Raw genomic sequence first — 144,179 nt, forward strand, 5'->3', positions numbered from 1 at the left:
TCTTGCCCAATGAATTTCTTCAAAGTCTCACCCAGTAGCTCCTTAGGGGGCTGTTGTAGGATTAAAGGATCATTATCCATTTTGATAAAGAGAATCTTTCAAGAAATATATGTATTACAAAATATATAAATATAAAGATAATCTGATAAGGTCCTTAAAGAAGGACTACTCACATTCACAGGCAAGGTTAAATCAGCGCATATGCTGAAAGCTCTCTTGAATAAATATTAACTGCGATATATAAAGGGGCCACCTGGTGGTGTAATAAGCTCAAATAATCTCTCAAAAGTTAGGAAATGAGGCAGGAGAGTCTCCGACTCGACAGGCACCATTACGCGATTTGATTCGTAACCATGGTAACCTGTCGAGTCGGAAGGAAAAGACGCGTTGTCAAGAGCACGCGTTTGTAAATAAAGCCTCGCTCTCGTGTCTCCGATCCGGTTGCTATCCGGTTGCTAGGAGACGCGAGAAAGAGGCAAGGGGCGTAAGGGTTTACCCTTCTCCAAATTTTCACTTCCTGTTTGTTTTGGAGACTTGAAGTGAACGGAGCGTTTTTCGCTTAAGCCGGGCTAATGCAAGAAAAAGGAGGCGCAAACCTTTCTGTCAAGAGGTACATCGCACTCCATTATAAAATTAAGATCAACGCGTACCAAAGACTCTAGCTCGATCGGATAGCGATCGAGAGGGCAAACAGAAATAAACCATTCCCCGCCATAAATTGGACAGGGGAGATGGTAGCTGAAAGAAAAGGTTAATTAGTAAATTAACAGAGCCAATTACATAAAATATGTCAAAGAAAACGTTACTGAAGACAAAATCTATAACATTAAAGTACAAAATATTGATAATTGGATTATCAAAAGCTATAATTAAGTAAAGTAACTGTCACTGTAAAAGGGAGTACTTAGCTGTGTCAGGAGCAGCGAATAAAAGAGGAAGATGGGAGTGTGCACAGTCCTATTATGTTATTGTTAAAGTTCTATTTATTGTGATGTATTAACATTCTTTAAAGGGCTGCATGTTGGGCAGCAAATAAAAGTATTTGCATAATGGTAGCCTCCGGTCTTGTAATGAAATCCGCACTGCAAAGAAGCAGGCAATAGTTCATCTTTTGCCAGGACTACGGGTGCCAGAATTCTTCGTGGCAGGAGCCACCATGCCGATACAGAACAGAGTGCCTCTGAGCGCATAAAGCTCGTTTGATCTCCCCGCAGCGTGGGATGCACAGGGGTTGCACCCGGGCTAAGCATAGGCCAAGGGCAAGCTCGTCAAAGCCCATCAAAAACAAGATAATGCATTGGAGGGCCACCCCGTTTGACCCAGTTCCAAATTGTTTCATACACCACCATTATCTTCTTTGGTTTTCTAAAGCTACTCTCCCTGTCATATTTCCTCTTTATTATATCCTGGGCAGTGGTTTAAAGGCTAGTTTTACACATTATTTTTCTTGCTCTGGCATGTGTTACTTGCTCACTATGGGTAAAAGAAAGCAGCGATTAGCCCCTCAGGAAGTTTACTCAAGTGAACCGCCTAAAGCAACCCAAACACATGACTACAAACCATGTTACAACCAATATTGACTCTTTAATTGAGGTGGAAAGTGTCCTGAAAAACCATGCCTCCCAGAAATGCAATGCCTAAAATGGGTTAAGGTGGGTGACATTTTTAGAAGGAATCCCCAGGTCCACCCTGAACTGATACCCCCATGCAACGTTTCCCACATCTGAGCCCGCATCTTACCCCCATCCTGTAGATCAATCCTAAGCCTCTTGGGGGCACGAAGGGTGCGACTGGGCAATTTTATCCTAATGTTGAGTGCTCAAATAGGTTTGAAATTCTTCAGCCGGTGGACCTTGTAATCGAATAGTATTGGCGCTATGACCATCCCCTCGTGATAGACCCTTATCAGATCATAATCCAGCCACAATGGAGGAAGCCCTCTGCCTCATCAACCTACTGAGGGACGAGGTTAAGGATCTAAAATTAGTTATTCTTGACGTTAAGACCTCCCTTGCCAAAGTATTAGGAGCTAATAATCTCCTTCAATGTGCCCTGCCTGCCTGCTTTATGGTGCCTTCATTCTCTACTGCAACGTGCCTGCAGATAGTTCCTTCAATGGGCCAACCACTGCGCAGGAATATTTAATTATGCAAGCCCTCCTCCAGGCCCGCTACTACCTCCATTCCAGAATTCTCTCAGCCATCTAGGGTTCCACCCATGCGCAGGGTGTCAACCTCTATTCATTTCAATCACCAATGACCCCTACAACATTCTGGCATACAGGGGGGAAATTCTCTGATCAACCAGCGCACATTCTGTAAAGACCTTTTGTACAAGAGTGATACCCACATTCTGCATTCATTGGTGGTACAGCCCATATACATGACACAAGTTCCCAAATTTAGGCCAGGCACCCATGAGGATAGTATCTCACTAAAGAACAAGATAAGAGCCGTTAGACAGTGTTATTCAATTATCTACTCTGACATTGGGCATGTAGCGTGGCTCTCCTCGCAGGACGAACAGTGGGATTCCTTTGAGATCAAGCTTGTAGCACAGGAAGGGTCTGACATTCGCTTTAGATTGAGGCCTGCGGCAGATGGTGCCAGAGGGCTAGAGAGTCACAGCAGCAAACTCCCATGATCCAACATGATTTCCAGCTCTAGACCACTTCTGAATGGCAGTGTTTTGACGGAGATTGATTAACCACATAACTCTGTCTCCCACCATTCAGTTGCCAGGATTTCGACAGTCCCAGACCCTGGCCCACAGACTTGTACTAGCACTGGAGAGGGCACTCCTTGCCTTATGACCAGAGACAGTATGTTGCCCCACACTTCTACCCCGAGGCCATGAATCCTCCCCATCCACATTCCAAACCCTTTCTGCAGCAATCAGCACCTAGCATGCATTTTGCGAGTTTGACGGAACATAGCTGGGATCAAATCCAAGCTGGTGATCCCAAGTGGGGGGACTATCTCAACAAATTTCAAATTTGCCTCTCCCAAGAGACCTGGGGGATAGACATGGTCCATAAGCAGGGCTATAAATAATACTGCATTGAAGCTATCACTTCATCCATCCTCCTCGGGGACCTCAACTTCCACCTGGAGAACAACAACGACCGCAACACCACCACCCTGCTGGACAACCTCGCCAACCTCGGACTCAAGCAGCTGGTGACCACCCCCACCCACTACGCAGGACACACACTCGACGCCGTCTTCTCATCCAGCAAGGACATCGTCATCAGCCACGCCACCGGACTCCACTGGACGGACCACAGCTGCGTCCACTTCAGCTTCAGAAGATCCACGATCCACCACCACCAGCGACAGGCTGCACGCAGAAGCTGGAACAAGATCACAGCAGACCAGCTCGCCGTATCCCTGAGCCAGGAACCACCCCCCAGCTCAGCGAACCCCAGCCAGGCCGCCATCAACCTCACGAAGTGGATCAGCAACTGCGCAGACGACCTCGCCCCACTGAGGACCCCGCCCAGCAGAACCGGCAGCAGGAGAGCACCCTGGTTCACCGACGAACTCAAGAGCTCCAAGAAGAACTGCCAAGCCCTCGAGAGAGCCTGGCGCATAGACCCAACGCCAGACAACATGACCACCCTCAAGCTCGCTACCCGAAAACACCACCAACTGATCCACGCCACCAAGAAAACTGCATTCAAGGCACGACTGGACAACAACGCACACAACAGCAAGGAACTCTTCAACATCATCAAAGAGCTCTCCAACCCCAACGCCGGAAACAACGACATCACCCCATCTCAAGACCTCTGCAACTCCCTCGCCTCCTACTTCTACAACAAGATCGCAGACATACACAACAGCTTCAGCACACAACCGACGCACCCTATGACCACACCATCGACCCCCACCAACACCGTCCACGCCTGGACCCCGATCACCATCGAAGACACCAACCGCACAATGAACTCCATCCACTCCGGATCTCCTACCGACCCCTGCCCGCACCACGTCTTCAACAAAGCCGACGCTGTCATCGCACCCCAGTTGCGGGACATCATCAACACCTCCTTCAACACCGCCACCTTCCCGGAGAGCTGGAAGCATGCCGAACTCAGCGCTCTACTGAAGAAACCGTCAGCGGACCCCACCGAACTCAAAAACTACCGCCCCATCTTGCTCCTCCCCTTTCCGGCCAAAGTCATCGAGAAGACCGTCAACAAGCAACTGGCCGCCTTTCTCGAAACAAACGGATCCCTCGACCTCTCGCAGTCTGGCTTCCGAGCCAACCACAGCACCGAGACCGCCCTCATCGCAGCTACTGACGACATCCGAGCCCTGCTCGACAACGGAGAAACAGCGGCCCTCATCCTCCTGGACCTCTCCGCAGCGTTCGACACTGTCTGCCACCACACTCTAGTGCAGCGCCTCAGCAACGTCGGAATCCGGGAGAAGGCACTAGAATGGATCATCTCCTTCCTCGCCGGAAGGACACAGAGAGTCCGCCTACCCTCGTTCAGATCAGAAGCCACCGAAGTCATCTGCGGCGTTCCTTAAGGCTCCTCACTCAGCCCCACCCTCTTCAACATCTACATGAGCCCCCTCGCAACCATCGCACGCCACCACAACCTCAACATCATCTCCTACGCCGACGACACCCAGCTGATCCTCTCCCTCACCAACGACCCCGACACCGCCAGAGCCAACCTACACGAAGGGATGAAAGAGGTAGCCGAGTGGATGATGAACAGCCGCCTGAAACTGAACGCAGACAAGGCGGAAGTTTTCATCCTGGGCTCCTCACCCTCTGCCGGGGACGACTCCTGGTGGCCCCTCGCCCTGGGCAGCGCACCCAAACCAACAGACCATGCACGAAACCTGGGTTTCATCTTGGACTCCTCCCTCTCCATGACCAGACAAGTCAACGCCGTCTCCTCAACATGCTTCAACACCCTGCGCATGCTACGTAAGATCTTCCGATGGATCCCCACCGAGACCAGGAAGACGGTCACCCAGGCCCTCGTCACCAGCCGACTGGACTACGGCAACGCCCTCTACGCCGGAACCACCGCCAAGCTCCAGAAGAGACTCCAGCGGATCCAGAACGCCTCAGCAAGACTCATCCTCGACATCCCCTGACACAGCCACATCTCCGGACACCTGAGAGACCTGCACTGGCTCCCGGTCAACAAGAGAATCTCCTTCCGCCTCCTCACCCACGCACACAAAGCCCTACACAACCAAGGCCCAAGATACCTCAACAGCCGCCTCAACTTCTACACCCCCACTCGCCAGCTTCGATCGACCAGCCACGCCCTCGCCGCCGTCCCCCGCATCCGAAGAGCCACCATAGGAGGACGCTCCTTCTCCCACCTGGCCGCCAAGACTTGGAACTCCCTCCCGACACACCTCCGCCTGACCCAAGACCACCTCGCCTTCAGGAAGCAGCTCAAGACCTGGCTGTTCGAGCAGTAACGGACCCCCCCCCCCCCCAAGCGCCTTGAGACCCTCCGGGTGAGTAGTGCGCTATATAAATGTGATTGATTGATTGATTGATCCACTGTCCGGCTATCGGAAGGGCTTATTACATGGGTCAAAACATCTCTCAACTGCTCAATTAAGGTAATTGATACCAAGTGCTTAGATCTTCTTGCACTCAAATTGACACTTCAATTTGGGACCCCTTATGTTCTGGTGAATATTTATGATAGATCAACCCCTTTTTAGTAAAAATTCCTAAACCCTCAAACTTCTTTCTAGGCCTGGGCAGTGAACTCTGCTCCGTTCGCAGAGTTTGTGGAGTTTTCCACACTTTGTGGAGCATGCGGAGTTCCAAAATACTCTGCTCCACAAAGTTTGTTCCTCGCTCGCCAATGTTAAGTTTGTGAGCCCGAGCGAGGAAATTCCAACGCTAGACCACCTTCCAGTGAGCATGTAATAGCTGCTCGCCATCAAATCTAGGGGCCAATCCCACCTTCAGGAGGAAGGACTATAGAAGCAGCATTGATTATTTCTTACTGGATGTCTGGTCCTGGAATGTGATGGCACATATGAAGGTCGGTCTTCTCCAGGAAAGTGACAATTATTCTCTCTCTTACCTTGCTGGGGTTTCAAATAAATGATCTTTCTCAACCTGCAATGTCGACTGCTATTGAAATAGCCTTAACTAATAACAAGCTCAATTTGAGATAGGTGGACATCTGTAAGGTATAAAACATCCAGGCAGAAATTTACTTAAGAAGTAGTGTAGTCCTGGCAGCACTAATCGAGTCCCACTAGACACCCACCCAGATTTTGGTAGCACATAACGACATGTTTTCTAATTTGAAAACCCTGTTTGAAAAGGAGCTCCAACCACGCAAAAAATACTCAAAGTCTAATGATTGGTTTGATCACCACTGTAGAGTGGCAAAATCTAGCTTCACAAGAGCCCTAAAAACATAGCATAAGACCTGATATTGTCTCTGCAGACAGGCTTATGCTGCAGATATAAATGCTAGCAAAGCGAACTGGGAAACTATGATTTTGCAGGATATGCTGGAAGCAGCAAGAGCAGACAGTAGATTGTTCTGGCATTTAGTAATGGACAGGGGATCTGGGGATCATGCCCACCCGAGTGCCATGTTCCTGCGGTGGAGTGGGTTGATTACTTTACTACCCTCTATGCTGACCCCAAACTTCCAGTAAGTACCTCCAACCCCACAGCTCTCTCTTTGGGGAAGGATGGGGATTCAATTGCCTTTACTGTGGAAGAAACCTTTGTCCTAGAAGTCCTGAAGGTGAGAAATGCCATGTGATCGACAGAGACCCTGATGATTTCTTTCGGTCTGAACCTTTAATATGGGCGCTATACAATAACTCTCTAAAATCTCTAAACTCCAGTAACCTTCTACAAACCATTTCCAAAGCTATACTTGATCTGAAGAATATTGCGTGCCTCACAGAAAACGCATTCTCCAAATTCAAGAATATTCAAGAGGCAGTACTCTCACTACAGAACAACATAAAAGCTACACCAATGTCTCTATCAAACAGACATCATCGACCTTACAAACTCCCTAGTTACCTATCGGACAAGGAAATGCAAGCACTACTGCAATCCTACAAGCTGACTCAGACCACAACTAACCTATGTAACGAGAACAATGTAAACGTAATTAGCTCAGTCCCAATCATCCCCTGTAACCTGAAGCAAATAACGCTAACCACCTCGAATCAAGACACCATCCGGGATTCTCAGAAACAGAACACAGGGCTACTAATCAAACGCTGCTCAGCAGTGAAACACGCATCAGACATCGCTGATCTTATCTTGAGTCAGGAGATCGACGTTGTGATCGTAACTGAAACATTGCTTACTGAATCTTCCTCGCCATGTTTGTATCTACTGGTGACCACTAACTATTTCATTGTGAGGTAAGACAGGCTAAAGAGAAAAGGAGGGGGTATTGCAGTCATTCATCGCTCAGAGCTCTTGTTTATTCCATTGCCTGCTAACCCTATTAGCTCATGTGACTACTTCGCACTCTCCATATTAAATACCGAGAAGCAGCTATGCAAGGTCCATGCATTCTATCACCCACCAGGCAAGAATGAACCTTTTATTGACCACTTAATGGAGATCATCACAGCAAACACCTCCCCACACTCAAATGACATATTCCTAGGAGACTTCAACTTACACTGGAACAATCCTAATGACAGCCAGGTGAACATCATCAAATCTTCCTAACAGATCAAAACCTACTGCATGCCTGCACTCTTCCAACGCACACAAAAATCTCCATGCTAGACTGGATCATATCCAAAGATAAAGCTGTGATCTTAACCTCAATCATGCCTTATGACTGGTCAGATCATCACATAATAACCTTCCAAATTCCTAGAGTATTAAAGAAAAAACTCACTCAACCAATCAAACCCAAACAATGGGTAAGGACCACAAAGAACGTGGACAATGAGAAGCTTGCTTCGCTGTGCAGGAGGGATCTCCCCCCTCCCAGAAACTTGACAGACACCAGCGAACTCACAGAGCACTACAATGCGAAGATGTCAGAGATAATGGACACTATAGTACCGTTAAAACTAAAACGAATTTCGGACAATGATAAAAAGCCCTGGTTCAGCAGACCCCTAAAGGAAGAAAGACGTAAACTGAGACTATCAGAACGGAAATGGAGACTACCATCATCCCCACAACTAAAACTGCTAAGAAAAACCAGAAACACCTACAATAAAAATATTCTGAAGTCCCAAAAATAATTCTTCAGTACGGAATTGGAGAATGCAAAAAACAGACCTCGGAGACTCTTTGAATTGGCTAAACATCAATCCAGAAAAGTTACAAATCCGCACTAGAATCTACAAAATCTCAAATTAGCTGTGAAGAATTTGTAAATTTCTTTACATCCAAGGCCACATCCTTGGAATGTGAGATTAGGACAGCAGCATCTTCATGGAAGGCCTCACAACCAAGTAATTCATCAATGCTCAATCAATCAATACCCAAAAACGAAGCTCAATGGTCCATCTTTAAACCATATGACCACAATGACATCCTTAAAACCTTATCAGCCATTAAGCCTAACAATCACTACAACGATCCACTCCCTGCAAACTTTGTGCCGTACATTGACCAGGAGATCATCCCCAGTTGGACATCGATAGTCAATGCTTCCCTGTCGCAAGGATCCTTCCCAGACTGTCTAAAAATGGGACAACTCATTCCCATAATAAAAATACCGACAGAGAATCCCGCTGAACCTAGCAATTTTCGGCCAGTATCCAACATTCCCCTATTAGCTAAAGTGATAGAAAAATGTGTTCAGCTACAATTAAGCCAGCACATATCTGAATTCCAACTACTAGACGATTGCCAATCAGGATTTAGACCAAATCATAGTACGAAAACGGCAATTCTGCACGTAGTTGATGACGCATTACTCACTCTGGACCAAAACAAAGCATGTCTTTTAATCCTTCTTGATTTATCATCTGCGTTCGACACAGTTAACCACGACATGTTGCTAGAACATTTGGAGAACAGGATGGGTTTTTCTGAGAACGTTCTTGAATGGTTCAAGTCCTACTTGAGGAACAGGTCACAAAGATTTCTGGTGAATAAAAACCTGTCAACATCCCCCCCATTCCGATAGGGGTTCCACAAGGATCAACCCTCTCCCCTTCACTATTCAACTTATACGTGGAACCACTAATGGATATACTCCACCGTGCCAACATCATTTTCAACATGTACGCTGACGACTCTCAGATTTACATTAAGATTTCATCTTTGGAGGAGATCAGAACAATGAACAAGACTTTAAGGGCGACTATGCCATGGTTAACTAGAAATCAGCTTCAACTAAACGCAAAAAACCCAGAATTCCTCCTAATTGCCTCCACCAAAAGCCCGCCCATTACAAAAGAATGGACCAACTTGATCACCGCACTCAAATGCACCCCGATCATTGTAGACCAAAGCCTAAACATGCAATCACACATCAACACGTTGGCTAGAAATGTAAGATGTCACCTAAGCTATATTAAGAAATTGAAACCTTTCATCAAAGCAGCAGACCTCAAAACGGCAGTTCAGGCATTAGAAATCTCGAGGATCGAATACGGATGCACAACACTTTCTGGGCTCCCCAAAATTGCAAGAGCACCTCTAAAAGCCTGCCTCAAAGCAGCATCAAGGCTCATAACAGGTTCAAAAAAATGCGACCATAACTCTCCTCACCTGAAAGCGCTGAACTGGTTACCTTATGAAGCTGGAATTTAGCTCAAAATGGCTTGTATAACACACAAGGCGCTACGCTTAAATTCATCAAGATATGTGGCTCAGAAGTTGGAGATTTTGGGGGGAAGCAGACAATCCAGGAGCGCCAGAGACCTCGTGCCGTAGCCACCGATTTTCCGATGGAAAAAACCTTATGACAGAGCGTTCTCAGGTGCTGCACCTAGAATATGGTATTCGCTACGTCCAGGCATCAGAAGGTTACCCAACCAAGCAAGATTCAAAAAAGAAACCACATTTTTTTATGAGCAAATTCTTACCATGACCAATACAGAATAACCACATAAGACTCGCCTAAATCCTCTCGCTTAGAGGCACAAGTGCTTTTGGCTAAGAACTAATTTCATTTGTTCAATATAGGTTCTTGTTTCCCCTAATGACATGGTTCCTCTACACCTACATTCTGTGAAGGTGTTAAAGTATTTATCAAGAGAAGTGGCTGTGACAGCTTTGAACTTAACTTTAACATGTTAAATACTATCCAGAATATTGTAATATAAAAGTTATCATGTCCTGTACTGTGAAGCGCTCTGATACCCTACGGTGTCAAGTTCGCGCTATACAAAACACTGAATAAATAAATAATTAATAACAATAATTCACTCTCCAATGCAACTGCAGCAGGTGCCCACATACCAGATTCTTGGAGAAGGGCGGTGATTATATCTATTATTAAGAAGGGAGCTAGGCAATATCCAACGAACTATCGATCCATAAGCCTTATGGATAATGTACAAAAAATCTATAGCAAACAAGTTCTTACCAAGTTATGGACTGGATGCAGTCAAATAATGCACTATTTCACCTCCAGGCCAGGTTTCAAGACCAACACAAGTACAGGGGACCAGGCCCTGTGCTTTCTGACGGTTAAGGGGAAGTCGGTTGACTTTGAATCAGGTCGCTATTTGTATTCCGTCGACCTGCAGGTCGCATTTGACCTTGTCTCTAGGAGTACACTATGGGAGGTCCTTGGGAAAATCAGGATCCCCAAGGGCCTACTATCCCTGATTCAACAACTCTATACTGGGAAATTTGCTAGGATCAGATGGGCCCTAGGCGGGAAAACAAGCACTGACATCCTCATTTGGCGAGGCTTCTGGCAGGGGTGTGTATTGGCAGCCATCCTATTCCTTTTATATATTGAAAGGTGTATTCCCTACCTTATGGATTGTTAGAATGACTCCTCTAAGATGGCAGGGTCAAAAGTACCATGCCTGCTCTTTGGAGATGACCCTCTCCTCCTTTCTCGAATTTTACATGGGCTCAATATCCTTTTGTGGATTTCAGCTCATTCTGCAAGGGATTATGGTTTTAAAATCAATAGTATAAAAAAGTTCATTGTCTTCAGCTACCACAAGAAGTCCAGGGGGAATTTGGTTTTGAAGGGTGTTAACTTAGAAAATGTTTCAGAGTTCGATTACTTGGGCATTGGACTCAGTGACTCCCATTAAAGGCCAGCCCAAGTACGGAAAAGTGTATTAACTCTCCAGCATAGAGCTGGGGTAATATTAAGATTAGTTATTAAGGCAGTTTCATACCCCATATCATCAGTGGTAGAGATCTATCAGGCCCAAGCCTGTGGAACAGAGCTATTTTGGACTGACCTGTGGGGCTATTGCAATCTTGACCCATTAGATAAAGAAGATAATTCCTTTATTCAGTCCCTCTTGAAGTTGCCAAAGAGTGCCCCCCCCCCTCTATTGTCCCTGAGGCTTGATCTAAATCTCAGATATGTCTCTGACATAGCCCACCTAAAACCTATCCTATACTGGACCAGACTCTGGTCCACAGAGGAACTGGCCCCGTATAGACACAGTGTCGGGGAGATGCTCGATAACCTGCTGGCACTTACATTTCTTACATTTACATATGCTATATAAAAAGCTGTTTAAGATTGACCAGGAATATTGGCTGAATCCTTTCACCATTCCTAAAAATTCCGGGGAATCTGTGACGTCTAAGTATTGGAACACTGTCTTTTTCAGCAGCATTTCAGCTGCATCCTATGGTAGTTTGACCGACTCCTTTGTATCTGCTAAGTGCGATTTTCACCTGGAAGAATGCGTGGACTATGTGCCTGCTCCATCGGTGAGATGGATCCTTGTTCATCAAGTTCAGGCTGTGCTTCCTGCCGCTGGCTGCCTTCACTAACACATGGAGCAAAAGTGAGCACACGGGCAACAAACTAGGCCCTATGGGCTGTTTGTGTGCCGAAAATGAAGAACAGGTTTTGTTCTTCCGCCCTGCCTATGCAAATCAGCATTCCACACCGGATTGTCCATCTTTGCCGACTCCCCGATTTTGAGAACTGCCCCTTGGCTCTGAGAGTCTGCAAGGCAGATACTAGTGGTGCAGTATCGTATGTTCTGTTTCCAAATTTCGAAATGTAATGTGGTACATTAGAGGCAGGGCTGTCGGGCCAAGCACTCTTCAGGATAGTGCTCAACACACGTTTATACTGCCTTGGAACACACTCTCTACATGCGCTGTGCACCTTACTAGTTTAGCATTACTTAGTGCCCTGTGAGAACAGCTAACCCTATTTGCACTTACTAGCTGCTCGTACGGCATCTGTACAAGCAGCTTGTAGGGCGTAGTGGTCCCCAGCAGAGCCCATATTTCAGGCCTCCACTAGAGGGGTTTTCCATTAGGGAATCATTATAGGGGGGATCCTGCCATGCCTTATTACATACATAAACAACACTATTTCAACTATTTTTTCCTTATATATGGCAGATGCATTCAAACTGAACTTTGAAATTGCCTGAACTTGAAACCCCCTGAGCTTGGATCCTTCAAGACTAAATACTAAACATGATTTATCGTAGGCCCACTGGATTACAATTCTTATGACTTTTTATTGAATTTATTCAATCTTGTATTTTTATCATGTTCTTATTTTATTAATTTCATATCTATATTGTGCTTGTAATCAAATGCGCTATGATGTACTTTTATGGCTCTTTGAGCCAAGGTAAAGAGTTTTGATCATGATGCAACAGTTCAATGGAGTGATTGAAACCGGTCTTGAACAGACTCTAAAGAAACCTCTCCAAGGAAAGTAGAAATTTGGATGGCACTATTTTGGCATTACTGGTGACAAAGAGATAGATCTATAGTAACATAAGGATGGCTTCTTCAGTAGGGAAATCAAAGTTTTTTTACAGTCGAGAAGAACCAAAGCAGAAGTAAAGGAAGAAATTATCAAGGTGCAAATCACAGGTGCTACAGTAAAGCCACAAGTCATGATATACACACAGAACATGGTCATTATGAGATCCTGACATAGCCACCTTCATTAGTTGAATAGTACACTCTGGTATTAAACTGTTGAATCTAATTAACAATTTATATATGCCCATTGCCAAACCAAAAGTACATGTAAACTGATCACATGGACATGCAGCACCATTGGTTTCTAAGGAGTCATAAATAGAAGCCGGGGGTTGGGTCTGGCCCTGTGACCAATCCCCACCGCACACGGCTGAAGCCCGTGTGTGGTGTGAAGTTGGCTGCCTGCCAGGGGGGTTCGCCACAGGGCATGATCGTAGGCCAACCCCCACGCCCCTCTGATGGGCACAGCTGAAGTATACTTAAGAATGGCAATAAGATCTTTCTATACATTAAACACTGAAATTAAATGAAATAAACAAAGGTCAAAGTGGGTTTATCCATAGGTAAGGTAATAAGATGTTAACTTAAAAAGAAAACTGAGAAATTCACTGAAAAAACAAAGGTTAAAGTAGCGTTATAAGTAAATAATAAAATAAGATTCATTTATAAAAATATGAAAACTAAGGTTTAAGAACCAAAGAAAACCATGAAAACCACCAATTGGTCTAAATATTACTTGTACCCTCACAACACACTGCTTTTGGCCTCACATATTACACCACTCATGAAACGTTAAACTAATGACATCTCAAATCTATGGGGGGGCAAGTTATGCTCAGGACAGTTATTTATAAGCAGTGTATTTCAACTTTTGTTTGAATTTAAATTCCAGTTGTGGTGTTCAGGAAACTCTAGGCTTGCTGTAAGGAGATGCAAGATGGGGACTAGAGAAAGACCCACCGAAGAAAATACTCAATGTCATAAACTTCAAAGTGGAAGCCACCTTGGATGCTTACAGGTGTTAAATCTTTTAATTTGGAAATCAATCTGCACATGGAGCTAACATACAGCAGGAAGTGTGTGTGTGTGTGCCTTCACTGCCTCGTGTATCTCTGGTATTTCCCTTACTATGCCGCACTTTGTATAATCCAACACTTCCTACTGCATGTGTTTCATTTTTGTCTCTCTTGGGCACAATAATCGCGTTTATTTTAGTAATCTGTACTTTGTCTATTTCAGATATCCCGCTCAAAATCTGCCTGGCTCCGCCCATTATATCTCGCTAGTTATCCGTGCCTACTAATACTTGCACACATTAAGAGGCACATTAACAATGCAAAAATGTAGTGCTTTAATTGCCTCTGTTTATAATGAAACATTGAGTTCCCTCCCGAGGTGAGAACCCCTTTATTGCTTTCTATGCTGACAAAGGCAGCTGCATAACATTTGGATTCGGGAAGCTCTGGCCAGGGCGACTGATTCCGGAATCTGGGGATCACGGTTCGATCCCCGGCGCCGCCGGCAGATTAGCCCAGCACCATGTGACTCTGGGCAATAGCTTGCTTAATCTTCCCGCCAGCGCCTAGAGACCCTTATGGGTGATTGTTCGCGCTTTACAAATGTGGATTATTATATCAGGATATTGATGTGGTGTCTTTCTATAGCGGTGGAGGGGCTGAAAGGCCATTGGCACCGACCTCTGGTTGGAATTCACACACCGTGGTCTGTAACAACCCCGAGTGCATCACTAGAGGGCCTCCCAAAAGCTGCAGCAAAATGTAAGATATTTTGGAATGACTCAAGGCACCACAGACAGTGGCCGTTAGTCCCAATAAACACACACACAAGAAGGTATTTTATATACTGTTTTATTAATAAAGCCGTCTTTCCTGCTTGATATCTCCTCTGGATATTGCTGCCTACAATATACGGCTGCATAATGTTGAAACTGTTGGTTAAGGTTGCTTTCAAGAACCACACAAGGAAACAAAATAGTGCTCCTCTCTCCACCTCTGCACTTCTCAGACTACATAACAATAACTTGGATGTCTATTGGTAAAGGGGAAAATTGTAGGTCATTACTGACAGTCAAATTCAACGGATGTGTGATGAAGGTCCAATGATCACAACCAGTGGCTAAGGCTGATAGAGAGAGATATTTTGTCCATATCTAATATGGCATATATTTTTACACCCTTTCAAGCACATACATCCTTCTTTAGCCAGACCTAAAAAACATACAGAGTTTTGCAGCAGAGCAGGCAACATCTGTCTTCACGAGTTCTCAGCTTTTCATATGTTTTATATCTCAAAAACGTAGCTTTCACAGTTGTCTGAGTTACATGTCACTGAGCGGCTATCCTTTTTGTGGCCAAAGTAATATGTAAGGAAGGTGTGTAAGCTGACTTTGTTGCATGCCTCTTAATTTGGTAGAGAGGTGCATTTAAAACTTTGGAGGGGTCGTGCTCTCTAAGATGATATTGAATTTTGTCTGTCATGCAGTATTAGGTAGCATGATATTACCATTATAAAAACAAATCCTTGCAAGTAAATAGTCATGCTGAGTAGGCCCTGGCGAAATTTTGTTTCCGTGATATAGTCTTGCGTAATTTCCACCATTTCGCATTGTGCTTCTTATGTGAAATGCCTGAAGTCAGTGACGTAGGAAGGGGGTGCGGTGGGTCCCGGCTGCCCCGGGTGGCGTTAGGGGGGCGGGGGGGGGGGGGTGACAAAATGGCAAAAATATGTGTTTTAAACATATTTTTGCCATTTGTTCAAGGGGGTGACAAGAAATTTTCCACACCGGGTACCACCTGACCTTGCGACGCCACTGCCTGAAGTCAGGGGTGTAACACAGGCCCCCGCATCCCCCCCCCTCCGCAGTGCGGGGGGCCGAAGCTGCAGGGGGCCCCCTGAGCACTGTACTCAGACCAGAGAGCTCCGGATTAAATCTGGAGCAGGGTCCTTCTGTGTACCTTGCAGGGGGGCCCCTTCAACTTTCGTTATGCCACTGCCTGAAGTTACATCATTATACCACACTGTGACATTTTGATTCTGTTCATGTGAAAGTCCTGTTGCAAGAGCACGGCCGCAACGCCCACAAAAAGAATGGGACCAGTTGTTGTTTGCATCTAAGCAATGTTCTACTATTTTTAAGCACAAAGGCCCAGATTCTGTCATAAAAACACAGCGACGCCACGCTGAGTGACAGGGAGAGATCAGGAGAGCATCATATTCCCAGAGGTATGGGACTCTCCTCCCCCCTCACTGATTTCAGATGCCATGCACCAGGTAAACACATTAGCACCATAGTGCTAGGGTGCGTGCCTGAGTCTAGCATAGGTTTTGTACAGGAAGAATACCCTTCCTGCACAATACTATGCCGAAACACACTTTTAAGCTTTTCCTACTTTGTATGTGTGCTGCACAGTGCTGCGTGCATACAAAGTCGGAAAATAAAAGAGAAATGAAAACATGTCTCCTTTTAACGCCTTTTTTAAAGCAGTGTTAATTTTTGGTGCTAAACCCTGTGTTATGTAGATAGGGGTCAGCATAAAAAAGCAGGGGTGGTTGAATGGGAATGCCCATATACCACCCTTGTAATGCCCCCTTCTTGCAAAATATTGCAAAGCAGCATTTCGGGCTGCTTTGCGTTCCATTTCTTTACAAACTAACACTAATACCAATTAGCATTGGTTTGTAAATCCCCAAATAGGTTTAGCGTCGGGTTAGCATTGCAATAGTAATGCTAACCTGATGCTAAACCTTTGTGAATCTGGGACTAAGGGGCATATGTACAAGCCCCTATCGCCACGAGAACTTCACTTTTTGTGATGTTCCAGTGGCAATAGGGGCTGCGCCTTATGTACAAAGCAGCGTTAAGCCGCTTAACGTGGCTTAATGCTGCCTTGTACATAAGGCACCCTTTCACGCTATGTATAGCATGAAAGGAGCATGCAGTGGGTGTCACAACTCCCATTGTATTTGACGCTGCCTCCTATGTACAAGGGTGGCGTACAAAGGAGGCAGCGCCAAAATTGAGACCAGGAAAATCCTGGTCTTAGGTTGGCAAAATGAGGAAAAATGCATTATTTCTCCTTGTTTTTTGCTTTTTCCATGTGTGCAGCCTTGTGCAGCAAAGATGGAAAAAGCAAAATGCCATGGTTTGTTTAAGAACAGAAAGGTGTCCCTTCCTGTACATTAACAAACCTTTTAATAAAATGCCATTTTGTAACTTTCATGTGTGCCACATGAAGCAGCAGAAATGAAAGTTACAAAATGGCATTTTAGGATTGTTTATGTGCAGGAAGGGACACCTTCCTGTACATAACTAATCCTCCCCTGCACACAGACACCCTTGCACTCTGGTGCAAGTGTGCCTGCGTTAGTGCTAAGTTGTTAAACTTAAGGCCATCACAAGGGGAAACGCAAGGAAGCACCACATTCTTGTAAATATGGTGCAGCCTTGCGTTTCTGAAGTGGCGGAGCGTGTCCTTAAGCCCAGGAGGGTAGTGACACACTCTGCTACTTCATTGTACATATCCCCCTAAGTGTGTTGGGTCCAGAATGTTAAATCGGAATTTCATATTTTTAGGGGGTAATTTTACATAATATCTGCAAAGGAAATTTTGCAAATTGCCCACAGGCTTCAAGTTTCTAAGCAGGCAGAGTTGTATTGTAACTCAGCAGTGTGGTAGTTCATTGCCAAATAATTTTCTGTAAATTTTGAAAATACTTCTTATAGACGGATCTATTTAGGTAAAAATGAACTAATTGGGAGGAGAGAAGGCTGGATCTTTTCAGTTTTGTGGCATGTCACATTACCTCGCCATGGTTCCTCAATCAAATTATCACTTAGGTAACCTTTTTCAGTATTACATGCAATAATGTTTCCTCAGATTGATTACGTATAGAACGTGTTTGTCGTCATATAGCTCATAATTTCCACTTCTACAAACTGAGGTGATTTGTAAACTCCTGGGTTAAATCTTTCAAACATAAAACGTTCTGTATTTCCTACTAGCTTCAAAAAGACAAATCAACTATGATAGTTACAGTACTGGAGACTTGGTGTATGTAGGTGTTGAAATGGTACATATCAGATCAACGTGCCAACAACAACAGATAGTTTGATGCACTACAGGTATGTAAGAAACTAGGAACGAGCAGTAGTTAAGGCCTTTTTCAGTAGTGTTTTACTAACCTCTAATACATAATCATACTGATTCAATCTTGTGAGACTTGCTGCACTTCATCACATAATTTCATTGATTAAATGGCTCCTACAGTGATATGCATAAGTTACACATGTTCCCTTCAGGAATATCTGCATCAAAGTGAAAATGCGTCTGTCTGTTGTGTGCAGGAGTGAGTAAGATTTATCTTCCATTTACAGGGAAATTTATTCGCATTCCCTTAAAAAAATGTAAACTTGTGGCCACAGGTATGGCGCTACGTACTGTCTTATGTAGGGGCTACTTTGCCAGCTTTGAAGAGAAGAGTTATGGGTTTTAGAATATTCCTGGCTTTCATACATTACTAAATTGTTTGATTTGGATCAAATGACTTCATTATTCCTACCTGTTAATTAGAAGCGCTTACAAACAGGAGTTACCAAAATATCTGCATTGATAACAAGTATTGTCAAAAACAATAGGTATCTGCTGATAATGCATATGTAATTGTGTTTGGCAAAATTGGGATGTTCTTGTAAAATACTAAACAATGTATTAAAAGATGGCTGCTGCAGATGGTTGCACAGCCGGTGAGTTAATCTTTCAATGCATTTTGTTGTGTTTTAACAAATGGCATTCGAAAATGGCTGTCTGGTTGTGCATGCATTTGCAGGTGGCCATCTTTGAATTACCTTTATTTTATTTTGGCAAATCCTTTTCAAAGGGGGCACCGTGGCCATAGAGTGGCCATCATTCTGTGGATTTTTTTAAATGAAATGTCATTCCTACAGGTAATCTGCCCATGCACGCACACAAGTGAGTCGCCATATTGGAATGGTCAGATACCATTTTTAAATGATTGCCCATGGATAGTGCAGCCTTGGTAAAAATGTAATCAAGGCACTGGGATTAAGATGGCACTGGGTGGGTGGTGGTAAAGGGAGAGGTGAAGAGGCTGGGGATGTTCAGGGTGATGGAGTGGGAGAGGATATATTCCCTTAAATGCACTGCAAAGCAAGATCTGACGTCACCAGTGGATGGGGACGTCATCCAGCCAAGACACCATGAGACAGCAAATTTCCTGGACAGGATAAATACAAAAAAAGTGCAAAAAGCCAAATAATTAGAAGCAGGAAAGTGAGATAGACAATGAAGCCATCAAATCATGAGGCCCCTACAACACCTAATGGGAACAATAGATCTTTAGCAGGAATCGACACCTGTCTGTAGGGGAGACCTAATAATAGGTGCCAGCAAGAGACCTGCGTTAATATAGAAAATTCATATCTAGAGAGAAAAAAATCTGCTCTTCTAAACGTGAGTTCCCATTTTCCTCGACATGTACTCTTGTGTCAAGAAAATAAAAAAATATATAAAAGCCCTCACTGTACTGCACTTTGTTTAATTGCTATCATCTTCAAACTGCTCTTCAGTTACCTCACTGTGTCTCCTCCTTGGGCAGTGGATGTTTTACGAGAATTCCAGTAAATCCTAGCTGGCCATTCTTGCTGAAACCTTCTCAATGTGGTTCCTAAAGTTTATTGAGACAAGCCAATCGCCTTCTGTCTGTCATTCAACACTTTACGACCCGGGTTGCTCAAGATGAGCGAGCACTTGTGTTAGATTTTCTAATAGCAGACACTGGGGTCAACAGGGTGTCTGCTGTTTTAGCCAGATCCAGATGGGGTTTTCCTATAAACAAGTGTACAGTGAATATTTATACAGTCTGTGGCACCTGACGCCTTAACACTCAGGACATTCTGTTTAGTGGCCACTCTTACTATAAGTCACTCCAGTGCATTAAGTAAATATTTTAATATAGTCATGTCACTGTTTATTATAAGATGGCGTGCTCCCAAGTCTTGCCTAATGCCTGGTTGAAAAGTCAGTTTACAACATCCTTTACAGTGAATCAAAGAATGCATAAACTCGATTCTTTTGTTACACAGCACTCTGTTTACTTTCATGTAAACCCTCTGAAACACTTGCTTATAAGATATGATATAACACAGATTTCTCCTAAACCGTGGTGTCACTGATGTCAGAAAGGTAACCTGGTATAGGTCAATAATACGTGTCAGCTCCACTGGCTTTTTGTTATCATTGGTGATTATTTTTGAATCGTCAAAAGCCATGCGTTACAATCCGAGGGCATTTGCAAAGTATGTGCTTTACAAGAGAGGTGCCCGTAATTAAGCACATAGAACATATCGTGCGCCATTATCACGTTTAGAAACGTATCTTACAACCAATAGAAATATTACATTATCTTATCGCATCAAAACCTAATAGTTTGGCTATCGGTAAGCACGTGTGCACAATATTTTTTGTAGTACCTCGATTTAATGAGGTTCACAAGAAATTGCTATCCGTGACCGTGGGTGCAAATGGCGAAATCTGATTCACAAAATCACTATCAAGTGCGTTGATTGAACTCCGAAGAGTGACACATCTGCTAGTAAGGCAAACTTTCTACAGTCGAACATTTAGGGCTACAGGTAGGAACATTGGGGCATATTATCAAGAAACGGGCGTTAGAATTATCGCCACTTGATAATATGCTGCAGAGAATTCCCATAGAAGCCCACGTTCTGGTGTGAACATGGGCTTCTATGGGAATCCTCTGCGGCATATTATCAAGCCCATTATCGCCGCTTTGGCGGCAGTTTTTTGCCGCTAAAGCAGCGATAATTCTAACACCGTGCTTGATAATATGCCCCATAGTTGTTCTTAGGAGTGAGACAGGTGGGGATTTCTGAGATGATAAACACCACCTTACCAATTGTTATCACACTCAATACTAGATGTAAAAGACCTGAAAGAGCCCGGCCCATAAGTTCTGGACCTAATCTAGAATCGCAATCCGATGGTTCTTTTCAGAAGCATGTAAGGGTAGAGGGGAGAAAGTCATTGATATTTCCAATCAATTCAACAGGAATTTCTCTGGACAAATAGTAACCGTAGACAACTGCATAAGGTATAGTTAATTTATTACAATGCCAAAAACGACTGGACATAAAGACACCTTTAAGTGAGAGTGTAGAAACACATCAAAATCAGCATAAAAACAAATCTGCGTATCCAGTATAAATGGTGCAACATATACAAAACAATTAATTTCAGAAGCAGGATACAAAGGATCAGAAAGCATGAGTCCAAGTTTCCCTGCATTGAGGGTTGATCAATGAAAGCATTAATCTATCCCTACTCTAATAATAAATGACATCTCTACAAAGCATCTTTAGAGAAAAGAAATAAAAGGTGTCAGTCAGCATGTGAAGACTTCCTAAAAAGTCTTTGCTCCATTGATGGGTCACTAGCATAAAGCTATTGAGACAGAACTTGTTTTAAGGCGCTCTCGCTCTCCGAAGGCAGAAGGAGAAGTGGGCGCTTTCCCTACTCCCAACAACACAATATTAAAGAGAACGTTTCCAAGATCCTATGAAGGTCATGCCATTCGCTTTGGGCACTGTCCTAAAGGTAGTTTTCCATGGGACAGCAGTGTTCTTCTTTTCACCACTTCTTTCACCTGCAACACAAAACGTGCAAAAGAATGAATTCTACATCACACATGAAATTCGAACTGTTTATTCTAAAGCAAGAGTTTCAAGGGAAAATGCATTACAGGCTTAAAAATGCAGCTAGCATAAGAAGCCAGCATATGAACTTTATGAATTTGCGTAGGAAAACAAGGCACATTCAATTAAATACATTTACCTACTTAAAAATGACAATTGACAATACATTGATAAACACATTTAATAAATGAATGATTATCAATTACACAAAACAAACTCTTCACATTGATGCTTGCTGCTAATCACATTCACGTTCTACGTTAATTCTCCATGTTATTATTAAATGGCCTAAACACATCACCTTTCATGTTATTACATTTCAAAATTCCAACACTTCACTTTAATACAACAAAGGCTTATATGCAGGTGTGCTCTACATGTGTGATTATAATGTACTCCTACAAATAAACTTCTATTCCCGCTACATCAGTTCCCCCCCTCTAATGACATTGAGTCATCACAAAACACTTTAAAATCCCTGTAGAGTAGAACGATCTAAACAGATGTCATAGTGTCATGAAGGGATAGGCAAAGAGAAGGAGGCCGAGAACGATACACTCCCCTCTCCTCTGGTTTCAGCCCCCCAACATACTGCTTACTTTGACTATTGGCTGGGATACAACAGCCCCTTTAAGGAAGACTCACCTAACTCAATCAATCAATGAATCAAACATTTGTAGAGCACACTACATACCTGTCAGGGTCTCAAGGTGCTGGGGGTGGGGCTGCTACTGATCGAACAGCCAGGTCTTGAGTAGCCTCCTGAAGGTCAGCAGGTCTTGGGTCTGTCATAGGCTCACTGAGAGGGTGTTCCAGGTCTTGGCGGCGAGGTGGGAGAAGGATCTCCCGCCGGTGGTTGTTCTTCGGATGCACGGGACGGTGGCGAGTGCGAGGTCGGTGGAGCGGAGCTGGCGGTTGGGGATGTAGAAGGAAAGTCGTTTGTTGAGGTAGGCTGGGCCGGTCTGGTGGAGTGCCTTGTGTGCATGGATGAGGAGCTTGAAGGATATCCTCTTGTTGACGGGCAGCCAGTGCAGGTTTCTCAGGTGAAGGGTGATGTGGCTGTGGCGTGGTACGTCGAGAATCAGTCGTGCCGAGGCGTTTTGGATGCGTTGCAGTCATTTGATGAGCTTGGTCGGGGCTACCGTGTAGAGGGCGTTCCCGTAGTCGAGTCTGCTGCTGGCGAGGGCCTGGGTAACTGTTCTTCTTGTATCTGTCAGGATCCACCTGTAGATGTTGCAGAGCATGCGGAGAGTATTGAAGCAGGAGGAGAAGACGGCGTTGACTTGCTTGGTCATGGAGAGCGTTGAGTCGAGGATGATTCCCAGGTTGCGTGCATGGTCGGTGGGTATCGGGCTGCTCCCAGTGCCGTCGGCCACCAGGAGTCATCCCAGGCTGAAGGGTTGGAGCCAAGGATGAGGACCTCCGTTTTATCCGTGTTCAGCTTCAGTCAGCTGATCTTCATCCAGTCGGTGACGGCCTTCATTTCTTTGTGGAGATAGGCTTTGGCGGTGATGGGGTCCTTGGTGAGGGAGAGGATCAGTTGGGTGTCGTTGGCGTAGGAGATTATATTGAGGTCGTGCTGTTGGGCGACGTGTGCGAGCGGGGCCATGTAAATGTTGAACAATGTCGGGCTGAGGGAGGATCCCTGGGGCATGCCGCAGATGATCTCGGAGGCTTCAGATCGGAATAGGGGGAGGTGGATGCTCTGTGTTCTGCCAGAGAGGAAGGAGGTGGTCCATTCCAGGGCTTTGTCTCGGATCCCTATGGCGTGGACGCATGCGCATAGTGTGCTGTGGCAGACGGTGTCGAAGGTGGCGGAGAGGACCAGGAGGATGAGGTCTGCGGTCTCACCATTGTCCAGCAGGGTCCTGATGTCGTCGGTGGCGACGATGAGGGCGGTCTCGGTGCTGTGGTTGCTGCGGAACCCTGACTGGCAAGGGTCCAGGATTCTGTTTTCTTTGAGGTATCGGGTTAGCTGTCTGTTGACGATCTTCTTGATGACCTTGGCCGGGAACGGGAGCAGAGAGATGGGCTGGAAGTTCTTGAGGTCTCTAGGGTCTGCCTTGGGTTTTTTGAGTACGGCGTAGATCTTGGCGTGTTTCCAGCTCTCTGGGAAGGTCGCGGTCTCGAGGGAGAGATTGATGACGTTGCGCAGGTGGGGTGCGAAGGAGCTGCTGGATTTGTTGAAGATGTGGTGCGGAAACGGGTCTGACGGGGAGCCAGATTGGATTGTGCTCATGGTCTTGATGGTGTCTTCGATGCTCACGCTGGTCCAGGCTATGAGTGTGCTCCCGTCATCGGATCTCGTGCACCAATCACAGCGGAAATACAAGATACAGATTGTTTGAAAGGCCAGCCCCTAGAAGTGACTGCCGGTGTTCTGAGTCGGAGAGAAAATGCAAGCCGAGAAGGCAGCAAGGAAAGTTTATTTGGCAGACGGACTTGCCCCAAGAAAGAGGAACAGGAAGACCCAGCCTCTGCTGGAGTAGCGGTCTACCCACCCACGAAGCAGAAGGAAGACCGACGAGGAAAACGAACAGACAAGACTTCCCACCACGTACCCAGAGGGACGTGGCTTTCCCAGGTATGTGGGCTCCTCCGGGGCTTTCTGGGGAGGAAATGGTTCGGTAACTGAGAAGTCCAGAAGCAGGAGGAGTGGGTAGGCAGAGAAACACCTAGCCCTGGTCTTCTAGTGTGTTTTGAGGTCACGGGTGAAGGCTCGGTTTTGGGTGAACTCTCTCCTTCTCCCCTCACTCCCTTCCCTTTAGTTGGTGAAGGAAAAAAATGAAACAAAAAAAACCACTTACCTAAGCCTTTCTCTTTATCCAGAGGGATGTGATTTTCCCAGAGACGTGGCCTCCCCAGAGCCGACGGTGGTGAGGAAGAGTCCAGGAAGAGACCAGATGGGAGACCCTAGAAGAAAGGAAGAGAGAAACATTAAACAAGCATCCTTAAAGGAAATTAAATCCTGATTAATTAGTAAAAATAGAAAAATAAAACAAAATAATAGCATACAGTGTCGTTCTCCGGGTCATTGTCTCATAGAGTGTCACACGTAGCTAGTCTCCTCTGTCTGAACTCCTCCAACTGCTTCAGATTCTCTTAATGATTGTCCTGCAGTCTTTCCACCCTTCTTACTCTTGCTCCAAGGGAATCCTCTATTTGCCTTGCCTTGTGCCATTTGTATGCTCCTAACATACCTAGCAAGATAATAATACAGACCACAACAATTGCTATTGGCTTCAAGATGTATCCAAGAATTCCTTTTCCTAGGTTAGCAAACCAACTTCCAAATATTCCAAATCCTTTTCCAATCTTATCCCAAACTCCCTCAGTTGCCAAGTCATGTATCTCATGATTTATCTCAGTGAGGGTACTTATATATCCCCTCAGATCTTTACTTTTAATAGGAATGTAAGTACAACACTGTTGGTCCTTCAGCATGTGACAGACTCTTCCCTATTTGGCTAATAACACATCTAAAGCAAGATGGTTTTGCATCACCATTGCTCTTATCTAAACCATTTCTCCATCCATGAGTAACAATGACTGAGCTGTGTTAACCGACAACGTATCCACAATGATAGACAATCTTCTAATCTTGATGTCATTCAACACCACACTCGGACTAGGTATCATTGCTCCAAATATGTAGAAATTTCACCAGCATTCAGTCCACGTTTTTCTCTATGGTTAGATTTTCCCTCCAAACTGTCCAAATCCTCCCCATGATATATCTTTGGAAACACAACTGCCACCTAAGAAGAACCATACCAATTATTCGGAAGCCGAACATATGGATTCTTTCTACATGCAAAATATACTCCTGGCACCCCATGCCCTGCTTCTTGGAGGAACTTCTTCGAAGAAGCATCAATTAGGAAGATGTGTTCACATATACTGTGTCCCACAAAAACAGTCATAACGGGTCTGTACCTGTGGAATGCAAAGCCTACCTCGTTGTTCCCAATCTACAGCTATAGGACCATAGCTTCCCTTAGCCTTGTGAGCTAACTCCTCCTTGGTCGATTCAAGGTTTCCCTCTGAGGAACTTCGATTTTCGATCACGATCGAATCAACCCGCCATTTTGCGACCCGCCGCCATTTTGTGTTGCCATCACTCAGGCAACACGGCGAACAAAGTCTATTCTGCTTTTCCCGTAGCTTGATGTCGAAATTCGTCCTCGGCCTTTATTTGTGAAGCTGGTGTTTGGACTAGCCGAGTACACTAATCCTTGTCTGGCTTTCCTAATCCCTGTTTCAACTATCTGTAGGCTCACACTATTCTTTCCCGATCATATCTTATCGACTGGCCTTCACCATCTCCTGCTAGCATTCTCTTGTGTCATGCCTGTCCTCCAATACACACAAACGTATCTCGCCACCTGCAAATTAGTTGTAATCTGTTAATGAATTAGTTTGGGGGTGGAATGACAAACACAGTTGGAGGAGAGGTCTCTTCGAGTCATCTGATCTTTCTATTTTCGAACCTTTCTTACTGGTTCCGATTTGTTTTCCACTTACTCTATTGGCTCTTTTCTTCCATGCTTGGGGCGTATGTCTTGTTAATATTCATATATTGGATGCTATTTAATCTGATGCGCCACAGAGTGAAGTGGCGGTCTCCTGAGAACCTACTTTGTGTACTTCTAGGATAACTGTACTAGCTGCAGCTAAATAAATCCAATCTTCTAACGCCAACAGAGTGTCCCATGTCTCTGTGTAACGAAGCAGGTGAACCCCGGAGACAGAGGGCGTACCCTGCGCCGCCAGGTCCAAAAGGTTCTGGTTCTTCAATTGGCGCCCAGCGTGGGGCGGCTTCAGTGGTACTGGTTCTGCTCGAAGGTCGTGAGGAACCTCGCAAGAAAATTCTGGAGGGTTCGCGAGCCACACTAAGCGACCCCTGTATGTCAAAAGTGGTCCGAAGGTCTTTTGCAGCGCGGTTACTCCTTCCTGACAGCTACTGGCGACCGCTGCCCTGACTCCCGCCCTGCTTTGGCCCATTCCTTTGGTGATGTATGGTAAAGCGAGACGATAGACGGGCCTCTGTTGGTGGAAGAAGACGTCCTTAGTTAAGTTAAGTATTTTCGTGGGTCGCGCCCACAAATTTTGGTTCTTTGTTTGATGTCCTTAGGTTACTTAGATTTAGTCATTGCAAAGACTAAAACCGAGGGTAAGTGCATTTGTGCTGCGTAAACTGAGTTTTACTCCCTTGAAGTTTGTGAACAGTCCAGAGACATTGTGAAATGCCTGGTCTGACTAAGTTTGGAAGAATTTGTTGCCTTGGTTGTAATAGGGACTCCCGACTTGAGGACTCTTGTCCGATTCCTTCGGTTGTAACTCCCACATATGAGCTCTATTCGAAACATGGTATCGGCCCCATTGCCTTTAACGAGACATGGACTCGATACACAAAGAAAGATGGTGTTCTTAAATGGCCAGAAAACGGTAGTTTTGACCCTGATGTGCTAGATAATTTGGAAGCAGTTCTGTTCAAAAGAAAAGCCCGGCCGGCAATGTTTGACTCTTTCCGCCTTTGGCGTAAGGAAGCCGAACAAAAAGAAATTAAACAAGCAAAACGAGATAGGAAAGTACAGGGTATGACGATTATACAGGCTGCCCAACAGTTCAAGAATGATGAAATTGACAATGCGACTGAAATTTCAGAAAGACAACATCGTATGGCGATAGATAAATGTTATCCGGTGTTGCCTGTTTCTCCTTCTGATAATAAAAAAGATATAGAAGAGGATCCCCTAATGTCTCATTTATTAAGGTTGCCTCCGCCCTATGCGCAAAATGCCAATGTTCCTCAGCCGTTACAGCCTGCTCAGTTGCTGGTAGTACCTCCGCCGGTTCCGGCTCTTCAGCATTTGCTTCCTCCAGTACTATCGCCCTTGCAGGTTTTACCATTAGTTTCAACTTCTCAGTCTTCATCTCCTGATCTCAGATCTCCTTTGCCTTCTGCTCCTCCTGTAATTTCTAGTTCTTCTCCTGTTATTTCTCCTAATATTCTGTCTCCAGTTCTGATGTCCAATTCACCGTCTATGCGTAAGCGTCTCACAGATTCTGTCACTAGTATTTTATCTCCTTTCTTTGGAGCTTTTAATGTGTCTCCGGCTTTTGCTCGAAGACAATCTCGTAGTCAGTTTACAGATTTTGAGGAACAAAAGAAGCTAGATTCTCTTGCACGAAGATGGATCAAGAAGGGTCCACAATATAGTGTGTCTGATATTATGCCTACCGTTTTGCAATGGAACGCGCCTACGCAAAGGTATGTTTTCAATGTAATGTGCGATATTCTCATTAAAGAATGGGAAGATGTGAGTTCGAGTCCAATCTCACAAGATTTGTTAAATGTTCAAGCCGATTTTGAAAAAGGACTTATTGTAGGTTCTAAAGTCGAGGAAGCTGTAAGAACACTCACCTCTTATAGAACCTTATTGTTCTCTCAGATTTTTCTTGATTCTGATCCGTCGGTTAAACTGACATCGAAAAATTATCCTATGAGAGAGGTTCCTCCAGTATGGAAGGAGGAAGTTGCGGCAGCAGGTGCTAATCCAGCTATTCCTGCTCACTTTCAGCGCATATGGGTACATGTGCCATAGAAGAGATCTGAAGTTTTGGCCCTTAAACAGACTCTACCAGATCCTCGTAAGAACCCTGCAGGTTATTACAAAGAATTATCACAGACAATCGATGCTTGTATTATGAATTTAGCAGATATTGATATGCTAATGGGTAATGTAGTCCCACAGACAATATGGGCTAAGATTCGTAGAGAGGATCACGCACAGGAACTGGGTGCTACTTGGAATGTTATAGCTGATACAGATAGAGATTAAGTGGGTGGCGCACAGCCTGACGCTTTGATCTCGGAGCTTCCTGGTAGAATCATTACGTTAATGAAAACTATGATGCCTACATTGAGAGTGAATTGGGATAAACTAACAGCATGCAAACAAAAGAAAGATGAAAGTGTCTCTGATTTCTTTACTCGTTTCGAGGAGACATTTATCGATCACAGTGGTCAGGACATGGCTACCGAGGGTGGACAGCGATTATTCGTGGACAAATTTGTATTCAATTTGCTTCCCGAGCTGTCACACAAATTAAAGGATTCAGAAAGTTCTTGGGCTGTTTCTTCTTCTGCCCAAATATTGGCTACTGCACAATATTATGAGAATAGGGATAAAGAAGAAAAAGAAAAGCAAGAGAAAAAGACGAAAGATTTAAAAACGAAGGTTCTCTTGCAGCAAGCTTATCCTCCACGTTATGTTCAGCCTCAGACTCAGCAACCACCGCAGTTTCAAAGGTTGTATAAGAAACCTGAGTCATACATTCCGCGACCTTTGTTAGGTCCTAATCAATGTGCCTATTGTAGGGAGGAAGGTCATTTTAAGAGTAGTTGTCTGGTTTTATTGCAGTGCAATGGAGCATCATCTGCTCCACGAGGTTGTGCTGGCCTTCAGTCAGCAAACAGAGGTAGAGGTCGAGGTATGTTAACTCAAGAACAGCGTGCTCTTCCTTCTCCCAATTCTATGAACTACTTTGATCAGCAGAATGTGAGATCTACTCAGTATTATAATGAGGACAAATTATGTTGAAGGTGAGAATGAGAGTCTTCATGCTAACTAGGACAGCCATGGACAAAGTAGAGGAGTTGTGCCCATCCCAGTAGATCAAAATGGTCCTTATGTGAACGTCACTACAATGGGTGTATCAGAGCCATTTCTTCTAGATACTGGAGCAATGAGAAGTTCTATCATTCATTCTAAACTCCCTGGGGCACCTTTGTCTGGCTTAACGAATGTTTCTGTAGGATTCTCTGGTGCCCCTGTTCGCAATCCAGTTTCTTGTCCTTTGCCTATTTCAGTTGGTCCTTATGATTTGGAAGCTCCACTTTTGTTAACGAATGGTTGTGGCGAGAATTTGTTGGGTCTAGACCTATTGAAAAGAATGCATGCTACAATATATTGTTCTCCTTCAGGCATACATCTTACTCTAGGTCAAACGTTGATCTCCCCAATGTATCTGTCTAAAGATCAGTTTCCTTCTGAGTTGCTTTCTCTTCCAACAGCACTTTGGGCCACGGGTCCGAACGATGTGGGTTGTCTTGAGATACCGCCTTATGTTGTCACTCTCAAGCCCAACATTGAATTACCACGTATCCCACAATATAGAATCTCTGCTGAAGGTGAAAAAGCGCTTTTGGAAATCATTCATGACTTAATTCGGAAGGGTGTGGTTGAAGAAATGAGAGGTAATACATGCAATAGTCCTATTCTTCCTGTTCTTAAACGTACTGATCCTTCTCAGCCTCCTGTGTACCGGTTTGTGATTGATCTGCGAGAAGTAAACAAAATTGTGATTCCACAATTTCCTTTTGTTCCAGATATCACTGCTTTGTTGACTATGATACCTTCCACAGCGACTTGGTTTTCTGTTATCGATCTAAAGAATGCCTTCTTCAGTATTCCCATTGCAGAAGAGAGTAGGGACATTTTTGGTTTCTCCCTTGGAGGCCGAAGCTTCCGATTTAAGCGCGCACCTCAAGGCTATTGTGAAAGTCCTTCCATTTATAGTCAAGCTTTGAAATGTCATCTTGATACTTTTCATTTGCCGTCTGGTGCTGCTCTCATCCAATATATGGACGACTTGTTAGTCGCCACTGACTCAAAAGATATCTGCAAAGATGTCACTGTTGCACTGCTACATCACTTGTTTAAGCTGAATCACAAGGTTTCACCTTCCAAACTGCAATATGTTTGTCGAGAGGTTACCTATTTGGGTCATCTCCTATCAAAGGAGGGACGACGATTGACACCAGAATGCATTCAAGCGATTGCACGAATGTCCGTACCATGCACACAAAGGGAAGTACGTGCTTTTCTGGGTATCACTTCTTATTGTAGACAGTGGATCCCTAACTTCTCTTTGATTGCCAAACCTTTGTTGGCACTCACTTTAAAAGATATGCCTCAGCCCCTTCCTTGGACTGATGAGTGCCAAAGGAGTTTCACTGATTTACGCACTGCTTTGTGTTCTGCTCCTGTACTGGGTACCCCAGATTACACTAAGCCTTTTACGCTGTATATTCACGAGAGAGAAGGTTGTGCGTTGTCAGTCTTGACACAACAATTTGGAGATAGACAGCGGCCATGTGCCTATTTTTCGGCTACATTAGATCCCGTAGCTAAAGCATTGCCCAGTTGTCTCAAAGCCACAGCAGCTGCAGCAATTTCTATCCGACAGTCTGCTGGAATGGTGTTAGATAACACTCTCATTGTCATGGTGCCACATGCAGTGGATACCTTACTAAACAGAACGAAAACATAGCATCTTACGAGTGCACGTTTAACTGGTTACGAGCTGACGCTGTTGGCTAGTCACGTACACATCAAACGATGTAATACCCTGAATCCAGCTACTTTGTTGCCCCTTCCAAATGAGGAGAGTGTTGAGGATCAGCATGATTGTTTCTTCCGTACTGAGGAAGAGACAAAAGGGAGAATTGACCTAAGAGACACACCGTTAGAGAATCCGGATGGGACTCTATGGGTAGATGGTTCTTGTTTTAAAATGCCTAATGGAGATACAGTTTCAGCCTATGCTGTAACTACCTTACATACGATTGTGGAAACTGCACGCACTAGACACAATTCAGCGCAAGCAGCAGAGTTGATAGCACTAACGAGAGCTTGTGTATTATCGAAAGGAAAAAGAGTTAACGTGTACACTGACAGTCAGTATGCCTTTGGTGTCGCGTTCAATTTTGGGCGTCTCTGGAGAGAGAGGGGTTTCTTAACTTCACATGGCACTAAGATACAGCATGGTCAGTTAGTGACTGATCTCCTTGAGTCACTTGCTTTACCCGTCCAAATAGCGATAGTGAAGTGTAGCGCACACAAGAAGATTACGGATGATGTTGGACAGGGAAATGCATTTGCTGATGAAACAGCAAAGAAAACAGCGAGAGATTCAACGAGTCGAATGTATATGGCAGGTCCTGCGAATTGGGTCAGGGAGAAAGGAATGTGTGAGAATACAGTGGAAAGCGTGAAAACGATACAGAAAGAGGCTTCAGAAAGAGAGTTGTGCAGGTGGAGACAAAGTACGGGAATGTTAGATGAAATGGGTTGTTGGGTAGAATTATCCGAACATCAACGTTGGTTGTTACCGGATGCTTATGTACTCCCAGTGGGTACTATGGCTCATGGTCCAGCTCACCTTAGTGCAAAAGGCATTTGTAAACTTTTAGCCCCAGTTTGGCAGAATGAGAATATCCCAAAATGTGCAGACAACTTAGTAAAGCATTGTATTGTTTGTCTGATGTACAATCCAGGAAAGGGAACCCCCACTCCAGCAGGTCACTTTGCTCCTCCGACATACCCATTTGAAGTGTTGCAAATCGATTACATTCACATGGATCGATGCAACAACCTCAAATATGTTCTGGTGGTAGTATGTGCCTTTTCGAGATGGATAGAAGCATACCCTTTCAAAGATAACACAGCTTTATCCACAGCCAAAATCCTTCTAAAAGAGTTCTTTCCCAGGTTTGGATTGCCGCGCATTGTCTGGAGTGACAATGGGAGCGAATTTGTTGGCCAAGTCAAGCAGAAAGTTTGTGCAGGTCTTGGAATCAAGCAAAAGTTCCACGCGGCAAATCATCCACAGTCAGCGGGTTTAGTAGAATGTTACAATGGAACTCTGAAGTTGAAGTTAGCGAAGATTCAAGCAAGTACGGGACTTAATTGGCCTGATGCTTTGCCGCTAGCTCTGCTATCCACCAGAACTGCAGTGCACTCTCGTCTGGGACTTAGCCCTTACGAAGTGGTGTTTGGCCGTCCGGCCAACGTATGGGGAATACCTCATCCCAAAAAGTTTTCAGATTTGCCCTATCCAATGTTGATTGACTATCTGCATGACCTTACAACTAAATTGCATATCCTTCATCAACAGGTTCAGAGTGCTTTGCCGGAGTCTTCCACAGACCCGGGTCATTCCATCCGACCAGGTGACTGGGTCTGCACCCGAAACTTTCAGAAGAAGAAGAATTTGGAACCCAGATGGCGGAGCCCCGAATGGTCTTGCTAGTGACAAGGACAGCAGTTAAAGTTGAAGGAAAGAAAAATTGGATTCACAGTGTGCATTGCAAGAAAGTACCCTTGCCTTTGCCTTTTGATCAGTGGGTTCGTAGAGGGGTTGGTGACTGTGAAGGCGAAACAGTTCCACGATTTTTACCCTTTAGCGATGCACACTTGAATGGGACATTGTCTGAAAAAGAGGACGACGACATTTTACAAAAAGCAATTCCATCGCATCGTCGCTTGAATACGACTGAACCAAGAACATTGTTTCAAGATCAGAGTGTTCTGGGGAAGGAACGTTATCACCTCAGGCCCAGACAAAAGAACAATTGAACTTTCTTCTCCCTTGTGTAGTGTTCTGTTTAGGTTGCAGGGTCACGGTAGGAGTCTAGGTCACGTAGTGACAATATGTCTGCAGGATTTTCAGTGTCATAGGACGGTAGAGCATCGTGACTTCAGTGATCGAGGAAGATTGCTGTGAGCATCCACTAGTGAAAATGGAAACTACACCAAGTAATAAAGAAATGAAATGAAGAAAGCATCTTGTAAAATGATGTACAGTCATTACAGTGCAACTCTATGTGTTTTAATATCATTATGTATTGCTTTGGCGATTATTGGTTGGATAGATTATGTTTTGCAGCCAAGAAATACCTCCCCTTCTTCCTCTTTGCCTTCTTCTACTATCTCTCCACACCTCTTTCATACTTTCCCTCCACATGAACTTGTCAGAAGAACTGAGAATTACAACAATTCCTTTGTCCAACTATTACACCAGCATCAATTAGTGGTTAACACAACTGATTGTTGGGTATGTGGTCTTATGCCGCATACTACTGAGAAAGGAATACCATATCTAGTTTTCCTTTCTCTTATGAGGGTTCTGCTTGGGCATTCTTTGTCATTTTTTCAAATGCATATCAAAGCAAATTTAGACGGTCCGTTGCTCCACAAATTAATTATCCGGATTTTAGTCATAGTTCCTTGATTAAGGGTATGGTAGTTATGGCTAAAATCATGGAGAACAGCAAGATTTCCATTGACGAAAGAAAAGCATACACCAATTGGAACGTCACCCAATATATGTCGAGTCTTAATAATAAAATGGGAAAGGAGAAATCCTCACCAATCTAGACTATACCGCATCAAGGTAATTTCTGTTTAAAAATAAACGATCGCTCTTCCGACACTGCACTAAAGAGTAATTGCTCCTACACGTACATTTATTCCTCTCAAATCTCACCTCCTCTAGTACCATCTCAAGTCACTTATTTCATTTGCTATGATAGAGCTTATACCTGGTTACCAATGGGTTTCTCTGGTACCTGCTACATAGCTTTCCTTCTTCCTCCTACTTACACTGCTTCTGCCAATTATCACCGAACCCATCTCAGCCGAGGAATCATTGACTCAAAAGACACCGCGGGACAAGAAGGAGGAGATTTCCTTTAAGGTTTTCTTCCCTTCTGGGGTCCAATGGCCAACAGCAGAAATATAAGGCAACTGGTCCGTGTCGTAGAGACTACAATATACATCACTGTAGGAGCCTTGAGTAATATCACGGCGGAACTACAGGCGGATCGTCTCATGACCTTGCAAAATCGAGTTGCCTTAGACTTTATTCTTGCCGATCGTGGTGGAGTATGTAAATTGATCGGGTCAAGCTGTTGTATTTTCATTCCAAATGACGCTCCGACAGTATACCAAGCTATTTCCAAGTTGCACATCATCTCCGAGTCTATTTATCAGGACGAAGGAGATTGGTCTTTAACGGAATGGTTTTGGGGACTACTGTCCAAATGGGGTTGGAAAGCATTGACATTCCTTGGAATAATCTTGACTATTGTATTTTCTTGTTGCCTTTGTATGCACTGTGGTCCCGCTATCTGTGATCTTTGTGCTACTATGTGCATCCCGAAACCCAAACCTCAAGTAACAGAAAACATAAGGATGATGCTACAGCAACAGCTTGATGATCTCATGGCTATTGATGTGGACTCAGATTAACGTGAGTCTATCTTGCCTGAGTTCTGGCAAAAGGAGGGTCTGAGGAACTTCGATTTTCGATCACGATCAAATCGACCCGCCATTTTGTGACCCGCCGCCATTTTGTGTTGCCATCACTCAGGCAACACGACGAACGTAGTCTATTCTGCTTTTCCCGTAGCTTGGTGTCGAAATTCGTCCTCGGCCTTTATTTGTGAAGCTGGTGTTTGGACTAGCCGAGTACACTAATCCTTGTCTGGCTTTCCTAATCCCTGTTTCAACTATCTGTAGGCTCACACTATTCTTTCCCGATCATATCTTATCGACTGGCCTTCACCGTCTCCTGCTAGCATTCTCTTGTGTCATGCCTGTCCTCCAATACACACAAACGTATCTCGCCACCTGCAAGTTAGTTGTAATCTGTTAATGAATTAGTTCGGGGGTGGGATGACAAACACAGTTGGAGGAGAGGTCTCTTCGAGTCACCTGATCTTTCTATTTTCGAACCTTTCTTACTGGTTCCGCTTTGTTTTCCACTTACCCTATTGGCTTTTTTCTTCCATGCTTGGGGCGTATGTCTTGTTAATAATCATATATTGTATGCTATTTAATCTGATGCGCCACAGAGTGAAGTGGCAGTCTCCTGAGAACCTACTTTGTGTACTTCTAGGATAACTGTACTAGCTGCAGCTAAATAAATCCAATCTTCTAACGCCGACAGAGTGTCCCGTGTCTCTGTGTAACGAAGCAGGTGAACCCCGGAGACAGAGGGCGTACCCTGCGCCGCCAGGTCCAAAAGGTTCTGGTTCTTCACCTCCCTATTGTTAAGTTTAACAGTTAAACCTCTATGTCTAGCCTCTACTTGATCTACAAATTTCTTTTCTATGTCTGTTAATTTGCAAGTTAGATTATGTCTATGCGCATAAGCAGTGTCTAGTGTAACTTTGGGTACAAAATACTTTACCATTCTCTCTTCTTGCTTGTAATATTCATATCTGCTCGGGTGTTTATAGACTGGTATCTCTGAGAGTATCAAATCATAATTTGAGAAATAGTACTCGTAATGACCCTTTCCATAAATCATGCTAAGGAGCAAACTACATGTATGACATCTGTCAGAGGTAGGTAATGATACCTGATCCCCTCCTCAACTGAAGCAGGCAATTGCATACACACGTAACAATCTAACACGTAACGATCTCTCGCATCATAGTATTCACATATTCGTACAACAGCTTAGCATAAGCATTCAACCTGTAATAACCTTTATAGAAAATGACATGCAGAAAGTGGCTTGTTTGCTCTAATAAGCCCCAGATCCTAATGTGCCCTCCTTTGAGGCAGCAGTGGTAAGTGGGGATATCTCTGTACTCCCACTTCCTGTTGCTTGACTTTGTGTGCACTTAAAATGACTACAGCTACTACTATGATTACCCCTACAATAAGTGTACCTATAAATTTGTGCCTGCGATTAGAATTTCCAGAGTTAATTTTTTTAAGTGGCTCGGATTGTAGCTTTAAGAGGATCAACACATAGAGTCTCTTTTCTCTGCCTCTTATTTTTGTACAGCAAAAGTCATTGAGCAGCTTTCCTTTTGGGTCTTAGAAAGTTCTTATAACAGTCTTTGGCACAATATTTACACAGCTTGGAAGACTTCCTTAGCTCTCTTTCTTCTTCTAAATGAAAAGTCCCTATTTTTATTCTTCTTCCACTCGGGCCCAGGTTATCTTCTTTTAAGCAACTTATTTACAGTTGAAAAGTTCAATTTACATCTCTTATGAGGTCAGAGGCAATTTCTTCAGTGACTCATTGTAACAGTTCAGCTCTGAATGCTGCAATCACTTGAGGAGATGGTGGAATTCCGAAGTTCGGAAATTTGATGTCTTCCAGAATCAGAGTCAGTAAACCACTCAACCTTGGTGGATGAGGCACAGTCAATGACAGGATTGCATTTGCCTCTATCTAGGAACTCTCAGCAAGATTTTGACGATCAGTATTGAGAACTCGTACCTCGCTCTCCCTGGCATTGGTAACCAGATAAGTCCACTCGGGAGAGGAATATCTCCAACAGAGCAATCTTGCTATCCTTGATCTCCTTACACTTCTTGGGGCTTGCTCGGACTCACTCAGATCAGACTCAGATGATTCACATATTAGTGCAATCTCTTTCAGATGCAAGTCTCAAGTTCCTTCTTTTCTGTCGCACAGGCCACGTTTCATCTGCAGAGTCTATATCAGGGTCTTGTTAGCATGACCCCCTTCAGCTTGATCTGGTGCATATCCAGCCTCGTTAGGAACCTCCACAGCTTGGCTTGCCCTCTCTGGTGACCCTTCGATCACGACTGGAACCGCTTCTGGAAGAGGAGCTGTTTCATCGGTGGGACTTGTGACTCCTCGGGTATGGGAAGCGTGGATCCGGTTCGGCACTCCTCCATAATTCACAGCAGTATTCATCACCAATATCACCTGATATAGTCCACACCACTGAGAGTCAAGACAGTTCTTCCTTTCATGCACTTGGATGAGCACACAGTCCCTGGGGCTCAGGTCGTGGCAAAGGTCTTTCGATGTCGGAGCAGTTGTCACTTTTACCTGATGAGACACAGAGTGAACCACATCAGCCAATCCTTTACAATAGTCAAGGATCGAGTCATCTGTGATATCAAAGCGGTTGCTGCTACTGCAGGCAAGCGCATTGCCCTTCCCATCAGAAGTTCATGCAGCGATAACCCAGTACTCCTATCAGGAATGCTGCGCAAGCTCTTTTAACCCTAGGCAAGACATCAGGCCATTTCAAAGAGGTTGAAGCACACACTTTTGCCAGCCTAACCTTTAAAGTCACATTCATTTGCTCCACAGGGCCTGATGCCTCTGTCTGTAGCTACAAATCAGTATTTGATCCACACTCAAGGTGGTACACAACAGCTTCATGATCTCGCTGTGGCAGTGAGTTCCTCTATCCTACTCCAATGTAGTTGGAAATCTGAAACAAGGTATAAGCTTCCTCAACAATAACAATGCTACTGTGAAACTGTCACACTTTCTAGTTGGATAAGATTCATCCACCAAGAAAAAATGCACAAAATAACCAAGTTGTTTCTTAGTCCATTACACGCAAGCATCTCAACAGAGTCCAATTGGATTCGATTGATGGGACCCCCTGATCTGCCAATGTGACTCAGTGCAACAACCGTCTTTTTCCCAGCATTCCACCGTTGGCATGTGACACACCAATGACACACTGCTTCTGCAATCACACCAAACCTTGGATTGAACCCGTCTGCCTCAACAATCACACCATTGCATCCCTTTCTTTGTGTGCTGCTCCTTGAATCTGCCTTGCCATTGGGTTCAGCAGACAATCCGGTAACACTTTCCTACCATCAATTGAAACCCATATTTCACTTTCTCACAACCTGCTCTGATCCAACCTGCTTGTTCCTGATCTGTTGCTTCCATTTGCAAATGCCTAACTTCATCCCATGTGTCTGCAACAGCTAGCATCATGTTGAGTTCAGTCTTCTCTTGGCACTCTCGCCAATATATTCCCCATTGAAAATGTATGCATGTGTAGCACAAAAGTGACCAACTTCATCTACATATCGGTTTCCCTTTGTGACAAAGTTATCTCCCTTCCCATGGGCAGTGTATTTAGCGACCGCCATTTCCTTTGGTCACTGTAATGCTTCCAACAATTGTCTCACAAATTCCCCGTTCCGAAGGAAGAGCCTGATGACGTTAGGAACCCTATCTGCTACCATAGCTGTCCGAAGTCATGAGCTACACCAAAACCATACTGGCTATTGGTATAGATGGTTACTTGGATCTGCTCAGAGACAAGACATGCACAGGTTGAAGCAATGCTTTTGGCTACTTGCACAGAGTGTACTCCCTGTAAACAAGCTGCTTCCACAACTCCAGAGGTAGTACAAACAGCAAATGCTTCTCTCAATTTACCTTCATTTTCTCTTAGACATGAACAATCAACAAAAAGGACTTGATCAGGATCAGACAATGGCTCATCGACAATGTCAGGTCTCGGCTTGGTGCAAAGCCCAGCTACGTCCAGACAGTCATGGTCTTCCCAAATTTCCCCCTCAGCATTTGGAACAAGTAACAAGGTAGCAGGATTTAACACAGAACATCACTTCAGAGTGACATTCTCTCTGGCAAGCAATACCTGTTCATATCTTGTCAGCCTGTTATTAGTCAAATTCTGTGTTTTGGTTCTTGTCATCAGGAGTGTGGTACATAAACAGTAAGTGGGGAACTCATCACAATGCTTTCACTTAGTTTGATACTGACACCTGCTGCAGCAACAGACTTGAGACATCCGGGTAATTCTGACGCTACAGAATCTACTGTAACATAGAAATAGGCCACTGGTCTAGGGGCACCTCATTGTGTCTGGGTGAGTACAGAAAGAGCACAACCCTCCCTTTCATGGCAGAATGCGTTGTTGTAATCAAGCATTGCTAAAGCTAGAGGGCAACATAGGCACTCTCTCGCTCCAAGAAGGCAAGAAAGCAGCTGTTATCCAAAGGTACTGGATCACGCACATCCTTGTGGGTCGGCATATGCAAAGGTTTTGGCATTAAGGATAAATTCAGAATCCATTATCTGCAATAGCCAACCATTCCCCAAAACATCCTGACCTCTTTCTGGGTAGTAGATGGATTCATTTTCATGATCGCCTCCACTCGTTCTGGTGATCCCTTCCTCCTGCCTCTCTCAATTCGTTGACCCAAATACTGAACTTCAGTCAGACAGTACTGAAGTTTGCTCGGAGACACCTTATGTCCATTGTCAGCCAGATGGTTCAGTAAGGCGATACTATCATCCCTACAAGACTCCCGTGTTTCAGATGCAATGAGGAGGTGATTGATGTACTGAACTTGCGCTGAGTTTCAGGGCAGAACCAAGCTCTTCTGCAAGACCTGATTGAAGATGGATGGACTTTCAGTGTACCCTTGAGGAATACGACACCACGTTAAGACACGATTCTCATAATGGAAAGCAAATAAACGTTGGCTTTCCTCATACAATGGAATGGAGAAAAATGCATGACAAAGGTCAATCATTGTGAACCAGACAGCTTCACAAGGAGTCTAGAATAGAATCAAAGATGGATTTGGTACCACAGGACAACATGGAATCACAATCTTATTCACCTTTCCAAGGTTCTGGACTATGCAATACTTTCCACTTGGTTTCTGCAATTCCATGATGGGTGAATTGCATGGGGTTCCTATGATCTCCTTCAGTATGACCTGTGCAATCATGGACTCAATCACACATTTAATCCCTGCCACAGTTTCCGGCTTCAAGTTGTACTAAGGTGTTCTCGGGAATTCTGCATTAGGCTTAATCTGTATGCAGACTGGCTCAACTCCTCGAATTAGTCCAATTTCCTCTTCTGTGAAGTCTCATGCCACTAGAGAGATAGTATCTCTCAAATTCAGCAGCATATCTTCCACTATCAGTAAAGGAAACATAGCTGTGCAATGATTCAGATTTTCCAATTTGAAGGCAATGTCCTCATCATTAGTCCGCAATTCAATTCCCTTTGGCGTGCAATAGATGGGAAAATTCAATTGGCATAAGAGCTCCCCCAACAAACAGACTGGACTCGAATCACACACTACGAACTGAGGGAGATCCTGAAACGTTTAGATTTTCACAGGCACCTCTTCTGTCAAAGGGTGGTCATTCTTTTGTTAGTTTTCCCAAAAGGGGTAGGTTTGGGACTACTGCAGTTCTCACAGTAGAACGAGTAGCACCACTATATATCAACAATGTAATGGGATGACCTTTTATGCCAGCTTCTACATATGATCCACTCTGGTCCACCTCTAAGACTGCACCAAGTGTACAGTCTTCCTCCCCCTCAGGCACCGTCATAAGGATGGATCCTGATCAAATCCATCCAGCACTGCCATTGAGGGTATATGGTGGTATGTTTGATCTCCCTGAAAGATTCACAGAGATTGCGGCACTTGCACTAACTGCTTCTGATTCCCCCCGCATTAAGGAATCTTGGCCTAGTCACTGTCGGTAACTGATTTACCACATCTATCACTTGTAAAAGTACTCCCTCCTGCACCTGATTCACCAGATTTAAGTGGTACTCGTGCTTCCAGAGCCTGATCTTGTGACAAAAATGATAGCAGTGAAGCAGTGGTCTTTTACAGAATCACAACATCTATCCCTGTTTTAAGATCTACGGGGACACATCTCCCTCTTCCCCATCCCGTCTGTCCTGTAAATGATGTAATTTGAACTCCTCATGAGACATTCCCTTGATTGCGAACTACTGTTCCACCGGTTGCTTGTACCTCCTCTCCCCTCTATGCATTTCGCATTTTACCAGCATCAACTTCTCCTTTATCCTCCTATTCTTATAATCTACCTCATCACTGCAATACCTGGCATACTGCAGAATTTCATCCACTGATTTATTTTGCCAGCTGATCAAGAGTTGTTGGATCATGAGGCTAATTTCCCATCTCAGTCCTGTTACAAACTTTGAGACGAATAAGCCCATGTCTTTAGGGTTGAGTGTGTCCAACCCGCTGTATTGCTTAAAGGCTTGCAAGAGCCTTTCATACTATACATGCACTGCCTCTTAAGGCTCCTGGGTCGTTCGATCTATCTTAACCCAATTGATGTCCGGAGGGACTATTTTGTACTGCAACCACGTGATCACCTGATTGTACTTTTTCATAACTACAGATCACTAGGAACCACAATTTCAAACAAGGTGTTCAAATCAATCCACAACACTTTTGAGATTTTAACAAAGCAATCAACTCGCTTGTACCATTCAGCAGGTTTCTCCCTGATTTTGGGGAAGTCATTTGTAAATGCAGCAATGTCACCTCTACTCCATAGAACATGCATATACCTTCCACTAGGCACCTTGCGCAGTGGATATGCCTCAACTTCCGATGTTCCCCCTTACAGAGGTGGTGTTTCTCCTGTCACCCTTCTTGTAGTCTTATTCTTAGACCACCTTTCGTCCCACTTATCCAGCATACTCTAAGCCCATATTCTTACAACCAACTCTCGGATATGTGTTTTCTATCCCATCACCTTCTTTTCCTCTAGCTCCTGGTCACTGTAGTTAAGCCTATGATTTCCCTATAACATTTTTGTCAGATTCATGTTTTGTCTTTCTCTTGCTTCTGAGACTGCACCAATTGGTCCTCTCACTGGAGTTTCCCATATTCATAAGTCTAAACTAGTACTTGCCATAGGTATAGACCATATAGTACTGCAACCAATGTGTACTCCTGAAGGCTCAGCAGTAGTTGCTAAAGGGGTACTAGACTACCTAGGCACTGGAGATGGACCATTTCCGCTTGTGATCTCTGATTTTCCCAATCCAGTTCCTTCCACCTGAACGGACTGTCATTGACTAAGGTTTCCCACTGAGCTCGGTTCATACACAGGAACAACAGTGACTGGTATTGTAAGGGCTTCCAGTAACTGTGAAGCAGTGCTGACTCCATACTGTTCAATACCTCATAAGGTGGAAACTCCTGTTCCCCTACTCCTGTGGATATCCTTCCACAACTAGGACCTGTTTGAGGTGCTAACACACTTTCCACATTCACTGCATTCGCCAAATCTCGCCTCCCCTCCTCTGAATGTGGATTATAAGGTGGTGGACGCTCAGATAATAACCCATCCAAAAAGCTGTTGACAATATCACTCCCATCATTTCCATTTTCCCTTCTATTCTGGTTCTGAAAATCTCTGTCTCCTACCAGCATTGGGTACAATCTTTCTCCCTCAATGGTATCCACTCTCCATCTCTTTAGCTGTGCATCCCATTGCGCATTCTGACAGGCCCTCAAAACTTCCCTCATCTTTACTTGATCTCTCTCTCTTCTTAGCATGTACTGCGCGCATCCAAGCATCTAACTCCTCAAACTGTGTTGGTTGAGGCAAACGTCGCAACGCATACATCACTCATCTCAATTGGTGCAACTCATCCAACCAAAATGAACCAAAACATGGAAATTACACTATAACCTCCTTTCAGTGATTTTGTAAATTTTGAATTGAAATTATTGTGTAGAGTCCAACCTCGGGTGGCGCCTCTTCGCCCACTCTAGTAACTACCCTTTGATGAAACATAACATGATTCAATGCAAGTTCAAAATTTGACGAAGGAACTATATTTTTCAACCACAACTCCCCGATGAGTACCACCCAATACCAGCGCGGCGTTATACCAACTGACCTATCGCAGTGCGGCACACTCTGACGTCACTCTCGCGTCTCGCAGCGGATCACCCTCCTTCACGATTTCTTGATACACATTCACCTACACAATCGTCTTAAACTCCATAATTGTCTTCCATCTAAAAGATCGATCGAATTCAGTCATCCAAGAACATTCATACAGTGACCCTCAACCTGCACTGGTCACCTGAATCAGTATAGCTCACCTCTGTACACAAGGTCCACTTAATGATTCCCATACATCCCATTCACACAAAGTACCCTGTCTTAGGTGGAGCTGCCGATGACGTCTCACAACCACTCCTCAATTGTTTGGTCAGACAATCACAATTTCAGATCTTCTGCACCTTTTAATATATCCCAGGATCTTAGGCCACTTTGGGACCTAAAACTCAGTCAGTTTCCCTAGAATTCCGTCCCCTCTCGGTTCTTGGTTATTGGGCTGTATTTTGGGACTATGGGGTTCTAGGTTGCACTTTTCTAGACTAATTTTAGATTCTACCCTGGCTTCAAGTGCTAACCATCCTACTCTGCCTCCAACTGGAGGGGCCGGGCCCATAAGTTCTGGACCTATTGTAGAATCTCAATCCGACTGTAAAAGAAGCCGCCTCGGTACTCTTTTCCTGCACTCTACCGCCAGACTTGGCCAGGTTTGAGAGATACATTGCCGAGCTCCGACTTAGGCTTATGGTAGAAGAGGGGCCAGGCAATACGAAAGACAATCTGGTTTATTAAATAATTGGTCTCCAGTAACCAGCCGGTGAAGATGTTATTTCTAACTATCAAACCATAGAACTCGTATTAAATTTGAATAAATGTTGCACTGGCAATCTCTCGCCGTTTTACTAATGTATATAACCCATCCTTTTATGATGTTTTGACAATGTTGTATGTAAACTCATTTTATGAATATATATATATTTTTTTTAAACAATGGTTGCTCTAACTCTCTTTTAAATTGTTTGTAAGTCATATTGCAAATGGTTTTAAGTAACTGTGCAATACAAATAAAAAATTCATTCATTCAATCTGATGGTTCTTTTTAGCAGCATGTAACGTAGAACAAAGAAAGTCGTTAATATTGGCAATCAATTCAACAAGAATTTCTCTGGACACATAGTAACCACAATACACAAACGGGTATCCACTTTCTGAGATTTAAATTTTTTGGAGAAAAGAGGAAAAACCAAGAATGTAAGGCACCACCACACTCAGGTGGGAAGAGGAGCAGTCTCTTTTTTATTTATAACCCTCTCCCACTCTAATAGTGGCAAGCTTCATCATCAGGTTCACCCTGACTCCTAAAGGGCAGGGTGGGCTCCACCATATTACAGGGAGCACTTATGAAACAAATCATTTTACTGGTAAGGTTTTTTTTTTAGCATTAAGATAAAAATCTCTAACTCACCCTAGATTTACCTTTATTAGTGGGGTGAGCGAGGATATTAAAAGTAAAATAGGGAAGGGGCAATAAGGATATTGTGGTACTGTGACCCTTAACTCCATGCAGTGGGTGAGAGTTATAAATAAAAACAGAGGCATCTCCTCGCCCTACCACTGAGTGCCGTGTTGCCTTATACTCTTGGTCTTTCCTCTTCTCTCTCCAAATTTTCAATCTCAGAGAATGGATACTCATTTGTGTATTTAGATTATTTCAATGGGAGACTGTATCCCCTTTCCTTTCATGTCGAAAGGATCGCGCCACCCTTCTTAGGTTTCTGAAGTTTCCTCTAAACCTACTTTGTTTGAAGCACATAGTAACCACAGATAGCTATGTAAGGTTAGTTAATTTATTATAATGCCATAAACAACTGGACATACAGGGACCTCAAGATGAGAGTGCAGAAATACATCAGAATCAGCATAAAGCCGAATCTGTGTATCCAGTTTAAATGATGCAGCATAAACAAAACAATTAATTCAAAAAGCAGGATACAGAGGATCAAAAAGCATGAGTCCAAGTTTCCCTGCATCAAGGGTTGATGAATAAAAGCATTAATCTAGCCCTACTCTAACACTAAAGTACATCCCTGCTTAGGAATCTTTAGGGAAAAGAAATAAAAGGTGTCAGCATGTGGAGTCTTCCTAAGAAGTCTCTCCACCATTGATGGGTCAATAGAATAAAGCTATTGAGACAGAGCTTGTTCTAAGGTGCTCTCTCTCCGAAGGCAGAAGGAGAAGTGGGCGCTTCTCTACTCCCAACAAGACAATATTGAAGAGAATCTTCCCAAGATCCTTTGAAGGTCACGCCATCCGCTCTGGGTACGGTCCTAAAGGTACTTTTTTAATGGGACAGTAGTGTTCTTCTTCTCACCACATTTGTCCTTGATTCCAAAGCCTTCTCCTGTGTGAAGGACAACGGCCTTCATTTATCGATTCAGCCCATACGATGTAACATTTTCTCTCCTTGCCTGACTAATAAAACAAAGACATTATTCCAGCTAACAGGAGCATTTCTTGCACCTGCAACACAAAACATGAGAAAGAACGAATTCCACAGCACACATGAAATTCAAACTGTTAATTCTAAAGTTTCCAGGGAAAATGCGTTTCACGCCTACAAATTCAGCTAACATAAGAAACCAGCATATGAACTCTACAAATTTACATAGGAAAATAAGGCACATTCAGTTAAATGCATTTACCTGCATAAAATTTACAACAAATTAATAGACACATTTAATAAATGAATAATTGTTAATTACACAACACAAACTCTTCACGTTGCTGTTTGCTACTAGCCACATTCACTTTCTACGTTACTTGTAAAGGTTACTATTCAATGACCTAATCACGTTTCACGTTTCATGTAATTACATTGCGATATTCTAACACTTCACGTTAATACGACAAAGGATTATGTGCGGGTGCACTCTACACATGTAATTATAATGCACCCCTACATATAAACTTCAATTTCCGCTACATCAAACCCAAGCCCCACTAGCCTTTATGAGCATTTATTAAAAGGGATTTCTCCACTTGGAATAATATTTTTAAGTGGAGAAAAAATGGAAAACAAGTTAAAATGCTAGCTGTAAAGTAATGTGTCTAGTGAGGTTAGGTATGTGTATGGTAATAGAGACAAATGGCCTCATTAACATGCCCTTGTGTTCTGGCAGGCAATAACAGTAAATACTGATATCACTGAAACTACCTTGTTTCTTACTAACCAACCGCTGTATTGCATCTTCTGGTCACAATGGTGAAATTAAACCTGTCTACATGTCTGATTTTATTCATAGTTTAGAGTGTATGTCTCACTTTTTGATATTCACCATTCCCGAGTGTAAATTTATACCAAAGTGTAGACTTACATGTCTCCAACTCCTGAAGCTTGATTTATGAGTGTAAAGTTACTACTTGTACTTTTCACACTTGGGGGCCCATTACGATGTCGGACGGACCAGAGTCTGTCCAACACCAGACAGAATCTGGAACTAAACGACCTCTTGTGGTCGGTTCCAGACCTCCAAGTAGGATGCGATCGAACCCTGTTCAGTCGCAATCCTATACTTAACAATAGGAGCATGCATTCTGAATGGAATGCATGCTCGCATAATTAATTGAAGAGGTGCAGTACATCCCTGCTCCCCTTGGAAGGCACCCCAAGGTGCTTGCCACGGGGCACAGGGATCAACAGGGGAGCACCATTGGTGCCCCCTAGGCCGCCATTCGGCGACCTCTCACCCATGGAGGCCCAAAGACAGTTTCTCACTGCCTTTCTATGTCGGAAAGGTCAGCACAAAAAGGCAGTGGAAAACTGCCATTGTACTCCCTTGGCTGTAAAGAGCCGGCCGGGGGTGTACTCAAGCATCTTCGGATGGCGGACGGCATCGGAAGCCATCTGGAAAACCAAGTTGGATTCCTTTCGGACCAAGCCCATCAGAATGGCTTGGTCGGAAAGGAATCCAAACAGCAGATTTCAATGTGGGCAGAATCAGAATCTGCCCCTTAGGTGGAAAACTCCATCTATCATGGTGGAGATCTCACAACCGGAAAGAATAGGAAAACTGAAAAAAAAGTGTATTAAATAAATGATTTATATTTATTTTACTGTAAAATATAAATGTAAAATGAAGTAAAATGTTTATTTTCACCCTACAACTAATAAAATAAATGACATTTAAGTATATTCATTTAATTTAAAAATATACATTTTTAAATAAAATAAAATGCATCCTGTGGAGCAATTTTATTTCAAATCAATGTTCAGTAAAATTAATTAAATATTTAGTTTAATGTAAGTTACATTTACATTTTTAATGTTTTACAATGTAATTTATTTTGTAAGAGTTTAACTATTATTAATTATACATTTTGCACAATTCTAAGTTTATATGTGTGTTTATATATATATATATATATATATATTCAGTGAAAAAACCATAGGTTTCACACACGTTATAGTTAGGAATTAGCATTTAAAAAACCTTAGAAATTCAGTGAAAAAACCATAGGTTTCACACATGTTATAGTTAGCTGGACATTTTACTCGTAAAAAACCAATGAAATTCCCCCGTTATAGTTAGTTCAGCTAACTATAACTCGCGCGCCCGCAATGCACTGCTGATGACGTCACATATTACATCACTCATGACATGGTCAGTGACATCACTCATGACATCACTGATGACATCTCAAATTACATCACTGATGACATCACTGATGACATCATCCAGTGAATGTGTGTTTTTCTGAAAATTAAATATGTTTTATATATGTATATCTCAAGGTTGATAGAAGAATAAATGGGTATATTACTGTCTAAATGGATGATTTCTTTTTGAAAAATTGATTGTGTAACTGACTGATTAAGTGTATCATAGTGAATACATGGCTTAGTGAGTAATATTTAAATATGTAAATATCTGTATCATTTTTTCACTTTGTGTATAAGTGGCTGCATGGGTTGGTGAGTAGCTACATGGGTGTCTATATAGGTTATTAGTTGGTTTTTTGAGTATTAGTCTGAGTGTCTGCATGGTTCGGTGGGGGTATGACGTAGTGCATAGGTGCATGAATGAGTGACTCACTGTTTGTATGTGTTGAACAGAGCATGTGTGCAGGACTGCATGGGTGGATGAGTGTGTGTATGGGTGTGTTAGTGAGTGAATGACTGTCTCAATAGTGTCTTTATGAGTAACTACATATGTTTAAAACTAGTATATGTGACTATTGGTTTATATATGTGAGTATATGTGAGAGTGAGAGATTGAAAGAGTTCCTGTATGAATAAGTATGTATTTCTATAAGTGATTGTTTAAAAGACTAAGGTGCCTATCACGATCCGGCAAAAACCGGGTACGAACCGTCGGACGGAGCATAATCTCCGCCCGACGCGTACCCGGTCGACAATTTTTACAAACAAGGAATTACGATTCGCACGGGTACACCATTACCGTACGATTCGTAAAAAAGCCCGACCGAACAAAAAACACCTACCAATGCGATCCGGGAAAGCGCCGACCTGACGTCGGGACGCACGCAGCCAGCCATTCACGACCCAGGAATCACGATTCGCACCGACGTCACCCCGCACGGTGAATATTTTGCGGCAGCCAAAAACTGCCGGGAAATCAGGACGACGCGAACAAGGACCACCAGTACGCGACGGACAGACGACGACGCGAACAAGGAGGACCAGTACGCGACGGACAGACATGGACCCGAACCTACGAGTCATCCCTGCCCTCATAGCAGTACACCTCCTCTACAGGTTACGACGCAGACGCCGCAGAAGGTCAGAATAACTAAGGGAGGGGGGAAAGTGGGGTGGGGTGGGGGTGGCACGACCAGGGCAGGCCACAAAACAACCACATAAGTCACACACCACACATGGCCTGGACATACCTGACTCCCATGCCCTGGTCACCACGAGGGGGTGGGGGCGTGTCCTGATAAGCCAGCGACCGCCACAACGGAAGTCCGTCACCACGCGAACCGGCAACACAACCAGACAGGTACGTCCCGTACCCACGCCTGAAGAGCGTGGGTACGAGTCGGACCACGCCCACACACGTCACCCCAACAATGGCGGGACGGATCGCACCCACGTGGCAAAGGCCTGGGTACGGGCCGCACAAACATCACATAGCGTGGGGACGGATATGTACGGACCCTACCCCCACCCCGTATGCAAGGAGCGTACCCCCCAGCCCAACAGTGCAAGTACGACCCGTACCCCCACCCGCGTATGCATGGAGTGTACCCCCACCCCAACAGTGTAAGTTCGACCCGTACCCTCACCCGCGTATGCATGCAGCGTACCCCCCATGCCAACAGTGTAAGTACGACTCGAACCCCCACCCACGAATGCAAGGAGCGTACCCCCCAGCCCAACAGTGTAAGTACGACCCGTACCCCCACCCGCAAATGCAAGGAGCGTACCCCCCAGCCCAACAGTGTAAGTACGACCCGTACCCCCACCCGCGAATGCAAGGAGCGTACCCCCCAGCCCAACAGTGTAAGTACGACCCGTACCCCCAACCGCGAATGCAAGGAGCGTACCCCCCAGCCCAACAGTGCAAGTACGACCCATACCCACACCCGCGTATGCAAGGAGCGTACCCCCCATGCCAACAGTGTAAGAACGACTCGAACCCCCACCCACGAATGCAAGGAGCGTACCCCCCAGCCCAACAGTGTAAGTACGACCCGTACCCCCACCCGCGTATGCAAGGAGCGTACCCCCCATGCCAACAGTGTAAGTACGACTCGAACCCCCACCCACGAATGCAAGGAGCGTACCCCCAGCCCAACAGTGTAAGTACGACCCGTACCCCCACCCGCAAATGCAAGGAGCGTACCCCCAGCCCAACAGTGTAAGTACGACCCGTACCCCCACCCGCGTATGCAAGGAGCGTACCCCCCATGCCAACAGTGTCAGTACGACCCGTACCCCCACCCGCGGACGTACGGAGCGTACCCCCACCCCAACAGTGTAAGTTCGACCCGTACCCCCACCCTCAAATGCAAGGAGCGTACCCCCCAGCCCAACAGTGTAAGTACGACCCGTACCCCCACCCGCGAATGCAAGGAGCGTACCCCCCAGCCCAACAGTGTCAGTACGACCCGTACCCCCACCCGCGGACGTACGGAGCGTACCCCCACCCCAACAGTGTAAGTTCGACCCGTACCCCCACCCGCAAATGCAAGGAGCGTACCCCCCAGCCCAACAGTGTAAGTACGACCCGTACCCCCACCCGCGAATGCAAGGAGTGTACCCCCCAGCCCAACAGTGTAAGTACGACCCGTACCCCCACCCGCAAATGCAAGGAGCGTACCCCCCAGCACAACAGTGTAAGTACGACCCGTACCCCCACCCGCGAATGCAAGGAGCGTACCCCCCAGCCCAACAGTGTAAGTACGACCCGTACCCCCACCCGCGAATGCAAGGAGTGTACCCCCCAGCCCAACAGTGTAAGTACGACCCGTACCCCCACCCGCAAATGCAAGGAGCGTACCCCCCAGCACAACAGTGTAAGTACGACCCGTACCCCCACCCGCGAATGCAAGGAGCGTACCCCCCAGCCCAACAGTGCAAGTACGACCCGTACCCCCACCCGCAAATGCAAGGAGCGTACCCCCCAGCCCAACAGTGTAAGTACGACCCGTACCCCCACCCGCGAATGCAAGGAGCGTACCCCCCAGCCCAACAGTGTAAGTACGACCCGTACCCCCACCCGCGAATGCAAGGAGCGTACCCCCCAGCCCAACAGTGTAAGTACGACCCGTACCCCCACCCGCGAATGCAAGGAGCGTACCCCCCATGCCAACAGTGTAAGTACGACCCGTACCCACACCCGCGGACGTACGGAGCGTCCCCCACCACACCAGTGTCAGTAGACTCGTACCCTCACCTCGAATGCATTGTGCGTACCCCCACCGTGTATGTGCCAAGCGCACATATCCTGAAATCGGAGGTGTGTGTGCAGAGTCCACCCAGCAGTGCCCTGAGACAGGAGGGGTGGGTGTGGAGTCCTCCCAGCAGTGCCCTGAGACAGGAGGGGTGGGTGCCTATCACTCCCAGCAGTGCCCTGAGACAGGAGGGGTGGGTGTGGAGTCCTCCCAGCAGTGCCCTGAGACAGGAGGGGTGGGTGTGGAGTCCTCCCAGCAGTGCCCTGAGACAGGAGGGGTGGGTGTGGAGTCCTCCCAGCAGTGCCCTGAGACAGGAGGGGTGGGTGCCTATCACTCCCAGCAGTGCCCTGAGACAGGAGGGGTGGGTGTGGAGTCCTCCCAGCAGTGCCCTGAGACAGGAGGGGTGGGTGTGGAGTCCTCCCAGCAGTGCCCTGAGACAGGAGGGGTGGGTGCAGAGTCCTCCCAGCAGTGCCCTGAGACAGGAGGGGTGGGTGTGGAGTCCTCCCAGCAGTGCCCTGAGACAGGAGGGGTGGGTGCCTATCACTCCCAGCAGTGCCCTGAGACAGGAGGGGTGGGTGTGGAGTCCTCCCAGCAGTGCCCTGACACAGGAGGGGTGGGTGTGGAGTCCTCCCAGCAGTGCCCTGAGACAGGAGGGGTGGGTGCAGAGTCCTCCCAGCAGTGCCCTGAGACAGGAGGGGTGGGTGCCCATCACTCCCAGCAGTGCCCTGAGACAGGAGGGGTGTAACACATGTGTGTGAGGCCAGAATTATCCACATGCATACTGGCTACAAGGGAACATGTCCCCATGAACTCATGTCAACAGACTCCACACACAAGTACAGTGATCACCAAGGATGCCACGATTGTCGCAGGTGGAGACATGGCCCTGCATGCATGGCCAAAGTAGAAGCGCTCCGTCACACACACAGCTCATGTAGACACAGCTCTGCGCTAAACATTGGGAACACCCTGCAGGGAAGAAAGCTGGGTACACAGAGGAAGGAATACACCCTGGGACAAGTGCACCATGCAGTAACTGCTTACATGAACAAAGAAAGTTAGCCAACACCTTGTGATGGCACACAGATCACAGGGTCCCACCAATGAGCAGTACACTACTACATATCCCACACACCCAAACCCTTACACACCACCCAAAACCATGTAGCAGCCCCACCAACACCAATACCAGCATAGCAGTAGTGTGATAATGAAAACAAAATTAAGCTTTATTCAGCATGAGCACAATGTCCGTGGATCGCAGGCAGTTCAATCTTCACAAAGCCCATAGGGCAGTCAATGATTCTCAGCTGGATGGGGGACACAGTGGGATGCGTGTCCCCTACATTGCCTGCACAGTCAAATGGCATCGTCTTCCACACTGGTGAGGGCATCAGGGGGGGGGAAGCAACAGGCACCGCAGGGACATCAGGGCAAAGGGGCGGCGTTGTGGGTGCAGGGATGGAGGACTCCACCACAGGGGGTGGGTCAGTGCCAAAGGCGGAGGCCAGGATGGCACTACACACCTTTGCAAGGTCCTCCAGGGAGTCCCCTGCACCCGAAGGGACCTCAGGCCCCAAGGAGGGGGGGGTCAGAGGGATGGGTCGCAGCGCCACCGGGGGAGGGTGGAGACAGGGGGGGAGACTCAACCACCCTGACCGGGGACCTCCTTGACCGCTTGCGTGGTGGTGTAACTGTGGGGCTCAGGGACAGAGCGGCCATGAAGGAGTCCTTGGGGGAGATGTGGCCAGGAGAGCTGAGGGGAGGGGATTTGGAGGGAGTGGACTGGGTGGAATGCGGACTCCCACTATGGCTGCGTGTCACACGTTTGCCCCCCGACCCAGTGGGTGTGCCTACCTCACCCTGTGTGTGCGTGTCAGGAGGAGTGCGGTGGACCTTCCCTGCTGGTGTGGTGCCCGTGTCCGTTGATGTGGGTGCATGCCGACGTCTGGGTGTACGTGTGACAGGCATGGGAGTGGGAAGTGTGGATGGGGCAGGGGTAGGTGGGGGGAGGTCGCGCTGCAGGAGACCCACTGCTGCAGTCAGTGTGGAGTCGATGGACCTCAGCAAGTTGCGTTGGTCAGCCTGCGATGAATGAATGCCCTCCAAGAAAGCCTCGATGTTGGTGAGGGTTTTGCCGTGGGCATGGAGGACATTAAGGATCGCAGCCTGACCAACCTGCAGTTGCCGCTGGATGTCCACAGACTCTGCATTGGCGGCAGCAGTGGAGACAGGGGCAGGGGGTGCGGTGCCTGGCAGGAAGGAGACATGCTGTGACCGGGCACGCTGGGAAGGGACACGAGCAAGTGGGAGGCGGCTGGTGGAAACTGAGGGGGCGGTGCGAGGTGTTGTTCCGCTGTCAGCTGCTGGTGCAGCCTCCGCCCACTCGGAGACATCGTCCCCGGACCTGTCAGCTTCGTAGTCTGATGTGCCAGTCGACAGGTCCTCGGCCACACTCTCCTCCGCCTCTGTACCACTCGATGTGCCAGACCCGATGTCACGGCTGGCACTGGTGCTCGGTCCGTCCGCCTGGTCTGTGTCCATGTCTCCCTCTGTGTCCCCCGACGATGCTGTGGGCAGGGTGGAGAGACAGAAATTAATCAGACACCTGTACACATCTGTCACATGAGTCCAATCTACATAGGTAACATTGCATGGCCTGAAAAGGAAGATCCCTAACATCTACTGAACAGGGTACCGATGTAGGGCATGAAACACACAGTTGGTTGAGCCACCATGCCACTGAAATACCATGGAGAGCATGAGACAATAGCTAAACACAGGAAAAGGAGTCTGACATAGCACCCAGGCCCTGGGGACAATCCAGCACTGCATCTGCACCACACAGCGTTGGCGAAAATACCGATGACCAGGGACCATATCCATGAACTTGAGACACATGCTGCATAGGTAATGCTGAAAACATGCACAACATGACTCTGTCACTGCACATTGCGTGTGTGTCCAGACACATCACACACTGCCCAGACCCAGCAAGTGGTAATCAGGATTTAACACATAGGCATTGCCCGCCCCAACAAGACCCTACACGAGGCAAATTGTTGAGACACAGGTGGCACCAACATCTCATAGTCTGGGTGATACACACAGGGGCAGGCAAAAAGCAAGATTGGACGCCAAACAGCCAAGGTGCGCCTGTACAAATAATGAGGTACCAGTGCCCATCCTCAGATGAGTATAACAAGACACACAGGCACTGGCAACTGTGAGTATGAAGAAGGACAATCAGGTCAGGCTGCACAGTGGACACCTGTACAAAATAGCACGTCTATATACATGGTGACAGGGGACAATGGCACAGAGCACAACTTACGCTGTAGACACTGACAGTGGCCACGTTTATGATGACACATACACCACTGAGGAAAAGGTGCCCCAGGGGACAGTAGTGGGCACGCAACTACATGCTACTGAATGGTAATGACTGCAACACACGTCACCATCCCTGCACTATGTGTATCGCACACTCATGCACATCATGTCACAGGCCACTACATGGGACATGCGCGCTGTAAGGCATGACACATGAGAGACCAACTCCCATGTCTGGAGTCAGCATCAGTGCCAACTGACATGGAACCCACATGCAGTGAACTTGACAGTGCACAGGCAATGTCCCACAACCTGTTACACACCACCCCCACACATGATGCTACAGACATTGTTCCCGTGGACAAAGCGCCAGCCTACATTACCCTGTGAAGGAGTGACTACACACAGACCAGGGAACACATTGCAAGGAGGGGAAGGGTGGCAGGGGCACAGCGCTATACTGGGGCAAACAGGATCTGCACAGCACCTTTAAACCCTGCCAGTGAATTCATGCTACTGTGCCCTTACAAATGCCGGTGACACACAACAAACACACATGTACCTACCCCCTTCCGGCTGCTGCATCGCCTGTAAGCGCCTCTCCAGGTCTGGAAAGACCACCGGCAGCACACGCCTGTGGAGGTGGCTCAGACGGCGGCGGCCGCGGTTCTTGTGGCTCTCAGGTGAGTCCCCCAGCAGGAGCCGTGCAATCCTCCGCGTCCAGCACCGGATATCCTGCCAGGGTTTCCTCACCTGGGGCAGGCTCCGCCTCCGACCATCCACACCCCTCACGGCACTGACGGCGGTCAGCCAGACCTGCTCCTTGGCAGTGGCGCCTACCTGTGAGGAGGAACAAGTGACACCCCATCAATACACCAGCCACATGTCACAGAGAGACATATGGGTACAAATTAGCTGGTTACAACAAGGCATGTCATGCAGCCAACGCATTGCACCTTTGTCATAGGGACATCATCCCCTGGTGAGGGAAAAAGCACTACGTGCCACAGTGGGTACACAGGTGGAATGATGGCAATGTCACAATCAATGATCAAGGCTCACACTGTGCATCACACCCACCCCTCCTGTCTCAGGGCACTGCTGTGAGTGATAGGCCCCCACCCCTCCTGTCTCAGGGCACTGCTGTGAGTGATAGGCCCCCACCCCTCCTGTCTCAGGGCACTGCTGGGAGACATCAGGCACCCCCCCCCTGGCACCCCCCCGACAGTACATGGCATGTGTGATACACCTGGACGCAATGGCAGAAGTCACAGTCACCACATAGGGACAGTCTGTGGCAGTGGCCTATGCACTCACCTGATACCCTGGTCGCCCATACAGCATGGAGTACTGTGGGAGGATCACATCCAGCAGAGCCATGTTCTCCTCCAGGGTGAATGGCTGTGTCCTCTCCACAGCCCTTGACATGGTTCCAGGGAATCAGTAGCAGCAGCTGGGTCGACGAATGCAAAGATGTGCAGGCAAGTGCTCCCTCATGGGACCTGGCTGCCTTATATGTGCCCTTCTGCCCAGTCTCATGCACAGGAGTACAGAGAGATTGGTCACTCACATTTGCATCCTATGTTTCCACCAATCCCTACAAACCTAGCAGTCTGTGGGTTCTCTATCGGTTTCATTCTCCTGCATGATGTCAGCCCCACAAACACATTGCAACAAAGTAGACAAATTCCAACTGACTTCTGCTGTGCACCTTCCAGAACAATTTCGAATTTTGAACTTGGTCTCCATGACAACCAGCATGCATGTAGGCCTTAATACTTGTCCCCTATGTAATTTGGAGCATCACACACAGGTACGGTGCGTGTGGGGGCCCTAGGGCACCCCAAATGCATGGCAACGGCCCGTACATGCATGCCTACGCTCTCCATCACTATGGGTCTGCACGCGTATGCGTACCCGTAGTGGTACGGACCGTACACTCGCATCTACGCTCTCCATCACTATGGGTCTGCACGCGTATGCGTACTCGTAGTGATAGTGAGCGTAGATGCGAGTGTACGGTCCGTACCACTAAGGGTACGCATACGCGTGCAGACCCATAGTGATAGTGAGCGTAGATGCGAGTGTACGGTCCGTACCACTACGGGTACGCATACGCGTGCAGACCCATAGTGATAGTGAGCGTAGATGCGAGTGTACGGTCCGTACCACTACGGGTACGCATACGCGTGCAGACCCATAGTGATAGTGAGCGTAGATGCGAGTGTACGGTCCGTACCACTACGGGTACGCATACGCGTGCAGACCCATAGTGAAAGTGAGCGTAGATGCGAGTGTACGGTCCGTACCACTACGGGTACGCATACGCGTGCAGACCCATAGTGATAGTGAGCGTAGATGCGAGTGTACGGTCCGTACCACTACGGGTACGCATACGCGTGCAGACCCATAGTGATAGTGAGCGTAGATGCGAGTGTACGGTCCGTACCACTACGGGTACGCATACGCGTGCAGACCCATAGTGATAGTGAGCGTAGATGCGAGTGTACGGTCCGTACCACTACGGGTACGCATACGCGTGCAGACCCATAGTGATAGTGAGCGTAGATGCGAGTGTACGGTCCGTACCACTACGGGTACGCATACGCGTGCAGACCCATAGTGATAGTGAGCGTAGATGTGAGTGTACGGTCCGTACCACTACGGGTACGCATACGCGTGCAGACCCATAGTGATAGTGAGCGTAGATGCGAGTGTACGGTCCGCACCACTACGGGTACGCATACGCGTGCAGACCCATAGTGATAGGGCCGTACACTCGCATCTACGCTCTCTATCACTATGGGTCTGCACGCGTATGCGTACTCGTAGTGGTACGGACCGTACACTCGCATCTACGCTCACTATCACTATGGGTCTGCACGCGTATGCGTACCCGTAGTGGTACGGACCGTACACTCGCATCTACGCTCACTATCACTATGGGTCTGCACGCGTATGCGTACCCGTAGTGGTACGGACCGTACACTCGCATCTACGCTCACTATCACTATGGGTCTGCACGCGTATGCGTACCCGTAGTGGTACGGACCGTACACTCGCATCTACGCTCACTATCACTATGGGTCTGCACGCGTATGCGTACCCGTAGTGGTACGGACCGTACACTCGCATCTACGCTCACTATCACTATGGGTCTGCACGCGTATGCGTACCCGTAGTGGTACGGACCGTACACTCGCATCTACGCTCACTATCACTATGGGTCTGCACGCGTATGCGTACCCGTAGTGGTACAGACCGTACACTCGCATCTACGCTCACTATCACTATGGGTCTGCACGCGTATGCGTACCCGTAGTGGTACGGACCGTACACTCGCATCTACGCTCACTATCACTATGGGTCTGCAAGCGTATGCGTACCCGTAGTGGTACGGACCGTACACTCGCATCTACGCTCACTATCACTATGGGTCTGCACGCGTATGCGTACCCGTAGTGGTACGGACCGTACACTCGCATCTACGCTCACTATCACTATGGGTCTGCACGCGTATGCGTACCCGTAGTGGTACGGACCGTACACTCGCATCTACGCTCACTATCACTATGGGTCTGCACGCGTATGCGTACCCGTAGTGGTACGGACCGTACACTCGCATCTACGCTCACTATCACTATGGGTCTGCACGCGTATGCGTACCCGTAGTGGTACGGACCGTACACTCGCATCTACGCTCACTATCACTATGGGTCTGCACGCGTATGCGTACCCGTAGTGGTACGGACCGTACACTCGCATCTACGCTCACTATCACTATGGGTCTGCACGCGTATGCGTACCCGTAGTGGCACGGACCGTACACTCGCATCTACGCTCGCCATCACGATGGGTACACATACGGCAGCACTCCCACAGTGATTTGGGAACATGCACAGGCCCTCTCAGCAGCAGTACGGCGGATTTTACACATCACTGTGGTGATAGGCGACACACATGTAGGAATAGGGCGGACATACTTGTCCATGGATGGACATACTTGTCCAGGAATGGACATCAAGGCATCGTCTGTGCATTACCACATGTGTGGGGCACAGGTGTCACAGGCTGTGATGTGGAACATGCCTCCTGAGTGGAGAAGGCACCAGATGTATGATGAGATGTGTACATGTGTACTGTGTGAGGGTGCAATGTGTGCCAGGCATGCCCTTGACTCCTTTGACATGTGTGCATGTGGGACTGCGCACTTGGGGTGAGCGTCACTGGCATGGCACGGACACCAACACACGGAAGTGTCCCATGATGCCCGGTACAGGGGTCATGACACATGACTTATCACTACCCACAGTGCACAATGTGACTATGCCATATATGTGTCCGGGATTTACATCAGGTTGATGTTGTAGCACCCTCAAAAGCTGCAGCCGTTGCAGCAACCAACATGTGGCTGTGTGTAGATTGTCATTGCACACTGTTCCCAACACCATGCCACATGTGTTCTCGGATGTGAGGTGCACATGTATGCAAGGGACACGGAGTAGCGTGACAAGGCCATGTCAGCAAACTCACAAGGAATGTGTGGTGAGTCATGACATGTGCACCTTCATGGCAAGGTGTGTGGGCTGGACTAGTGTAATGTCATGTGACCTGTGGCTCAAGTGTTCCGCTGCCAGTCTCTGCAATCGGCATCACACTTCTGCTGATGTGTGGGTGTATGTCACTCCTGTCTTGCGTCGGGCAGTGCACTTGCACTGGGACACAGCTATTTCCATGGCGTGGCATGGGGAGGTTCTCAATCACCGTGTGTAGCTGGGTCTCGGAAGGAGTGTCACCTTGCATCCATACGTGTCCTGTGCATGTAGCACATGCCTGACTCCCTATGTGGCATGTGTGTATTGCCAGATTTACATGTGCTCAGTAGACATGAGTTGTTCTCGTAGTGCACTCACTCTTCCTTGTCACTTCCAAATTACTGCAGAGCGCCTCCTGTTGCCCGAAGAATTCCAGACTTGGCCACCATGCAGGAGAATGACAGGATCCGGCTCTACCGCTTCACCCAACCGTTGATTCTGGAGCTGACGGCGAGACTGGCACCACACCTGCAACCGCAGCACAGGTATCCTACGGCACTGACACCCCAGCTGAAGGTAATGGCTGCCCTACATTTCCTTGCCACGGGTACCTTCCAAAATACCATAGCTCATGTTGGTGGCATGTCCCAGAGCATGTTCAGCGGTGTGCTGCATGATTTCTTGGAGGCCATGTTGATTCACCTGGATGACTTCATCAAGTTCCCAACCCCTGAACAGATGACTGAGGTCAAGCGTGGTTTCTATGCCCTGGGAGGGATGCCCCATGTCATTGGGTCCATAGATGGGACACATGTAGGTTTGGTACCACCACACGCACGGGAGGTGGCGTACCGCAATCGGAAGCACTACCACTCCATCAATGCCCTTGTGGTGTGTCTGTCCAACATGGTGATTTCACATGTCTGTGCTCGTTTCCCAGGATCAGCACACGATGCCTACATCATGAGGCGTAGCGGGATGCCTGATATGATGATGCAGCTGCGCAACGAACGAGCATGTGTTGTTGGTGGGTACAGTCTGTCTGTCCTGTATTCTGTTTGGCCGAGCAGCACTACCGCTTCGCCAGTTCTAACGATATCCATGTGCTTTCCATTTAGGGGACGCTGGCTATCCCAACATGCCTTGGCTGCTGACACCTCTCCGCAACCCCATCACGCCGGCCCAGCTCCGCTACAACACCGCCCATGGCCGGACAAGGCGAGTGATAGAGAGGACGTTTGGCATGCTGAAGAGCCGATTCCGGTGCCTCCACAAGACCGGCGGCGCACTCCCATATGCCCCGGCAAAGGTTTGCAAGATCTTCATGGTCTGCTGCATGCTGCACAACATGGCAGTTGAAAGAGCTGTGCCACTCATCCTGAATCAACATGACGAGGACCATCCACCCGTGGAGGACGAAGGGCTTGGCAATGGGGCTAGTGATGTGGAGGATGTGGAGCCGCAAGAGGACATCCGGACTCGGCTCATACGCGACTTCTTTGCTTAGTGGTGAGTACCAGTGTCTGAGTGTGCACGCCTTGGTCCCCGTGTGGCATGTGTTGTGATGCGTGTCTCCACCTGCATGTATGGCACGTGAGTCAGAGGTGTGCGTGGGTGTGTCACTGGAGTGATGGTGGCAGTGATGGTAGTATTTCCCCACTCATAATTGTGACCTAGCATTTTTTCATCCATACATGTGTCGAGTCAATGCACATGCAAGTGGCTGTGCTTTTTGTGGCTGACTTCTTGTGTGTCTCTCTTCCCCAGGTACCTGTGCATGCCGTCTTCTGGTTGCATTGTTGTGGCACTGCTATTCCTCATGGACATGGCATCGTGGGCTGACTCAGCGTTACAGGCACGGACACGTTTGGAAGTCTCCATGGGGTGAGGGATGCATCTGGGGTGTATTGGGTGTGGCAGTTGTTCACGATGTGTGCACACTGCCCCGGTCGGGGTTTGGTTCCTCTGCAGACATGTGGCATCCCCATGGGACACAACATGCAGCTGGGTACACCTGAATAGATGGGCTGCCTGGTTGTCAGTCATCAGTGATGGGATAGTGGATTGTGATGAAGGCATCAATGTGTGTGACACTGCCCTCGGACACATACGGTTAACATTGTCTTGACATGGCGTGGGACTTCCACATCAGCGGATGTATGGTGTATGGCAGTCTCTCCGTGAGCAGCTGTGGGTATTTAGCTGTTAGCCGACACTTGTGTGCCAGTTCCATGGCTATCACGCATTTGTGCTGCAGAAGGGGGGTGCCAGTGTTTGAGCCACATGTTACTCCACATGATGTGTTCATGTGTACTTCAAGTTGCCTCTGCAATCCCAAAAACATGACTATTAAAGGTGTCCCTATGCCTCCAAGGTGCCTCTTCTCAGTCAATGCTGGTGTGTTGGCACGGTGCATCCTGCATGTCTGGCATGGTATTCCCTGATTGTGGCTATGTGTCAATGTGTCGAGTGGCAAGATGCAAGCTGTGTGTGTGTGCTGAGACTGTGTATTGGGCATGATGTCCATGACTGTGTGGGTAGTGTGACATGTGCCATCCCCATGCATCCAACGTTGTCCAGGCCCCCATTCTCTGCATCCACCGGACTCAAGCTTGCAGGACATGGTTCTGCCACCTGTCTACACGTACCTGGGTGCCCCCCAGGACACGGGCCAGGATCCCTGACCTCTGCGCATGACTGTTGCTGTACTCAATGTGTCTGTCAGCACGGTTGTTCGGCCACCCCCTCAGCTGGTTCTGACCATCACGGGTGTGTATGGTGCTCCATGTCTGTCTTGCCTAATAAACTGTGACCCATGTGTCCTGTGCCAGACTCAGGCCCCAGGGTGTGGATGGTTGAAGTGAACAGATGACTCAGGCATGTTTAGACTGTACAAGACACATGTTAGGTAATAATGCTACCAGCAGGCATCTACTCTTAATAGTGTGATTTATTATTGCGGGGGGGGGGGACAAAGTGAGGGGCTTTCCGGGATTAGGGAATCCAAAGTTCAGTAGGGGAGTTGGTGTCCTTGCCATTGGAAATCCTCAGAGTCCATGCCACAGTCTTTGTCAACATTGGTCAGCCAGTGACCAGCAGGGCCATGTGGCAGAGAATGTCTCTTGATGCTGTGATGCTGTTGCTCCAGTGGGCCAGGTGCCAGGCCAGGTGTCCTGGGAGATGGTGATGTAGCAGCCACCCTCACGGTCCTTTCCGTGGACGACCCGGCTTCCTGCGGGGAACCTCAGCAGCAGGCCGTGACGACGTCTGGGATGCTCCGTCGGATGTTTCCTCCTCCTCCTCATGATCCCTCCCTGTGGGTGGTGATGTTCTCCGCCTTCTGGCACAGGGAGGGTCGGCCATGGTGTCGGCCATCCGACGGAGTTCAGCGTGAATCCCCTGGGACGCCGTCACTTGCTCAGCCTGTCTGTCCTCCATCCTCCGTTGGTGTAGCTGTAGACAGGCTATTAGCTCCGCATGTTGCTGGGCCTGCTGGACCTTGATCCCCTCGAGGACGGACACAACCTGGGCCATGCCCGTGGTGTCCTGCCGGTATGAGTCCAGGATGTTACGGACATGGGAAAATACCGGATCCCCAGCCAACTGGTCAGGCTCGCGCCTCCGCCGTCCTCCACTCCCACCACCCCTGACCACTTGCGTCTGGCCTGCACTTGTGGGCACATCGGGTCTCCGGGACCCCTGAGGGGTGGCATTGGTGTTGTCGCCTGCCTCCTCCTGGGTGCCCGGGACACCGTGTCCCTCCTGGCGAGCCTGGCTGCATTGTGGTGTTGGGGCAGGGATCCTGGGTGTCTCCTGGGATGTGGCAGGAGTGGGGGTGGTGGTTGGCACGGTTGTACCTGACGCAGGTGCTGCAGGTGGTTGGACACCAGAGGGGCCAGGTCGGTCGGGGTCGTCCGCAGAGTGGTGAGAGTGGTCGCTGCCGGTGGGATCGGTCTCCTGCAGATCCGGGTCCTGTGAGTGTTCCCCCCCAGTGTTGGGGGGTGCAGCACGACGTTGACCTGTGTGTGAGAGAGAAAATGTTAATTTGGATCCATGCAACATCCATGTTTCATCCGTTACAAAGTTGGCACATTTCCTCTTGGAATTAGGATCTGTCTTGCATTCCACTCACAGTGCACTTGTGCATGTGTGTGTCCCTGGGGCACCAATTTGGCCCCTTTAACTATGTGTGGCACAGTCTTACTTGCTGCGTCAAGTGTGACTGCAGTCAGCAGTGGAGTGTGCATGTGTGCCGAGCTATGCATTTGCGCCTTCCTTGTAGCACTGTACATGTGCACATGTAGTGGATCCACACACTTATATGATGCAGGTGGCTGTCCTTGTGCTCGTGTACAGGTTGTGACATGGCCCTGCGTTTTGCCATGATGAAGAGGGGGGGTTCTGGCACTGGCCACCCTTGTCTACATGCACGCAGTCCACCTGCTGACGAGCAGACATTCCCACACACCACAGGACTGATTTGCTCTCCCTGTGTCTCCCTCCTTCTCTGTCCCCCTCTCCCTCCCTCTCTGTCCCCCTCTCCCTCCCTCTGTGTGTCAGCCTCCTCCCTCTGTCCGTCTCCCTCCCTCTCAGTCCCCCTCTCCCTCCCTCTGTGTCCCCCTCTCCCTCCCTCTCTGTCCCCCTCTCCCTCCCTCTGTGTGTCAGCCTCCTCCCTCTGTCCATCTTCCTGTGTCTCCCTCCCTCTCTGTCCCCCTCTCCCTCCCTCTCTGTCCCCCTCTCCCTCCCTCTGTGTGTCAGCCTCCTCCCTCTGTCCGTCTCCCTCCCTCTCAGTCCCCCTCTCCCTCCCTCTGTGTCCCCCTCTCCCTCCCTCCGTGTGTCACCCTCTGTCACCTTGGCCCAGCTTCCTGGGCACACACTGTTAGCAGATCTTTGAGTGGCCCTTGGCCTGTTGATGTGAGTTTGTTTCTGATCTCCAGGCACCCATTTTGTCTGCTGTGTGTCTGTGCGCTGCTGCTGTGGTGGTGTGTGCTGCCACTCTTTCACACTGTTGGCTGTTCATTAGCTGCTGGCATGTGCAAAACAGTGCCTTCACCCCCATGTGTTGATGCAAGGCGTCCGCCATTTGCTGGCAAGTCATTCCTGTGTTGGGACACAGTGTTTGTCTGCCTGTGACCTAGGCCATATGGGCAGAGGGCATTGTTGTCTGCTTTGGAGTCGCACTATGTGATTCTTGGTGCCCAGCCTCCCGACATCCGGGTTACCGTGTCATGTGTTGTTGTCTTCTGTGGCCTGTGACTTGACATTGTCCAGCTGGGTGCATGGGGCATGGTGGCAGCAGTGGCATGTGCCTGCTCATGGAGTGTGGTTGAGTAATGCGATGGCTTGTGGTGGTTGCGTGCCTGTTATTAATTTTGGTTGTGGTTGCAGTTCCCCCCATGTGAGGTGCGTTGTTTGTGTACTCACCCGGGTCTCGGAGTCCTTCTACTCCTTCGACTGCCTCCACCGGCAGTATGGCCATCACCCTCTCCTCCCAGGGATGGTACTGTACGGCTCTGCGGGAGGGCCCTCCTCCGGTGGCGTTGGCCTGGTCGTGTTCCTCCTGTCTCTTGGCTCTGACCCTCCTCCGCAGATCGTACCACCTGTTCTGGCAATCCTGCTTGGTCCTCCTGGTGTCCGCAACAGCATTCACAGCATCGACGATGGTCTGCCACATGGCTGTTTTGGCTGCCTGGCTGGTGCTTCTGACCAATGTTCCAAAGATCTGTGGCTCGACTCTGAGGATTTGATCAACAAGGACCTCCAACTCTCGGTGACTGAACTTTGGATTCTTGGTAGTGGGCATGGTGAGGGGTGTGGGTGGGGATGGTGTGGGTGTGGGGGGTGTGTGGATGTTGGGGGGGGGGGGTGGATGGTTGTGTGTGTGTGTGAATGTGATGAGAGGGTGTTTGTGAGGGTGGTCATGTGAAGGTGTGCAAGTGTAAGATGTGGTGTCGCTTGTAGTCTGGTTCTGTGGTGTCTGGCAGCAGTGGGTCTGTTGCAAAGGCTCATGGTTTGTGTGTGTGGGCCCTTTTCATTGGTCCATGGGTGGGTGTGGCAGTGTTTGAATTTTGGGTGGGTGTGTTATAAGGAGTGGTGGTGTATTGGGCCTCTGTTTGTTTTTGACAGTTGCAGGTCAGTGATTGTGTTATTTTAGTGGTTGTTGGCCATGTTTAGTGGCTGTGTGCCTTTCGAATGGTGTATTGTTGAGTTGTTTTGTTTTGTCCTTGTTGTGTACGTGCGTTTTGAGCGTGTGTACGGTGTGTACATGGGCCATTTGGTTGTACGATTTGGTCCTTGTGTGTGGCTTTGTACGACTCGTACATGCGGTTGTGATGTTGGGGCATGGGGTGCGCTCCGTACTTAGGAGGTTGTGTTGGGGGTGCTCCAGGAACGTACTGGGGTGGGGGTACGACTGGAACGTACTGGGGTGTGGGTACGACTGGAACGTACTGGGGTGTGGGTAGACGGGGCTATGACACGTCCTGGGGTGGGGGTGTGGCTCGCACGTACTGGGGTGTAGGTACACGGGGGGTACGACACGTACTGGGGTGTGGGTACGACTGGAACGTACTGGGGTGTGGGTAGACGGGGCTATGACACGTCCTGGGGTGGGGGTGTGGCTCGCACGTACTGGGGTGTAGGTACACGGGGGGTATGACACGTACTGGGGTGGGGGTACGACTGGAACGTACTGGGGTGTGGGTAGACGGGGCTATGACACGTCCTGGGGTGGGGGTGTGGCTCGCACGTACTGGGGTGTAGGTACACGGGGGGTACGACACGTACAGGGGTGGGGGGGTGTCCATGGACGATGGTACGACACGTACTGGGGTGGGGGGGTGTACATTGACGGTGGTACGACACGTACTGGGGTGGGTGTACGACTGGAACGTACTGGGGTGTGGGTAGACGGGGGTACGACACGTACAGGGGTGGGGGGGTGTACATTGACGGTGGTACGACACGTACTGGGGTGTGGGTACGACTGGAACGTACTGGGGTGTGGGTAGACGGGGCTATGACACGTCCTGGGGTGGGGGTGTGGCTCGCACGTACTGGGGTGTAGGTACACGGGGGGTACGACACGTACTGGGGTGGGGGTACGACTGGAACGTACTGGGGTGTGGGTAGACGGGGCTATGACACGTCCTGGGGTGGGGGTGTGGCTCGCACGTACTGGGGTGTAGGTACACGGGGGTACGACACGTACAGGGGTGGGGGGGTGTCCATGGACGATGGTACGACACGTACTGGGGTGGGGGGGTGTACATTGACGGTGGTACGACACGTACTGGGGTGGGGGTACGACTGGAACGTACTGGGGTGTGGGTAGACGGGGGTACGACACGTACAGGGGTGGGGGGGTGTACATTGACGGTGGTATGACACGTACTGGGGTGTGGGTACGACTGGAACGTACTGGGGTGTGGGTAGACGGGGCTATGACACGTCCTGGGGTGGGGGTGTGGCTCGCACGTACTGGGGTGTAGGTACACGGGGGGTACGACACGTACAGGGGGGGGGTGTACATGGACGGTGGTACGACACGTACTGGGGTGGGGGGGTGTACATTGACGGTGGTACGACACGTACTGGGGTGGGGGTACGACTGGAACGTACTGGGGTGTGGGTAGACGGGGCTATGACACGTCCTGGGGTGGTGGTGTGGCTCGCACGTACTGGGGTGTAGGTACACGGGGGGTACGACACGTACTGGGGTGGGGGTATGACTGGACTGGGGTGGGGGTACGACTGGAACGTACTGGGGTGTGGGTGGACGGGGCTATGACACGTCCTGGGGTGGTGGTGTGGCTCGCACGTACTGGGGTGTAGGTACACGGGGGGTACGACACGTACTGGGGTGGGGGTACGACTGGAACGTACTGGGGTGTGGGTGGACGGGGCTATGACACGTCCTGGGGTGGGGGTGTGGCTCGCACGTACTGGGGTGTAGGTACACGGGGGGTACGACACGTACAGGGGGGGGGGTGTACATGGACGGTGGTACGACACGTACTGGGGTGGGGGGGTGTACATTGACGGTGGTACGACACGTACTGGGGTGGGGGTACGACTGGAACGTACTGGGGTGTGGGTGGACGGGGCTATGACACGTCCTGGGGTGGGGGTGTGGCTCGCACGTACTGGGGTGTAGGTACACGGGGGGTACGACACGTACAGGGGGGGGGTGTACATGGACGGTGGTACGACACGTACTGGGGTGGGGGGGTGTACATTGACGGTGGTACGACACGTACTGGGGTGGGGGTACGACTGGAACGTACTGGGGTGTGGGTAGACGGGGCTATGACACGTCCTGGGGTGGTGGTGTGGCTCGCACGTACTGGGGTGTAGGTACACGGGGGGTACGACACGTACTGGGGTGGGGGTACGACTGGAACGTACTGGGGTGTGGGTGGACGGGCTATGACACGTCCTGGGGTGGGGGTGTGGCTCGCACGTACTGGGGTGTAGGTACACGGGGGGTACGACACGTACAGGGGGGGGTGTACATGGACGGTGGTACGACACGTACTGGGGTGGGGGGGTGTACATTGACGGTGGTACGACACGTACTGGGGTGGGGGTACGACTGGAACGTACTGGGGTGTGGGTAGACGGGGCTATGACACGTCCTGGGGTGGGGGTTCGACTGGAACGTACTGGGGTGTACCTAGACGGGTGGGGGTATACATATACGGGGGGTACGTGTCGGACGTACGGGGGCTGGGGGGAGTGTTGGGCGCGTATGCGGGCACATGTCTCCATGGTTGCTGTAGGAGTTCGGTGCGGACGGTGTTTTTTCCATACGGTTGTAACCTCGGACGCACGGGATGGATCGTGATTCCTAGGTCGGACTTGGTTTTTCACGTTTGTAAGGTAAATCGTCCGAGGACGTGTCGGACACATTTTCCGACCCGGGGACGTGTGGGGAATGATTCCCAGTGCGGTTCGTATGGACTTTTTACCATGCGAATCGTGATTGCCAGTTCGTACGGCACTTGTACGATTCGTACGGTAAAAAGACCCGATACGAGTCGCACGGGGGAATTTTTTACCGGATCGTGATCGGCACCTTAGTATGTGTAAGTTTCCGTAGAAGTAAGTGTGGTGGTGTGTGTATAACTGTATATGCAAGTAAATGTATGTTTGATTCTTTATTAGCATGAGTGACTATGTGTGTGAGTAGCTCTATGGATGAGTGGCATTGTGTAACAGGATGTATAGGTGTATGAGTACATATGATAAGTGAGTACATGTATGAGTGACTGTATAGGACTGTTGGTGAATGAGTGGATGTGTATGTGGATCTTAGAATTACTGAAGAGGTTGTTGTAACTGTTATTGGTATGTCCATTGTTTTGAAAATTTTAGTCTCTATTTTTGAATGCGTGTATCAAAGGTTATATTAGGGGAAGAGGAGGTCTGCCACTCTATCACAAGGATGATGTCATCAGTGATGTCATCAGTGATGTCATTTGAGATGTCATCAGTGATGTCATGAGTGATGTCACTGACCATGTCATGAGTGATGTAATATGTGACGTCATCAGCAGTGCATTGCGGGCGCGCGAGTTATAGTTAGCTGAACTAACTATAACGGGGGAATTTCATTGGTTTTTTACGAGTAAAATGTCCAGCTAACTATAACATGTGTGAAACCTATGGTTTTTTCACTGAATTTCTAAGGTTTTTTAAATGCTAATTCCTAACTATAACGTGTGTGAAACCTATGGTTTTTTCACTGAATTTCTAAGGTTTTTTAAATGCTAATTCCTATCTATAACGTATGTGAAACCCATGGTTTTTTCAGTGAATTTGCAAGGTTTTTTAAATGCTAATTGTTTTTTTTTCTTCTATTTTTTTAACATATTTTTATTTTATTTTTCTTACCTTTTATAAAGACTATGGTTAAATTTTTAAAATTCTTTAATGTTTTTTTTTAATATATTTTTTAAAATAAACATGTAAAATTTATTTGCAGTATTTTTTTTATTTTTTTTTATTATTTTTTTAGTACGCGTACCGTAAGCTTACGGTAAGCGTACGGTTTACGCAACGCCCGTAATTTTTCTACGCTGCTTGCGTATAGTTACGCAATTTGCGTAGCCGCGCATACTCCGCGTGGGACGCGTGCGCGCGTACGCTACACGCGCACGTTACGCGGAAGTGTCGGGTAGTGTCTGTTATGCGCATGCGCGCAAGCGCGTGTCTTTTTTACGCGCATGCGCACTTTTGACGTAAGCGTACCGTAAGCGCACCGTAAGCGTACGGTAGGTCATGTGATCATGAAACACAACTTTTGATTGGTTGAAACTACTTTCAGTTCTAGAACTCTCCTACACCACACCCATTCCCCTCATTTCTGCTTGTGATCCCTTAGGAGAAGGAGCTGGGTTGTCTTTGTGATACGATGGCAGAACAGCAGAGCTCTTCTGAGAGTGAGGCTAGCACTAGCAGCACTGTTTTGAGGCAGAGAGCGAGGAAACAAAAGCCCTCTTATGTATGGGATTATTTTACTTTTCCTGAAGGCCAGCAAAAGGTGAATGCACCCTTAGTAACTTGCAAGCTGTGTCAGCGTGTACTTTCAAGAGGTAATCCTGACAGGAAGTATTCCTTTGGGAATCATACCATGAAGAGACACCTCAAGGATGTACACAGAAGGACACATGGTCATCTTTTTGGAGGTAACTCTTCAGAAAGACAAGCAAGTACATCCACAGCAGCTCAGCCTGGACCATCATCTGCAGAGCTGACTCCTTCTTCTGCAGGTTAGGTGAGCCCTTCATCTGTGGGGGGAGCATCTCCTTTTGCTGGCCCTCTGGAAATGAAACCTCGATTTTGGAGGGTTGATATTCGATGCGCCTTTTGTCAAGATCTAATTTGCCATAGGGAGACCAGTGTTTCCCTAGTGAACAACAAAATAGATCAGCACACTTGTCGCTTTGAATAATTTTCCCATTCTTTCTTTCCTCTGTCCCTGCATGAACACAACGGTTCTTTTAAGAGCCAACCTTATCTTTCATCTTTTTTTTACATATGTTTTTAAAAACTTTTTTTTTTTTTTTTTTTACCGTACGCGTACGGTGCGCGTACTTTTTTTTTTTTTTTTTTTAAAAACACTAAAAATCAATATTCACATTACAAGGTCCTTGAGAGACTACAATTATTATTATTGACTTACCATACCCACTCAAAAAAATATTTCTTCATTTGTTTTTTAAAAAAATAGCTTTAAAAATGGTTCTAGTTTTCGAAATTTTTCTATATCAATCTGAAAAAAAAGAAAAAAGTATTAATATTTTTAAAACATTTTATAATACAGTACACATATTTACATATTTTTCAAAAAATATTTTTGCCTTATTTTTGCTGTTTTCAGAATATATTGCATTTCACTATAAATTGTGAAAGCAATTGCATTCATCATTTTACAGCGGGCAAAAAAAAATAACAATCACAAATATTGTATTAAAAAAGCCCAGAATCTCTTTTTACTTAAACTTAACATTATAGAAATGCATAATTATCTAAAAAAATATCAACTAATACCAATACTTATTTCTTTAAAATACCGTCTGATATGTTTGTTTCAGAAGTATAATCACAATATTATATCTCAAATAACTCCACAATACATCTGATTCCATTTCCTTTAGGCCAAATAGTAATTTTAAATTTTTTTTGGAATACATTTCCAACGGTAATCCAATAAAATTCTAAAGTTTAATTTGTTCAGATCTCACTGATTCTCTGTAACATTTTGGTTCACGAAAATTCACATTATGAAACCACTTTTTTGATTTTTTTAAATGCACATGTCCAAACTGCTTTTTCAGACCACCACCATGTGTAACCTGGGTGGCTGCCTACATTCCAGCAAGGGCAACCAGCCTTAGTGATGCTGAATGTATTTGCATTAACAGACTGAAACCTGAAAACCCCACTCGCTTGTAAATACTGTGCATGATTATACATGGCAAGCAGATGGGTGTGTGCTAAGAGTCTGCTTCTTCCCCCAAAAAATCGCTCCCCTTTTTTCCTACTAATGCAACTGTGAAATCACCAGAAAAAAACGCAATAAATCTCTGCCTGTAATTCCTATTTCCACACAGAGTCATGTTTTCACATTAGTCCCAAAACGAAATTTCTTTGCCAATTTGAATGCACACTTACTGCTCTTTTTTTTTGGCAAGTGAAAATCACTTTTACAGACTGACACATTATGAAACCACTTTTTTGATTTTTTTAAATGCACTTGTCCAAACTGCTTTTTCAGACCACCACCATGTGTAACCTGGGTGGCTGCCTACATTCCAGCAAGGGCAACCAGCCTTAGTGATGCTGAATGTATTTGCATTACAGACTGAAACCTGAAAACCCCACTCGCTTGTAAATACTGTGCATGATTATACATGGCAAGCAGATGGGTGTGTGCTAAGAGTCTGCTTCTTCCCCCAAAAAATCGCTCCCCCTTTTTCCTACTAATGCAACTGTGAAATCACCAGAAAAAAACGCAATAAATCTCTGCCTGTAATTCCTATTTCCACACAGAGTCATGTTTTCACATTAGTCCCAAAACGAAATTTCTTTGCCAATTTGAAAGCACACTTACTGCTCTTTTTTTTTGGCAAGTGAAAATCACTTTTACAGACTGACACATTATGTAACCACTTTTTTGATTTTTTTAAATGCACATGTCCAAACTGCTTTTTCAGACCACCACCATGTGTAACCTGGGTGGCTGCCTACATTCCAGCAAGGGCAACCAGCCTTAGTGATGCTGAATGTATTTGCATTACTGAGTCCAACCTCAAACCCTTAAACTATTCTTTTTTTATACCAGTACACCTTAATTTATTGTGAAAACATAGTCCATATTATTTTACATGTTCCTCACATTTAAATTTCTCCCAAAACAGAAAATGATAAACACAACTTCAACAAAAGGAATTCCATTTCTTTTATTCATTTCTTAATTTACCATATACATCCCCTCTCAAACTCTAACCTCACCTTTAAAATTAGTTAGTTGTGAAAGAAATGTGGCACTCAAACAGCAGATTATCAGAGCCAGGATCTCTGTTCTGTTCACCTCTCTCCTCTCAGCAGAACCAGATAATGGCAAACTTTCCCTCTATTTTTCCACACATATACATGTAAGTTTCAAATCTCAGTGCTTCCCCCTTTTTTCAAATGTAATCACACATTTCTATTGGTTGAAAACCAACCCTTTTCCAAAAGTACCCTGCCCCCAACTTGACTTCTGCCTAGTACCCTTCCCCCAACTTGACTTCTGCCTGCTACCATAGCAACAGCTCATGGAACACTGCTGTGTGGAGTTAGGTCAGAAGTTCGCCACACAATGTTTCAATTCCACAGAGCAAGAGTGCTTGACTTTTCAAACCTAACAGCAAATCCATAGTACTGTTCTTTGGTAACACATTTTTTTGTACCAATACAAAACATGCTTCTATTAGTTTACACATACAGCCTAGTTTTTATTCTAGAAAGGTATGAAACAACCAATCAGTTCTTTTTGTTTTGAAAAAAATATGTATGCCTCCATTTCCAAACTGTCTTTCTTTTCATATTGCCATTCTACTGAAAGACACCTCCTGAGTGCATCCAGTTCTCCTTTGAAGATGTTCACAGTGTGGATTGTAGGGCACAGCTATGTCTTCTGGAGTGAAAAGTTTGCAGAGAAAACAGATATGGTGAGAGACCTTGCTTTGCCAAATGTAGACATTAAATGGATTGGTCAGAGAGGGTTAAAGTGGCACCAATTGATGCCATTGGTGAAATCCTTCATGCAAATCCAACACCCTGACCTCATAATAGTGCACTGTGGTGGCAATGACCTAGGCACTTTGACTGGAGTAGGTCTGGAAATGCTTATGAAGGACACCTTTGCACAACTGTTTTCACTTTTCCCTAAAACTGCCTTTGTGTTTTCCAACATATGCCAAAGGCAAAAATGGAACTGGTCCAATCATTTCTGTCCGCAGATTGACAAAGCAAGAAAGCACGTCAACAAATCTGTTTCTGCTTTCCTCCGTGACTATGGTATGGGTGCCATTTACCACAACAACTTGCGTTATGACATGCAAGACATTTATAGAGGAGATGGTGTGCACTTCAATGATGAAGGGAACAGAGTCTTCCTCTTGAACCTTAGACTCTGCATCGGTACTTACTTGTAGGTACCACTAAAAAATCATTTCATAAACACAACGGCTCTTTTTAGAGCCCCCTAATATCTAAACATTTAAATCTGAATTTCATTTATTTTTTTATTTTTTTTTCTACCGTACGCTTACCGTAAGCTTACCGTACGCGTACCCCGTGATTTTTTTAAAAATCAATAAATGTTTTCTTTGTACTTTTCAGTCCTTCTTTGACCCCCTCACAAATGTAAGGGGGTCTGTAACTCTCCTCATTGCCCCCTTTTCTTGTTTTCACTCTTTTTTTTCTGAGTGAAACACACAAAATGGCGGCCGCCGCTTCCTGGTTTCGGCCGATTCGAATGTTTACTAAGATCTAACAGCCAATCAGAATCGCGCTCGCGCACGCCACCGTACGCGTACCGTAAGCTTACGGTAAGCGTACGGTAAGCGTACCGTAAGCGGGCTCAGATATATATATTGATTTAAAGGCTATTTTCTCAGAATCTACTGAACAGATTTACCCCAAACCTACAAAAGGCACTTCCTTGACATAGGGACTACCTCTCTGCCAAATTTCTAGTAATTCTGTTCAGCCGTTCGGGCTGTAGCTCGTTCTAAAGGTCCTATGGAAAAATGCATGGGAAAAATGCGTTTTGGGACCCCCCTTTTATCTCAGCCCCCGCTTGACGTATCCCCCCGAGACTTTCAGGGTAGGAGCGGAGCGTAGCGCCCCACCTATTTTGAGAAATTCGCGAGGATTCATCGACCGGCGCCAAAGTTATTCAAAATAGAATGTTGCGGATTTCCTATGGAAAAGGGGTCCTAACTATAACTACCTAGACACGTTATAGTTAGGAATTAGCATTTAAAAAACCTTAGAAATTCACTGAAAAACCCATAGGTTTCAGGGGCGTTATAGTTAGCTGGACTTTTCACTTGTACAAAACCATTGAAATTCCCCTGTTATAGTTAGTTCAGCTAACTATAACTCGCGCGCCCGCAATGCACTGCTGATGACGTCACATATTACATCACTCATGACATGGTCAGTGACATCACTCATGACATCACTGATGACATCTCAAATGACATCACTGATGACATCATCCTTGTGATAGAGTGGCAGACCTCCTCTCCCCCTAATATAACCTTTGATACACACATTCAAAAATAGAAACTAAAATTTTCAAAACAATGGACATACCAATATCAGTTACAACAACCTATTCAGTAATTCTAAGATCCACATACAGTGAAAACACCTACATACATTAGGGAACACTATGGTGCCGATCACGATCCTGTAAAAACCGGGTACGAACCGTCGGACGGAGCATATTCTCCGTCCGACGCGTACCCGGTCGTAACAATATACAAACATGTAAGTACGATTCGCACGGAAATACTATTTCCGTACGAATCGTACAAAACCCCGACCGACGAAAATAAACATACAAATGTGATCCGGGAAAGCGCCGACGTGACGTCGGGACGCATGCAGCCTGCCATTCACGAACCAGGAAGTACGATTCGCAACAACGTCATCCCGCACGGACAATATTTTCCGGCTGCCGGGAAATCAGGACGACGCGAACAAGGAGTACCTGCACGCGACGGACAGACATGGACCCGAACCTACGTGTCATCCCGCCCCTCATAGCAGTCGACCTCCTCTACAGGTTACGACGCAGACGCCGCAGAAGGTCAGAACAACAAAGGGAGGGGGAAAGGGGGGGCAGGAGCAGGGGCAGGACACAAAACCCCCACCAAAGTCACACAGCACACATGCCCTGGACATACCTGACCCCCAGGCCCTGGTCACTACGAGGGTGTGGGGGCGTGTCCAGCAAAGCTAGCGTCCGCCACAACGGAAGTGGTTGACGACGCGAGCCGGCAACACAACAATACAGGTACGTCCCGTACCCACGCCTTAAGAGCGTGGGTACGAGTCGTACCACGCCCACACCTACATCACCCCAACAATGGCGGGACGGCTGTACCCACGTGGCAAAGGCCTGGGGACGGCCCGCACAAGCATTCCATAGCGTGGGTACAGATATGTATGGACCGTACCCCCACCCCCGTATGCATGGAGCGTACCCCCCACCCCAACAGTGTATGTACGACCCGTACCCTCACCCGCGTATGTATGGAGTGTACCCCCCACCCCAACATTGTAAGTACGACCCGTATCCTCACCCGCGTACGTATGGAGCGTACCCCCCACCCCAACAGTGTAAGTACAACCCGTACCCCCACCCGCGTATGTATGGAGCGTACCCCCCACCCCAACAGTGTAAGTACGACCCGTACCCTCACCCGCGTATGTATGGAGCGTACCCCCCACCCCAACAGTGTAAGTACGACCCGTACCCTCACCCGCGTATGCATGGAGCATACCCCCCATGCCAACAGTGTACGTACGGACCGTAACCCCACCCCGTATGCATGGAGCGTACCCCCACCCCAACCGTGTATGTACGACACGTACCCCCACCTCGTATGCATGGAGCGAACCCACACACGTGTATGTTCTAAGCGTACATATTGTGAAATAGGATGGGTGTGTGCAGAGTCCTCCCAGCAGTGCCCAGATACAGGAGGGGTGTGTGCAGAGTGCTCCCAGTAGTGCCCAGAGACAGGAGGGGTGTGTGCCTAACACTCCCAGCAGTGCCCAGACACAGGAGGGGTGTGTGCAGAGTGCTCCCAGCAGTGCCCAGAGACAGGAGGGGTGTGTGCCTAACACTCCCAGCAGTGCCCAGACACAGGAGGGGTGTGTGCAGAGTGCTCCCAGCAGTGCCCAGAGACAGGAGGGGTGTGTGCAGAGTGCTCCCTGCAGTGCCCAGATACAGGAGGGGTGTGTGCCTAACACTCCCAGCAGTGCCCAGACACAGGAGGAGTGGGTGCAGAGTGCTCCCAGCAGTGCCCAGATACAGGAGGGGTGTGTGCCTAACACTCCCAGCAGTGCCCAGACACAGGAGGGGTGGGTACAGAGTGCTCCCAGCAGTGCCCAGAGACAGGAGGGGTGTGTGCCTAACACTCCCAGCAGTGCCCAGACACAGGAGGGGTGTTTGCAGAGTGCATGGAGCGTACCCCCACCCCAACCGTGTATGTACGACCCGCACCCTCACCCGCATACGTATGGAGCGTACCCCCCACCCCAACAGTGTAAGTACGACCCGTACCCTCACCCGCGTATGTATGGAGCGTACCCCCACCCCAACAGTGTAAGTACGACCCGTACCCTCACCCGCGTACGTATGGAGCGTACCCCCCACCCCAACAGTGTAAGTACGACCCGTACCCCCACCCGCGTACGTATGGAGCGTACCCCCCACCCCAACAGTGTAAGTACGACCCATACCCTCACCCGCGTATGTATGGAGCGTACCCCCCACCCCAACAGTGTAAGTACGACCCGTACCCTCACCCGCGTATGCATGGAGCGTACCCCCCACCCCAACAGTGTAAGTACGACCCGTACCCCCACCCGCGTATGTATGGAGCGTACCCCCACCCCAACCATGTATGTACGACCCGTACCCCCACCCCAACTGTGTATGTACGACCTGTACCCTCACCCGCGTATGCACGGAGCGTACCCCCACCCCAACTGTGTATGTATGACCCGTACCCTCACCCGCGTATGCATGGAGCGTACCCCCCATGCCAACAGTGTACGTACAGACCGTACCCCCACCTCGTATGCATGGAGCGAACCCACACCCGTGTATGTTCTAAGCGTACACATCCTGAAATAGGAGGGTTGGGTGCAGAGGCCTCCCAGCAGTGCCCAGTCACAGGAGGGGTGTGTGCAGAGTCCTCCCAGCAGTGCCCAGACACAGGAGGGGTGGGTGCAGAGTCCTCCCAGCAGTGCCCAGTCATAAGAGGGGTGTGTGCAGAGTCCTCCCAGCAGTTCCCAGACACAGGAGGGGTGTGTGCAGAGTCCTCCCAGCAGTGCCCAGACACAGGAGGTGTGGGTGCAGAGTCCTCCCAGCAGTCCCCCGTCATAAGAGGGGTGTGTGCAGAGTACTCCCAGCAATGCCCAGACACAGGAGGGGTGTGTGCAGAGTCCTCCCAGCAGTGGCCAGACACAGGAGGGGTAGGTGCCTAACACTCACAGCAGTGCCCAGTCACAGGAGGGGTGTGTGCAGAGTCCTCCCAGCAGTGCCCAGACACAGGAGGGGTGGGTGCAGAGTCCTCCCAGCAGTGCCACATACACAGGAGGGGTGTGTGCAGAGTCCTCCCAGCAGTGGCCAGACACAGGAGGCGTGGGTGCCTAACACTCACAGCAGTGCCCCTGCAAAGAAAAGGGTGGAGTACCCACAGATCCAATGCCCACAAATGTCAGTCAGGTGCACAAAGATCCTGCAGTACATGTACCACATGTGTGCGAGGCTGGGAGTATACACATGCATAGCGCCAAAAAGAATACATGTACACATGAAGTCATGACAACAGTCTACATACACATGTACAGTGACCACCAAGGACACCACGAATGATGCAGGTGGAGACATCGCTCAGCATGCATGGCCCAAGTCTAACGAGTCCGTCACACACCCAGCCAATGTAGACACAGCTCAGCACCACATATTGGAAAGACCCTGCAGGGAAGATGTCAGGTTACACAGAGGAAGGAACACACCTTGGGACGATGTCACCATGCAGTAACTGCTTACATGAACAAAGTTATCTAGCCAACAGCTTGTGATGGCACACAGATACCAGGATCCACCCTATGACCAGCACAAGACTACAATTCCCACACACCCAACACATAATCACCACTCAAAATAATGGTGCAGGTCCACCAACAGCAATACCAGACAGACAGTAGTGTACTAAGGAAAAAGAAATTGCTTTATTCAGCATCCAAAAATCTGTTTGTCCCTTGAAAGTTCAAAATGTACAATGCCCATAGGGCAATCCAAAGTTCAAATCCAGGTGGGGGACACAGTGGGACACGTGTCCCCTAGCTTGCCTGCACAGTCAGACTCCTTCATCTTCCAGAGGGGGGAGGGCATCTTGTGGGGGGGAAGGACCAGGCACCGCAGGGACATGAGGGCGAAGGGTAGGCGTCGTGGGTGCAGGGATGGGGGACTCCACCACAGGGGGTGGGGCAGGGCCAAAGGCAGAGGCCAGGATGGCGCTGCACACCTTAGCAAGGTCCTCCAGTGACTCCCCTGCACCCGAAGGAACCACAGGCCCCAAGGAGGGGGGGGCGGAGGGATGGGTCGCAGCGCCACTGGGGGAGGGTGTGGACAGGGGGGGGACTCAACCACCCTGACCGGGGACTCCCTTGACCGCTTGCGGGGTGGTGTCACTGTGGGGCTCAGGGACAGAGCGGCCATGAAGGAGTCTTTGCCGGATATGTGGCCAGGAGAGCTGAGGGGAGTGGATTTGGAGGGAGTGGATTGGGTGGAATGTGGACTCCCACTCTGGCTGTGTGTCTTACGTTTGCCCTCGACCCAGTGGGTGTGCCTACTTCACCCTGTGTGTGCGTGCCAGGAGGTGTGCGTTTGACCTTCCCTGCTGGTGTGGTGCCTGTGTCTGTTGTGGTGGGTGCATTCTGACGTCTGGGTGTACGTGGGACAGGCATGGGAGTGGGAAGTGTGGATGGGTCAGGGGTAGGGGGTTGGATGTAGCGCTGCAGGAGACCCACTGCTGCAGTCAGTGTCGAGTCAATGGACCTCAGCAAGTTGCGTTGGTCAGCCTGCGATGAGAAAATGTCCTCCAAGTATGCCTCCATGTTGTTCAGCACTTGGCTGTGGCCATGGAGGACATTAAGCATCGCAGCCTGACCAACCTGCAACTGCCGCTGGATGTCCACAGACTCGGCATTGGTGGCAGCAGTGGAGACAGGGGCAGGGGGTGCGGTGCCTGGCAGGAAGGAGACATGTGGTGACTGGGCATGCTGGGAAGGGACACAAGCAAGTGGGAGGCGGCTGATGGCAATGGAGGGGACGGGGAGAGATGTTGTGCCGCTGTCAGCTGCTGGTGCAGCCTCCGCCCACTCGGAGAGATCATCCTCGGACTCGTCAGCTTCATATTCTGTTGTGCCAGTGGACAGGTCCTCGGCCTCACTCTCCTCCGCCTCAGTTCCACTCGATGTGCCAGCCACGATGTCACCGCTGGCACTGGTGCTCGGTCCCTCCGCTCCGTCTGTGCTGATGTCTCCCTCAGTGTCCCCCGACGATGCTGTGGGCAAGGTGAAGAGACAGCAATTAATCACACACCTGTATACATATGTCACATGAGTCCAATCTACATAGGTTACAGTGCATAGCCTGAAAAGAAAGATGAGTCTCATCTACAAAACAAGGTACAGATGTAGGGCATGCAACACACAGTTGGTTGACCCACCATGCCACTGAAAAACTATGGAGAGCATGACACAATAGCAAATGACATGAAATGGAGTTTGACAGAGGAGCCAGGCCCTGGGGACAATCCAGCACTGCATCTGCACCACACAGCATTTCCGAAAATAGGGATGAGCAGGGACCATATCCATGAACTTGAGGCACATGCTGCATAGGTAATACTGAAAACATGCCCACCATGACTGGCTCACTGCACCTTGAGTGTATGTGCAGACAAACATCACACACTGGCCAGACCTAGCAAGGAGATATCAGGTTTTGACATGTAGGCTTTGCCCGCACCAACCACCCCCTACATGAGACAATTTGTTGAGACACAGGAAGCACTTACATCTCTTAGTCTGGGTGAAATACACATGGGCTGGATAAATGCAAGATTGGACACAAAATACCCAAGGTGCGCCTTTCCAAATAATCATGTACAAATGGTCATCATCAGATGATTGTAACAAGACACACAGGCACTGGCCACCGTGAGTATGAACAAGGAAAATCAGGTCAGGCTGTACAGTGGACACTTGTACTACATTTTACGTCAATATACATGGTGCCAGGGGACAATGGCACAGAGCACAACCTATGCTGTAGACACTGAGAGTGTCCACATTTTGTGATGACACACATGACACCTAGGAAAATATGCCCCAGGGGACAGTAGTGGCCACACAACTCCATGGTCCTGAATGGGAATGACTGCAACACACGCCATCATCCCTGCACTATGCGTATCGCACACTCATGCACATCATGTCACAGGCCACAACATAGGACATGCGTGCTGTAAGGCATGACACTTGAGAGACTAACTCCCATGTCTGGACTCAGCATCAGTGCCAACTGACATGGAACCCACAAGTACTGAACTGGACAGGACAAAGGCAAGGTCCCAAAACCTGTTACACACCACCCCCACACATGATGCTACAGGCATAGTTCACGTGGATAAAGTGCCAGCCTACATAACCTTGTGAAGGAGTGACTACACACAGACCAGGGAACACATTGCAAGGAGGGGAAGGGAGGCAGGAGAGCACCGCTATACTGTGGGTAACAGGATCTGCACAGCACCTTTAAACCCTGGCAGTGTATCCATGCAACTGTGCACTTACAAATGCTGGTGACACACAACAAACACAAATGTACCTACCCCTTTCCTGCTGCTGCTTCTCCTGTAAGCGCCTGTCCAAGTCTGGAAATACCACCGCCAGCACACGCTTGTGGATGTAGGTCAGGCGGTGGTGCCCGCGGTTCTTATGGGTCTCAGGTGAGTCCCCCAGCAGGACCCGTGCGATCCTCCGCGTCCAGCACCGGATATCCTGCCAGCGTTTCCTCACCTGGGCCAGGCGCCGCTTGCGACCGTCCGTCCTCCTCACGGCACTGACGGCATTCATCCAGATCTGCTTCTTGGCAGAGGCGCCTACCTGTGAGGATGAACAAGTGACACTACATCAATACACCTGGCACATGTCACAGAGACACATATTAGAACAAATTTTACAACAAGGCATAGTATGCATCCAACGCATTGCACCTTTGTCATCGGGACATGATCCTCTGGGGAAGGGCAAAAGCAGTACGTGCCATTGAAAGTACATAGGTGGAATGAGGGCAACGACACAATCAATGATCCAGGCTCACACTGTGCATCACAAGCTACACCAGGATTATGTGCAGCACCTCTAAGCAGTCACATGCCACAGGCCACTGACGCTACCTCAGCAGAGTACACAGACACACACAGGCACAGGACATTCACCTGCCATTGCCAAATGCAGCGAAAAACCTCACTCTGCACATGTGCCACTAGACGGGCGGGCTCACAGGTGTGGGGCTGGCTCTGCACGTCAGACACACAGCACTTCTCCCTGCTCACATCACATGGGCAGGGTATATCCATCCCTCATGCAGCCCGGGTGCCACACTCCACATATGCACCCACCCACATGACAGGGGACTTACACACACACCGATGTCCAGGGTATGAACACATCATGTGGACACTCTCAGCACAGGTACACAGAACTAACACACATCTGTGGGTACAGTCACCTGTCACACTGGGCTGACCACATAATCAAATGAGGACTGTAGAGGCTACATTCCCAGGAGGACAAGACAGGCAGAATGTGGCATGCACCATGCAGTGATTGTCACAGTAAACACAATGCAAATGAGGACGGCAGACATGCACCACAGCATGCTCTGGCTGGGAGACATCAGGCATTCCCCCCCCGGGATCCCCCCTACAGTACATAGCATGTGTGTCACACCTGGACACAATGCCAGAAGTCACAGTCACAAAAAATGGACACAGTCTGTGCTAGTAGACTCTGCACTCACCTGATACCCTGGTCGCCCATACAGCAGGGGGTACTGTGGGAGGATCACATCCAGCAATGCCAGGTTCTCCTCCAGGGTGAAAGGCTGTGCCCTGTCCACAGACCTTGACATGGTTCCAGGGAATCAGTAGCAGCAGCTGGGTTGTAGAATCCAAAGATGTGCAGGCAAGTGCTCCCTCATGGGACCTGGCTGCCTTATATCTGCCTTGCTGGCCTGTTTCATGCACAGGAGTACAGAGTGATTGGTCACTCACATTTGCATCCTATGTTTCCTCCAATCCCTTCAAACCTAGCACAGTCAGTGGGTTCTTATTGTGTTTTTTTCTTGAGCATGATGTCAACTCCAGAACCACATTGCAACAAAGTAGATTCATTCAAACTGACTTCTGCTGTGCACCTGCTGAAAAAAATTAAAACTTTAAACTTGGTCTCCATGACAACGAGCATGCATGTAGGACTTTATACTTGTCCCTCATGTGTCCCCTATGTAATTTGGAGTTTCACACACAGGTACGGTGCGTACCGGGGCCCTAAGGCACCCCAAATGCATAGCAACGGCCCGTACAGGCGTGTGTATGGTCCGTATCACTATGGGTGTGCTCGCGGATGCGTACCCATAGTGATAGTGAGCGTACAGGCGTGTGTACGGTCCATATCACTATGGGTACGCATACGCGAGCACACCCATAGTGATACAGACCGTACACACGCCTGTACGCTCACTATCACTATGGGTACGCATACGCGAGCACACCCATAGTGATACGGACCGTACACACGCCTGTACGCTCACTATCACTATGGGTACGCATACGCGAGCACACCCATAGTGATACGGACCGTACACACGCCTGTACGATCACTATCACTATGGGTACGCATACGCGAGCACACCCATAGTGATAGTGAGCGTACAGGCGCGTGTACGGTCCGTATCACTATGGGTACGCATACGCCAGCACACCCATAGTGATACGGACCGTACACGCGTGCATACGCTCACTGTCACTATGGGTACGCATACGGCAGCACTCCCATAGTGATATGGAACGTACACAGGCCCTCTGAGCGAATGTACGGTGCCTTTCACACATCACAGTGGTGACAGGCAGCACACAGGAAGGAATAGAGCTGACATACTTGTCCATGGATGGACATCAAGGCATTGTCTGGGCATTACTACATGTGTGGGGCACAGGTGTGAAAGGCTGTGATGTGGCACATTACTCCTGAGTCGAGAAGGCAACAGATGTATGATGAGATGTGTACAGATGTTATGTTATGTTATGTTAGTTATGTTAGTGCTATTTGTATTGCGCACGGCTGCTCCAGCGAAGGAGCGTCCCGGCGCACCGACAAGGTGGCGAACACAACACAACTGGGGAACAGAAATAATTATTAAGAAATTGGGGAGTGAAGGATTTAACAAAGCTCAGAAAATAAATGAGTTTTAGCGGCCTTGCGGAAGGAGAGCAGGTCACCAAAGGTCCGGAGTTTCAAAGGGAGAGCGTTCCAGAGTGCGGCTGCCCGCACCTTAAAAGAGCGACCCCCCACCCGACTGAGTTTGAACCGAGGGGCTACCGCTAATTCTTGGTCTAGCGAGCGCAGAGTGCGGCCCGGGATGTAAGGGCACAAGAGTTGGTGCAGTAAGGGAGGTGATAGGCCCTTCAGAATTTTGAAGGAGAGGCACAAAACTTTAAAGTGGATCCGCTGCCTAACGGGTAACCAATGCAAGGCTCGCAAAGATTGACCGGCCGAGCAAAACCTAGGAAGACCTATGATCGCTCTGGCCGCAGCGTTCTGCACTCTTTGAAGTCGGGTTAACTCAGCCTGGTTTAATCCTATAAAAAGGGAGCTGGCATAGTCCAACCGTGCCAAAACCGTTGCTTGCACCACCAATTGACGAGTTGCGGCATCGAAGTATTTAAGGGCAGGGCGCAGATTGCGCAGGATGCCGAAGCAGCAAGCCACCGTCCTTTTGGTGTGGCCAACAAAGTTGAGGGAAGGGTCCAGCCAAACACCAAGATTTTTGATCTCCGCAACCGGAGTGGGGGTCGGCCCCAGCTCAGAGGGCCACCAAGAATCTCCCCATAGGTCCGTCCGCTTCCCAAAGATCATCACCTCCGTTTTTTTGGCGTTTAGTTGGAGACAGTTGGACGTCATCCAACCAGCCACCGCCCTGAGTCCTTCTCTGAATCTTGGGGCATCCACCCCAGAGTCCCCGCTGATCGTGACCGCTAGCTGGGTGTCATCTGCGTACGACACCATGGTCATACCACAGAGCTTCACAACCTCAGCCAGCGGCCTCACGTAGATGTTAAAGAACGTGGGGCTCAGTGAGGAACCCTGTGGGACCCCAAGAGACAGAGGATGGCATTTGGACTGGTAGGGCGGGGACGCCACACAGAAGGAACGATCCCTGAGAAACGAACGGAACCACTGGTGTGCAGTGCCGATAACCCCTATCTCCTCAAGACGTTGCAGGAGAATGTCATGGGAGACCGTGTCAAAGGCGGCGCTTAGGTCTAACAAAACAAGCGCCGCCGTTTGACCTGCATCCAGAACTACCCGAAGGTGCTCGACCATAGATAACAGTGCTGTCTCCGTACTGTGGCCAGCCCGAAAACCATTCTGGGTGTCGTCCAGAATGTTGGCACGCAACAGATGACCAGAGAGGGCGGTGTTGACATGCGCCTCCGCGAGTTTGGCTGGCCACGGGAGAAGTGAAATCGGGCGGTAGTTCTCCGATTTTGTAGGGTCGAGAGATGGTTTTTTCAAAATGGGCATTACTACCGCATGCTTCCATTTCAAAGGCACTTGGCCTGATGATAGCGACGTGTTGATTAAGTCGCAAACCGGGCGAGCAAAAACCTGGTCTCTGAACATAGGTGGCTTGAGCGGGTCGTCCGGCGACCCCGACTTAACTCGGAGAGCCAAGGCCGTGTAAGACTCCAAAGAGAGAGAGGGGAGAGAGTCTAGCACCACCTGATCCAACCGGGTGGGAGGCCCCATACTGGTTTGTGCAGTGGAGGAGGGGAAGGCCCTATATATGGTCTGGACCTTCTCCAGGAAGAAAGCCGCCAGCGCTTCACAATGAGTATTGGAGCTGATGGAGTTACCGGCCGGCTTCCTTGCCACTAGGTCTTTAAGGGCCTTAAAGATGGTTTTAACAGGATTCCCACTATTGCGAAACTCCAGAGCGTAGTATTCAGCCCGGGTTCTACAAACCGCGCGGTGATAAGACTTGACCGCAGCCATATACAGGGTTTTTTTGCTGCTGTCATACCTCTTCCTCCAGTCTCTCTCTGCACGTCTGCAGACACTTTTCAGAGCCCTCAGATTGCCATCATACCAGGGACTGGGGGCGCGGGAGCCACACTTACTGAAAACCATCGGGATAAGGGAGTCGAGGGCCCTGGTTACCCATCCGCAGAAATGGTCATAACCAGACTCCACGTTCTCCACTGCACCCAGTGGGTCGTCAGTGAGAAGGCGGTGGAGATCTTCCGCCTTTAATTTGCTCCAGCGCCGTCTGGGCATGGCTCGCAGTGGCACCTTAAGTGGGGCTTCATCAAGACTACAGTGAATGGTCACGAGTGAGTGGTCTGACCAGGTCAGGGGGAGGGGGGGGGCCACTGTAACCCCTTCTAAGTTAGAAAAAAAGGGGTCCAGAGTGTGGCCACCACTATGAGTGGGGTCCGAGACCAGCTGGAACAATTGAAGGGCCTCAAGGTCCGCCACCATCCCTCCCACAGAAGAAAGACACAAAGTGTCAAAATGGAGATTCAAATCACCAATGATAGAAAAATTGGCAGACCCTACTGCTAGTGAACTAACCGCCTCAGGGAGAGCCTCTCGAAATGCCACTGAGCTACCAGGTGGACGGTAAATCAGCAATCCTGACAAGGTAAAATGCGGAGTAACCGCAACCTTGAACAGGGCGCTTTCGCAGCCCGTGATGTTCTGCACACTCCAGGCGCAAGAGTAGCACGATTTAACAGCAAGAGCGACGCCACCCCCTCTCGAAGAGCGGTTGAGCGTGTAGATGGAATACTCAACGGGGAACGCCAGATTCAATACCGTAGAATCGGTGTCTTGCAGCCATGTCTCTGTCAGACAAAAGATGTCAGGGGGGTCATTGTCCACAAGATCAGCAATATCCTGATAATGCTTGACCGCCGATCTGACGTTCAAATTCCAGATGGTGAGATGTCGCGAAGAGACCTTACTGCTTATGGCAGGCTGCACTATACAAGACCCCAAACAGGAAGGGGCTTCGAGTAGCCAGCCGCCACAAGCACAGCGATGGGGGCCACACAAAGGGTCAACGCGGACTTCGGCGCAGGGAGGCAGACAGGTATTCAATGCCAGGAGACTATCCCTGGTATACATAAGCATGGTTAGAGATGCACCTGATGTAAAAATCGCCGCGAAGCCAGCGCAACCGAGCGCGGACGGGCGCAGACGGGCAGGACTCTGGCACGACTCCGGCCACGCGAGGACGCGCCCGCTGCGCGATCCCGCTGCGCTAGGGGAGGAGCCTTAAATAGGTGTTCCCAGGCGTCACATGTGCATTCAAGCGCTGTCAGGTGGAAAAGCCTCACTCCACTCACCCCACTCCAAGATGTCCGCCAAAAACGAACCAGGCACCCACCCCAGGACCAGACCCGCCAAAACGGCGGTGAAGGGGCACAATTTATGGTGCAGGTAAGGGGCAATTTAAAAAAGGGTCAAAATGACCAAAACAAACAAAAAGAATATATAACGTTTTTAAAACAGCAGTTTTACTGCAAAAACGCGCAAGCGCTCTCGCAGCAGCAGCTACCTTGTCAGGGGCTGAAAGCAGGAGGGACTCGCCCTAAATAGGTGTTCCCAGGCGTCACATGTGCATTCAAGCGCTGTCAGGTGGAAAAGCCTCACTCCACTCACCCCACTCCAAGATGTCCGCCAAAAACGAACCAGGCACCCACCCCAGGACCAGACCCGCCAAAACGGCGGTGAAGGGGCACAATTTATGGTGCAGGTAAGGGGCAATTTAAAAAAGGGTCAAAATGACCAAAACAAACAAAAAGAATATATAACGTTTTTAAAACAGCAGTTTTACTGCAAAAACGCGCAAGCGCTCTCGCAGCAGCAGCTACCTTGTCAGGGGCTGAAAGCAGGAGGGACTCGCCCTAAATAGGTGTTCCCAGGCGTCACATGTGCATTCAAGCGCTGTCAGGTGGAAAAGCCTCACTCCACTCACCCCACTCCAAGATGTCCGCCAAAAACGAACCAGGCACCCACCCCAGGACCAGACCCGCCAAAACGGCGGTGAAGGGGCACAATTTATGGTGCAGGTAAGGGGCAATTTAAAAAAGGGTCAAAATGACCAAAACAAACAAAAAGAATATATAACGTTTTTAAAACAGCAGTTTTACTGCAAAAACGCGCAAGCGCTCTCGCAGCAGCAGCTACCTTGTCAGGGGCTGAAAGCAGGAGGGACTCGCCCTAAATAGGTGTTCCCAGGCGTCACATGTGCATTCAAGCGCTGTCAGGTGGAAAAGCCTCACTCCACTCACCCCACTCCAAGATGTCCGCCAAAAACGAACCAGGCACCCACCCCAGGACCAGACCCGCCAAAACGGCGGTGAAGGGGCACAATTTATGGTGCAGGTAAGGGGCAATTTAAAAAAGGGTCAAAATGACCAAAACAAACAAAAAGAATATATAACGTTTTTAAAACAGCAGTTTTACTGCAAAAACGCGCAAGCGCTCTCGCAGCAGCAGCTACCTTGTCAGGGGCTGAAAGCAGGAGGGACTCGCCCTAAATAGGTGTTCCCAGGCATCACATGTGCATTCAAGCGCTGTCAGGTGGAAAAGCCTCACTCCACTCACCCCACTCCAAGATGTCCGCCAAAAACGAACCAGGCACCCACCCCAGGACCAGACCCGCCAAAACGGCGGTGAAGGGGCACAATTTATGGTGCAGGTAAGGGGCAATTTAAAAAAGGGTCAAAATGACCAAAACAAACAAAAAGAATATATAACGTTTTTAAAACAGCAGTTTTACTGCAAAAACGCGCAAGCGCTCTCGCAGCAGCAGCTACCTTGTCAGATGTTATGTGTGACGGTGCAATGTGTGCCAGGCATGCCCTTAACTCCTTTGACATGTGTGCATGTCGTACTGCACACTTGGGATGAGCGTCACTGGCATGGCACAGTCAACAACACACGCAAGTGTCCCCTGATGCCCACTACAGGGGTTACCACACCAGACATGTCACTACACACGGTGCACGATGTGTCTATGTCATGTATGTGTGGTGTGTTCCCATTAGCTTGATGTTGGTGCTCCCTCAAAAGCATCAGCTGTTGCAGCAACCAACATGTGTCTGTGTGTAGATGGACATGGCACACTGTTACGCACACCAGGCCACATGTGGTATCGGATGTGAGGTGCGTATGTATGCATGGGACACGGAGTAGCGTGACAAAGACATGTCTGCATCCTCTCAATGTATGTGTGGTGAGTCATTACATGCACACCTTATTGGCAAGGTGTGTGGGCTGTCCTAGTGTAATGTCATGTGACCTGTGGCTCTAGTGTTCCGCTACCTGTCTCTGAAATCGACATCCTACTTCTGCTGATGTGTTGATGTATGTCACTCCTGTGTTGCGTCTGGCTGTTCACTTACACTGGGACACAGCTAATCCCATGCCATGGCATGTGGAAGTTCACAATCTCCGTGTGTAGCTGGGTCTTGGTAGGAGTGTCACCTGGCAGCCATACCTGTCCAGGGCATGTGGCACATACCTGACTCCGTATGTAGCATATGTGTATTGACAGATTAACATGTGCCCAGTACAAATAAATTGTTCTTGTAGTGCACTCACTCTTCCTTGTCACTTCCAAATTACTGCAGAGCACCGCCTCTTCCCCGACCAATTCCGGACTTGGCTGACATGCGGGAGAATGACTGTATACGGTGCTACCGCTTCCCCCAACCGTTGATTGAGGAGTTGACGGCAAGGCTGGCACCACACCTGCAACCGCTGCACAGGTATCCTACGGCACTGACACCCAAGCTGAAGGTAGTGGCAGCCCTACATTTTCTTGCCACGGGTACCTTTCAATATACCATAGCTCATGTTGGTGGCATGTCCCAGAGCATGTTCAGCCGTGTGCTGCATGATTTCTTAGAGGCCATGTTGCTTCACCTGGATGAGTTCATCCATTTCCCAACTCCTGAACTGTTGACTGGGGTCAAGCGTGGATTCTATTCCCTGGGAGGGATGCCCCATGTCATTGGGTCCATAGATGGGACACATGTGGCTTTGGTACCACCACAGGCACAGGAGGTAGCGTACAGGAATCGCAAACACTACGGGCCCGATTCACAGAACAAACTTAAGACTAAATCCTAAACTTAGTACCATTCTGGTATTCACAGAATGCACTTAGTACTTCTGGTATTCACAGAATGAACTTACTACTTTTGCTATTCACAGAATGAACTTAGTACTTTTGCTATTCACAGAATGGATTTACGACTCCTAAACTTACGTCCGCACTCGGGCCGGAAATTCCGGCCCGGAGGCGGAGCTTCCGGCCCGGAGGCGGAGCTTCCGGGCCGGAGGCGGGGCTTCCGGGCCGGAGGCGGAGCTTCCGGCCCGGAGGTGGGGATTCCGGCCGATTTAGCTATGGCTGAAATCTCCACCTCCGGGCCGGAAGCTCCGCCTCCGGGCCAGAAGCTCCGCCTCCGGGCCGGAAGCTCCGCCTCCGGGCCGGAAGCTCCGCCTCCGGGCCGGAATTTCCGGCCCGAGTGCGGACGTAAGTTTAGGAGTCGTAAATCCATTCTGTGAATAGCAAAAGTACTAAGTTCATTCTGTGAATAGCAAAAGTAGTAAGTTCATTCTGTGAATACCAGAAGTACTAAGTGCATTCTGTGAATACCAGAATGGTACTAAGTTTAGGATTTAGTCTTAAGTTTGTTCTGTGAATCGGGCCCTACCACTCCATCAATGCCCTTGTGGTGTGTCTGTCCAACATGGTGATTTCACATGTCTGTGCTCGTTTTCCAGGATCAGCACACGATGCCTACATCATGAGGCGTAGCAGGGTGCCTGAAATGATGACGCAGCTGCGCAACGAACGAGCATGTGTTGTTGGTGGGTACACTCTGTCTGTCCTGTATTTTGCGTAGACTTCCAGCATGACCGCTTCTCCTGTCCTACTTATGTCCATGTGGTTTCCATGTAGGGGACGCTGGCTATCCCAACATGCCATGGCTGATCACACCTCTCCGCAACCCCATCACGCCGGCCCAGCTCCGCTACAACACCGCCCATGGCCGGACAAGGCGAGTGATAGAGAGGACATTTGGCCTCCTGAAGAGCCGATTCAAATGCCTCCACAAGACCGGCGGCGCCCTCCCATATGCCCCGGCGAAGGTCTGCAAAATCTTCATGGTCTGCTGCATGCTGCACAACATGGCAGTTGAGAAAGCTGTGCCACTCATCCTGGATCAAGATGATCAGGACCATCCACCCGTGGAGGACGAAGGGCTTGGCAATGGGGCTAGTGATGTGGAGGATGAGGTTCCGCAAGAGGACATCCGGAGTCGGCTCATACGCGACTTTTTTGCTTAGTGGTGAGTACCAGTGTCTGTGTGTGCACGCATTGGTCCCCGTGTGGCATGTGTTGCGATGTGTGTGTCCATCTGCATGTATGCCACGTGAGTCAGAGGTGTATGTGGATGTGTCACTCGAGTGATGGTGCCAGTGATGAGTGTATTTCCCCAGTCATAATTGTGACCTAGCATGTTGTCATCCTTACATGTGTCGAGTACATGCACATGCAAGTGGCTGTGCTTTTTGTGGCTGACTTCTTGTGTGTCTCTCATACCCAGGTACTTGCGCATGCCGTCTGCTGGTTGCATTGTTGTGGCACTGCTATTCCTCATGGACACGTCATCGTGTGCTGACTCAGCATTACACGCACGGACAAGTTTGGAAGTCTCCTTAGGGTAAGGGATGCATCAGGGGTGTATTGGGTGTGGCTGTTGTTTCCGATGTGTGCACACTGCCCCTGTCGATGTTTGGTTCCTCTGCAAACATGTCGCATCACCATGGTACACATGACATGTAGCTGGGTACACCTGAATAGATGGTCAGACTTGTTGACAGTCATCTGTGATGGGATAGTGGATTGTGATTAGGCCTGGGCGAAGCACTACGCTACGCTCGCGTAGTTTGCGAAGTTCGCGCTACTTCGCACTACGCGAACTGCACGTAGCACAGTGCGAACACGCGTAGCGTAGTGTTGCGTAGTGCTGCGGTCATTTTTTGCTTGCTCGCGGTCCTCAACGTCAAGTTGGCGACCGCGAGCAAGCAAAATGACATCCTGGCGAGACTTTTTCCTTGTTCGCGATCGCGAGCATGGAAAATAAACCTCCCGGCGAGATTCACAACGCGAGAAGGTCAGGTTTCTCATTGCGAGGGGTCGCGTATGCTCGCGACCGCTCGCGATGAGAAACTACCAGTTCGCATTGAGAAAGCTGCAGCTCGAGGAAAAATCTACTCGAGCAGCAGAAAACTACAGCTCGCACTGTGCAAGATGCCATTTTCAATGATTGCACAGTGCCGGTTGCTTGTCCGCACTGTGCAATCATTGAAAACAACATCTTGCACAGTGCGAACATGTTACTTCGCAGTTCGCGAAGTGCTACGCGTAGCTCGCGTAGTGCGAACTTAACTTTGCGTAGCTTCGCGAAGTGCTACTTCGCGAACTACGCCCACCCTTACTTGTGATGATGGCATCAATGTGTGTAACACTGCCCTCGGACACATACGGTTTGCATTGGCTTGACATGGTGTGGGACTTCCACATCAGAGGATCAATGGTGTATGGCAGCCTCTCCGTGAGCAGCAGGGGGTGTTTAGCTGTTAGCCAACACTTGTGTGCCAGTTCCATGGCTATCACGCATTTGTGCAGCAGAAGGGGGGTTCCAGTGTTGGACTCACATGTTACTCCACATGACCTGTTTATGTGTACTCCGAGTTGCCTCTGCATTCCCGAATACATGAATAATAAAGGTGTCCCTATGCCTCCAAGGTGCCTATTCTCAGTCAATGCTGGTGTGTTGCCACGGTGCATACAGCATGTCTGGCATGGTTTTCCGTGATAGTGGCTATGTGTCTATGTGTCGAGTAGCAAGATGCAAGCTGTTTGTGTGGGATTAGACTCTGTATTGTGCATGATGTCCATGACTGTGTGGGTATTGTGACATGTGCCATCCCCATGCATCCAACGTTGGCCACGACACCATTCTCTGCATCCACCTGACTCAAGCTTGCAGGACATGGTTCTGCCACCTGTCCACACATACCTGGGTGCCCCCCAGGACACTCCACATGATCCCTGACCTCTGCGCATGGCTGTCGCTGTACTCAATATGTCTGTCGGCACGGTTGTGCGGCCACCCCCTCAGCTGGTTGGGCCCATCACGGATGTGTATGGTGCTCCATGTGTGTCTTGCCTAATACATTGTGACCCATGTGTGTCCTGTGCCAGACTCAGGCCCCAGGGTGTGGATGGTTGGAGTCATATGAGAACTCAGGCATGGTTAGACTTAACAAGACACATGTAAGGTAATAATGCAAAATGTAGGCATCATCTCTTTATCGTGTAACTTTTTAATTTTGTTGGGGTACGTGGGGGGGGTATGACATGAGGGGCTTTCCGGGTGTGTGGAATCCAAAGTTCACTAGGGGAGTTGGTGTCCTTGCCATTGGAAATCCTCAGAGTCCATGCCACAGTCTTTGTCAACATTGGTCAGACAGTGACCAGCAAGTCCATGTGGCAGAGAATGTCTTTTGCTGATGTGCTGCTGTTGGTCCAGTGGGCCAGGTGCCAGGCCAGGTGTCCTGGGAGATGGTGCTGTTGCGCCGACCCTCACGGTCTTTTCCGTGGACAACCCGCCCTCCTGCGGGAACCCTCAGAAGCAGGCCGTGACGATGTTTGGGATGCTCCGCCGGATGTCTCCTCCTCCTCCTGATCCCTCCCTGTGGGTGGTGATGTTCTACGCCTGGCGGCACAGGGAGGGTTGCCCATGTTGTTGGCCATCCGACGGAGTGTACTGTGAATTCCCGTGAACACCGTCACGAGCTCAGCCTGTCTGTCCTCCATCCGCCCTTGGTGTCGCAGTAGACAGGCATGTTGCTCCGCATGTTGCTGGGCCTGCTGGGTCTTGATCTCCTCGAGGATGGACACAACCTGGGCCATGCCCGTGGTGTCCTGCCGGTATGTGTCCAGGATGTTTCTGACATGGGAATATACCGGTTCCGCAGCCAACTGGTCAGGCTCGCGCCTCCGCCGTCCTCCACTCCCACCATCCCTGCCCACTTGCACCTGGCCTGCCCTTGTGGGCACATCGGGTCTCCGGGTGGCATTAGCGTTGTCGCCTGCCTCCTCCTGGGTGCCCGGTACACCGTGTCCCTCCTGGTGAGCCTGGCTGTATTGTGGTGGTGGGGCAGGGATCCTGGGTGTCTCCTGGGATGTGGAAGGAGTGGGGGTGGTGGTTGGCCCAGTTGTACCTGACGCAGGTGCTGCAGGTGGTTGGACACCAGAGGGGCCAGGTTGGTCAGGGTCATCCACAGAGTGGTGAGAGTCGTCGCTGCCGGTGGGATCGGCATCCCGCAGAGCCAGGTCCTGTGAGTCTTCCCCCCCAGTGTTGGGGGGTGATCCACTATGTTGACCTGTGTGTGAGAGAGACAATGTTATTTATGTTCCATGCAACATCCATGTTTCATTCGTTTCAAAGTTGGCACATTTCCTCTGGGAAGTTGGATATGTCTTGCATTCCACTCACAGTGCACTTGTGCATGGGTATGTCCCTTGGCCACAGCTTTTGAGACTTCACCTATGTGTGGCACACTCTTACTTACTTTGTCAATTGTGACTGCAGTCAGCAGTGGAGTGAGCAGGTGTGGCGAGCCATGCATTGGTGCCTTCCGTGTTGCACTGTACGTGGGCACATGGAGTTGTTCCACACACTTATATAATGCAGGTAGCTGGCGTTGTGCTCGTGCACAGGTTGAGACATGGCCCTGTGTTTTGCCATGGAGAAGAGAGGGGGATTGAGGCACTGGCCACCCTTGTCTACATGCACGCAGTCCACCTGCTGACGAGCAGACATTCCCACACCCCACAAGGCTGAATTGGTCTCCCTGTGTGTCCCTTTCTCACTCCCTCTCTGTCCCCCTCCCTCCATGTGTCAGCCTCCTCCCACTGTCCGTCTCCCTGTGTCTCCCTCCCTCTCTCTCCCCCTCTCCCTCCCTCTGTGTGTCACCCTCTGTCAACTCAGCCCAGCTTTCTAGGCACACACTTTTTGCAGATCTTTGAATGGCCCTTGGCTTGTTGATGTGAGTTTGTTTCTGATCTCCAGGCACCCATTGGGTGTAGTGTCTGTGTCTGCGCTGCTGCTGTGGTGGTGTGTGCTGCCACTCTTTCACAGTGTTGGCTGTTCATTAGCTGCTGTCATGTGCAAAAACGTGCCTTCACCCCCATGTCTTAATGCAAGGCGTCCACCATTTGCTGGCAAGTCTTTCCTGTGTGGGGACACACTGTTTGTCTGGCTGTGACCTAGGCCATATGGACAGAGGGCATTGTTGTCTGCTTCTGAGTTGCACTATGTGATTTTTGGGGCCCACAGTCCCGCCAGCCGGCTTACAGTGTCTTGTGTTGGTGTTTTCTGTGGCCTGTGACTTGGCATTGTCCAGCTGGGTGCATGGGGCATGGTGGCGCTAGTGGCATGTGCGTGTTCATGGAGTGTGGTTGAGTCATGCGATAGCTTGGGGTGGTTGCGTGACTGATTGTGAGTTTGGTTGTGGATGACGTTCCCTCCATGTGAGGTGAGTTGTTTGTGTACTCACCCGGGTCTCGGAGTCCTTCTAATCCGTCCACTGCCACCACCGGCAGTATGGCCATCACCCTCTCCTCCCAGGGATGGTATTGTACAGGTCTGCGGGGCGGCCCTCCTCCAGTGATGTTGGCCTGGTTGTGGTCGTCGGTCATTTTGGCTCGGACCCTCCTCCGCAGATCGTACCACCTGGCTTGGCATTCATGCCTGGTCCTTCTGGTGGACGCAACAGCATTCACAGCATCGACAATCCTCTGCCACATGGCTGTTTTTTCGGAAATGCTGGTCTGTCTGACCAATGTTCCAAAGAGGTGTGGCTCGACTCTGAGGATTTCGTCGACAAGGACCTCCAACTCTTGGCTAGTGAACTTTGGATTCTAGTTAGTGGGCATGGTGAGGGGTGTGGGTGTGGATGGTTGTGGGGGGTGTGGGTGTGGATGGTTGTGGGTCGGTGGGTGTGGTTGTGCAGGTGTGTGTGAATGTGATGAGGGGGTGTTTGTGAAGGTGTGTGTGAAGGTGTGCAAGTGTAAGGTGTAGTAAAGGTTCAAGTATGGTGCTGTAGGTTGTCTGTGGGGTCTGGCAGCAGTGAGTCTGTTGCAAAGGCTCATGGTTTGTGTCTGTGGGCCCTTTTTATTGGTCCATTGGTGGGTGTGGCTGTGTTTGAACTCTGGGTGGGTGTGTTATAAGGAGTGGTTGTGTTTTGGGCCTCTGTTTGGGATTTTGGCAGTTGCAGGTCAGTGAATGTGCTGTATTTGTGCTTGTTGGACATGTTTTGTGGCTTTGTGCCATTCGAATAGTGTATTATTGTGTTGTTGTGCTTTGTCCTGGTTGTGTACGTGCGTTTTTAGCGTGTGTACGGTGTGTACTTCGGCAATTTTGTTGTACAGTGCTGTCCTTGTGTCTGGCTTGGTACGACTCGTACATGCGCGATGTTGGGTGAAGGTGCTGGTGTTGGGGCCTGGGGTGCGCTCCGTACTTAGAATGTTGAGGTGGGGGTACGCTCCATACGTACGCTGGTGAGGGTACGGGTCGTACATACACGGTTGGGGTGGGGGTACGCTCCATGCATACGCGGGTGAGGGTACGGCTCGTACATACATGGTTGGGGTGGGGGTACGCTCCATACATACGCGGGTGAGGGTACGGGTCGTACATATACGGTTGGGGTGGGGGTACGGGTCGTACATACACGGTTGGGGTGGGGGTACGCTCCATACATACGCGGGTGAGGGTACGGGTCGTACATACACGGTTGGGGTGGGGGTATGGGTCGTACATACACGGTTGGGGTGGGGGTACGCTCCATGCATACGCGGGTGAGGGTACGGGTCATACATACATGGTTGGGGTGGGGGTACGCTCCATACATACGCGGGTGAGGGTACGGGTCGTACATACACGTTTGGGGTGGGGGTACGGGTCGTACATACACGGTTGGGGTGGGGGTATGCTCCATGCATACGCAGGTGAGGGTACGGGTCGTAAATACACGGTTGGGGTGGGGGTACGGTCCATGCGTACGCGGGTGTGGGTACGCTCCTTGCATACACGGGTGGGGGTACGGTCCGTACATACACGGTTGGGGTGGGGGTACGCTCCATACATACGCGGGTGAGGGTACGGGCCGTACATACACTGTTGGGGTGGGGGTACGCTCCATACGTACGCGGGTGAGGGTACGGGTCATACATACATGGTTGGGGTGGGGGTACGCTCCATACATACGCGGGTGAGGGTACGGGCCGTACATACACTGTTGGGGTGGGGTTACGCTCCATACGTACGCGGGTGAGGGTACGGGTCGTACATACACGGTTGGGGTGGGGGTACGCTCCATACATACGCGGGTGAGGGTACGGGCCGTACATACACTGTTGGGGTGGGGGTACGCTCCATACGTACGCGGGTGAGGGTACGGGTCATACATACACGGTTGGGGTGGGGGTATACTCCATACATACACGGGTGAGGGTACGGGCCGTACATACACTGTTGGGGTGGGGGTACGCTCCATACGTACGCGGGTGAGGGTACCGGTCGTACATACACGGTTGGGGTGGGGGTACGCTCCATACATACGCGGGTGGGGGTACGGGCCGTACGTACGGGGGTGTACATACACGGGTGGGGGTACGTCTCGTGCATACACGGGTGTACATACACGGGTGTACATACACGGGTGTACATTCAGGGGTGGAGGTACGTCTCGTACATACACGGGTGTACATACACGGGTGGGGATTCGACTCGTACATAGGAGGGCTCGGGGGAGTGTTGGGCACGTATGCGGGCACATGTCTCCATGGTTGCTATGGGAGTTCGGTGCGGACAGTGTTTTTTCCATCCGGTTGTAACATCGGACGCACGGGATGGATCGTACTAGCGCAGTCGGACTTCACTTTTCACATTTGTACAGTAAATCGTCCGAGGATGTGTCGGACACATTTTCCGACCCGAGGACGTGTGGGGAATAATTCCCAATGCGATTCGTATGGTCTTTTTCCCATGCGAATCGTACTTGGCAGTTTGTACGGCACTTGTACGATTCGGACGGTAAAAAGACCGGATACGAGTCGTACAGGGAAATTTTTTACAGGATCGTAATCGGCACCTATGCGTTGGGGTCCCCCTGTGATCAGCATGACCTCCTCTGTAAGCCCCTAGTATATAATAGGGCTGGGGATTAAAACTACCTCTTAAAACACTCCACAGGGCGTGTTTGCACACGTCACCTCAGGCTCCATCTTCTCAATTCCCCACTGTGTAAACACGCCCTGTGGCCGTTTTAAGTTGGGAGATTAAGTCCCCTTGAATCCTGAGGGTCCCTAGGGTCCAACTAGACCACTAGGTACCTCCAGTAAGTGCCACAGAGCTGCATTGCAGAGAGATGTAAAAAGGGGCACGGCCTAGACCACCTCTCTGCAACGCAGCGCAGTGGCACTTACTGGAAGCACCTGGTGGGCTAGTTGGCCCCCAGGGTCCCTCAGGATTGACAGGGAATTTTTTCCCCAACTTAAAACGCACCACATGGCTTGTTTGCACACGTCAATTCAGGCCCCGTCCCCTCCCTTCACCACTGTGTAAACACGCCCTGTGGACATTTTTAGTTGGGAGATTAAGTTCATTTGAATCCTGAGGGTCCCTAGGGTCCCTAGGGTCCAACTAGCCCACTAGGTACCTCCAGTAAGCGCCACAGAGCTGCGTTGCAGAGAGGTGTAAAAAGTGGCACGGCCTGGACCACCTCTCTGCAACGCAGCTCAGTGGCGCTTACTGGAAGCACCTGGTGGGCTAGTTAGCCCCGAGGGGCCCTCAGGATTGAAGGGGATTTATTTCCCCAACTTAAAACACGCCATAGGGCGTCTTTGCACATGTCACCTCAGGCCCCGTCCCCTCCCTTCCCCACTGTGTAAACATGCCCTGTGGCCGTTTTTTTTAAGTTGGGAGATTAAGTCCCCTTGAATCCTGAGGATACCTAGGGGCAAAAAACCCCACTAGGTATGTCCAGTACGCGCCATTGCAGAGAGGTGTAAAAAGGGGCACGGCCTGCACCACCTCTCTGCAACGCAGAGCTGTGGCGCTTACTGGAAGCACCTGGTGGGCTTGTTGGCCCCCAGGGTCCCTCAGGATTGAAAGGGAATTATTTCCCCAACTTAAAACGCGCCACAGGGCGTGTTTGCACACGTCACCTCAGGCCCCGTCCCCTCCCTTCACCACTGTGTAAACGCGCCCTGTGGCCGTTCTAAGTTGAGAGATTAAGTCCCCTTGAATCCCAAGGGTCCCTAGGGACATACTAGCCCACTAGGCACCTCCAGTAAGCGCCACAGAGCTGCGTTGCATAGAGGTGTAAAAAGGGACGTGGCCTCAGAACACCTGTCTGCAACGCAGCTCCCTGGCGCATACTGGAGATACCTGTTGGGCTAGTTGGCCCTCAGGGATCCTCAGTATTGAAGGGGAATTAATTCCCCAACTTACAACTGGCCAGGGGGCACGTCTGCAGAGTGCTGCAAGGAGTGGGCATGGCCTCCGGCGCGATGCCGGTCTTTTATTTATTTAATTTTTTTATGAAGGAGGGCTGTGTGGCCCCCCTTGTTTTTCTAATTTACTGTCCCTGGGGACCCCATCCCCCAAAGCCTGCACCCTGATTTATTTTGTTGAAAAAAATTAATTTGGCTCTCCCAAGGCCTTAATCGGCCCCGGGGACCCCAACCCCCGGGTCATGGCCATTTTAAAAATAAAAATCTTTAGGAGGGGGCCGCGTTGCTCCCCTCCTCAGGAAACTTATGGCCCCGGGGACCCCATCCCCCGGGGCCGGCCTTTGTTTTTTATTATTTAAAAAAAAAATATATTTATAGAAACACCTAGGACATGCTGGACAAACCGTATGTACCTATCAGCATGACGATTTGCGTGATATTCATTAAAAGGCGACTATGCATAGAATGAATCCATATGGAATGTATTTACACCGCTAGTGAAGCTCTGACGCCCTACCGTGCCTAATCCCGGTTCCCCCGCTGGTGGGTACTCTCCAAGTAGTCACCCTTGTCGTTTATTTATACAAACATGGGTAGCTATTGACGTGCACATTTAATATACACGCACACCAAGCCATTCAAAGGGGATTCGAAAAAAATTCGACCAAACTATTCAAGAAACCCCCCTCACGGTTAATAAATTACACATCCACCGCCGGATGTGTAATACTTTTTATTTTACTCTCTGGAAAGGAGACGAACCTCACTTGAGAGTCTCAGCATGCTCCGGGCTGATCCCAATGCTGTGTTACACCCACCAGTGCCCGCCGAGTGCCTCACACCTCTGTGTTGTATTCCACCAGCTAGTGCGTATGCTATGACACTCTCTAGCCCATGTGTACTGTAACACCACCCCGTGAATATGTCATGCCACACTTGCCTTCGCACGGCTTATATTGCCCCATCTAACGTGCCTTCCTCGATGCCTATGTTATAACGCACATCGCTATGCCATACATATTACAATCTGGGATCCATATCTTTGTTACAGTGCATATGCAACGTTATACTCCCCAGCACATATTTTATATTACAACTTTAGAGACTAGTTAGGTTACACAACACTGCCATGTGCATATTACACTCCAAGGTGCATATCGCATAGCACGCGCTAGTGCCTGTGCTATCTCGCGCTCTCCAATGAATCTGTCATTGCGCACAATGTATTGCATATTATATTTCATGCCCGGTTCATCTTACACAACACTTTTTGGTGCATAGTTTATACCATATACTATATCTAGTTTTCATTTTCAATCGTGCTCTCAAGACTATGTTCTATATAACATTGCGTCCACCTACCCTTTTCACGGGCATTACATTTTGAGATGGGGGGTGGAGGGTCAGGGGGTGTGTCTGCCAAGTTAGCCCGGAGTCACAGTCACAAACGTCCTCTTCTTCTTGAATAAAAGTGAGATTATGCTGCATACTTGTTCATATTTTAAGTAGTTCGCACAGACACACATTTTAAAAACAATAAAGTTCCTAATACCCACCTTCTCTGAACAGTTAGCTTGCTGCCCCATCCACCTCCTCCCTATCCTCTGTTGTCTGAATCCATGGACTAGCCTCCTCCCTCCTGCCATGCATGGTCTGATGTGCTGCCACTGCCCTCCATTTAGCATGATGTACCAGTCCACTCTTCCTGCCCTCCATTGCCCAATTATATGGCCCATCATTGACCTCCTGCTTAGCCTCTGTGCTTAGCTTGCTGCCCCTATTCTCCTTCCCCCTGCCCTCCGATGTCTTTGTGCATGCCCCTGCTCCATCCTTTTTGCCCACCATGTTCCATGGACCTGCCACTCCTATCTACTCTGAATGTTCTGTTGAGCTGCCACCCCCCTCCCACCTGCCTAGCATTGTCAGATGACTGTAACCTGTCCCTGCCACCTCCACCCTGCCAGTCCACATGCCATGCCCCTATCTCCTTGCTCCTGTCCTCCATGGTCCATTTTACTGCCACACCCTTCTGCCCTCCCTGGTCTGTTGTGCTGCAACTGCTCCTCCTGCCTGCCCCACTCGGTCTGTTGTGAGGCCCCTTCCCCTGAACTCTCTTGTCTGTGCCCAGGTCCTGACCCTCCCTTCTATCCTCCATGGTCCTTTGTGCATGCCCCTGCACCCTCCTTCGCGCCCATCATAGCCATTGTGCTGCCACTAACCCTCCCGCTTGCCATGCATGGTCTCCTGTGCTGCCATGGCCCCTCCCATCTTCCCTGTGTGGTCAGCTAGCTGCCCCTGACCCCCTTCACCTTCCCTCCATGGTCTGTGTGTATGCCATCATAGTCTCATTGTTGCTCTCCATGGTGTGTCTTGTTTCTAGTGCCCATCCTGCGTGACCTCCATGGTCATCTTGCTGCTCCTGCCCTGCCCCCTTGCCCCCAGCCCTCTGTTTCCATGTGCAGACCCCTATTCCCTCCCTCCTGGCTTGTCTGTTCCATTGTAATGCCCCTGATCCGTCCCTCCTGCCCTTTTATGGTCTGTTATGCTGCAGCTTTCTCTCCTGTCTGTCCATTATGGTCAGCTAGCTACCATTGCCTCTTGCCCCTCTGTTCTCTGTTGTCCATGTGCATGGTCCTGTCCCCTCCCTATTGCTTTCTATGGATTGTTGTGCTGCACTCCCGTCCCGCATGCGCTGTGTGGTGTATTGTGCTGCTGCAAACCCTGATGCCTGCCCTGTAGGGTCAGTTTGGTGCACCTCTCCATGTCCCTCTTGTCCTCTGTTATCCAAGTCCATGTCCCTACCCCAATTCCTCCTGCCTACCATGATCCAATGTACCATACTTGTGAACATTTTGAACTTGGTAAGAGGGAGATTTTGAAAAAAAACTGGGGTATTGATTTTCCCCTGTGAGTTACATTGAAAAAGAGGAGATTGTAGACAGGAGACAGATCAAATAAAGCCCATTTGAGCTTAAAAACATTGAACGTTTCCTGGCTGAAACAGGTCTGTTGGCATGTATGGTTGTACTACCACTGCCTCTTCCATCTGCCCACAATGGTCTATTATATTGCCACAGCCTCTCTTGCCAGTCCTGTATTGTTGGTTTGTTGCCCCTGCACCCCTTTCCACTGCCCTCCATAGTCTGTTGTGCTGCCACTGCCCTTCCTGCCTGCCCAGTGTGGTAAAATTGTTGCCTCTGCACTCTCCTACCTGCCTTCAATTTTCAGAGTCCGTGCCCCTGGGCTCTGCCTCTCAACAGTATCTCAATGAACAACTAGATTGCTAACATTCTATATTTATTACAAAAGTGTGGAACGCCTGACGTCATCTTGATGTAATCAAAACTGCAATACCTAGAGTATTTCCTTTAGAAATTACATATATGTGAGGGTCTTATTTGCATCAAAATTATGGTTAGTGCTCTAAAAAACTAAAATGAGGACATATTTTCTGAGTTTTCAAATAGCGACAAAGAACTATTAAATTATTTGTAATCTTTATTTTTTTTTTATCCAGTTGACCACTTGATTAAATGTTGCACCTAGAGGATGTGGTGTTACTTCCAGAGCTGCAGACTTTGCAACTGGGGAACCAGGTTGGAGTTTCTGCTTCAGCTCAACATTCTGTGATTCTGGTCAAATCACTTAATCTCCCATTGTCTACAACCAAAATGAATTTGATCTTGTGTGATGTAACCAATGCTCATGTAAAGCACTCCAATACCTGACAAGTCTGCACTATATAAAACTGAAAATACACAATAAATAAGTGTTTTGCACACTTCTGTCATTGGGCTACATGTGGGCTACATCTGGGTGATATTTGTGCTGCATTTGGGCTCTTTTGTCTCTGGTGGTCATCTTGGGAGATTTATTTGTTATGAAGTTTCTTAATTTCCTCATTTACTGCAGTCTCCTCAGTAGGAAATGCTTTCAGTTTTTTACTTTGATTCCATCAAGAAGGTATTCATATATGTCACACCTTTGCCATAAATTCTGAATGTTATCACTCTAGTTGCTCATTAGATCACTGTAGTAAAGCTACTGCTCACCACAGAAGTCTGCTGCTGGTATTAAAAGTGCATGTTTCAGTCTGCATATCAGAATTTTTTTTTGAAATAGAAGAGGATTTGAGAAGTCACTCAAATTGTGCCCTAATTTTTCTTTCTTCAGCACTAATCATAATTTATATGGCAAAATGAACCCCCTCATTGTGCTCCTTTTTAAATTAAATGTTTTAAGTGTGACCAGTTTATTCCAATCAAGATGGCTTCAGGTGTGCCATACTTTTGTCATAAGTAAGACTGTTAGCGCTCTAGTTGTTCTTAAGAACACTCTGGGACATTCTGTCATTGGGCTATACTTGGGCTACATCTGGGTGATATTTGGGCTCTTTCGTCTCTGGTGGCCATCTTGGGAGATTTATTTGTTATGAAGTTTCCTAATTCTCTCATTTACTGCAGTCTCCTCAGTAGGAACTACTTTCAGTTTTTTACTTTGGTTCCATCAAGAAGGCATTCAGATGTGTCACACATTTTCCATAAATTCTGAATGTTAGCACTCTAGTTGCTCATTAGATCACTGTAGTAAAGCTACTGCTCACCAGGGAAGTCTGCTGCTGGTATTCAAAGTGCATGTTTCAGTCTGCATGTCAGAATTTTTTTATGAAATAGAAGAGGATTTGAGAAGTCAAAATGTGCCCTAATTTTTCTTTCTGCAGCACTAATCCTACTTTCTAAGGCAAAATGAACCCCCTCATTTTGTTCCTTTTTAAATTAAATGTTTTAAGAGTTACCACTTTATTCCAACCAAGATGGCTTCAGGTGTGCCATACGTTTGTCATAAGTAGGACAGTTAGCGCTCTAGTTGTTCTTTAGAACACTCTGGGAAGCTGCAGTAGAACACAAAGGAATACACTGACAGTCTCTGCCCTTGTTGGATGTACATGTTTTACTGAGAATGTCAGACTTCATTCTCACATGACTGAGAAAGATAATGTGAATTTACAGAAAATATGCTCTCAGTTTAGCTTATAGATCACCTTCCAAACCTCTGTGGGAAAAGCATGAGAAAATAGTTTTCTCTCAAACATGATTCATGATATCACAGCAGAAGCCTTTTTCACATGGAAAATCACCTTAGAACACACCACAATTTCTAAAATGAGTATGGTACCATCAACAAATGATTTATAATGAAACTAAAGTCTTAACACATTCTATTAACTGCAAAGCTTTTTAATGAGGTGCTATCATGTATATTGGTCCCAACACTTCTTGGATGAAGTGCTCACAGCCAATCAGATCTCACGATGAGATGCGTGGTTAGGCTCCGCCCAGATATATATGTGATTTTACTTTTGATTTTCTCAGGAACTACTGAATGGATTTACACCATTTAAGCAAAAGGCACGAGTCTGAACTGAGGACTACCTCTTTGCCAAATTTGGTGTAATGCCGTTCAGCACTTCGGGCTGTAGCTGCGTCAACAGGTCCTATGGGAAAATGCATGGGGAAAACGTGTTTTGGGTCCCCCATTTTCTCAGCCCCCGCTTGACGAATCACCGTGAAATTTTCAGGATAGGAGCGGACCGGAGCTGGCCAAAAGTTTGGAAACTTTCGCGAAGATTCATCAATCGACACCAACGCTATTCCAAATAGAATGTTGCGGATTTCCTATGGAAAATGGGTCCTAACTATAACTACCTACTGGCGACTGCCAGTAGGTAATGACAATACATCTATATTAAGGGGCCGATTCCGATTCCGGCCGCAAAACGAACCGACCGACACGGACCCGGACCGTATACCGACCGACACGGACCAGCGCGGTACGACCCGTGCAGTACAATGCAACGCGAGTGGATTACAACCGACACGTACGGAATACAAGCCGTATGACCGAGCCGGAGGGAAAATAGTGATCCGGCCAGAAAACTGACGCGTTTTTCACCGACCGACATGAACCCGGAATCAACCCGACCGACCCGTACCCGCGATGTACGATTAGCGCAGTACGATGCAATGCGTGTAAAACCAGACCGACTCGCACGGAGACCAAGCCGCATGACCAACACGCACAGACAACCCGGCACATAAGCAATAGAGACCGCCGCGGACGACGCGTACCAAACACAGAAGACAGGCAGCGTGAACGAGGCGGAGAAGCCTGCACGAGACAACAGCAGCGTCCGTTTCCACAAAACACAAAGGAAAAAATACAAAAAACGGACCAAACAAGCAATGACTAAGTCTATAAATACCCCCAAAAAATTAATTGGACAAAGACACCCCAACAACTCCAACTATATAAAGGACTACAATAACTACCATCATCCCTTGCAAACAGGAGACACAGCCAGCAGCAAACACCTGTACACAGCAACCACAGACACACTCACAACTCACACATCACACAACTCACACACCATCAGCACCTCATACAAAACCACACACACATACACACAGCAAAACCAACACCAAACCAATATCACTTGCACCCTCACACACACATCCCTCACCACCACCACCCATCACCATGCCTCCAAAGAAGAATACAAAGTTCACAGATAGTGAGTTAGAAGTGCTGGTAGACGATATCATCAGAGTAGAGCCACATTTGTTAGGTACATTGGTTCAAAGGACCCCCATCTCACAGAAAACCAAGATGTGGGCGAGGATTGTGGACAAGGTGAACGCACAAGCACCAACGTTCCGCACAAAGGACGATATCTAGAACCGGTGGTATGACGTGCACAGGAGGGTCAAGAAACTCATCGAGAAAGATCACGCCTTGAGTCAGCGCACCGGCGGTGGCCCTCCTGCCAAATCAGTCTACTTCAGGACCTGGGAGGAGAAGGTGCGGGACATCCTACCACCAGAAGGTGTCCATGGCCTAACAGACATCCCAGAGACTGGTGAGTACACAATCAACATACACAAGATTGTGTGGCAAGGGGACAGTGAAACCATGCACACCAAGCAAACCTACACTAACCAATAGATAATCAACCCAAGATGTGTATGCCAGTCACACAAAAACAATACCTGCAATCTCATAGTGACTGGGGCCTATGTCATGACATGCACCAACCTCCAAACAAATAGAGCAAGCCACTGGCACTAAGCCAAATACATCCAGCCAGACAGTTTGTCACCACAAACAAACCACCTCACAGTGCAGCTGACTGTCAGGAAGGAATAGTGGGGATGCAGCTGAAGTGAGTGTAGACAAAAGCATGATGGGGCCTGTAGTCACAGATAATGCTCTCCCTCCTGATTGGCCCATCAAGACCCCTCTGAAACATGCCCACATCACAGGGAGTGGAAAATAACTGACAATATGGCTGACACTGGCTCCTTCTGTGGGGAGCACAAGGCCCTGCTAGGGCTTGTGTGCCAATCAGAAGTAGGACACCACTGACTGACATCCTGAAAAACTTGCACGCCCTACAATGGAAGCACGTTTCATGATGGGAAGGAGGGCTGACAGCCCTGACCATACTAATCAGCATGGGGAGACACCCCCCCAACACAAACTCCTAACAACTCACTGGGTACAATGCATTAACACACACCTCATTGAAATATCAGCAAAAGATACCCGGTACTGGGTGCTGCTGTGTGAAGCACAGGGGCTCACTTGGGACTTGTAGCCAAACAAACACCAGGATTTCACAGTCAGCCATCTTGCCATTGATGTCACACCCCCTCACAGGGAAGCAGAGTCAAGAGGGAGGAAGCATGGGTATGCTGGGAAGGGGGGTGTAGCCAAGAGTATGATGGGACTGGCAGTCACAGACAACCTACACCCACCCACAAGGCACAGAAAGATTAACCTGAACCATGCTCGCCTCACAGGAAGTGGGAAGGGACTGACAAGATGTCTGACACTGGGCTCTGTTGTGGGGAGCACAAGGCCATGCTGGGACTGGTAGCCAAACAAACACCAGGATTTCACAGTCAGCCATCTTGCCATTGATGTCACACCCCCTCACAGGGAAGCAGAGTCAAGAGGGAGGAAGCATGGGTATGGTGGGAAGGGGGCGTGTAGCCAAGAGTATGATGGGACTCACAGTCACAGACAACCTACACCCACCCACATGGCACAGAAAGATCAACCTGAACCATACTCGCCTCACAGGGAGTGGGAAGGGACTGACAAGATGTCTGACACTGGGCTCTGTTGTGGGGAGCACAAGGCCATGCTGGCAAATGGCCAAAAACAAGATCAAACTCTGTCTGTGACAAGCTGGGAAAAAGCAGTGTACAGGCAGGCATCTGTTTGAAAAGTAGAACATGTCATGTTTGTGAACCAACGATGCATGTAGAAACATAAATCACATTGTGTGTCTCTTCCAAACACAGGATGTGCTGGGCATCCAGCGCCGAAGGACGAGGATACCCAGTCCCAGACTCTGGTGGACACTGAGCTCTCTGGTCTGACTCTCTCACTGTCCTCTTTGGATGAAGACGACCAACCTGGCCCCTCTGGTGTGAGCCATCATGCAGCACCAGCAGCAGCAACATCTCCCCCTCCTGTACCCATGCCTCCAGCACCTGGACACCGACAGGGCACCCCTGCCAACACCTGCAGACCAAGGACAATCCCCACCCACAGCACAGGGACACAGGACCCCCGGAAGCTACAGCCAACACCATCAGCAACACCACCCAAGGGGTCCCAGTTTCACCAGTGCGCACCCCTGCTGGTCCTGCCCGTGTGGAGAGGGGTGCTGGGAGGGGTGGGAGGCACAGGGCGCGCCTTGCAGAGGGGTCTGGACTGCATGATGACCCCCAACTGGCACACATCTTAGATGTGTACCAGAATAGCACCGGAGGATTTGGCCAGGTAGTGGGGATCTTCAAGAACATGCAACATGAGTAGGTCGCCCACCATGCCCGCATGGAGGCAAAGTGGGATGCCCTTACTGCGGTGCATCGGGACATACTACAATGCCTCCGCCAGATCAACACCAACCCCGGAAGAAGAGGGGTCGTCCGAAGAAGGATATGTGAGAGGCATATGTCCCAGCACTTCCCCCAGGGCCTCTAAACCTGTTCTGGACAATGTTCTTTGTGCGCAAACGCACACAACTCGCCCACATGACATGGAGGGTTCATGTTGGTCCAATATAGCAGACGACTGTGGACTTTACTCTGGACATTTCATCTACCAGCACTTCCAACTCAAATGTGAACTTTGGATTCCCAAACCACTGTACAGCACCCACCTTCCTGTGCACTTCACTCACACATGTTTGTAAATAAACTCACCAGTACACCATACTTGCCTCTGTTATGATTCCAACTTGTCATGTTCAGGGCGAAGTCGATCTGCTACACAACACAGTGCATGCAAAATACTGCAACAATGTGACCAACGTAAGGTGAGTCATGGGGATGTGACACATGTGAGGGAGACACACCACTATGGCAACACAACACATACTCACCATGCCCACGTTACTCATCACACACAATGATGTTGACCTGAAACACATTGGCATGCACAGACACAACACCAAGCACAGTCAGTGGTAACAAGTCCACAGGTGAGGTAAGCAAATGTCACTCAGATGTGGGAAGACAGACACATAACAAAGCGTAGCACAGGTTCATTACACATCAGCAACACGTTTATTCCACACTAGTTGCACAGTAATTCTACGTAACAGTGGACACACGCTCACAATGTGTTGGAGAATGGAAGTCCAGGGATGTGTGGTACATCAGTTGATGGGAATTCTCAACTTCCACACTGGTGCTGGCTTCTGGGTGTTGGGGGTAAGTGTTGACCACACAACAGGCAAAGTACCCTGGGAAGGACAGACAAGATACAGTCAAAAGCACAGACGAACAGGAGAGAAATGCAATACACATGCACAAAACATGTAGCAAAACACCTACACAAACACTAGTTAGCAGTACTACCCTATTGTGGAGTACACACCACCTGAATGGACACATCACAGCACACATCAAGTCAAGTGGCACACAGACACACTCAGTTATTGACAGGATGAGAACCTGTGTATAGCTGTGCACTATTCACAAAGTGCCTACTGTGACACTGTGTAATTGTTTAGCAAGTTGTACATTTATTTCTCAACGTTACAACTGGCAATTTGTGTAAAAGCATACCATTCTATACATAACAATGTTTCAGTAATGCTTAACAGTGAGCAATACAGTCAGCGTTAACATAATGAACATCTGCAGTAATTGTCATATATTATGCTTTCATTCACATGACTCAATAAAGTTTTTTGACATTAACAAATTCGTGACAGAGTCACAGTAGGCACTTTGTGAATAGTGCACAGCTATACACAGGTTCTCATCCTGTCAATAACTTAGTCTTTTCCTGGTAGAAGGGGACAAACTTCTACATAACTGTTGCACCGAAGTTAAAATTGCAGTTTAAAGAAGTATAATCAACAATCACAGGAGTGCTCTCCTTCCTCATAACTTCTCAACACAGACACACTCAGACAGCAACAGAGCTGGCTCAACACATTCCAGGCTACCTCCATACATTCACAGAACAACACTGGAAACTCACATTCAGGTGAAGAAGTTGTTGATGAGCTGGGAGCGGACGTCACCATCATCTTCATCATCACTGGCATCTTGGCCCAGGCCGGGATTCTCCACAGGTGCCGGACGTTGGTCGTCGTCATCCTCATCCTGAATGAGAGGCACCTCCTTCCGCACCGCCATGTTGTGTAGCATGCAGCAGACCAGTATTATTTTGCACACCTTTGCAGGCTCATATGGGAGGGCCCCTCCGGTCCTGTCCAGGCAGCGAAAGCGGTTTTTCAGGAGGCCGAATGTCCGCTCAATCACCCCCCTGCTCTGACCATGTGCCTCATTGTAGCGCAGCTCGGCTGGTGTTACAGGGTTCCTGAGGGGTGTCAGCAACCACGGCATGTTGGGGTATCCAGAGTCACCTACACACACAAAAATGAACAAGTAGCTGAGTTATGTAAGAGTGCGGAATACAACACTGACAAACACACACAATAAGAAACAAGCCAGGCATGCTGAGCTGGCATCTGTAACATCAACGTTGCAATGTGACTACTCCTCATAATGTAGGCATCGTGCGCCGAACCAGGGAACCGTGCACACACATGTGTGACCAACATGTCAGCAAGACAGACCACCAGAGCATTGATCGAGTGGTAGTGCTTCCTGTTCCGGTATGCCTGCTCATGTGCCTGTGGTGGTATCAGGGCAACATGTGTCCCGTCAATGGATCCAATGACGTTTGGCATCCTCTCCAGTGTATAAAAGGCATCCTTAATTTCAGGGAGTTCATCTTGGCTCGGGAACTTGATATACAGGTCGAGGAATTGCAACATCCCCTCCAAGACATCGCGTAGCACCCGACTAAACATCGTTTGCGACATACCACCAGCAGTAGCCACAGTGTACTGGAAGGTACCGGTAGCAAAGAAGTGCAGGGCTGCCATCACCTTCACCTCTGGGGTCAGTGCTGTGGGGTATGTCCGGCCAGGTAGCAGATGTGGCGCCAACTGCTCCGCCAACTCCTCAATCAGTGACCTGGTGAAACGGTACCGTCTGATGCTGTCGCGTTCCTGCATGGTTGCAAGGTCTGGGAACGGCCGATGGACAGCTGGTGCCCTGCAGGACAGAGATGCACAAAGGAAGATTGTCAGTACATCTACCCATGTGGCCATGGCCACGATCACTATCACATGCTAGTTCATGATATTACACAATGTACTGAGGTATGTGCTGTTGGGCATGGACACATATGTCACCTACAAGACCACCACCTCACATCTCAATTCCACATGTCCACATGAGTGCCATGTAGTGCAATGGGCTAATCATCTGGCTGTGTCACCCAACCTATGTGCTGCTGCAATGTTAAAAAAAAATACCCCAGTGACAAATGAGGACTCATGTCTCCCAGGCATCACAGATCTCTGTCATGCAGAAACCCAGGGTCCCTGTATTGCCACATCAACCCAGCAATGGACATGGCGTAGCACGTACACACCACAAGGCAAGCGTAAGTCCCACAGGTAGTGGCCACTGTTGTTCATGCCGGCCCTACATGTACGTCTCATAGACACACACCCCATCAAGGTTGATGCATATACCACATGGATGTGGAGACTGTCACCCATTGGTAACATGTGATCACACACATCTGAGACACAACATGCACACAGACTGTGGGTGCACATCAGTATTGGGGCTACAGGTCTCACTCTGACATACATGCCATCACCCCCAGGACTCAGGCTGTATGTGGCATGTCTAAAACATATCCAACCTGACACTGTGGCTTTCACTCATGCCCATTACTGTCCAATTGCACATCACAGTGCAAATGTGCACAACACACAAAGGACTCTGCCCCCATGTACAAGATAACAGCCTGGGAGTGGCTGCACAAAGTGCCAGAAAAAAAACAGCTGTGGCCCCCTCAAACACCCAGGGAATGCAGCCATACATGCCATGGGACACTGTGTGGCCAATGCTATAGTGTGGCTGGTGTGTGCAGGTGTCCATGGCCAGTATATGTGTGTTGCATCCGTCTAATAGTCACACTAATGAGGTCCGACACGGGTGACAATGCATACGCATTGCACGGGTCATGACCGAGCCGTGCGTACGCCTTGTCAGTGAATGCAATGAGGTCCGACGCGGGTGACAATGCATACGCATTGCACGGGTCATGACCGAGCCGTGCGTACGTCTTGTCAGTGAATGCAATGAGGTCCGACGCGGGTGACAATGCATACGCATTGCACGGGTCATGACCGAGCCGTGCGTACGCCTTGTCATTGAATGCAATGAGGTTCGACGCGGGTGACAATGTGTACGCATTGCACGGGTCATGACCGAGCCGTGCGTACGCCTTGTCAGTGAATGCAATGAGGTGCGATACGGGTGACTATCATGCATACGCGTCGGACAGGCATGGTCCGAGACAGGCGTACGCCTTGGCCATTGAATCGTATGGAGATGGGTGCATGTGTATATTCAAAATACGCATTATACAGTCAGTTGAACGAGCCGGGCGCACCCATTGGCTCAGGACTGTCATGGAGACGGATGCGGATTCAAAATTTGTACGAGTTGTGCACTGGAAATTCAGTTGGATGCCTACAACAATGTTGGAATTTCAAGTGTTCCATGAAGGTGAAGATTTGAACGATGCGGAAGGCGTATACGAGTCGTACTTTTGAATGGATTGGCCAGATTCATAGGATGCAACCATGTTGGACCTATCACTTGGGACACATGGCACAGAGTCTCCCTCTGCAGCACAGATATAAGGCTGGCTGGCCCCCAGGGAGCTCACTTGCCTGCACTACATGCTACTGGACCACATCCCTGCTACCACTGCTGCTGTCTATGCATCCTCTGGCTCCTGCTATGGCACGTACACTGGAGAGGACCCCTGCCTTCACTGAGGAGGAGAACCAGGCCCAGCTGGACGGGCTCCTTCCAGAGTACAGAAAGCTCTATGGGACACCAGTGGAGCAGGTGAGAGTGCTGTCCACTGCCTTCCTAATTATGCATGTTGTCTGACTAGTAGTACTAGCAGTGTGTACACCAGTGGCAAGCATTCTCACTGACTACTTTCATCCACCAAAGTGTGTAGGTACATGTAATGAATAGTTTTCCTGCTGCTAAAGTTCATTATTGCAAGCTTAAACTATCCAGGCATTGTTAACATGTCAGACATGCATGTGAGTTTTCATTCCCCATGGTTGGACTACCTGTGTAATTTATTTCCCTTTGTGATGATGACATGTATAACCAATTGTGTGCTGCACAAATCTGGAGCATGTGTGTTAATGTACTTTTCACTTTGGGGGCGTGGCTTCGGAGCCGTTGGTAATGGCCGCCGTTTTCGGGAGCTCAGCGGCAACGTAGGCAGCAGGGAGTCTCCAGGCTTCTTTTCCTCGGTATTGGATCGCGGAAACCGGCATTTCAAGCGTCGGAATACCTCAGCTATCGCTGTGAGGATTCGCGGAGAGTTTCCATGCCGTTAAGGTGATTTTATATCGTAAAATGCAGTCAGTCAGAGCAGCGGCCGCCATTTTGTTTTTTGTGATGTTATTTTCCTGACGCATTTGTTGCCTTATTATCAGTGCCATTCTCTACAGGATTTCTGCTATAAACATATGCACAAAGGTTTTTTCCTCAACTGGGTTGCAATTCTCTGGACTTCTTTGTGATAGTTATTGGAGTACCTCCTGCAGCCTCTTTTTTCCTCATTTTTTCTTTTTTCTTTCCATCAACGCTTCTTTGCGGAATTCCTCTAACTTTGACAATTATTGCTATCCGAACCTTCTTTTCTTGTGACCTTCTCTACCATTACCAAAAGGGACTTTATTTTCTTTCTCTTCATGGCAATGCCGCGTGGTGCTCGTAGTGGGGCTCACCAAGCTGTCTCCCCTCCATTGGCTGATAATAACCCTTTTAATGTCCTACGTGATAATATGGATGAAGCTCCCCCGGAGTCCTCTGACCCTAAAGCCTCCTCTTCGGCGGGCACTCGCCATAAACAACTCTCCAAGCTACCAGCGGCTTCTCCTTCCGGCAAAAGGGTAAAAACTAATCCTCCTTCTCCTACTAATCCACCCTCTTCAGTCTCTATGGAGCTTCTCCTTGATGAAATTCGTGCTCTGAAGCCCTATATGGAGGAAACTAATTTGCGCTTACAAAGCCTTGAAGACAATTGGTCTCACACCGTCCAGAGAGTTGTGGTCCTTGAACAAAGAGTTGACGCGTCAGAGGAGACCATGCATCAAGTCCCCATTTTACATACAGAGATTGATCATCTTAAGCAACAAGTTGAACAATAGGAAAACCGCAACAGGCGCAATAACCTGCGTATTTATGGTTTGGTTGAAGGTCTTGAAGGTTCTAATCCACTTTCATTTTTCCCGTCATTTTTACCCTCTCTTCTTGGTCTTCCCGAATCTCCTCCTTTGAACATTCAACGCGCTCATCGTTTGGGCCGGATGTCTGCCTCTTCCTCCTCCTCAACGAGACCTAGAGGTGTTATCTTATATTTTCTGGAATATACTGACTTGCTCAAGGTACTCCAAGCTGCCAAACAAAAAGGAAAGATTTCTTGGCATGGGTCCAATCTATTTTTTACTCAGGACTATGCCAAAGTGACTGCAGATCGTCGGAAAAGGTTCCTGGAAATGAGACCTGCTCTTCGAAGTCTTAACGCTAGATATGGCCTTTTTCATCCCTGCCTTTTTAAAGTGACGTATAACAACAAGACTACATCGTATGAAGACCGGGCTGTTCTTCAACAATTTTTGAATACTTGTCGTCATGATTCTATGGATGTATCCAGATTGTAATTGTTTTGTTTTCCTCATGTAGACTGTTTGCTGGTTTGCTGTATTTTGCTCTAATGTTCTACACTGTTAATATATGTATTTTGTCTTTTTCTCTTTAGTTTTGGATATTTGGGCCTCTGTATGTTATCCTCTTCAGTTTTCCTGGATGACGTCCTCCCTGTCGTTGTTGTCCTGCGGTTTCCCGTTCGGCGTCCCATTTCCCTGATGTGGTTCCAACACCCTCATCTTTTCTTGTTCTCTTGTGGTATGTCTTTTGCTACTGTGCTCTTATGTTTATGGAGTTGGTTTATTCTGCTTTGTTGTTCTCTTCTCTTTATTCTATTTTCTTCTTTTGCTTCTCATACCTTCTTTTGCTACCGTTGTTTCACTTATTTTCTCTTTACTCTTACTTCTTGTTCTTTTCTTTCTTTTTAACCATTTACTTCAATCTATTTTTTGCTTCTCTTTTTCATCCGTTTATTTCCATTCTCTTCCCATGCTTCAATTTCGTTTCTTTCTGTATTCTTTGATTTCCTTGCCTTTTCAATACAATGTGTTTATGGCGGTTCTTCAGTTGTATTTATTAGGTTATGTATCTTCTTTCCTTTTTTGTATTTGGTACTATTTCTTCTCCCTGCAATGTTCTGTTTTTCCTTCTCTTACAATTGTAATGATTATTATCCAGTTTTTAATTATTCATGCTTTTCTGTTTTCTTTCTCTTTGCATTTTCTCCCTTATCTGTAGATGTCTTTGAATATTTTATCTTGGAATGTTAAAGGTCTTGGTTCACCTATTAAACGTCAAAGAGTTTTGTCTCATGTAGCAAATTTAAAAGGGGATATTGTTTTATTACAAGAAATTCATGTTAAAGATACTGAAATTCCTAAGTTACGTCGTCATTGGGTTGGTCATGTTTTTGCCTCTCCTGGGTCTGGGAAGCGTAATGGTGTCGCTATTTTATGTCATAAGAGGCTAGATGTTCATCTTGTCAAACAAGATAATGATTCAGATGGTAGGTGGGTAGCAGTCTCTTTGTTGATTAATAAAATTCCTCTGACTATTATTAATATTTATGCTCCCACGGTTCCGGATAAAGTCTTTTGGCCCCATATTCTTTCCCTGCTCATGCAATACACTGATGATTATCTGATTTTGGGTGGTGATTGTAATATGGTTATAGACCCCTTTTTAGACAGAAGATCGATTCTAGGTTCTCCCCCTCCCACATGCATTCTTTGTTTACCTCCACTATTTCCCACAGAGCTCTTGTTGATTCTTGGAGGCTTTGCCACCCTACCCTTCGAGAATACACTTTTTACTCACCTCCTCACTCTTCCCAATCCCGATTAGATTATATTTTCATTTCCAAAGCCCTCACTCAACTCATTACTCACTCTGACATAGGTTCTATTTTACTTTCTGATCACGCTCCAGTCTCTTTAAGTCTAGATTTACTCCCCCCCGTGAAAGGCACTAGGAGGTGGAGGTTTAATAACTCTCTTCTATTGGACCCACAGTTTACACCAGCCTTTATGGATTTTGCCTCTTCATTTTTTGAGGACAATGACTCGTCTCAGTTAACCCCTTCCCTTATTTGGGATACCTTTAAAGCCGCTTCTAGAGATTTCATTATTACATCTGTTGCCCGTAAGCGACGTAAAGCCTCTCAATCTATTCATTTGCTTAACGCACAAATTAAACAATTAGAACACTCCTTTTACCTCTCTAAGAAACAATCTGACTTAGATGATCTTATTAAGGCTAAACTTTCCTTTAATAAAATTTCTACTGACTCTGCCAATTTGTTTTTACTTAAATCTAGTACTAAATACTACACCGCACAAAATAAAGCCGGTAATCTTTTAGCTAGATACCTCAAAGTTAAGAAGGAGCGTACTAAAATTGAATCCATTGTTACTTCCTCTAATGTTGTGGTTCATAAAGACGAGGATATTTTAGCTGAATTCACAGATTTTTATCAACGTTTATATACTCCTGAGTCCTCTCCTGTCTTGTCTGAAATTACTCGATATTTATCCTCCATTGCTCCACCCTCCTCTTCAGAGGTTGACTTCTCCCCTTTAGAAGCTGATATCACGCATAAAGATATTGTGGAGGCTATCCAAGTTCTAAAGAGGGGTAAGGCCCCTGGCCCCGATGGGTTTACTATAGAATTTTATTCCCATTTTTCCTCCCTACTTCTTCCAAGAATTCATCAATTATTTTCATCCTTTATTGCATCTCAACAATCTGAGGGCACCTTTCAGGAAGCCCTTATTTGTCTTCTCCCTAAAGATGGAAAAGATCACACTTTTTGTAAGAATTATAGGCCCATTTCCTTAATTAATCTAGATTATAAAATTTTTGCCAAGATCCTTGCACTTCGTTTAGAAAAAATTCTTCCACAATTAATCGCTAAAGAACAATGTGGTTTTATCAAAGGACGTCATTTATCTGATAATACCCGTCTCTTCTTTAATGTCTTAAGTAAATCTCATTCGCATAAGACGTCATTGGCAGCTATTGCATTGGGCGCTGAGAAAGCTTTTGGCAGAGTCAACTGGCAATTTATTTTTTCTTCCCTTTCTTGGTTCGGTTTTGGCCCTAAGTTTCTTTCATATGTCTCAATGCTCTACTCTTCTCCTAGGTCCTTTATTTTGGCCAATGGCCTTGTCTCTTCCTCCTTTCCTCTTCTTCGTGGTGTCCGGCAGGGTTGTCCGCTTTCTCCGCTCCTATTTATTTTAGCATTAGAACCTTTCTTAACTAAGATTCGTATGAACGATGAAATTTCTGGTTTCCCTTATGGTCATACACAGTTAAAGATCTCTGCATACGCAGATGATATTCTTTTATTTATCTCGAACCCTCATACGTCTCTCCCATCATTTTTATTAGAGGTTTCGAACTATGCATCAGTGTCTGGCTATAAGCTTAATGTAGACAAATGCGAAATCCTTCCTCTCAATAAATTCTGTTTTCATGCTGACTTCTTAGCTTCTTCCTTCCACTGGAGTCCAAATAAAATCAAATATCTTGGTCTTTGGTTTACACCTTCTATTAAGGATACTGTGGCTCTGAACCTTAAAAATTTACTATCAGCTCTTACTGCCTCTACGAAACAATGGCATCCCTTGTTCCTATCTTGGTGGGGTAGATTAGATTCTATCAAAATTATGTTGGTTCCGGTAGTCTTATTTCTGTTGTCGAATCTTCCAGTTAACATCCCCAAATCTTATTACAAGAATATTTATTCCAAATTATCTAAATTTTTATGGCAAAACAAAACTGCCAGAATGTCTTTTTCTAAACTTAAATCTCCTAAACATTTAGGTGGTGTTAATTTTCCTGACTTTTCCTCATATCATACTTCCTTTTTTCTCACTCACTCTACCTCTTTCCTTTCTGATCATATTCCTGATCCCTCTTCCCGTCCTTTGTGGGTAGAAGTTGAAACCTCCTTTTTTCATCACTTTGCGTTTGAAGAGTTTGTTTCATTGTCGCAAGCTCCAAAGAAATTTTCTCTTCCCATCCTTCAACATGTTCGCAAGACCTTTCAACCTATTATTTTGCATAGCTTGGATGATCGTGCTCGTTTTTTACAATCTCCTATTTGGTATAATTCTCTTATCAAAATTAAAAATAGATCTATTTTTTGGAGTGAATGGTTATCTCGTGGTCTTAAATGGACTTATCAGCTTTTTCACGATGGTTCTTTTATCCCCTTTTCTGTTCTTCAAGATCGTTTCTCTCTCCCCCTCTCTTTTTATCCCAAATATACTCTATTAAGAACGGCGACTCAAGCTGCTTTTGATGCTCTTACGGGTACTTCCATTCATTATAATTCTTCTCTCATTTCCCTACCATTTTTACATTCTTCCCCATCTGCCTCTCAAATTTACAAAAAATTGCGAGATTCGTCTGCTCACCGAGTGAAGTCTGCTGTGGAATGTGCTTGGGAATCAGATTTAGATGATTGTTTTCCTCTCTCTACCTGGGATAACATTTGGATCAAAATAAGGAAATCATCTAGAGCGGCAAATACAACCCAAACTCTATTTTTTATATACAATAGACTTTTAATTACCCCATGCAAACTACATCACATTGATTCTTCTATCCCGTCTATCTGTTGGTCCTGTTCGGCTTTGGTGGCTGATCTTAAACATATGTTGTTTACTTGTCCTGCTGTTCATCTTTTCTGGTGCAAAGTATGGCAACAAATTAATTCCATTTTCTCCACCAATTTCCCCTTTTCTCTTTCTCATATTTTTCTTGGTAGTCTTTCACAAATATGGTCCTCCTCCAGTGCTAATACCTCCATTGTTGATCTCCTTCTTGCTGTGGCATTTCAACAGATCACGAAAGCTTGGAAGGATGCCTCCCTTATCTCTTATCAAGCCTGGTGGTATGGGGTTTGCTATAATCATAGACTAGATAGAGCTTATGTTCACCCTATTTCCCTTGCGATTAAAAGGGACTTATTATGGTTACCCATTACCTCCTTTCTGAACTTGTCTGCCCAACCCCTCCCTTTACATAATCCTTGCAGGGAGGAAGTATCTAAACCTCCTTGATTTTCTTGTTATTGTTAATGATTCTGATATTACTATTGTATGAAGATTACCAAATTTGTGCTATCTCTTGTTGAATTATTAATTCCTGTATTATGAAGTGGTATTTTTTCTTTATTCTGCCATTTATTTATTATATATTGTTGTAATATGTTTCTGATGATACCCCTTTTTCTTTTCTTCTTTTCTTCTTTCTCTCTTTCTCTCTACTCCTTTTATTTTTTCTGAAATGTCTTGAAATTTATTCTCTCCTACAAAATGTATATTACTACTGTACTGGAACTTTTTTGTTCTTCAATAAAATCCTCTTTAAACTTAAAAAAAAAATGTACTTTTCACTTTGTCATCCTCACAGGTTGATGCCCACCAGAAGCAGGAGATCTGGCTGACCATCGCCCGGGCTGTTCGTTCTGTGGGGGTCTACAAGCGCTGGATCCACAACTGCCAGAAGAGGTGGCAGGACCTTCGGGCTGGACCCGGAAGATAGCTAGAGTCCAGCTGAAGCTGTCAACTCCAGTCAGGAGGGGCGGACACCGGACCCTGACTCCCCACATGCTCCGGATACTGGCGGTGGTCTTCCCGGACCTGGATAGGCAGCTGAAGGCCAGACAGCAGCAGGAAGGGGGTAAGTCCATGCCTGATCTGTGTTCTATGTCTGACATGCAAATAGCAGTCTTTTGTCCGGGTCACACTTCCACATTATGTAGGTCTTGTAGTCCCAAAATCAGGTCCCTCATCTGTGTGATGCACCCTCCTCATCTGTTTCACAGGTGTGGCCCCTACAGTCTGTTGTTTGTGTCACTAGGGCACTGTGTCCCTGCAGTTAGCTATGTTTCAGGTACCAGTCAGCATCAGTTCCCGTGACTCTGTTGTGTGTTTCATGTGTGGTTCAATTGTTTACACAATGCCTGAGATCTGACATGTGAACTGTGTGTGCCCTTGAGATGTGTACCAATTGCTGGCCTGACTCGCAACATGTTTCTGGGGTATTCAAAACAAAACCATGCAGCAGGGGCCTCCAATTTTTGGGCATCAGGAGTATGTATATCAAGTATGTCACAGTTGCTTAGCCACCTGACTACTGTCCGGGCCAAAACACTGTTTCACTTAGTCCTGCCCAGTCATGCCCCCGCAAGGGCATTCAGAAACACTCTGTAATCCCACTCCTGTGTATGAAATTGCAGGTTGTGCTTAGTGACATGTGCCCTCAGGTGTCTGCCTCTGTGTCATTAGGGTGTGGCTTGTTGCTGCGTACAACAGGGGTGTCCATGATTCAGAGGGTCAGCATGACATCTGCAATGTGACTGTGAGAGACAAGACCTGTGTGACATATAGGTGTGTGATCATCTGACAGCGCACAATGGTGTATGCAACTGTGTCCCTCATGCAGCTGGGTTATATGCATGGCAGACTGTGATGTGTTAATGTACATGGATTTGTGTTTGCTGAGACTCATATGAATGATTTTCATGATGTGGGGTCTTCTGGGTCCTGGATATGTTGTTTGCATGGGATGGGCAAGTACGCTGGTCACCTGCAGAGTCAGATTTACCCCTGAGCTAGGATTGTGAGTCAGTGCATATTGTTGTTGTCTGGATGCCCTGCCCCTGTGACAGGAGACAGTGTTAAGTGACTTTCAGGGCATCCCAGTGCCATGGCATTGAACTTGCTATGAGTGAGCCTACGTTGTGTTCAAGTGTGCACCATGCACCCCATTGTGGCCTTGCCCATCAGGACATGAGTACATCATAGTGTGTGTTGCTGGCATGCATCCCAAACATGTGAAATGAGTCTCTGCCCATCCCTTCATCCGGACACCTGTACTGAGTCAGTTGCAAGAGATGTGCTGTGGGTCTAGTGACATACTCCTACATGTTCACTTGCATGTACGACTAATGTGTGGGTGGTGCATGTTGGCACATTGGTGTGTTAGCATCCAACATGCAACGGACATATGTGTGAAAGTCAAGGAGGGATATGTGTGCCATTGTTGATGTTGAGAATGACATTTGTCTCATCCTAAACAGTGTTGGCACTTTGAGCTGTGTTCAGCTGATGATGCCAGGGCTTGCCCTGTGATGTGATGTACTCACTGTGGTGTGTGCAGTTGGTGCAGGTGACTGATGTAGTTCTGTTACTTCCTATTCCTATCCAGATACATCCACGGCCACAGGAGGGGACAGCTCCATGGACCAGGAGAAGCCACAGAGCCTTACCGGGACAGAAGGAGAGGAGTCAGGTGGACCCAGTGGCACGGAGGGCGAGTTGTGCCACACAGAGAAGTTGTCAGCACCATCCCCCCCAGCTGAAGGCCACAGCAGCTCTGAGGATGACTCCCCTGTGGAGGCGGGTGTCAGCAGCCAGCAAACCCAAGCTAGTGAGGCTGTCTCCGCCACCGCCACCACCACCACCACCACCCCCCTCCCATCAGCTCCCATCCCAGAGGTCCTTGTGGGCTCCCGTGTTCGTGAGCATGTCTCCTTTGTGCCAGGCACCGCACCCCCTGCCCCTGTGTCCCCTGCTGCCCTGAGTGTGGAGTCTGTGGACTTACTTAGACAGATCCATGTTGGGCAGACGTCGATGCTGAAGGTCCTCCATGCACACACAGGTCTGTTGACACAACTGGTGTCATTCATGGAGGGCATTTCCTCGGGCATGTCTGCCCTACAGAGGACCAACCAGTCCGTGGCCTCCTCCCTGAGGGCAGCAGTGTCCCTCCTCTAACAGTCCCACATCCCTCCTAAGCCATGCACCACCCACGATTCCAAGCACACTACCTGTCCCAAGCACAGAAACCCCCAAACCAAGGGCTAGACGTGCACACAAGCAAGCGCAGGGGACTGATTCCACACTCACAGGGGCTGGTTTGCTGACACACACACAGTCATCCACAACCACTCCACATTCCTCCAAGACCTCTCCCTCCCAGCCCCCTTCCCTTGCCTCACCTGCAACCCCATCCCCCCAGAAGCTCTTCCTCTGTGACCTTGGCCTCTTCCTCACCGACGCAGCAGATCCTGATTACAGGGGAAGAGGAAGTCCCAACGCAGAAGGGAGTGCCCCTCACACCCAGACACCCTCCCCCAGGTGCAGTCAGACAGAGATGCCCACCCGCAAGTCCCCCCGGTGCAAGAAGAGCAAGACCCCCCCGCCACCACGCAGCTCCAAGGCAAAGTCTCCGTCCTCCATCCCCCAGGCCACCACTCCAGAAGTTCCCCCGCCACTCCCTGCCCCGGGTTCCCCCACACACAGATACACCATCCCCAAAATGCTAAGGCCATCCCCCCTAGCACTTGCTCCTCCATACCTGGACAGACAGTTGATGCCACTGATGTGGGGACCATGTCCTCCCCGCCCTGCCGACCTCACCTGTCCCCCATTCCGCTCCCATGGATGTAGGCACTGCTTTGGAGTCCACGACCACCCCGTCTGACTTGGGCACTGCAGTGGTGAGCCAATCCACTTCATCTGACCTGCCCACTGGAGTTGTGTCGGCACCCACACCATCTGACTTGTGCCCCACAGTTGTAACAGCACCCACTACTTCAGTCAGCTCCACTGCAGTTGCAAGTGTCTCGCCTGCATCCCCCACCTCTTCACTGCCTCCTTCTGCTGCGCCCTGATCCTGTCCCTGTGGTGCCTGGCCTGCCCCCATGTATGCCCCTCCGAGGGGATGACCCAGGTCCTTAGCAGTGCAGGCAAGCAAGGTGTGACAGTTGTCACTCTAGTTCACTCCTTGGAATTTTGACATGGATTGGCCATTGTCCTTTTGGTTGCACAGACGTTTAGCATTTCATATACTGAATTTGTCACTCTAGTTCACTCCTTGCCATTTGGACATGGACTGGCCATTGTCCTTTTGGTTGCACAGACGTTTAGCATTTCATATACTGAATTTGTGACTCTAGTTCACTCCTTGCCATTTGGACATGGACTGGCCATTGGCCTTTTGTTGGAACAGACGTTTCACTTTTCATATGCTGAATAAAGCTTTTTACTTTGTCCCTGTGAACTTGATTTAGCTGCACATCATGTTGATGTTGTTTTACATGCCCTTGCACCTGTAATGCTTGGTTTACAATGTTGCATACTGATATGTTGATGTGAGGTACTCCCTGTGGTCCATGAGATATGTATCCTATTCTGGTGGGTATCCATGTCATCCTTTGCAGCTACCTGAGTGTGTCTGGATCAACTATTTGTGTACATATCTCTGTGAGCATTTCATTGGCATGGTCACATCTGTAGCTTGCACCCCTGCACATATGATGTGCTTACCATTGTTCAAATTGTCACTTCAACATACTTCGTGCTCATCACTACTGGCCCTACAGGTGTGGGCATCATTGTAATAGGAGCAACTGGGTTCCCTGTGCAACTTGCTAGACATATGTTTTGGGTATGTGCAGCTGACTTAGGGGAGACTCCCATACCCAGGCTGTTGTGACCAGAGCCTTCATTGTGTGGTAACTGGTGGCTGACTGACCAAGTGTTCTGCAGACATGAGTGGGATTTGCGGTGAATATGTTTGGAACAGCTAGGCTCCCACTGGAGTTGTGTCCCCTCAAGTTAGTGTGTTGTCCAGTGACATGGCCTGGTTCCCATGGTGTGTGTTGTATGTGCATGTGTGTGTGTCCACATTCCTGTTCATACACAGACAGGGTTCCCTTGATATGTTCCTGTTGTTGATGCTTGCTGAGTGGTACTGGGTTCATCCCACTACTTTTCCAATGGGCTACCAGATGTGTGGGTGCATGACACACTACTGTTAATTGGTGTATCATCATTGTGATTTGTCAGTTCTGAGTGGTGATGATGTTGTCAGACACCGATGGAACACAGTCAGGGTTCCTCAAGGCACTTGTTTGTTCGCAATATCATGTAGTTGTCCCTAGGTGGTAGTTTTCAGTGATTGAGAGATTTGTATGTGTGTGTGACTGCTCCCACTTGTCGGGTTCATGGCAGCGATGCTGGGAGGTATCAGCATGGGTGCCTTGTGTTCCTCCTAGGCATCTGCATAGTCCTGGGACTGTGGCAGGTATTCTGAAGGTTACATGACCTTTGAGGTCATGGCCATGTACCGCATACTGTGCACTGTGTCTGTCATTCCCCAGGGTTGTAAACAGTCCTTGTGTGATGTGTGTGTGCACCTTAGTTCCTGGCAACATTCTTGTGTTTGTCATGGGTGCATGTGCATTGTCACCTGTCCATGTGGACTTCACAGATACACATTGTTGCAGTTCAGGTGTGTGGTGTTGATGGTGGACTGATGTGAATGTTTGCATGGATGGTCCCCTAGCTCCCGTTTGTCCATGGATGAGGGGCCATGCTGAGTGATTTGTGTTTGTGTATGTGTGATGTACGTTTGTGGCACAGGACACATGTCTGGGTTTCCCAGTTTGTACGACATCTGCCTTTGTCATCACAGTGGAGGTGTCATGCATGCTTGTGTCACACCACTGTCTGTTCCCTGGGGGTAGTGGTGTTGTGTGTCAGTCTCTTGCTGTGTTAGTTTGTGTTCATTCCAGCTTGTGTCACATGTGTCTGTTGGGCTTCCTCTTATCTCCCAACGCCTGATTGCCCACTGAGGGTGTCCCAATGATGGTTTACTTTTGTATGGCACTGTGTCCACATCTGTGTCACTGTGGCTCAGCCCCCCTCATGTGTTGTGTAGTTGCCTGGGGATACTGTGACACACACACACACATGTTGTGTCCGATGTGCAGTGTGAGTTTGCCTGTTTGTGCATCTGCACCAGTGCATTGTTATTGCTGTTTTGGGCCTTGGTCTGGATGCTGTTTCTGTGATTTTCCCTGCTGTCCCTGTGAGTCATTTCACATCATTGTGCACAATCATCCTGGTTGTTGGGTGCCATTGCTGGCATGGAATGTGAGTTTGTGAGCTGACACCTACAGTCTACACATGTTGTTTTGATTGGTGTGTCTATTTTCGAGATGTGTGCATGCTTGGTGATGCTCACTTCTGCTGTTGTGTCATTGTACGCTGTGTGCATTGTCAGCCCCCATGTGTTGTGCTTGTCTGCACATGGCCAAGAGTGTTCTGTTTTCAGAGCACTGTTAGCCTCACCACATCTCTGTGTGTATGGGACACAACCATTAGTTTGCCCCAGAAGTGTTTGATGTGTTGGGAGCAGGGATCATACATGCTGTTTGTTATTTGCAGCTTTGACCATGATGACACTTACCTTTTGGTCACTGTGTTGAGGGGGGTTTGGTCCCCATCACCACAATGCTCGACATCTGCTGCATTTTGTGAGCCCCCACTTAACTTCTGCTGGACACAGTGAGGGGTTGTTCTTTTTACATTGCCACAGTGCTATGATGATGCTTGCCTTGTGTATGTCACACTCATGTGTTGGTCACACATGTGCTGTTACTTACATTGTATGCTCGTAGCCATAATCACAGTTGTGGTCATTTGTCACAGACTACACACTGTTGTCATGATGTCATGGGGAATGTATTTTGCGGACATACCTGATGTTTGCATATGCTGGATGTGTTGCGCATCACCCATCCTATGGCTGGGGGTGGCAGGGGTGATGGGCAACATAAGCACTATGGGTGGGGGTGGCAGGGGTGATGGGCAACATAGTCCCTATGGGTGGGGGTGGCAGTAGTGATGATCAACAGGTCCCCTGTGAGTGGGGGTGGGAGGGGTGATGGGCAGCATAGTCCCCGTGAGTGGGGGTGGCAGGGGTGATGGGCAACATAAGCCCTGTGAGTAGGGGTGGCAGGGTGATGGGCAACATAATCACTATGGGTGGGGGGGCAGGGGTGATGGGCAACATAGTGCCTATGGGTGGGGGTGGCAGTAGTGATGAGCAACAGTTCCCCTGTGAGTGGGGGTGGCAGGGGTGATGGGTAACATAGTCCCTGTGAGTGGGGGTGGCAGTGGTGATGGGCAACATAGTCCCTATGGGTGGGGGTGGCAGTTGTGATGAGCAACAGGTCCCCTGTGAGAGGGGGTGGCAGGGTGATAGGCAACATAGTCCCTGTGAGTGGGGGTGGCAGGGGTGATGGGCAACATATGCCCTGTGAGTAGGGGTGGCAGGGTGATGGGCAAAATAAGCACTATGGGTGGGGGTGGCAGGGGTGATAGGCAACATAGTCCCTGTGAGTGGGGGTGGCAGGGGTGATGGGCAACATATGCCCTGTGAGTAGGGGTGGCAGGGTGATGGGCAAAATAAGCACTATGGGTGGGGTGGCAGTAGTGATGAGTAACAGGTCCCCTGTGAGTGGGGGTGGCAGGGGTGATGGGCAACACAAGCCCTGTGAGTGGGGGTGGCAGGGGTGATGGGCAACATATGCACTATGGGTGTGGGTGGCAGGGGTGATGGGCAACATAAGCCCTGTGAGTGGGGGTGGCAGGGGTGATGGGCAACATAAGCACTATGGGCCCGATTCACAGAACTAACTTAAGACAAAATCCTAAACTTACTACTTTTGGTATTCACAGAAGTTAGGATTTTGTCTTAAGTTTGTCTTAAGACAAACTTAAGACAGACTTAAGACAGACTTAAGACAAACTTAAGACAGACTTAAGACAGACTTAAGACAGTCTTAAGACAAACTTAAGACAAAATCCTAACTTCTGTGAATACCAAAAGTAGTAAGTTTAGGATTTTGTCTTAAGTTAGTTCTGTGAATCGGCCCCCCTGGGTGTGGGTGGCAGGGGTGATGGGCAACATAAGCACTATGGGTGTGGGTGGCATGGGTGATGGGCAACATAAGCCATGTGAGTGGAGGTGGCAGGGGTGATAGGCAACATAGTCCCTATGTGTGGGGGTGGCAGGGGTACTGGCCATGCAACCCCTATGGTGGCCTGTTGTTAGTGGCCTGGATATGGATCCCCTGTGTGTGTGTGCCATTTTGCGGGTACGTGTCGTTTGTTTATGTGGTAGGTGTCTGACTTACCGCCTGCGTCGTCGGCGTCGGTCCCTGATCCGGTCATAGATGTAGAGTTCTGGTATGACCTGCGCAATGGGATTCATGTTGTGTTCGTGTCGTACAGGCTGCTTATTGCTCCGTCTCGTACCCGCTGCAAGCTGGTTCGTCTCGTAGCCGTGTATTGATTTGTGGCACGAATCGTAGCTGATATGCTTGTTTTCCGGATGCTGTGACGTGCCATACATGACGACCTGTCCGCATCGTACTTGTCATGCCGGAAACTGCTATGGATACTGCTTCCGGGCGACACGGTTCCTCTTTATGAGTTACGGCTCAGACGGAGAATGGGACTTGATTCACAGCCTACGTGTCGGTCGTGTTTTTGGCAGTTATGCGCATCGTACTTCCTATACAGGACGGGCCGGATCCGGGTACGTGTCGGTCGCACGGTAAGGCTACGGACAGTTGTCCGACTGGCCATCGGAATCGGCCCCATAGTATAAATATTCTTGCCTACGTTTGAAGACTTTTATATATATATATGTATATATATGTCGGAAGCGCTTGCGCTGCATTGTCCTGGAAGAAAGCGCTTTGTCTCCAGTGATGGGCCTCTGCTATTTTATTCATGTGGCATGATGCAACAGGCTTCTCCGTGCCTGCTAGAGGCTGCCCTGAAGGGTCGGGGACTCCTTTTTCGGAGGGGTTTTGTGTGGATATATATATATATATATACATACACATATTACCTACTGGCGGTCGCCAGTAGGTAGTTATAGTTAGGACCACGTTTCCATTGGAAATCCGCAACATTCTATTTTGAATAACTTTGGCGCCGGTCGACGAATCCTCGCAAATTTTTCAAAATAGGTGGGGCGCTACGCTCCGCTCCTTCCCTGAAAGTCTCGGGGGGATTCGTCAAGCGGGGGCTGGGATAAAAGGGGGGTCCCAAAACGCGTTTTTCCCATGCATTTTTCCATAGGACCTTTAGACAGGGCTACAGCCCGAACGGCTGAACAGAATTACTAGAAATTTGGCAGAGAGGTAGTCCTCAGGTCAAGGAAGTGCCTTTTGTAGGTTTGGTGTAAATCTGTTCAGTAGATTCTGAGAAAATAGCCTTTAAATCAATATATATATCTGAGCCAGCTTACGGTGCGCTTACGGTACGCTTACTGTACGCGTACGGTGGCGTGCGCGAGCGCGATTCTGATTGGCTCTTAGATCTTAGTAAACATTCGAATCGGCCGAAACCAGGAAGCGGCGGCCGCCATTTTCTCTCTCGCAATGAAAGGGATGTTTAAAATATTAAGTCCAAAAACATGTAAAGGGGCTGTTTAGACAGCTCCCACACACATAGCAATGTTGAGGGAGTCCCCAAAGATCCCCCAAGGCCAAAAACGGAATTTTTATTTTTTCGCTAATTTCGCCGATTACGCTTACCGTAAATTATCCACACTCTCCCCACCCCGTGTGCAATTGGTGCCCAAAGGGCACCAATTGTGCATTGCTTATTAAAGATGAGTTAAACTAAAATATTTAAAAAAAAATAATTAAAAAAAAATTATCCACACTCTCTCCACCCCGTGTTCAAATGGTGCCCGAAGGGCACCATTAGTGAATGGCTTATAACATATACGAAAAATTAAAATATTACCTTTCAAAACGAAGTGCATCATATGTCCTCCATGTGCGCACGGTGCGCGAAGCGCATCGTGCGTACATGGCCCATCTAGCATAACGTGGGCACGCGGTGCGCTACGCGCACCGCGTGCCCACCGTGCGTGCACGGCACTAACTGCGTAAAGTGGGCGCGCACGGTGCGCGAAGCGCACCGTGCGCGCACGGAACGAACTGCGTTAAGTGGGCACGCACGCCACGAATGGCGTAAAGTAACTTAGCATTTAAAAAACCGTACAAATTCACTGAAAAAACCATAGGTTTCACACACGTTATAGTTAGGAATTAGCATTTAAAAAACCTTGCAAATTCACTGAAAAAACCATAGGTTTCACACATGTTATAGTTAGCGGAAATTTTACTGATAAAAAACCAATGAAATTCCCCCGTTATAGTTAGTGCAGGCAACTATAACTCACGCGACCGCAATCTTCTGCTGATGACATATGTGTCTTTATGAAAAAAAAATATTTGTAATATATGTATAGCTAAAAATGTATGGAAGAAGACATGGGCAAATAAGTGTCTAAATACAGTATTAGCATCAGCAGAGGATTGCGGTCGCGTGAGTTATAGTTGCCTGCACTAACTATAACGGGGGAATTTCATTGGTTTTTTATCAGTAAAATTTCCGCTAACTATAACATGTGTGAAACCTATGGTTTTTTCAGTGAATATAAATATAAATATATTTATATATATTGTTTATTCCAAAAACAGGCAGCACAGTCACAGTAAAGTTAAATAAACAAAAGTCTAACAAACATAAAAACATTGATGTGTTTCAACCTTGCGGTCTTTATCATGGAAAGTTAAAATATGTCGACATATTTATCTTTGCTCCGTCTTTTGATTAATTTACTGTGACTCTTCAAGAGCTGCATGTTTTTGGAATAAATTAATGCAGAAGTTGGTCGGCCTTTACGTGAGTACCAGCTGAATGTGTGCATCACACTTGAGTGACCAGTTGGATTTAAATATTATTAATAATTAATTTATTGGAAGAAAATTACATTTGAAAACATGTAATAGAAATTAATAGGTAATTTACATTAAACACAAATTTTAATTACTTTTTGAAAATATTCATTTGAAATAAGAATGCTCAGCAGGGTGTTTTTAATTTTTTGTAAAAAAACATATCAAATGTAAATATTTATATAAAATTCAAAGGCTAAATAATTATTTGGGGCCGGCTGAATGTTGACACATCTCCTCATCTAAGTAACTTTCCCGCCTGTTCTACCACCGAATGTGGAGCAGGACAGGGGGTTGACATCCCCCACTATCTGGGGAAGCCTAGGTTGCAGTTCAGAGGTAGCATCGCCTTTGAAGCTTTCCACTCTGGAAGACCATTCCAACCTGGAGGAGGTGTGAATCAGGCTTTGTTTTAGGCATCTGAGAGCATGGGCTCTCACTCCATGAGGTCAGAAACATGTCTAGTAGTGGCAGGCTGGCTATGACAGGTCAGAGGTCACACAAGGGCTTGGTAAGATTTCCAACACTGATATCAGTGAGGATGTAATAATACAAGATGTTTGGTACCAAACATCTTAGGATACAGTGAAGCCATCATGGAGCTAGGAAATTCATAATGATGAGGGGCCAGCCCATGCACTCTCTATGGCTACCCTGTGCACTTACACAACATTCAAAATTGACTTGATATTGTAGGGTTATATCTGCTCATGCAGATATGTCCACACATGAGTTACAGTGCACCCTTCCTTAGGGTTGTAAGGCCTGCAGAAGGGGTGGCTTGCCTATACCTAATGCAGTGTATGAGGGTATGGCACACAGGGCTGTGTGCCATGTCAACTCTTCAGTTTTCTCTGGACCTAGACACACAGCCTGCAGGGGCACTTTGCTTGGTCTTGGTGAGGGATCTCTGGGGTGGCACTATTTATGCTGCAGCCCCTGTGGACCCTCTTCAGTACCCCTGGCCTAGGTACCTGGGTTACCATTTAATAGGGACTTACATGGGTGACTGAAGTTGTGCCAATCATGGTATAGATTTTGGAAAGAGTTCTGGCACTGGGAACCTGGTTAGCAGGGACCCAGTACACTTACAGTTCGAAATCACATAAGATATCAAGCAAAAAGTGGGGGTTGACCATGTCAAAAGCGGCACTTTCCTACATCACCCCCCAAAACAAAAAGAGGAAAACTAACCTTTCCCTAGGGCGTCTTCATCTTCTAAGTAGAAGAATCTGGAAATGTCATCTGCATTGGCTTGGTCAGTCCCAGGCCTGTGTTCCACTGTAAAGTCAATTCCCTCATTCTCTGTAGGGTTATAGGCCACCTTTAAAATTTGGGGGGTTCTCCTTTCATATGCATGAGCCATCTGAGAGGTCTGTGGTTGGTCTGGACAAGGAAGTGACAACCAAACAGGTATGCTTTCAGCTTCTTCAGGGACCAAACCACAGCCAAGTCTTCCCTTTCAATGGCATTCTTATGCTGCTCTCTTGGGAGAAGCCTCCTGCTTTCAAAAACAACAGGTTGGTTGTGGCCATAATCACTGGTATGGGGTAGGACCGCTCCTATCCCATGTACAGATGCATCTGTCTGCACTGTTAACTGCTTGGTATAATATGGAGCTTTTAGAATGGGTACTGAGCACATTGCTTCCTTCAGGGTGTCAAGAGCCTTTTGACAGCTCACTGACCAGTTAACCTTTTTGGGCATTTTCCTGGAGGTTAGTTCTGTGAGGGGTGGGGGGGTCACAGTTGACCCATATCTCTGCACAAACCTCCTGTACTACCCAGTGGTAGAATAAAAATGATGCTTTTGTTTTGTTCTTAGTAAGTTAGTATTCGCTGCTCCATTTTTGTGTACCGGCGCCATTTTGTATCGTGACTGAAACCAATCTTTTGCCATTTCCGAGAAACGACCTTCTCTAGGTTATGTTTCTTCAGAACTGAGTTTTGCTACACTAATGAATGCACTGTTCTTATTAGCGCATACCTTTCCTTTAGATGTAAGCCCTCTCCCACTTGTCTAGTGGCGATTACAGGCAGAATGACCTTGACTGATAGATAATGTGTGCCCAGCTTCAGAACTAATACTTACTCCTTTGTAACTTACTGTCCAGCTGCAGTTTTCTCGAAAATTCCATGGTGGGCGAGTTCTCATTGATTCTGAAATGTACATAATCTATCATTATACTTGTTGAAGTCAAACTGTCTCTTCAGCACTCTTAGCAACTGGGCAGACAGGGCTCCGCTCTGAGCGAACTTTGAATAAACTAATATTGGTTTGTATTCTCTACTGTCTGACCGACTCTTCATTTCGTAGAAAGCAGAGTTTATTTCTCTGCTGTCCTTGACCCTGTTGCAAGAGCCCTCCCAAACTGTCTAAAAGTGGTCGTGGCTGTGGCCGTTTCTATTAGACAATCGGCTGTACTCATAATTGATACTGATCTCACAGTCATGGTACCCCATGCTGTGGATACACTTTTGAATAAGACCCAGACACAGCACCTCACCAGTGCACGTCTGACTGGCTTTGAATTAACATTGTTCGCAAAACATATTATATCAAAAGATGTGCCACTCTATATGACATTGTTCTGCATTCTGTCCATCTATTGTTCTTTTTGCATTTGCCACTCTGAATCCAGCCATGTTCCTGCCCCTCCCTTCTGAGAATGATGAGATTGATAAACATGACAGTATCTTCCAGACGGAAGAAGAGACGAAAGGATGGGTGGACTTGACTGATGTTCCCTTATCTGACCCACAAGGGGAACTATATGTTGATGGCTCTTGTTTTAAATTACCAGATGGCACTACAACTACTGTGTATGCTATCACCACACTGCTCAGAGTAGTTGAGATATCCCGGGTTCATTATTAGTCGGCCCAAGCTGCCAAGCTTGTCGCTCTAATCCAAGCTTGCGAATTGAGTGAGGGACTGGTTGTCAATATTTATACTGCCAGCCAATATGCTTTCGGAGTTGAGCATAACTTTGGGTGACTCTGGGCTGAGAGAGGGTTTCTTACTTTGCATGCTACCAAACTCCAGCACGGGCACTTTATATTGCGGCTTCTGTCTGCTTTGACACTATACTACTACTAAATTGAGAAAAATCCTAATTTTAAGACTTTCGGTATTCCCAGAAGGCATTTAGGAGTCCTAAAGTTAGGACTCCTAACTTCTGTGAATAACGAAGTGAGTAAGTGTCTTCTGTGAATACCAAAATGAGTAAGTGCCTTCTGTGAATACAAAAATGGTAGTAAGTTTAGGATTTTGTCTTAAGTTAGTTCTGTGAATCGGGCCCTGTGTTTGGGCACCTGGCAAATGTCTGGGGCGTCCCACATCCTCGACGGTTTGCTGATACTGAGTAACCTTTGTAGATTGATTACCTGTGCCAGTTAATGGAAAATTTGCATTCTCTTCACCAACAGGTCCTTGAGTCCCTGCCAGTTACAACAGAGGGGCTCGGACACGACATTCAGCCTGGGGATTTCGTAATTTCCAGAGGAAGAAGAGTTTGGGGCCGCGTTGGGAGGGGCCACTCTAGGTTTTGCTGGCAACTCACACCGCCATCAAACTTTCTGGACGTAAGAACTGGATTAATGACTCCCATTATAAGAGGGTGCCCCTGCTGCTGCCCTATGATCAGTGGGTCAAGGAAGGAGTAGCTGACCAGGAATGTGAGCAAGTTCCTCGTTTTGTTCCATTCAGTGATGCTGTCCTCACATGGACGCAAAATGACAAGGAGAATGATGACATCCTGAACAAGGCTGTCCTACCAGAGATAAGAGCTATTCAGGAACCCCTTTTCACTGATCCATCTGTGCCTGGCGTCACCAGGTACAATTTGCGACCCCGACTGGGGAATAGTGCACAAAAGGAGAAGTCAGATTAGACTGTGCAAGTTACAGTGTACTTTGCCGTAGTACCAACAGAGTTAGTTTAGGGTGATGTGAGATTGGTGCACTGTTTTGACATTGGAAATGATAGATTGAATGTAGTCTCTTGAGTAGAACATTGTCCTGATCAACATGGGATACATCAAGAGTTTAGGACAGAGAAAGCTCCACTGCCGGTGCTCAAGTGCACCAACTATGATGAACAATAGGAGCCTGTACCAGTGAGGCTCTGATAGACACTGGGAACTTGCATACTTCTCTTGCTGGAGATTTGCCCCTTTTGCTTTATTATTCATTATGCACCCCTTTGGCAGAATGGTTGCTGATGAAGAGCAACCAGTAATTTCTCTCGTTCACTTGCAAAAAGTTTGATCTACTAAGCAAAAATTGCTCTGTGCTGTTCTTGTGTTACTGCTATTGTTGATTTTGGGTGGGGTGTCTTGGGTTTTGGAGTGTGATTATAATGCCCCATCATGTAATACACACAGGATTGTTTCTCAAGTTCGTACAAAAAGGACTGGCCCAAGTAATGTATTCCTGGATACACATAAAAGGTTCTTCGGAGAAGGTACTGCTTGTTATCCTACTGAGTCTGTCACTAGCTTATGGACTGCATATCCATTGTCACTTGTTAATTATACTTATACTCAGCCACCTGGCTTCGTAGAAGTGAAAGGAGCATTTGTGTTTGGTTATCCAGGCCCATGTCTGTATTATTGAAAGCCACAAGGTATAGGTTATCTAGGATGTAACAATAACACTTAGGTGGCGATTCCGATCCTGTAAAACCCGGGTACGAATGGTCGTACAGAGCGTATTCTCCGTACGACTCGTACCCGGGAAATCCACCTTACAAACCAGCAAGTACGATTCGTACAGAAATACCATTTCCGTACGAATCGTAAAAAACACCGTACGGCTAAAAAATACCTACTATTCTGATCCTGGACAGCGCGTACGCGACGTCCGCACGGAGTCAGGCAGCGTTTTACGGACCAGCAACTACGATTCGTACCTACAGCACTCCGCACGGCTATTGTGTTACGGGAGCCAAAAAGTGCCGGAAAAGCTAAGTTTAGACCTCCTGAGGCGGAAGCCGGGAGAGTAGCTTTGTGCTTTTAATATTTGAGTGTATTTACTGTGTTTTATTACGTTTTTACCTCATTCTCCCCTGGCATTAGCGCGCTGCAGCTGACAACGCTGCCGCGGCTTACCTGATTGTTTGTGTTGCCGCCAGCTCCGGGACACAGAGGCCACGCCCACCAACATCAGGCCACGCCCCCTCCGACTCTGGGCATTTAAAACGCGCTGATTGGCTAGCGCGTCCCAGAACTTTAGACCTCCTGAGGCGGAAGCCGGGAGAGTAGCTTTGTGCTTTTAATATTTGAGTGTATTTACTGTGTTTTATTACGTTTTTACCTCATTCTCCCCTGGCATTAGCGCGCTGCAGCTGACAACGCTGCCGCGGCTTACCTGATTGTTTGTGTTGCCGCCAGCTCCGGGACACAGAGGCCACGCCCACCAACATCAGGCCACGCCCCCTCCGACGCTGGGCATTTAAAACGCGCTGATTGGCTAGCGCGTCCCAGAACTTTAGACCTCCTGAGGCGGAAGCCGGGAGAGTAGCTTTGTGCTTTTAATATTTGAGTGTATTTACTGTGTTTTATTACGTTTTTACCTCATTCTCCCTTGGCATTAGCGCGCTGCAGCTGACAACGCTGCCGCGGCTTACCTGATTGTTTGTGTTGCCGCCAGCTCCGGGACACAGAGGCCACGCCCACCAACATCAGACCACGCCCCCTCCGACGCTGGGCATTTAAAACGCGCTGATTGGCTAGCGCGTCCCAGAACTTTAGACCTCCTGAGGCGGAAGCCGGGAGAGTAGCTTTGTGCTTTTAATATTTGAGTGTATTTACTGTGTTTTATTACGTTTTTACCTCATTCTCCCCTGGCATTAGCACGCTGCAGCTGACAACGCTGCCGCGGCTTACCTGATTGTTTGTGTTGCCGCCAGCTCCGGGAAACAGAGGCCACGCCCACCAACATCAGGCCACGCCCCCTCCGACGCTGGGCATTTAAAACGCGCTGATTGGCTAGCGCATCCCAGAACTTTAGACCTCCTGAGGCGGAAGCCGGGAGAGTAGCTTTGTGCTTTTAATATTTGAGTGTATTTACTGTGTTTTATTACGTTTTTACCTCATTCTCCCCTGGCATTAGCGCGCTGCAGCTGACAACGCTGCCGCGGCTTACCTGATTGTTTGTGTTGCCGCCAGCTCCGGGACACAGAGGCCACGCCCACCAACATCAGGCCACGCCCCCTCCGACGCTGGGCATTTAAAACGCGCTGATTGGCTAGCGCGTCCCAGAACTTTAGACCTCCTGAGGCGGAAGCCGGGAGAGTAGCTTTGTGCTTTTAATATTTGAGTGTATTTACTGTGTTTTATTACGTTTTTACCTCATTCTCCCCTGGCATTAGCGCGCTGCAGCTGACAACGCTGCCGCGGCTTACCTGATTGTTTGTGTTGCCGCCAGCTCCGGGACACAGAGGCCACGCCCACCAACATCAGGCCACGCCCCCTCCGACGCTGGGCATTTAAAACGCGCTGATTGGCTAGCGCGTCCCAGAACTTTAGACCTCCTGAGGCGGAAGCCGGGAGAGTAGCTTTGTGCTTTTAATATTTGAGTGTATTTACTGTGTTTTATTACGTTTTTACCTCATTCTCCCCTGGCATTAGCGCGCTGCAGCTGACAACGCTGCCGCGGCTTACCTGATTGTTTGTGTTGCCGCCAGCTCCGGGACACAGAGGCCACGCCCACCAACATCAGGCCAGGCCCCTTCCTATCATCCATTTCCTATTTAATATGTGCCTTTTCCGGTCGCGCAGCGGGCGCGCCGTTTGCGCGCCGAAGGCGCGCCTAAGGCAAGCCCGTCTGCGCCCGTCCGCGACCAGACTGCGGCCGGGGCCAGACATGCTGCCGAAATTGGAACATATGGTGGACTGATATCTTGGTCAGGTGAGGATCTAAAGGCACTTAACCCACCATCCAACTGCTGCCCTCACTCTATAGACCCAGCAACCTTTGACCCCGCCCAAACTTGTAGCAGTTGCAGGATAAGGTTTGATAACGCTGCCCCTGCAACACCCCCCAACCTTAAATCCCCTCCTCATACTAACCTCAGGGCGGGCCTATTAAACTGTAGATCCCTCGTCAAACATACAGATGAGGTCTGGCTTCTACTACAAGAGAAGGATTGGGATATCCTGTTCCTTACTGAAACATGGATTAAAGAGGACAACCTGACCTCTATCGCTCTTGCCATCCCTTCGGGATTTAAAATATGCCTCGCCAACCGGCCTGGGACAAAAAGAGGCGGTGGCGTAGCTATCATTTTCAAAGAGCATCTAGTACTGACATCTTCGGCTGCCATGACTATTCAAGGAATTGAAGGTCTTCACTTCTGCTTCCAAGTGAGCCCTCAGCTCTCACTAGCAGGACTAGTGATATATCGCCCCCCGGCTAGTGTAAACCCTATTCTTACTACCCTACTGGACACTATAGTGGAGAGTTCGCTCCTCCACCCCCTTTTCTTAGTGGTAGGTGATTTTAATATCCACATGGATAAAGTAGACTGCGCTAATGCAGAGATGCTTCGCACAACGCTAGACGCTGCCGGCCTTAGACTGATCAATAAAGGCCCCACACACACTGGGGGCCATACTATTGATCTCATCTTTGCGAACATCAAAGATGTGCGGCCCGAAAAACCTCTCCCTTTGATATGGTCAGATCATTCACTTGTCCCATTCACTTTGAACATTCGTAGTGAAACCAAGGCACCTAGCAAATGCTACTTTATGAAAAGACAATGGAAAAAACTGACCCCTGAGTCTATGTCCCCGGTCTTGGCACAATCCACTCCCCTCTTGACAAATAATCCCAATTTGGATGCCGTACTACTCAACGAGTGGATAGGAGGGATGGTCTCTCTTATTGCCCCTGCCTCTCGGGCCCTATCAAAAAGAGAATCCCCCTCAGCCCCCTGGTTTACGCAGGAACTTAGAGAGGAGAAAGCGGCCTGTAAACAACTGGAAAGACTCTGGAGAGTAAACTATGGCTTAGAAGAAAAAACAAGATATAAGGAAGCATTAAAAAATTCCGCAAAGCCATTAGGAAAAATAAAAAGCGCTTCTATGCGGACTCAATTAGACAGGCAGAACAGTCCAGCAAACAAGTGTTCAAAGTAGTGCAGTCCTTCTTCAAACCTCATTGCATTGAAAGAGAGGTTGTTCCTACACCATTACTCTGTGAGCAAATTTCAGAATACTTCGATCTTAAAATTAAAAAAGTTTATGACTCCTTTGGCCCAGTAATAAGTACGGTGAAACAGGACACAGCGAATAATGGCGAGTCAGGAGGAACCCTCACCCAGTTCGCGCATACCTCTCTGAACGAGGTGAGGCAAGAACTCAGCCGCTGTAAATCCGGCTCCCCTGATGATCCCTGCCCTGCTAAACTGTGGAGCACCATAGCGGACTCTGTAGCGCCCACACTTCAGAGTATCTGGAATTCTTCCATTACGTCAGGAATCTTCCCCGACGTTTGGAAGCATGCCACTCTCCTTCCCCTAAAGAAAAAACCTAACGGGGACCCAGATGACCTCACGAATCTCCGCCCAATATCCCTGCTAGCCGCCCCGGGTAAAATGCTGGAAAAAGTGATACAACGCCAATTGAGCAAATTCGTGGAGACTAATAACATTCTCCATGAAACTCAATCTGGCTTTCGACCCGGCTTCAGCACAGAAACAGCGCTCCTAGAGGTAGCCGAGTCAGTGAGGTGGTCGATGGATGCGGGACGATCAGCTATGCTGGTACTCCTGGATCTGTCGGCCGCCTTCGATACGGTGGACCACGCTAGACTACTTAGTCGACTGGCAGAGATAGGCATTCAAGACAACGCGCTGAAGTGGATAAACTCTTACCTATCTCAGAGAACGCAGAAGGTGGCACTTGGGACGTTTTCTTCCACACCCAAAACCCTCAACTGTGGAGTCCCGCAGGGCTCGGCCCTGAGCCCTCTCTTGTTTAATGTCTATCTGGCCCCCCTTTTTACGCTAATTGCCAACTGGGGTGTTAAGGCAATTTCCTACGCCGACGACACCCAGTTGGTATTTCCTTACTCTGAGATGACACAGGGATCCTTCGCAAACTTTAAAGGCTGTCTCCAGGACATTGCTCACTGGATGAATATCAACAAGTTAAAACTAAATGCCAATAAAACCGAAGTTATCTTTTTCGGTAAAGGTCCCACCCCCGCCCCAGAGCTATGGTGGCCGACGGAGATGGGCTCCCCCCCTTCGCCCAGTCTCTCGGCAAAAAACCTTGGAGTGAGATGGGATAATAGAATGTCTTTTACTTCCCATATTCAACAAGTGGTTGGCTGCTGTTTGAGTAAACTAAGAAACCTCCGAAAATTTCTTAAACTTCTACCAGAGAGCTGCAGGAAACTGGTAGTTCATGCAACAGTCACCTCACGGCTTGACTATGCTAATGGCCTCTACCTGGGCCTCCCAAAATTTCTAACCCATAAACTGCAGGTAGTTCAAAATGCGGCTGCGAGGCTGCTACTGCGAATTCCTTTCAAGCAGTCAGTCTCTCCGCATCTTCGAACCCTGCATTGGCTCCCTGTGGTCAACCGGATAAAATTCAAAGCTCTGACACTTGCGTTCAGATCCCTGCATGGCTCCTGCCCACTTTACCTAAAAAAACGCCTCCCAAGATATTCCCAAAGTTGGACACTACGGTCAAATGACCGTGTCTTACTGGCTGTCCCACGAGCAAAAAAGCTCCGCCTTGGCGGACGCACCTTTTCAGCAAACGCCTCTGTTCTGTGGAACTCTCTACCTCAAGCAATCCAGCAGGCTCCATCTGAACACTGCTTTAAGAAGATGCTAAAGACCTGGCTCTTCTCTCAGCCACGCTAGGTCTTCCATCTCCGCCCCAGGCCTTCTATGGTTCTTCTAGCGCCGGGACACCTCCTCGCGAGGTAGCTGTTCGCGCTCTATAAAACCCAGTATTATTCTTATTATTATTATTAAGTACGCTGCGATGCACGACAAAAAGGGGGCCCGGTACGCGACGTACACACCATCAACCACATCGTACGTGTCATCATGTACGGTGCGTACCCCAACATTGCATATGTACGGTGCGTACATACATGCAGTTGGGGTACGCCTGGGGTACGGTGAGGACATAAGTGGGTGTGGGGGTACGGTGCGGACATACGCATGTGGGAGGGTACGGTGCGGACATACGCGGGTGGGGGGGTACGGTGCGGACATACGCGGGTGGGGGGGAGGCTGGGGGGGCCATACGACTCGTACCCCTGGCACAAGTGTACCCAGGGTAGGGGTCGTACAAAGTTCGCTCCGTACGGGACGTTTTCCATATGCTTGTGTTTTCGGAAGGGCAGTACGGATCGTACTTGCGCGCTCGGACTTCAGTTTTACGATTTGTATGTAAAACTGTCCGGGTACGTCTCGTAGACTTTTCCCGAAGCGATTCATATGTATTTTTCACGTACGAATCGTACTTCACCGGTTGTACGGGACTTGTACGATTCATACGTAAAAAAATACGGATACGAGTCGTACGGTAATTTTTTTTAACGGATCGGAATCGGCACCTTATTGTGATCAGTTTTATATGGAAAAACAGAATGTAACGTTGATAGGTTGGCAGTAGAAATAATTGACAGGTCCCCCAGAGGCTTGTTATTACCCTGCATGTTGCCCAATTGTTAATTTTACTGACTTCATTTTGTATGTCAACTGCTCAGAGATAATTTTGCCTTAGGGCACATACTCTAGGGTAAACCCAAAAGACCCTAGTACCATTGGGTGGAATTCTAGATATGCTGCTATGAATTGTGATAGGCCTATTTATGCACACCAACGGTTTTTCTTTCTATCTAATGGGACTTACTCCAATATACACAATGGTACAAATGATGTGGCTCTTGGGATGGTGTTGCCTCTAGGTGTAAAAGCAACAGTTGATCGACAGAATGCAGAACAATGTCATACATCCACCCCAGTACAGAGATCTGGGCCTAAATCCATTGCTTGTTTGTTCACCATGACGTTCCAGTTTGAACCCAGCCATATGCAAATCAGTCTTCACTCTGTGTCTCATGGGAACAGTCCAGCCCGAACTGCCAAGCCAGGTCCTCCCTGGACTGGAAACAAGCATCTTAGGACCGGTTTCACCCCTTTGCAGCCAGGGTAGCTTGATTCCAGTGGCATGGAGAGCACGGGACCCACGTCTGGGCATACCCTTCCCACTCAGGGTGACAAATGCAAAAACAACAGTTGATGGACAGAATGCAGAACAATGTCATACATCCACCCCAGTACAGATATCTGGGCCTAAATCCATCGTTTTTTTGCTCACTATGCCGTTCCAGTTTGAACCCAGCCATTTGCAAATCAGTCTTGATCCTGTGCCTCATGGGAACAGTCCAGCTCGAACTGCCAAGCCAGATCCTCCCTGGACTGGATACAAGAATCCTAGGACCGGTTTCAGGGTTTCACCCCTCTTCAGCCAGGATAGCTTGATTCCAGTGGCATTGAGAGCACGAGACCCACGTCTGGGCATACCCTTCACACTCGGGATGACAAATGCAAAAATAACAGTTGACGGACAGAATGCAGAACATCCACCCCAGTACAGAGATCTGGGCCTAAATCCATCGATTTTTTGCTCACCATTGCCTCTAGGTATGCCTTGTAAACATGCAAAGCCTATGGTCAGATGGATTAAAATAACTCTGACAAAGGAATTTTGTGAGGGGGTGACCGACTTCGAGGTCAATAATTATAGTAATGGTACTAACTTTGGGTACATTCTTTCCTCCATTATTACTTTTGATGGTAGCGCTATGGCCAGGGGTGAAAGGGCTAGGGAATATTTTGAATGGTAACAGTCATAATATCGAAAAAATATATCGACTGGACAGAATATCTAGTTTTTAATATAGAATGGACAGAATATCGAATTGCCAAAATATAGTGGTGCAGAATATCGAAAATCAGGTAAGAAATATCGATTTACATAATATAGAAATAAGTAATATCGACAGTCATAATATAGTTGTTAAAAATATCGATTTTTTTATAGTGTTTTAAGTGTTAGTATATGTGTTAAAAGTATGTATTAATTTTGGAATGTATGTTTGAATATTTTTAAAGTAGTGAATTTTATGTTATTTAATTTTTGTGCAATTTAATTTCGTAGAGGGTTGTGGGTTTATAGAAGATTAGGGTGGAAAGTAATTTAATTGTTATTAAATAATTATTAATTGGTATTGATAATTAATTTATTGTAATTAATTATTAATTGGTAATTAATTTTTATTAATTGGTAATTAATTTGTATTAATTGATTAATTGATAATTATATTAATTGTATTAATTTATTATTCAGAGCGGGTTGTGGGTTTATAAGGTAATTTAATTTAAATTAAGTAATTATTAAAAATATTTTTGTGTATTGATAATTAATTTACTGTTAACTATTAATTGGTATTTTTTGATTATTTATCAATTTTTGGTATTGACAATTAATTGGTTGTTGATTAATTGGTAATTAATTTGTATTAATTGTTTAATTGATCATTATGTTAATTGTATTAATTTATTATTTGTAGCGGGTTGTGGGTTTATAGGGGAATATGGTGGGAAGTAATTTAATTGTAAATAATTAATTATTGAAATTATGTTTGTATATTGATAATTAATTTACTATTAATTAATTATTAATTGGTATTATTTGTATTTATTAATTTTTGGTATTGAAAATTAATTGGTTGTTAATTAATTATTAAAAGGTAATTCATTAAAAAAATATGTATTGGTACTTATAATTAATTAATTATTCAATATTTTGCGATTGGTAATTCATTTTAATACTTTTTTCATTGGTATTAATAATTAATTTATTTTTAATAAAATAAAAAATTATTATTTTCCCTACTATTGCACTCACTGGATTGGGAATAGTAATTTTTACCCTCCCGCTATCCAACGCTTTCCCTACTGTTGCACTCTCTGGAGTGGGAATAATAATTTTTACCCCTACGCTATCCAACTCTTTCCCTACTGTTGCACTCTTTGGAGTGGGAATAGTAATTTTTACCCCTACGCCATCTGACGTTAAGTATGCAGACATAAAGTTTGTGTCTCTGTCAGATACTACCTTCTTAGGAAATGCAACCTTGATGAAGATACCAAGGAGGGCCTTCACCGCTACAGGGGCAGTGGTGGTCCTTAGGGTAATCGCCTCAGAATACCTGGTGGAATGATCCACTACCACCAGAAGAAATCAGTTTCTTGATGCTGTTTGAGGGTCAAGGGGACCAACAATGTCAATTCCAACCCTTGCAAAGGGTACCCCAAACACTGGTAGTATAATTAAGGGGGGGGTTAGGTGGCCACTTATCTTGCCACTGGGTTGACAGGTGGCACAGGAGTTATAAAGCTCCTTCATCTTCTGAGACATTCCTGGCCAGTAGAAGTGCTCACCAACCTACTCCAAGTTTTGGTCTGGCTGTTATGCCCAGCTAGAGTAATGTCATGGGCCAATGTTAGGAGAAACTCTCTAAATTCTGAGGCACTTCTTCTCACCTGGTCTCACCAGGTTTGGTGTCTCTTGCCTCAGTGTATAGGAGTGCCTCCTCCCAAAAGGTCCTGTGGGAACCACTGACACTTTCCTTTTCTTGATCAGTAGCTTGCTGCCTCAGGCTTTCAAGAGTGGAGCAGGTTCTCTGCCCCTGGCACAGATCTTTCCCCGAGCGTCCTCCTGGGCCCAAATGCTCTGCCGTTTCAGGCCCAAGCTCCTGGGTCTCAGTTCCCTTTCAAGGCTTCTCCCTGAGGAGAGGGGACTAGATCTGGTGTTTGAATAGAAGCTGTATTCCCAGAGGTCTTGCCCATTCTCTTGGAAAGTTGGTCCATAATTTCCACACTTATTTTTCTCTCTGGGTTCTACACTGTGCTCCGGTTTTCACACACACCCATTCAGGTATTCCCAGCATTGCTGCATGGGGTATATTATCTACCTCAGCCCATGCTAAGTACTCCAAATTGTTGCCAAGCAGACTCTAAACAGGGATAGCAGAAGACAGAACTACTGTTTGGAGGCCACTTACCCCACCCCAATCTAAGGACACCAAGGCCCTAGCCTGATTGTCAGCACTGAGGACTGTTTAGGTCTCTCCAAGCAAATATTGAACACCAGTCGCTCAGTCACCATGGTGATACTGGCACCAGTGTCTTTCAGGGTTTCCACACTAATCCCCCTCATCTGTATCTCTCAGGTTACTGGGCCAGACAGCCAGGGTAGCTACATCCACCCCTCCATCTGAGACTGGAGTTGCCTCAGTGAGCACCATGACATGGTCAGGGCTCACCTGTAATCCCATCTGGAGACTCACTACTGCATTTACTGTAGGTGTGCTAGAGGCATTAATTTTGTTTTTGCAGCTAAGGTATCCAGTTTGGTGTCCAAGGGCCTTACACTCATGACAGCAAGCCATTTTGAGATCCCAGTTTTTACCCTGGTTCCCACCCTTGGGCCATAAATAGTTTCTGGGCCCACCCTCCTGTCCAGGTTTTTGGTGGCCTGAAGAAGGCTCATTTTTGTTTTTATCTTTTTGGTCACCATCTTTCCCTTGGGGGGTCTTTTTGGCCTCTTTCCTTTGGTCACCCCACCATTGGTAGTCTTGGGTACTCTTGTTTTGACCCATTAGTCTGCCTTCTTCTCAAACTCTAGAGGAGAAAGTAGACCTAAGTCTACCAGATACTGACATAACATGCACATTTTTACAATTTAACCAACAACCTACTGTTTTCACTGAACAGTCAACAAATTCCACCCAGGACTGACTGAGTTTTTTGAGTCTCCACAAACTTTGTCCTGAATTCTTCAGTGGTGAGTCCAAAGCCCTCAATAGGGTACCCTTTATGAGGTCCTAAAACTTATCATCTCTCTTATTCATTGTCAGGAGTCTATCCTTTTCCTGAGAATAAATCCAGCAAGAGAGATGCCCAATCATTCTGGCTGCTTTCCTAGCTAGGAAGGCTCTCTCAAAAGCAGTGAACTATTTAGTGATGTCACCATGCTCTTAGTATTTAGGGACAATCCCTTTGGGGAGTTTTGAATCAAAGAAATTTTTTCTCTCCCTATTTCCAAACTTGCTGCCACCAGAGAAAGGTCCTAGGCCCATCTCTTTCCTTTGTCATTCTAAGTCCAGGATTTGAACTT

This window comes from Triturus cristatus, chromosome 7 (genome assembly GCF_964204655.1).
Source record: "Triturus cristatus chromosome 7, aTriCri1.1, whole genome shotgun sequence".
NCBI classification, from domain to species: Eukaryota; Metazoa; Chordata; class Amphibia; order Caudata; family Salamandridae; genus Triturus; species Triturus cristatus.